The 144,179-nt window shown below is 34.9% G+C and overlaps 1 protein-coding gene across 1 annotated transcript; it reads left to right on the top strand.

Annotated features, from left to right (window-relative positions):
- Positions 1-6,581: 6,581 nt before the first annotated feature.
- On the top strand, positions 6,582-7,368 carry LOC131033120 (LOB domain-containing protein 1). The gene is made up of 2 exons (XM_057964252.2): positions 6,582-6,889; positions 6,973-7,368. The coding sequence occupies exons 1-2, from the start codon at positions 6,737-6,739 to the stop codon at positions 7,288-7,290; spliced, it is 471 nt and encodes a 156-aa protein (XP_057820235.1). The 5' UTR covers positions 6,582-6,736; the 3' UTR covers positions 7,291-7,368.
- The last annotated feature ends 136,811 nt before the right edge of the window (positions 7,369-144,179 follow it).

Raw genomic sequence — 144,179 nt, 5'->3', positions numbered from 1 at the left:
AATTATTGTCATATTTTTATTTAATAAATTTTTTTTTTAATATAAATTCTACTAAACTATAACAAGATAACCTATTGCTTTTGTTTATACTAAACATTTTAAGATTTAAATAAGTCAATAAGTATGTTTGCCAATCTAATTTCATAGAAAATATCTTTAGATGTATGATTGTTTTATGTTTCAATTTTCTATTTTTTAAGATGTTTAAAGTCATTCTTCTATTATTCTATTTGATGTAGGATTTTGCATCCATAAAGTCGTTTTAGCAAACCAATATGGGGAGCATGAGCCTTAGGCTGAAACCTCTTCGATTGAGAGCCATGGGCTAAGGGGTATCCATTCCACCAAATTTGCCTAGGACACGATTTCGCCTTCATCCCATATAATGCGAGAGTCTTGCACTCAACAAGGCTTAATACCCAGTGGATTCGTAAAACTGAAAATATAATAATATTTTTGAGAAACAAATAACTGGCTTAAAAGGTACTGGTTAACACATACAGCTATTAAATCCTCTTCAATTGAAATCTGAGCAGGCGTACGCTGTAATGTCACATTTGACCCACCATTCACATGACGTGCTGGAATTGGACTGACATGCTATTCATGCAAATGTGACGTAAAATGACGAAAATTATCGCTGTAGGATCGTTGTCACCATGCTTTTTGCAGGTTTGTTTCATTGTTGTTGTTATTGTGAAAGTCTTGGAAGAAGTGAACAGGTGCAGAACGTTTTCTGAATTACTCATCGACCCCACAGATAAAGTCCACAAATGCTTTCTGTTTTCTTCTACATCACTTGTTTTTAGTTTTTCTTATGCATGATCCAATATAGTGACGCGGCAGAATAATGAAAACTCTAATGAATTAATACTGTCAGAAGATGTTGAGAATCCCATGGGATCCACTCTGATAGTTGACTCTTTAAATATAAGGTTGCAAGTTATCATTATCGACGTGGATGTCTTTGTTATATGTGATCTTAAAAAGTACCCAAAATCCAGTTTTCTAACATCTATGTATTGTAGTAATTCTCACACCCGATTTTCAATTGTACCTGCTTAAATAAATATCTTTTATTTTGTAATTTTTTGAGAAATTTCTATATGATGTTAGGGTTTGTCGATTCTAAAATTTGATAGTTTGTAACATTTTTGAGGTTTGAGGGATTTTTTTTATATTTATGGGGATCATAATATCATTGAATTCTAAAATAAAAAATAGGTATATATAAATTTAATCAAATGACAACTATCATCTTTCCATATTTCATTCTCACATGGATATCAAGAGATATAATGTGTTATCATTCTTACATATGGTAAGAATTAAATCATCATTTGCCAATGTTGACATGGATTGTGAGTGATGAAGATCAAAAGATAACAGTTCTTTGGGATCTTGATATCATTAAAATCATTTAAGTAAAAATAAGTGTGGATATATTCAATCAAATAACAACTAATGCCCTTGTGAATCTAATTACAACACCCTCGATCATTAACTTTTATTTCCTTATATTGCTGAAAATATTGACAAAATTATCATTCTAAATAAATGACTTTTTTTGAGTAGGTAGTTGATTACTACAAAGTTTTGTGAGATAGTTTTTTTTAATCACTAGCCCATTCAACTGGAAATTCTCCTAAGGGATCACAAATTTTAAGAAAATTACTTGAGATTTGACACTATGTTCGATCCATCCAAAACTCTTTCCTAACATAATAAAATGGTTGAACCAAACAACCCAAATCCAAGGCTATGTGATTTACAAATTCATTGGGTAACTCAACCATATTAGCAAAGTAAAGAGTTGAAATGTCAATACATCGAGCTTCCCAATTTTAATGGAATTGATATTGGTGTTGCTTTTTATTTCTTATGGAATTTAACTTTTATGGTTACTTGAAATTATTTATGGATTGGAAAATTGAAGTAACTCTAAATTATTCAAAAAATTAAGTAAACTTTTAGAAAAAAATAGTAAATGTGGTAATATATTATAATATATATAGTTCTGAAGACTTGTGTCATTTTGATAGAAAAATATTACTTTAGTTTAGTGCTTCTTCTTGCTATGAAACTCTCAAATTGAAAGAAAACAACCATCAACATTAAAGGTAGGCAATAGATATCATGTTAATTTTAACACAAATGTGGCATACCAAGTAGTCTTTTAACAAGGAAAATGGTATCCTGATGGATAATATATGCTATGTCATTCATTGAATGATTCTAATGTCAAGAACTTGCTCGAATAATTCTTAAAGTACCACAACCATGAATACAATGTCTTAATGATCTTTTAAGACTATTTGTCTATTAACCCTTTTCCCCCACCAATCTAGCATTGTCAAGACCAATGGGTTAAATGAGATCATTTAATTAATGAACATTGAAGCATTCGATTTCATCGACTACATTGAAGGTGTGGAGAACTAATATTAGATTTGTTGAGTTGCTACAAATTATATCTGATGTTGATTTGTTTCCTACAAACTTGTACAACTAGAAGATAAGAATACATTGTTGAGGATATTTTAGATCTAAAAGATCCTCGTCTCATTTGTATTTCCATTTGAGATTCACTAAGGAGGTTGTAGCCCAAGAGAAGCAACATATATAGCCCGATCTAGCAACAATCACATGTACTTCTAGCTTTAGTACTTAATTCAACAATAAGAATATAATAATATCTTTTTTTGAAAAAATAATCAAACTAGGAAGGTGTGTTGCTAAAATGTATTGCTATAAAATACTCTACAATCAAAATCCAACATTTTCATTCACATTTTAGATTGAATCAATCATTTATAAACATTTAAGTGACTTCTTATAATTGACATGACTATTCTATATATGTTTTTGGCATGATGTGGAGCTATGAGGTAGCACAAATGTCATTTGAGTCTTTTCTAAACCCATATTTTAATTATATATCCCTTAAATATACTTAAAACACTTGTAATATGCTTAAATAAGATATAAAAGAGTAAAATATTATAAAATAAAATGCAAATTCATAGGAATAAGATAATTAAGAGTTATTATGAAGTTATATGATGGAAAGGCATAAAGAGGCTATATAAAGAGGGAAAAGTGGGAGATAAGAGTGTGGAATAATATGGACAAAATATATTTCAGAGAATAAGGAAATGTAAAATATATGTGATATATATTTATATGGATGAAGCATGATGAATGGCATATAAGCCATCCATAAGACATTAATGTATATGAATATATGATGTTATGGATGTATGTATACATGAATGAATGTAATTTATCCTAATTTGGTTTATGCATATTGCACATATATAAATTCTCCCTTTTTATTGCACAACACCAAGATTGACTAAAATTGGTTCCATTGTTGGATCTTGGTTGTTGTATAAGGAGGGAGATTATACCAGAAAAGAAATTAGTATAAAAAATTTAGAAGTGAAAAGTTTGAATTTTTTTCTAAAATAAATTTATTACAGTTGGAAAGATCGAGGATAGATTGAAGAAGGAAAATGAAAATTTAATGTCTAAAAAAGATATTTTGGAGTAAATTTGATAAAAAAATTTAAAAAACCTAATTTGGAATTGAAAGAAAGGATAAATGAGTTAAAAAGGGAGAAACGTGATTTATTGTGTGAAGATAGTAATCTTCAACAAGAATCACACAATAATAAAATGAAAAATTTAAAAACTACCAGAAAGGTGGGATTTTTTTAGTAAGGAGTTTGAAAATAATGCGTAACATTGGGAAGAAACTCTAGGTATGATAAAAGATGAAAAGTGTTTAGAGAATGACGTGATATTAAAATTGAAAGAAGAGAATAATTAGTTGAAGGTTTTGCTTACAACATGTCAAAAGGAAAATCAGTACCTAAAGTCTAAGCCTATATGTGATACAAATGATTTATGTTATTCAATTAATAAATCATTTGGTAAATGTGATATAGCTAGAGCTTATTTTGATTAAAAGTGTAAAATTGGAGATAGTGCTATTTTTGAATCTATAAGTCTTCATAGTTGTGATGATAATGATAAAGGATGTTCTCCAAAGAATGTTGGTTCTAAGACAGTCAAAAGAATAGGATATATGAGAATTTTCTATGCACATTGTACCAATTACAAGGCTAAATAATGAAGGTCCTAGAAATGGAAAAGAAGACTATGTCACAAGTACAAAAAATTCTAATAAATATGTTCCATAAATGCAATGTTCTCATTATCAAAGGAAAGAAAGTAGAAAATAAATGTATTGAGATCTTCATCCTTGAAGCCTTTGTGGACTAAACAATCAATCATAAAACTATGTGTTGGAAAAGAGAGTTGAAGAAATAATCTATGAAAGATTTTATACAAATGAATTTTGGATGAATAGATGGATCTATTTGGAAAAATATCACATATATGTCTAACATTTTCTACAAGAATAAACATTTATATATAGAAAATGATATCAATCAAGAAAAAGGAAAAAATTAGTAAAAATAGAGCACACTAAGGTGCTATTGTTGAAAAGAAGTAAAAAGTAAAGGTAAAGACTACAATGGAAATATTTCACAAAAACAAAGAGGTTTCCCACCAAGGAATAACCATGGAAAAGAAATTAATCATGAAGGATACAAGTGGTTTCTCTAAGTTGTCTTGGGGACAAGACAAAGTTGGTAGGATATAGAGTTATGAGGCACCACAAATGTCATTTGTATCATTTCTAGACCCATATATGCACTACATACCCCTTATACAGCCTTAAAATACCTCTATTATGCCTAAATAAGATATAAAAGAGTAAAATATTATAGAATAAAAAGAAAATTCATGGGAAAAAGATAATTAAGAGTTATTGTGAAGGGATATAATGGAAAGGTATCATGAAGAGACATAAAGAGGCTATATAGAGGTGGGAAAGTGGGAGATAAGAGTGTGGAATAGTGTGGAATAATATGGACTAAATATATGAGAGAGAACAAGGAAGTGTAAAATATATATGTGATATATATTTGTATGGATGAAGCATGATAAATGAATTATAAGACATGTGTGAGACATTAAAGTATATGAATCTATGACATTATGGATGTATATATATGGATGAATGCAATTTATTATAATTTATTTTATAGATATTGCACATTCAAGTTCTCTATTTTTATTGCATCCCACTAAAGTTCATTACACATAATAGAACAATAAAGCTTACACTTGGTTCAAGGTTTTTATGTCAACACATGTATAACATATCAATAGTGTTGTAGCCACAAGAAAAAACTAGCTTGAAAGATACATAGTTAATAAGTGCAGTTATTAAATCTTTTCCAATAAAAATTCAAACAAGCTCATACTTCTATACCACAGAGCTAAAATATTCTTTATCCATGATATAAAATCCTTACTTAGATTGTTGTAATTCACAATGGAGATCATCTAGTAATTGAACATCCTAACTATGCACTTCTCAAAATCCTACATGGGAATTTTGTATCACTTCCAATTTTTTATAGCAACTGACTTGGGTGCAAGTCCTTTGCTTATAAGTAAAATTCTAGGGCCATATAATCAAATATGCCATCATAATAGCATGTTTTTTGTCAAGGTGTCCAAAAAGGTCAAAGATGTGAGACTAATCATTGTGCACTAAGTCATGTTTTATTTGTTCATTGATGTGGCATCACTTTATTAGTTGTTTTTCAGATCTAAGGAATACATTTCATTGAATTGTGTGTACTCATCATCAACACTAACAACTTTATATCCTTAAAACTAGTGAACATTGAATCAACAAATGTTGTAACAACTATTGAAACATGTTCAACAAATACATCCTTTCCTCTATAAAAAGATAAAAATGGCTTCGTGTATGTATTATCATTCCCTTCTCAAATTGAACCCACCAATCATAGTCAATTAGGTGGCAAGATGCCAAATAATAGATCATTTTTCCTATTTAAAAATAAAGATATAGTGTATGTATTGGCATTCCCTTCTTAGATTGAACCCACCAATTATAATCATTTAAGTGGTAAGATGCCGAATGATAGGCCATTTCCATTACATAAAGATAAAGATGCCAACGTGTATATATTGTCATTTCCTTTTCAGATTGGACCCTCCAATTATAACCATTTAAGTGGCTTCCTGGAATTGGCCTGATTACTGCATTCAAGTAAGAGGTACTCTGCAAGTGACGTAAAGTGAGCATATCATTGCTGTAGGGACCTTGTCGACAGTTGGAATGGGCCTTAAAATGCGAAGCTTGTCGACACTTGGAATGGTCCTTAAATTGCCAGGCTTTTTGCAGGTTTATTTCGTTGTCGTCGTTATAGTTGAAGGCTTGGAAGAATTCAACAGATGTAGAACATTTTTCAATTCCCTCGTCGACCCCACAGAAAGTTCCACCATGGATAAGTCCACAAATGCTTTCTGTTTTCTTCTACTTCTACGTCACATGTTTTTAGTTTCTCTTATGCAAGATCCATCTCACATTGGCTAGGTTTTTGGGTTATTTCATTACTACACGAAACTAATTTGGGGCTCCGGAAATCGGAATTTATAACTGTAAAAGTAATTTTAGGGCGTGCCATATGTGGGCTTATTTAAGTCGGGGAGAAGAGCTCTTCTAATCTCGTAGAAAGAATTCTGTATAGATTGAAAGGAAAGGCTTTCTGAGCTCGAAAGAAGTTCTTTTAGTTTTGTTTTTCCTTTAATTAGAAAAGAGGAAGAAGTAAGGAGGGTATGTAAGATGTCGGCATATCCATGCGCTGCTTGTAAGATCAATCGAAAAAGATGCGGAGACAAATGTGTGCTCGCTCCATATTTTCCATCACACAATCCTCACCGCTTTTTAACCGTACGCAGTGTGTTCGGAGCAGGGAACCTATGCAGAATAATTCAGGTAAAATACCAATTTTATATAATTCCACTTCATTAATGGATTAGTGGAGGACAGTTTAATAAGCGGAATGTTTTGTGTTGTAGAATGTTCCGGACGAGAAGAGAGAAGATGCTGTGAACAGCATTGTATATGAAGCAGGTGCAAGAGTAAGTGATCCAGTGTATGGGTGTGCAGGGAGAGTGTTTGAACTCCAGAAGAAATTGGTAGACCTTGAATCGGAACTGGCTATGGCGCAGGAAGAGCTTCGAAATGTACGGGCTAATCTTGTTTCTGTCGTGGGTAAACCTCCCTTTTTGTTCGAAACGCAAAACATAGTGACACAACGAAATGATGAAAACTGTGAGGAATTGATACTGTCAGAAGACGTGGACGATCCATTTGGTTTATGGGAGCCACTCTGATATCATCATGTATTACATGGTACTAATTGTGAAATAAAATGGCCATCTGTTCATATAAGGCTTATATTGTTGTACACATTTTTGCCAAGTCAAATTATGAAATTGTTATAGAATTCAACAGTTTACATTTTTTGGTTTGATGTGTTTAATATCATCCTCATTAATCCTATTCAACAAAATGAATTGAAATCTTGTACTATTATTCTCAATATAAGAATTTTCTCCGTGGCTGTTAAATTAATCAAGTTTTCTTGAAGATGATGGTTTGATTTTGCCTCTAAATCTAAAGAGAATGCATTTGGTTTCTATATGTTAGCCCTCTGGAATGTTTGAACGGTCGTGAAATTTGGACCAAGAAGCATGGTTTTGAGTTGTTGCGTAGCTATCCACATTGGTATGCTTTCTTATGTAGCGTGTTATATTATTAAAATGTCAAATAAATTATGGTTAAAAATTGAACTATGATATTGTTGGATTGTGACAACAATAGAATAATTAAACAATAAAAGAAATCAGTTTTTTTTAAAGAAAAAATATTTTTATCTTTTAAGAAGAAATTTCTAACTTCAAAGGAATAAAATAGGTTTTTTCTATGTTTAGTGGTGGTTGTTATGTTGAAGATATTATACATATCTTAGTTATCTTAAGGCAAAGTAAGAATTGTGAATTGTAGATTGCAAGAACAGACTTAAAATTGAAGACAAAAATAAGAATTGTGAATTGTAGATTGCAAGAGAAATTGTAATGTTATTATAAACTGCAAGAGAAAATTTGAATTGTAAAATTGCAAGAGCAATTATGTAGTTGTGGATTGTAATTATTTTCTTTGAACAATAAGAGTACCGATACCTTGCCCTGTGGATGTTTCCTTTGAATTTTCTCAAGGGTTTACCATATAAACCAATGTGTCATTTTGTTATTCCATTTCATTTTTTTCATTATTTCTTTGCAACTAATTTGCATTGCAATATTTAATTTTATGGGTTTATGCTTCCTCTAACAAGTGGCATCAAAGCTATTATTTTTGTAGCAATTATGTTAGGATTTGGTGTTGATTTTGTAGCCTCAAATGGTAAAGGTTTGAATACAAGGTTGGAGGTGGAAAAATTTAATGGAAAGAATAATCTTGAGTTGTAGAAGCTAATGATGCGTGATTTGTTAGTGCAGCAAGGATTATACAAGGCATTGGTAGGAAAGATAAAGATACTTCTAGATACTTTTGATGAAGAATGGGAGGATCTAAACTTGGCCTTTTTCAATATTGTCAAAGAGGGAAAAATAGGAGGCTTATGGAGTTGAATGGAGTTCTTATGGTGGGTTCATGGTTCTAGGGCACTAGTCACATGTGAGTTTTGGAGTTGGTATACTCCTCATAGACAACTTGATAGGTTTTGTAGTTTTTTTGTTTCTAAGAGATTTGTATTTGTTAATGTAGACACCTAAAATTGTCATGTCTAATTAAATAAATATATTTTATTAATTTAATTATTTTAGCCTAATTCTTCTATTAATTAAATAGATCTTTATTTATTTAATTAATTCATTTATCCTCTTCTAGCTTTATTTCTCATATAAATAAATACATTTATTTATTTAAATTATCCTTTCCTAAATTAAATAAATATCTTATTTATTTAATTGATCCCACTTCCTCTATTAATTAAATAAATCTTTATTTATTTAATTCATTTATTAGCCTTTTCCACCCATGACACATGTCATTCATCTCTTAATTCATACAATACCTACCCTCTAATCATAGCCGACCATTTATCTTTTACACCTCTCAATCTTATCCCTCCATTTCTTATGGTGTCTTCTATATAAGGAGATGTTTCCTTCATTATCAACCCTATGCATCCTAATCAATTACACACTCGACTACACTACGCTTTTCACTTTCATATGCGATCCTACTTGCAACCAGATTTCCATTCTTTGTTGAGCTCTTGTGCACATATAAAATTTGAGAGCAAATGTATCAAGCAAGATCACTGGAGATAGGAAGAATGGAGATCAAAACCCTATTAGACATGTGATGGTATAATCTGTGTGATTTCATTTGATTTGCATTGTCTTAGGTAATCTTCATATGTTATGGTGGATCTTTGTTGTTGTTAGGCTAGGGTTTTGTGGTTGAATTCATTTAGCCTTTCAACATTGTTGTTATCTATTTTCACCATAAACATTTTGGCATGCCCCGTGGGACATGGATTTTTGTTAGATCTATATTTTTCATAGATTTTTCTAACCCTATATTGTTGTTTTGTAAAACAATCTGGAGAATAACCTTGTGCATCTAGGCTTTTGGACACAAAATCAAGATCTTGGAGAGATTTGGTCATATCTCACAAATAGCTTTGAGATTTTGCACCAAACTTTTTTTGCAGATTTAAGACAATATCAAGACCTCTCAAAGAAAAATTTAGATCTATTGGAGCATATTTTTATTTTTTATGAATTTTCATAAAAAATTAATTTTGAGAGCAAATGAGTGAATTTTTTGGATTTTCTTACATTTTTGGAAATCTCTCATAATTATACACAGGATCTGTTCTTTGTGATTTTAATTTTGATGCAAAATATTTCCTAAAAAATCAGATCTTTAAAAATTAGGGTTTTTTCTTATTTTATCATTCCCATCTTGGGGCAACTTTGTATCAGTTCATCTTATCTTCTTTGAAACAATGTTACAAGCTGCATTGTCTCAAAGAGGGGCAAAATGTAGACACCTAAAATTGTCATGTCTAATTAAATAAATATATTTTATTTATTTAATTATTTTAGCCTAATTCTTCTATTAATTAAATAAATCTTTATTTATTTAATTAATTAATTTATCATCTTCTAGCTTTATTTCTCATTTAAATAAATACATTTATTTATTTAAATTATCCTTTCCTAAATTAAATAAATATCTTATTTATTTAATTGATCCCACTTCCTCTATTAATTAAATAAATCTTTATTTATTTAATTCATTCATTAGCCTTTTCCACCCATGACACATGTCATTCATCTCTTAATTCATACACTACCTACCCTCTCATTATTTTCTTATTTCTTCTACCTACCCTCTAATCATAGCCGACCATTTATCTTTTACACCTCTCAATCTTATCCCTCCATTTCTTATGGTGTCTTCTATATAAGGAGATGCTTCCTTCAGTATCAAGCGTATGCATCCTGATCAATTGCGCACTCAACTACACTACGCTTTGCACTTTCATATGCGATCCTACTTGCAACCACATTTCCATTCTTTGTTGAGCTCTTGTGCACATATAAAATCTGAGAGCAAAAATATAAAGCAAGATCAATGGAGATAGGAAGAATGGAGATCAAAACCCTATTGGACATGTGATGGTATAATCTTTGTGATTTCATTTGATTTGCATTGTCTTGGGTAATCTTCATATGTTATGGTGGATCTTTGTTGTTGTTAGGCTAGGGTTTTGTGGTTGAATTCAGTTAGTCTTTCAACATTTTTGTTATCTATTTTCACCATAAATAGTTAATATTCATTTGAGGAGATGTTAGATCATGATGTCATAGTTAGATTGTTGATTCTATGGATAGAAAATTGATGGTTGATCTGTTTAGTTTTTGGTGCTATTGAGTACATTGTTTATTTGCTAGCAATCTTCATGAGATTATGGTGTTGCATTTGGAGCTAAGTAACATGGATTGGTTAGATACAGGTGCTTGTGGATACTTGGAGATTTAGGTGAGGCTAAGGATTCTACATCTTGGTTGGGCATGAGGAGGTATCAGGTAAATTATTTTCAAGGTGGAGATTCTTAGATTGTGACAACAATAAAGTAATAGAAGAAATCATATCATTTTTAGAAAAATAGTTTTTATTCTTTAATAGAAAATTCATAGTTTCTTTAAGGGAATAAAACAAGGTTTTACTATGTTTAGCGGTGGTTGTTATCTTGGACATATTATATATATCTTGGTTCCCTTGAAGGCAATGTTAGAGTTATGAATTGCAGTTTGCAAAATCAATTGTTAGTGTTGTGAATTGTACATTATAAGAGCAATTGTTAGTGTTGTGAATTGTAAATTTTCAAGAGCAATTATAATGTTATTCTAAATTGCAGGGGCAATTATGAATTTAAAATTGCTAGAGCAATTATGATAGTATCAACCATGGATTGTAATTTTTTTCTCAAAACAATAAGAGTACTAATACCTTGCCCCATGAATGTTTCCTTGACATTTTATCAAGGTTTTACCATGTAAATTAGAATTGTATGTGTTATTTTGTTAGTCCATTTCATTATCTTCATTATTTATTTACAACTAATTTGTGTTGCAATATTTATTTTTTCTCAATTTATGCTTTTCCTTTAACAATAATTTAATAATAAATTGGATTATTTATAATTTATCATGTATAATATTATGTTAAAAGGATGATGGGTCAATTTTTAAATTATATTTATGTAGTATACTACTTAATCCTTGAAGTTACAATAGATATTTGGGTGGTTGATTTTGGAGCACCGTGTCATGTCACTTCATGGTCAAAATATTTCAAATATTATCAAAACAATAATTTTGGTAAGGTTTATGTTGGTATAAATGAACCTTGTGATGTTATTGGAAAAGCAAATATTTTAATTGAAATTAAAAAGGTGAAATAGTTTGCTATTACAAGATGTTAGGTATGTTCCTCAATTCAAAAGAAACTTGATTTTAATTAGACAATTGGGTGCTTAAGGATGTAGTGTCACTTTTGAATCAAGTGCATGGAAGGTGACAGAAGGATGCTTGGTGATTGATAGAGGATGAAAAGTAGGCACTTTCTATGTGCTAGAGAGTCATGTTGGAGTAGAAGCTACAATTACAATATATTATAGGTGATCGGAGCTTTAGAATAAAAGTCTCTATCACTTGAGAAAGAAAGGCCTTGATATTTTACACAAAAAGGATTGACTTACTATACTTAAATCAATAGACTTGGAGATGTGTGATAATTTTATGTACAAAAAATAAATAGGACTAGATTCTCCACCAAAGTATATGAGAAGAACTCATGCTCGTTGGAGCTAGTGCATTGAAATGTCTTTTGCCCCATGGTGGTAAATTCAATTGGCCAGGTCTAATTATTCTTTTATAGCTCTTAATATTGCACTAGGAAGATTTGGGTTTATATGAGAAAAAGAAAGTCTAAAGTGTTTGAAAAAATTAATAATTTCAAAGTACTTGTTGGAAACCAAATAAAAAATAATGGTATTCAAAGGTTTAAAATTATGCCATTTAGACCACAAGAAAATGGTATAGAAAGAGGTTAAACAAGACAACTTTGGAGAGAGTTATAGTATTTCTCAAATGTAGGTTTGGGCAAAGGAAATGAATACCATGGTGTATTTAATTAACTAAAGTCCATTCTCTCAATTATTCCAAAAAGGAAGTGGTTGGGAAAGAAGATCTATTATAGTCACATACATGTGTTCATGTGTAAAGTCTTCATTCATATCCCACAAAGAAAATAGAACAAATCTTAATGTTAAGTCAAAATGGTGTATTTTTATTGTTTAAAAGAAAGAATAGCATAGTTAGAAAATGTGTCTCTTGTAGCTACCAAACAAGTTATTAGGAACAAAGATATCATCTTTTATGAAAAGATTAATTCCATGGTTATTAGCATAGGGTAAGTTGGTGAAAGAGTTTGTGCTAGTGGATGACATCACACATGGCAGTGATGTACTTAATGAAATTATAGATGTGTGATCTAATGATGTTTCTATCAATACCCCTTCAAAATAGTGGGGAACTTCATTAAGTTTATTGCCTCATACAAAATTTAATATGAAGCAACTAAATTTGGATCAAAGACCCTAATTTCAAACTTTTTCACCCTAAAATACTTAATTTCTCCCTTAAGAACAACCCCACATTAATTATTTAGAAGATGATACTTCATAAGAGTCGATTCCTCAACTATGGAGATCCACTTCAAAGCAAAAGCCTCCTAAAAATAGAAAGATTTTATTCACATCTATCTAGCAACTTTTTATCAAGTTGAACTTGACACATTTGAATAAGCATGTAATGACAAAGATTGTAAAAACTAGATGGAAGTTGTGAGAGAAGAAATAGGATTACTGATTACAAATCACACTCGGGATTTAGTCCCTTTTCTACCTGATAAAAAAGAATTGGAAAACATGTGAATGTACAAATTAAAGAAAGAAAGGGGCAAGAAGCAATACAAAGAAATATTAGTGGTGAAAGGATATGATCAACATAAGGGTGTTGATTTTATTATTAAAAAAATTACTTGTAATGAAAATGATGACTATTTGGGTCATGTTGGGATTAGTTGCTATTTATGATCTTGAATTGGAATAGCTTGACGTAAATAACATGTTTCTACATGTTGATTTTCAAGAGGAGTTATAAATACAACAATGTTTCTACATGTTGATTTTGAAGAAGAGTTATATATACAACAACTTGAAGTCTCCCAAAGTGAAGGTAAAGAAGATTTAGTTTGAAAATCAAATTGTAGAGTATATGGGTACAAGGAAGCTCTTCATAATGATATCTCAAATTTGATTCTTTTACGTTTGAGCAAAATTTTAATGAGCGTAATAATGATCCTTGTGTATTATATAAAGTTCAACAAAATGTTAAATTTGTGCAGCTCTTGCTTTATGCTAATGATTTGCTAGTTATAGGAACTAGCATGGCTGTTGTTAGCAAGCTCAAGTAAAAATTATTTAGCAAAGTTTTGATGAAGGATCTAGGGTTGCAATAAAATTCTTGGAATGAAAATCATTAGAGATAGGTAGAAGAGATAATTAAAATTTGAAAAGGTTTTCAACAGATGCCAACATATTAGCACTCCTTTAGTTGATCATTCATGTTATCCTTTAAATTGTGTCCTATTCCACAAGAAGAAAAGGATTAGTTGATCATTCATGTTATCCTTTAAATTGTGTCCTATTCCACAAGAAGAAAAGGAATACATGAAGGAGTGCCTTACTCCTCTGCCATTGGGAGCCTTATGTATGTGATGGTTTACAGAAGAGCTAATATAACTCTTTATACGTTCTTTATAATTAGTAGTTGAACGTTCTTAAAAATTCATGTACAATGATTGTTTGATGAATTAATGTTTCAATTTCAAAAATCAGATTGAAAAAACCACTGATAATATTTGTGTGGAGAACATTCATCCGAACATGAAAGTACATGAAAAAAGTCTTCTTATTATACTTTACGTACCATCTATATTAAAGACAGCTCAATGCTCACCAAAAACAACTAACACATTGAAAAAAGCTGCTGATTATTTATAACAGATACATTAACATGTGAATGAATTTAGACATGAAAAGTACGTTTGATTTAGTGCTGAAACATCACAATAAAGCAGGAAGCCAGCAAGGTGCAACAGTACTATTTGCTTTCTTTGTGTGCAATAGATACATTAACATGTGACATAATTTAAAAATATGACTACAAATAGCTGTAATGTAATCTGACACGAAATGAGGTGCATGAATACTTTCTATTTTCAACATTCAGCTCCCCAAAAAGCACAGGATTTACTTGATTATGACACTTCATTCATTCGGAAAATTGCAGCAAACGTAATCGCCAATATTAAGACCATTTTATGGTTTATGATGGTTTATTTAATCAGATGGATTATTAATTATATATTTAACTTTCCATTATTATGCAACATTCTCTAATTCTAATTAATCAATAGATTAAGCTTTATGTATAGTTTCTCTAGTTGAACTTTGCCTTTACCATCTCAATCTTTCTTCAAGTCCATTATTTTGGACAATAATACATTCTGAGTTTCAAAAATGTTTATCTAATTCTAAATCTCTTGGGTCGATTAAGGCCATTAGTGATAAAATCTATATATCTCTATACCACTATCTACATTCTTATAAAAAACACTTATACTTTCTTGCAGTTAGGTGTGTGCATCTGCACACTTGTTTACCAACTCACTAAGTTTCTTCTCCTCTATCATTTTTGTGTATCTATCAAAATTGTTGCTTCCATATTAGAAGCATAATCCTTTAATCCTTTTAGCAGTGCCTACAATTGCTTCACATCAATAAGAGTCTCATCAATCTTTACCTCTGAAAGTTTCTCATGGAGAATCTTCACTATCTAATTGATTAGTTTAGTATATTCCACCTTAGACGTAATATATTTATTCCTCACCGTGTCGTGGAGAACATCACCAAGATGCAACATATGAAGGGGTGACAACTTATTCAAATCCATCTTCCCATGTGTCATTGGCACCTATAGAACCTCTAATGTAATAACAGGTTCAAACCTCATTTGTAGCTATCACAGTTTTTGTAAGGTAGATTTTAGAATTAGGGTTTTACCAAATAGGACAGTAAGACCACCAATTTCAAAAGATCAACCATACATTTAAAAGGGGAGGGACACCCAATAGATCTAGCCACAATTTAGTTAGAGAATAGAGCTGGGATGATGATTGGATTTGCCTATTTGTTGTTTCCTCTTTTACAAAGTCAATATTGGATTTGAATTGTAAAGTTCTAGGGTAACATAATAGAGAATTGGAGAAAAAAAGTAATAATATAATGTTTTAGAATTCATGTCATGCCATAGACAAAGATCTAAGAAGAAAGAGTGGATCAAAACTGATAGCTAAAAATTCGGGCCAAATTGTCAGGACTGGAAGGGTAGGGCAACTTGGTCCTACAAATTTTGAGCAAGCAAGTGGGATGTTTTCTAAATCAAGGAGACACACAAGATCCAATATTAGAATATTAGGAAAAACTCTCAAGACCAGGGTGGTGGGGCTACCTAGTCCTTCACTTTTTGTGCCAAAAAAAGTTGAACTTGTTTGTTATTGTTTGTTTTGTTGAAATCTTTGATCACACACACACACACACACACACACACACACACACTCACAAAGTTGTGCATAGGGTTTTTCCTTGGATAAAACCTCGGTTTAAGAATTAACCTTAAAATTGAAATGGAAATAGAATTAAATTGCAGTAGAACACTTTCATTTTGAGGGAAAGGCTATATCTAAATTTGAATTGTTGTAATTGAAGGTGATACATTGATGAGACTTTCTTGAATCATCATGTCAAGGGTTTAGAATGACATGTGGAATGTCTTCGTGGAATTTTTTGTTATACATATCTAATACTGAGAGTAAACTAAGAGGGGGAGTGAATCAGTTTACTATTAGAAATAAGAACTATTGCAGAATAAAATATTTATACCAAAGCACAAGGAAACCATCACAATAAAAGATAAAACATGAAAGCATAGCACACACAACACCAATATTTTTGACGTGGAAAATCTAGTAAAGGGAAAAACCATGGTGGGAAACCCTACCCACAATGAAATAATACTTTTGTAGTAGTATGTGAAAACATTACAATGGGGATTGCACTTGCAATTAGGCCAACCACCTAGAGCTCACTGCTCATCACAAAAGAGAAGTCTCACTGACTTACAAAAGCATTAGACTACAATCCAAAAAGAATGAACTGTGAAAGTACCATCTCCTAATGCTTGATATAGTTTTGGTTAAGCATAGATGTATGCCCTCCAACACAAAAAACCTTCTGCCAAATGATATATCAAATGTTCGTACATAAAACTTCCTCTGATAATGCAGACATAACCATCGATCCCAGACATGACATATTACATGAATAAGTCACTTATAAATACAAATCATCAACCTTATGATAAGATCGGCCAAACCCTAAACCTATAAACCCATAATTATAAAAAATAAACTACATGATATCACTAGACCAATATTATGATTTACATTACATAGCATGGCCCTGAAAAAAATTACCAAACAATTATAATCACCAGAAATAATGCTAAGACCAATCTCCAACACGTTTCACCAACCGATAGAAACCCTCAATCCAATAACATAGAATATCTAACCCGGTCCAAATAGGACCACCATATCAGTGCGCTAGGCAATGTGAAGCCACCAAACAATTGGGACATGATCAAGAAACACTTTCAGCACATTAGAAACCATTTCTATAAGCCAAACCAAAATCACTGAACCATATCATCAAATATCGCTTCATGTGAATAACCTTTGTAAACTATTCTAGCTTCATTTCTCACAACTTGACCTTCATCATTTAATTTATTCCTAAAAACCCATTTAGTTCCATTAATATTCTTATCTTTAGGTCTAGGAACCAATTCCCAAGTCTTATTCCCCTCTATCTGATCTAATTCCTCTTCCATTGCTTTCATCCAATTCTCATCCTTACTTGCTTCAATAAAAGATCCTCATTCAATTTGAGAAATTAAACATACCTCTTCAGCAACTAACCTTCTTCTAGTCATCACACCTTTCCTTTTATACCCAATGATCTGATCTTCAGAATGATTTAGCTTCACATACCTGGGTGTTTTTCAGAATATCTTGACTTTCTGATTCTTTATGTCCTTCATCAGTCACTATGGATTTTTTTTATGTTACCAGAGCAATTGGACCTATGCTCTAAATTGATTCTTGTACTGTCAGTTCTGATCTGACAAATTCATCTTTTGGTCCATAGTCATATGATCTGATCTGATTATTATCCTGCTCATCCACCCTGACATTTATGCTTTCTGTTATCCTATTCAATCTTTTGTTATAACATCTATATACTTTTCTCTTAGTGGAATAACCCAAAAATATACCTTCTTCACTTCTAGGATCAAATTTTGCTAATGTATCATCTCTTCTAATGTAGCATTTACTTTCAAAAATTGTGAAATATCTGACAGTAGGAGTATGACCAAACCAAAATTCATAAGGAGTCTTACTGGTATAACCTCTTATGTGTACTTTGTTGAAATTATATAAAGTGGTATTGAAAGCTTCTCTCCAATAGATATTAGGCAATTTGACTTCCATCATCATTGTCCTTGCAACATCTAAGATAGTTTTGTTCTTCCTTTCCAGTATTCCATTCTAGTATGGGGTTCTAGGTGCATAAAATTATCTTTTGATTCCATGCTTCTCACAAAAGTTGTTTAACTCACCAGATGTAAACTCACTTCCTTGATCTGATCTTAAACATTTTTATCTTCAATCATGTTTTTTCTCAACCATAGCTTTGAAAATTTTGAATTTCTCAACAGCTTCAGATTTTTCTTTCAAAAATGCAACCCATATCATTCTAGAATAGTCATCAATAAGCAACTTAAAATATCTATCAACTGTAAAACTTTTAGTCCTTGTTGGTCCACATAGATCAGTATGAATAAGATCAATAATTTCATTAGATCTATCATGTATGCTTCTGAATGAAGTTCTAGTTTGCTTACCCATTTGACATTCTCTACATGTTGGATTATGAGGTCTCTGACAACTTGTGTTGAACTGATATTGACTATGAAATCAAAGTTTACATGACACATCCTCTTATGCCATAACCAACTTTCATCAACTTGAGCAATCAAGAAAGATTTATCACCGGAGTTCAGATGAAATATTTTTTCTTTTGGTCTGAGTTTCGGATGCAATCTCCAATCCAGATCTATTGACAATCTTGCATTTTTCATCCTTAAATTGCAAATGAAATCCTATATCCACCATCTGACCTACACTCAAAATATTATGCTTCAATCCTTCAACATAATAAACATTGTCAGTATTAGTCTTACCATCCAAGGATATTATTCCTTTGCCTTTGATCCTACATGCCTTGTTGTCTCCAAACCTGACTAGTCTGCCATCAAATTCTTCTAGAGTTAACAACTTCTTCTTGTCACCGGTCATGTTATGTGAGAATCCACGATCTATAACCCATTCATCATTTTCTTCAATTTTAGTAGCTAAAGCCTTCTCCTCAGTATGAGTTGCTTAAATGACAGGTTCCAGAGAATCATCCTTGATAGCAATAAAGACCCAATCTTTATCGGAGCTCCCATTACCGAATCCACTTACAAGTGCATCATCATCATCATTAGTAATACCAAGATCATCATCACCAACATAATAACATGATTTATCCTTATTCCTTCTAAATCTAGGTCTATTCAGATATTCCGGATTAGGCTTATAATTCCTCATATACCTTTCTTGATTCCTATCAGCTCTCTCAGGACATCTAGAAGCAAAATGACCAATGTTATTGCATGAGAAACATTTAAATTGCACTTTTCCTTCATACTTACTTCCAATCAATTTACTATTAGAAATAGGAAATATTGCAGATTAAAACCTTTATACCAGAGCACAAGGAAACCATCACAATGAAAGATAAAACATGAAAGCACAACACACACACAACATCAATATTTTTGATATGGAAAAACCAGTAAAGAGAAAAAACACGGTGGGAAACCCTACACACAATCAGATAATACTTGTACAACAGTATGTGAAATAATTACAATGGGGATTGCACTTGCAATTAGGCCAACCGCCTAGAGCTCACTACTCATCACAAAAGAGAAGTCTCACTGACTTACAAAACCATCAGACTACAACCTGGAAAGGATGAAATATGAAAGTAACATCTCCTAATGCTTGATACAGTTCTGGTTAAGCACAGATGCCTACCCTTCAACACCAAAAACCTACTACCAAATGATATATCACTTGTTCACACATAAACCTTCCTCTGATAATGTAGAGATAACAATCAATCCCAAACATGACATATTACATGAATAAGCCACCTATAAATACAAATCATCAACCTTATGATAAGGTTGGAAAATCCTAAACCCATAAACCCATAATTACAAAAATTAAATTACATTATATCATTGGACCAATATTATGATTTACATTACATAGCAGGGACCTAAAAAAAATCCCAAACAATTATATTCGCCAAAAATCATGCTAAGACCAATCTCCAACATGTTTCACAAACTAGTAGAAACCCTCAATCCAATAACACATAATATCTAACCGGATCCAAATAGGACCACCATATCAGCACACTAGCAAATGAGGAGCCACTAAACAATTGGGACACAATCAAAAAACACCTTAAGCACGTTAGAAACCCTTTCCATAAGCCAGACCAAAATAACCGAATCATATCATCAAATATTGCTAACCGGTAAAGCTAACCAATACCAGGAACATAAGTGATAGCTTCCGGAGCACCAAATCATGAACCAAGTGAATATGACAAGCATATAACCATCCCGAATAACCATCCAAAATGGAAACCAAGGATCTGATCATACCGGATCAGAATCATATCCAAAACCAGGATAAACACCAAGTCTAACCGAGATAGGTCCAACCATGATAATAGAACCATATCCAATCGGGATACAGTGTTGATGTCAATGACAACACTTGACCAAATCCAACATATTGCCAAAAATTTGATCATGGATGCCATCTTAAATACTTGAAATTCACTTGACCTCTCCTTCAATTATTGATGAATGCTTACTTTCTAACTTGAATTGAATTTTGCTAGATTGTAATTAATAGAAATTCATCCATCTTAGTCACTAACCTTAAATGAGAGGGGTAGGCATCATGTTATACTTCAACATTAAAAAACAATTTGAATTTTTGGAACAAGTCGAGATAGGACAAAAATTCTTGTCCACTTTAAGTGACCATTGATGGGATCAAATTTGGGTCTTGATTAGGATGACCAAGGCCCCACTAGTGCCCTGGTCTTATTAATAAAGACTCGAATTTGAATAAGGGGCAAAAAGGGAGTTGAAAATGCAGATCTCAAAATTATCTGAGTGGAATCAAAGTAGACATCAAGCTTTGAAAGATAGAATGCCAAGGTGAGGTTTAGGTGATGACGAAATTGTATGTGGATACAATTTCCAATGATATAGTGTTGAGCCCACAATAGGAATGAGAGGGTGGGTGAATTAGTTTGGAACTTAAAATAATATTTATTATTAACATCATCTAACCATTCTCCAACAATACTAAAAACACATCAACCCTAAACACATGAACACTAGATTTACATGGGAAACCTAAACAGGAAAAAACCATGGTGAGAATCAAACTCACAATATGAATAGAACTAATTACAATGTTTTAGGTTTACTACCAAAGAGAAACAATACCAAATGGAATTGCAAGATAAGGCCACACTACCTTAGAGCAAGATACATGGACTTACATAATTGAGGCACACTACTTCACAACAAGATACAAAATGCTGCTAAAAAACCCACTATCATCCATCAACACAAGAAATAGATGAACTGGTACGAGAAGGATCTCCTGAACATGAGGTTGTTCTTGAACATTGGTATCAAGAGACCAACATCATTACAAACATCATTGACCATTATCACTGTCTCAATGTATTGTCTCATAGAATATGTCACCTTCAAAGCTCTTTACTATCATTCATATACACTTATTATCAATTCACACTCTATTCATACTCAACTCATACAACCACACTTCAGAAATATAAGATAGATCATCCAAAACCTAGTTGAGGGTCGAACACAATCGAAAAAAATAATATTGCATAAAATAAGCCACCTAGACCAAAAGTACTCAAGCTAGTCTACTATAGGAGAAAGAGGGGACCCAAATACATCATAACACATCCTTCCAAGATGAATCAAATGATTGGAAGATGCTAACATGTCATCTTAAGTTACCATCAATTTCAATGTGTAGATAGGTAGTAAATCTTGTCAATCAATTATCCAAAAGACATCTCTTGATGCAAATTATGCCATGTAGATCTCCACACACAATGGTAAGAGCCACAACAACATTCTAACTCATTATCCAATGCACATATAGACCGAAGAATATGATCCAAACAAGATAGTCTATTCGGACACACCAAACCAAAACACAACTAAATATTCCAAACATAAATCAACATAACTCTCTTATGGAATAGAAACACCACCCAAAAAAAAAACTAAGAATACTACACGAACCACATAACAATGTCCACTAAACCACAACACAAGCTAAAACATATTTGAAGGCCACCAAATAATTTCTTGACTAGTCTGACAAAGACCCTTACTATAAGAGAACAACAACAACTCACTTCTACAATATAAAACCATTAAATAGTGATTCTAACGTACATTAAAATCTCTTTCCTTCATATTTTCAATGTTGGTATTATGGAAGTGTTGCATTGGTTTTTTCATTGATATCGACACTTATCTGCACTTATCTTTCTAGAGATCTTTGGTTATGTTGAACTGACACATTATGTTCACCGACATGTTCAGTGACTTATGCATAGTCACTAGTATTTGGTTCACTGGCAGGTTTTATTGTTCACTGACACTGAGGATGATCTTTTATCATTTGAAGGTTACTTGGTTATGTCTAAGACTTGGTTTTGGTGATTTGGTTATTGGTCTAATAGAGTTGGCATATTTGTTGTTACCAGCAAATTGGTCTAGGTTATGGACCAGCATGCATTATCTATTCCAAATCAGCATGACACGTTATGGAGATGATTTATTGGTTGGTTATTATTGTAAATGCATTGAGATGACATGATGCATCACATATTGATTCATTTGTAATTGATTTTATTGTAATATTCTTAGTGAGACAACCTACACATTTGGTCTTAGGTTTTGGTATATATGTAAGATCTCAATTGTGAGATTGACATAGGATAGGAGATGGAATAAGGTTGTGATATATGGTATATGTGAATATAACTAGAGCTACTCACACAAACATCATTTGAAGATTCAAGGAAGGTTTGAAGGAGATAATCAGACCTTAACTAGTACTGAATCTAGCATATGAAGATGCTATTTTGAGCAGTAAATTATCTAGGATTTAACCATCCTATTGTAGTTAGTGTGACTCTGATTTTCTGATTGAGCAGTGAGCTCTAGGCAGTTGGCCTATTTGCATGTGTAGACCCCATTTGTACACACATACTATATGCAGTAGTATCATCTGATTGTGGGTAAGGTTTCCCATCGTAGTTTTTTCCTTATAGGGTTTCCACATACAAATATCTATGTTATGTGTTGTGGATGTTATGTTTGTTTCTGTTTCATGCATTAAGTTTCACTGGTATTGCTATTAACTGTTAAACTGTCAATCGACATTAAGTTTGGTTTACCGGTATTATGCATCAAGTTTGATTAAGTTATATTTGGGTTGAAATTAATAGACATCTGATTCACCCGCCCTCTCTTAGTTGCCTCTGGGTCCTAACAATTGGTATCAAAGCTGAGTCCTCTTTTTATAGAAGTTTAACAGCTTGAGGAGATTCTATGGCAACTAACTATTTCAGGAATGACAGTCTGAAACTTGATGGAACTAACCATGGTATATGGAAGATCAAAATGGAGACACATCTAAATTGCATTGGAAAAGACATATGAGATGTTACAAAGAATGGTTATGTTGGTCCTACATAGAGTCAACCTAATCCACCAAACTTGGCTAAAGATCAGGAGAATGATTGCAAAGCAAGAGAAGCACTTTTGAGTGCATTGTCAGATCAACAAATCATGGGATTATCAGACCAGTCCACTGCTAAAGCTATTTGGGACAAATTCGAGACTTTGAATGAAGGTGATACTACTGTCAAAATTGCAAAATTGGAATGCTTCTGGGTTAGGTATGAAATGTTGGCATTACAATAGAAAGGAGATTGTTGGCATTTCAATACAGATATTGAGAAGGTTGTTGAAGATTGTTGATATAACTAAAGAAGGATAATTATTGTCTTAATAATATTATTTTGTCATTGATGTCAAGAAATTGATTTTTTGATTCAGTATGATGTTGCCATATCTTGAGAAGTATGTGTTGATGAGTATTAGGAGGTCGGTAAGTGACACAGAAAGAATGTGATAATAAAGGGGAGAAATAAGTTATTCAATGGGCAACTATTACCGAGTTAGACAATGATGAGATCATGTTGTTTTAATTGTTTTGATATTCTACACATGTTGTGGATTAAAATTTTAATAGTGTATTATGTCACCGAGCAAGGAACCTAGTCAGTAAACCCTAAGGTTATAGATATCAGTTAATGAAGGTAGAATGTCTACCGAGCGAAATTCGGTATTAACCGAGTAACAACCGAGTTTTAATAGATTGCATTGGATGGATAAAAAAATTATTTAATGAAGGATGCTGATGAGCTAGAGATGAATAAATGATTGTTATGCCATGCAAGAAGTTTGTTAAGGATCTATGGCAATGAAAAATCAAGAGGAAGATCTACAACATAGATTGAACCGCAATAACCTAGCACAAGTTCCTAGGAAGGAATGCAAGTTCCAAGGCGAGGTAAAACTTTTTTAGATCCAAGGTTACATTGAACCTAGTCAAGTTTGATGATCTGATGGTTAAGATTGATCATGGGAAATATGATCAAGGAGATTAAGTAGTCAAAAATTGTTTATAAATAGGGAATTGTTCATAAACACTACATGCGGGTAAATGTATGCATAGTGATGCTATAGGAATGTTTATCGAGCTCAGAAGCTTGAAGATCTGATTGAAGAATAGATTGAGAAGACTAGGAAGCCCATCAAGGGATTAGATAAGTCTTATGACAAGATTGCTTTGAGCAAATAAGAATCTGCTTTAGCATTTCAGATGTGAAGTTGCAGATATATTTTATTACTATTGTTTATTTTGTAAGTGACAGGAAATCTCTTAACCGAGTGGACCTAATAGTCTTATTTGTAAACCCTCTAGCAAGGTAACATTCTAAATGAGTGTTTGAAATCCTTTGACAAGGTCACTTCTAACAAAGTGCAAGACTCTAACAAGTTTGAGGGAAATCCCTTAACTGGGTCACATCTAGCAATGTGTTTGTAATCTTTAACAAGATTTGCTTTTAACCGAGCTTACTCTAGAAGGGTATATTTCTTAGTGGGTCTGAAATCCCATAGTGGTTTTTCCCTATTTGGGTTTCCACGTTAAATCTGGTGTTATATGTGTTGTGATGTTATCTGTTCATGAGTTTGAATGTTTTACAATTTTGGTTATGTATTCTGAAGTATAAGTTACCGAGGTTGAATCTGTTGAATTTATTGAAGATTAAGTTTATATGATTCAACCCCCCCCCCTTCATCTTGTTTACTATTGGCATTAGAGCTTTACAATTGGTATCAGAGTTGTGGATTCTAGAAGAAAAGTTTAAAGGTACTTGAGGCAAAGATCTGAAGATGTATAAAAGGGATGCACCAAAGCTGAACAAGTCAAGTTTCTCCACATGGCAGAAAAGGATGAAGTTGCACTTATCAAGAATTGGAGAATATGCAACATATTATTTGGAGAATGATTACATAGCACCTAGCACCAACCCGATGACCTTGGAAGAGATAAAGGAAAAGCAAGAACATATTCAAGCTATGATTGAAATAACATCAACATTGACTGACTCAGAGTTTAATGATCTAGAAGGTTGTAATGATGCAAAAGCAATGTGGACCAAGCTCATATCTGTGTATGGCGGTTATGAACATGTCCAAAGAGGAAAAGTAGATAGTCTAAGAGGACAACTTGAATCCATGAGAATGAATGAAGGTGAGAACATAACCCAATATAGTACAAGGTTAAATGAAATTGTCAATCAAATTAAAGGAGAAGGAGGAACTATTGAAGAAAAGGATGTAACAAGTAAGTTGTTGAGAACCCTTCTACCTACTTATGCCATTCGAGTCTCTGCAATCAATGAATTAAGGTCTGTACCAAACATGGTAGTCTCTTTGGATGCTACTATCGGTAAGCTACATGCATTTGAGTTAAGTAATTTTGATAACAGTGGGTCTTCGGTAAATAAAGTAGAACCTTCATTTAGTTCTTTTCATATTGGTGAATCTGATGACTAGAATGATAGAATGAATAAGTATTCTAAAGGAAATCATAGTGGAACAAGTGAAAGATTTCATAAGAACATGGAAGAAGTACACAAACTGTTTGAGGAGATCAGAAAGCAAGAAGAGTTTGAAGCACTATTGACCAGAAGGTTACCAAGAGGCAAAGATAAGTATAAAGGAAAGCAAAAGCTACCTTTAAAATGTTTCAATTATGATAAAATAGGACATATGGCTTCTAACTTCTCTGACAAAGAATCTAGTGAGAAGAGAGAATATCGAGAAGACAGACATAAAGATAATCACTACAGAGGATACCGAGACTTCAGAAGGAGAGATAGAAATACATGCCTAGTAGCTGATGAGGAATCCAACGATGATAAATCTGATGAAACTGAAACAGAGGAAGTTGTTTATGTGGCTATTAAAGATGGATCGGATGAAGAAATGTATGAAGAAAAAGCCCTAATATCTCACATAAAGAATAATGATTCTTGGATCATAGACAGTGGATGCTCACATCACATGACAGGTGATAAACACAAGTTTGTTAAATTAGAAGACTATGATGGAGGATATGTAAGATTTGGTAATGATGCACCATGTCCGATGAAAGGTAAGGGATCTATAACACTTCTTGACAATGATAAATGTGATGATGTATACTGGGTTAGAGGTTTGAAATACAATTTGTTGAGTGTGGCACAACTAAATAATACAGGATACCAAATAGAAAGTTGGCTGCTACCGGGACATAGACAAAAGGTAATACATTTCATCTTGACTCAATTCGGAACAAATGTCTATATGCAAAAATAGAAGATACCTGGTTATGGCATAAAAGGTTTTGTCATGTAAATTTTGATAATACGATCAAAATAAGTAAGAGGAACTAAGTAAGAGGTCTACCAAGCTTGGAAAAACCTGTGAATGTTATGTGTCGAGGATGCCAGATGGGAAAGATGACAAGATCAAGCTTTACAGGTAAGCCCTACATTTCTAAAGGAACTTTAGATCTAGTACACACTAATCTTTGTGGTCCCATGAAAGTTCAAAGTTATTATGGTGACAAATACTTCATATTATTTGTGGATGATTACTCAAGGATGATGTCAGTTATGTTTTTAAAAGAAAAATCAGAAGCTTTTCAAATGTTTAAATGGTACAACGCAAGAGTTGAAAATGAAATAGGAAGACAGCTGAAATGTCTTATATCTGATAGAGGAGGAGAATTCACTTCTAATGAATTTAACTTATTCTGCAATGGTCATGGTATAAAAAGGCAAGTGTTTGCACCGAGAACACCTCAACAAAATGGGATAGCTAAGAGAAGAAACAAATCAATTGTAGAAAAGAGGGTACCTCAAACATTTTCGAGAGAAGCAATCAACACTGTTGTTTACACCCTGAACCAAGTACAACTGAAGAAAGGAACTATGAAGAAACCATATGAAATCTGGTATGACAAGAAACCTAATGTAAGTTATTTTAAAATCTTTGGAAGTAGATGTTATGTTCACAAAGATGACAAAAATGGAAATTTTGATCAGAAAAGTGAGGAAGGAACATTTCTTGGTTATTCTACTAGAAGTAAAGCATTTAAATGCCTGATCAAATCATCTAACAAAATAGTAGAAAGTGCAAATGTGAAAATTGATGAATTTGCAGAAAGAAATGATGAAGGAAATTCCAAAGAACCAGAAAATTATGAAGAACTTGTCTATGTTCAACCGAGAAGTCCTACCGAGAAAGTTGCTGAAGAAAATGAAGATAATATCTAGTTATCGAGTGATGAAGAAGATCATACAGAGCCTACTGAGCCTATATTAGCCAAATATGTCAGAAGAAATCATGCATCAAGTCAGATTATAGGAGATAAGGATGATCCAGTGATGACAAGGAACAAACTAAGACAAAACACATGTCTGATATCTGAATTTGAACCAAGAATAGTAAGAGGCATTTAACAATGAAGATTGGGTAAATGCTATGATAGAAGAGATTGATAAAATCAAGAAGAATGAAACTTGGACATTGGTCCCAAGACTGAAGGACAAAAATGTAATCAGTACAAAGTGGATTTTCAGAAACAAGCTAAATAAAAAAGGTGAGGTCATTCGGAACAAAGAAAGACTAGTTTGCAAAGGTTATGCTCAACAAGAAGGAATAGATTATGGTGAGACTTTTGCACTTGTGGCTAGACTTGAGGGAGTAAGAACATTGTTGGCATATGCTGCTTTCAAAAATTTCAAGGTATATCAAATGGATGTTAAATCTGCATTTTTGAATGGTATACTAGAAGAAGAAGTTTATATTGAACAGCCTGAAGGATTTGTTGAAGAAAAGAGTAAAGATCGGGTATGTAAATTAAGCAAAGCTTTACATGGTCTGAAACAAGCACCTAGAGCATGGTATGAGAGACTGCACTCTTACTTGATTAAGATTGGATTTATAAGGACAAGTGAAAACAACAATATGTACATGAAGAATGATGAGGACAATGGAATATTGATCTCAACCATATTTGTTGATGATATTATTTTTTGTGGAAATGATTCTCTATGCAAGAACTCTAGAAATGAAATGTGCAAAGAATTTGAGATGTCATTAATCAGTGAGATAAAGTATTTTATAGGTTTACAAATACTGTAAATGAAAGATGAGATTTTCATTACTCAATCCAAGTACATAAAGGAAATCTTGAAGAAATTTGGAATGGAGGATTCTAAACCTGTAAGTACTCCTATGACTACTAACTGTAAACTATGAAAGAATTATGAATCTGCATCTGTTGATGAGACACTTTACCAATCTATGATTGGAAAGCTGCAATATGTTGTTCACAGTAGGCCAGATATAGCACATACAGTAGGAATAGTTGCAAGATTTTATGCGAATCCCAAAGAAACCCATATGACAACAATCAAGAGAATATTTAGATACTTGAGAGGCACTGAAGACTATGGCTTAGTATATGAAAAGAGGAATGATTTTGATTTAAAAGTTTATACTGAGGCTGATTGGGCAGGAAACATTGATGACAAGAAAAGCACAAGTGGTGGAGCTTTCTTCTTGGGAGATAGACTGATAAGTTGGCTTAGCAAGAAACAAGGATGCATTTCACAATCAACAGTTGAAGCCGAATATGTCACTGCAGCATTGAATTGTACAAATATAGCATGGATTAAGCAACTATTGGAAGGTATAAATGAGAAAGTTACCAAGCTAGGAACTATATTTTGTGATAATACTAGTGCCATTAACATTTCAAAGAATGCGGTAATGCACTCTAAGAAAAAGCATATCTCTATAAAGTATCAATATCCTAGAGAAGAAGTTCAAGAGAAGAAAGTTATGCTGGGATATATCAGTTCAAAGGAGAAAATAGCAAACATCTTCACAAAGCCACTGCCAAGGGACACTTTTGAGTATATCAGAAGCAAGTTAGGGGTCCTACCCCTATCTTCTACTCATTGACAGAGTTTGGTGAAAGCATCAATTCAATGACTCTATTGAATATTATTTGTGGATTGATGCTGATTTATGCACTTTAGGAGGTTTTCTAAAGGTGTGTAGGAAATAGTGATTGGAGACAAGTTGCTCTGATCCAGGCTGAGATAATACATGTATAACACAACAAGGCAAATCACTTCACAGGGGAAGAAACCATGAATTAGCTCTTTTTCTTTTTGGCATTGTTGTCAAAGGGGGAGAAGACTAAATGGAGAAGTTAGACTAAATGGAGAAGATAACAAAAAGCCAATGCTAAGGGGAGAAGACTTCAAGAGAAGGTTCGATCAGCTCAAGGATAACAGGAGAAGACTAAACAACAATCTAAATCCAAATCAGTTGGAACAAATCAAGTTGGTATTACCATTTAATTGTTGGTTTTGCCATCAATGCTAAAGGGGGAGATTATTGGCATTATAATAGAAAGGAGATTGTTGGCATTACAATAGAAAGGAGATTGTTGGCATTTCAATAAGGATATTGAGAAGGTTTCTAGAGATTGTTGATATAACTAAAGAAGGATGATTACTGTCTTAATAATATTATTTTGTCATTGATGTCAAGAAATTAATTTTCTAATTTAGTATGATGTTGCCATATCTTGAGAAGTATGTGTTGATGAGTATTAGGAGGTCGGTAAGTGACACAGAAAGAATGTGATAATAAAGGGAAGAAATAAGTTATTCAATGGGCAACTATTATCAAGTTAGACAATGATAAGATCATGTTGTTTTGACTGTTTGGATATCCTACACATGTTGTGGATTAAAAGTTTAATACTGTATTATGTCACTGAGCAAGGAACCTAGTCAGTAAACCCTAAGATTATCGATATCGGTTAACAAAGGTAGAATTTCTACCGAGAGAAGTTTGGTATTAACCGAGTAACAACCGAGTTTTAATAGATTGCATTGGATGGATAAAAACATTATTTAATGAAGGATGTTGATGAGTTGGAGATGGATAAATGATGGTTATGCCACGAAAGAAGTTTGTTAAGGATCTACGACAATGGAAAATCAAGAGGAACATCTAAAACATAGACTAAACCACAATAACCTAGCACAAATTCCTAAGAAGGAATGCAAGTTCCAAGGCAAGGTAAAACATTTTCAGATCAAAGGTTACATTGAACCTAGTCAAGTTTGATGATCTGATGGCTAAGATTGATCATGGGAAATGTGATCAAGGAGATTAAGTGGTCAGAAAATGTTTATAAATAAGGAATTGTTCATAAACACTACATGTGGGCAAATGTATGCACAATGATGCTACAAGAATGTTTATAGAGCTCAGAAGCTTGAAGATCTGATTGAAGAACAGATTGAGAAGCCCACCAAGCCCATCAAGGGATTAGATAATTCTTATGACAAGATTATTTTGAGTGAATAAGAATCTACTTTAGCATTTCAGATGTGACGTTGTAGACATATTTTATTACTATTGTTTATTTTGTAAGTGACAGGAAATCTCTTAACCGAGTGGACCTAACAGTCTTATTTGTAAACCCTCTAGCAAGGTAACATTCTAAATGAGTGTTTGAAATCCTTTGACAAAGTCACTTCTAACAAAGTGCAAGACTCTAATAAGTCTGAGGGAAATCCCTTAACCAGGTCACATCTAGCAATGTGTTTGTAATCTTTAACATGATTTTCTTTTAACCGAGCATACTCTAAAAGGGTATATTTCTTAGTGGGTCTGAAAGCCCATAGTGGTTTTTCCCTATTTGGGTTTCCACATTAAATCTGGTGCTATATGTGTTGTGATGTTATCTGTTCATGAGTTTGAATGTTTTACAGTTTTAGTTATGTATTCTGAAGTATAAGCTACCGAGGTTGAATTTGTTGAATTTATTGAAGATTAAGTTTGTATGATTCACCCCCCCCCCCTCTCATCTTTTTTACTATTGGCATCAGAGCTTTGCATGAAAATCTGAAAATGGAAGAAGATGAAAGAATTTATGCTTTTATGGAAAGAGTTAATGAAATTGTTTTGGGTATACAATGTTGTGGAGGATCCTTAAGTGAAGATGAGATTGTTTCTAAAGTTTTAAGAGAATTTCAACCGACATACAAAATGAAAGTAACTAATATTAATGAATTAAGAACAATGCCTAATACATCAGTATCTAGAGATACTTTGGTTGGAAAACTTTCAGCTTTTGAGCTTGAGGAATTTGATCATGTTGCTACAATTGAGACAGATTTAGCCTTCAAAGCATCATCATCATCTACAACATCATCATCATCATCATCATCTGAGAAATCTGATTGGAAAGCACTTTATGCAAAAGAACTTGAAGATATCAGAAGAGAAAATGAAAAATTGGAAGAACTTGAAGCACTATTTGCAAGAAAAATGCCTAAAGGTCCAGTTGGAAGTAAGTATGAAGGTAAAGCACCATTTAAATGTTTTAACTACAATAAAAATGGTCATATGGCATCTAGATGTCCTAATAGGCATGTAAGATTGAGAGAAGAAGCTAAAAGAACATATAAGCCTAACCCTGAATATCAAAGATACATATATAAGAAGAATAGAGACAAATCATGTTACTATGCTGATGAAGGAGTTACTGATGATTCTGATGAGGAATCAACAGACAATGGATAGGCTTTTATTGCAATAACAAAATATCAACCAACACCTACTATACAACTATTAGAGCATGCCCTGACAACTAAAATTGAAGTAAGGATGAATGGATCATTGATTTCGGATGTTCACATCATATGACTAGTGATAAAAGTAAATTCTTAACTTTTTAGGAATACAATGGAGGTATAGTAAGATTTGGGGATGATAAGCACAATACAAACAACGTTTATTATGTTGAAGGTTTGAAGAACAATCTTTTGAGTGTTGGTCAATTAGTTGAAAAAGGATTTTAGTTACAATTCAAGAATGGTAAATGCAAAATCATGAATATGTTGGTATTTTGGATATGTTGATATGGTTTTTTCATTGATGTCAACACTTGTCAACACTTCTTAACCTTATCAGCACTTGGAAATCTTTTGGTTTTGTTCATCGGCAAGTCAAGTGACTTATGCACAATCACCGGTATTTGGTTCACTAGCAGGTTATATTGTTCACTGACACTTGTAATGACTTGGAGACTACTTGGTTATGTCAAAGACATTATTTGATCACTTGGTTTTGGGGATTTGGTTATTGGTCTATTCAGGTTTGCATATTTGTTGTTACCGGCAAATAGGTCCAGGTTATGCACTAGCGAGCATATCTATTCCAGATCAGTATGACATGTTATAGAGATGATTTGTTATTATTGTAAATTCATTGAGATGACTTGATACATCGCTTATTGATTCACTTGTAATTGGTTTTATTGTAATATCTTTTAGTGAGCTAACCTATTCAATTACTCTTAGGTTATGGTATAAATCTAAGATCTCATTTGTGAGATTAGTATGGGATCGGAAAAAGGATTGTAATAAGGTATATGTGAAAATAAGCCGAGCTATACGTGCAGACAACATTTGAATGAAGTTTTTTGTGAAGGAAATCAGAACTTAACTAGTACTGAATCTAGCAAATGAAGATGCTATTTTATGCAGTACATTATCATTGGATTTAACCATCCAATTGTAGTCAGTGTGACTCCCATTTTGTGATTGAGCAGTGAGCTCTAGGCAACTGGCCTTTCTGCATGTGCAGACTCCATATTGTACACACATACTATCTGCAGTAGTATCATTTGATTGTGGGTAAAGCTTCCCACCATGGTTTTTCCCCTTATAGGGTTTCCACGTACAAATATTTGTGTTATGTGTTGTGGATGTTATTATCTTTCTATTTCATGCATTAATCTTTACTAGTACTGCAATTAACTGATAAAACTGTCTATCAGCATAAAGTTTGGTTTACCAGCATTAAGCATTAAGTTCTTGTTAAGTTAATTTTGGTTTTATTTATTGGACAACTAATTCACCCCCCCCCTCTTAGTTGTCTCCGGGACCTAATAGAATAGAACTGGTTTGGAAATTGCAACTAGTAATCAGACAAGAGGTAATATCTTTCACTTGAATAACAATGAGAAGACATGCTTGATTGCACATATTGATGAAATTTGGTTATAAGAGACTTTGTCATGTTAATTTTGATTAAATTGTGAAGATCAGTACAACTAAGGCAGTAAGGGATTTACCTAAGATTGTAAAGCCTCACAATCCGGTATGTAAGGAATGTCGATTTGGAAAGCAAGTTAGAACAACTTTTAAGAGTATTCCAGAGAAATCTAATAATATTCTTGATTTAATTCATACTAATTTATGTGGTCCATCAAGAACTACAAGTCTACAAGGCGATAGATATTTTACGCTAACCATTAATGATTATTCTAGAATGTGTTAAGGTTACTTTTCTCATGGAGAAATCAAAAGCTTTTGGGAAATTCAAACTATTCAAGGCAATGGTAGAGAATGAAACTGGTAAGAAAATCAAATGTTAAAGATCAGATCAAGGAGGCGAATTCACATCTAAGGAATTTCATACATTTTGTGAAGTGAATGGAATCAGAAGACAACTATCAGTACCTCGGACACCCCAGCAGAATGGAGTTGTGGAAAGGAAGAATAGAACTATTCTGGATGTAGCTAGAAGCATGATATCAAAAGAAAACCTACCTCATGTATATTGGAGAGAAGCAGTGGATACAACGGTTTACACATTCAACAGAGTTCACATCAAAGGTGAAACTGATAAGACCCCTCATAAACTATGCTTTGGTAATACTCCTACTCTTAAATATTTCAGAATATTTGGAAACAAATGTTATATTAGGAGAGATTATTATATTGGTAAATTTGATCCTAGAAGTGATGAAGGAATATTTCTTGGTTATTCATCTAAGAGAACGACATATAGATGTTTTAATAAAAGATTGCAGAAAATCATTGAGGGTACAAATGTGAAGATTGATGAACACTTTAGAAGAGATTCAAGGTCTATGGACTCTGAACCGACAATTGAGATAATCACAAATGAACCTATAAAGAATGCACTAGTACAGAACATTGATCCATTCACACCGGCATCATCAAAGAATTCCACAGTGACTAAAGAACAATAGCAAGTGAATACACCCAGGTATGTAAGATTGAATCACTCTGAAAGTTAGATAATTGGGAATAAGTATCAAGGAGTTATGACAAGAGGAAGACTGGCAAATGAAGAGGTATGCTTAATTTCTCAAATTGAACCAGCATCTGTTAATGAGGCATGTGAATATAAACATTGGATTAAAGCTATGGAAGATGAATTAGAACAAATTGAAAAGAAGAATACATGGACATTGGTTCCCGGACCTAAAAATAAAAATGTAATTGGAACTAAATGGGTATTCAAAAATAAACTTAATGAAGATGGAAAGGTAATAAAAAAAAAAGCAAGATTAGTGTCTAAGGGATATTCATGGAAAGAGGGAATTGATTACAATGAAACCTTTGCACCGGTAGCTAGAATTAAGGCAGTTAGACTATTTCTTGCATTTGCAGCACACAAGAACTACAAAGTATATCAAATGGATGTTAAATGTGCATGTTTGAATGGTGATCTTGAAGAGGAAGTTTACATTGAACAACCTAATGGATTTTCTTTGACAAATGACAAAGATATGGTTTGTAGGTTAAGGAAAGCTTTATATGGATTGAAGCAAGCTCTTAGAGCTTGGTATGCTAGATTGGACAAATATCTTTTGAAGCTTGGTTACACTAAAGGTAATGCTAACAACAACTTATATTTCAAAGTGACTAACGATGACATCTTGGTTATTGATTTTTTTGTTGATGATATAATTTTTGGAGGAGAAGATGGATTGTGCAAAGATTTTTCAATAAGATGCAAGAAGAACTTGAAATGTTTATGATTGGGGAGATAAAATTCTTTTTAGGATTGCAGATTTCACAAACTGATAAAGGTATATTCATATGTCAATCAAAGTACTTGAAGGAACTACTAAAGAAATTTGGTATGGAAAACTCTAAACCGGTAAGTACTCCTATGACTACAACTGACAAACTATCACTGAAGGATGATTCAACCCCTCTTAATCTGACAAGATTTAAATCTATGATTGGAGGTTTACTGTATTTAACATAAACAAAACCTGATATTATGAATGTAGTATGTATTGTTTCAATATTTCAAAGTAGTCCTAAGGAAAATCATGAATCAATAGTAAAAAGGATTTTCCAGTATTTACAAGGCACAATAAATTTTGATTTATGGTATCCTAAATATGAAAATTTTGATTTATGTGCATAAACCGATGCTAATTGGGAAGGAGATGTAGATGACAGAAAGAGCACCATTGGTGGGGCATTCTTTCTTTGTAGCAGATTGATTTCATGGTTGAGCAAGAAACAAAGTTGTACATCATTATCAACAACAGAATTAGAATATGTTGCAGCAGCAACTAATTGTACTCAGGTATTATGGATTAAACAAATGTTGAAGAACATAAAGGTAAAATGCAAAGAGCCTATAATTATTTACTATAATAATATGGTAGAAATTGATATATCTAAGAATCTAATATTTCACTCTAAAACTAAACATGTTTATATCAAATACAATTTTCTAAAAGAGAATGTTGAAGCAAAAGAAGTGAAATTGGTTTATGTGAATACTAAAGAGCAGATTGCAAATATCTTTACTAAGCCTTTGCCTAAGGAAACTTTTTGAATGTATCAGAGAGCATCTTGGGGTAATACCCTCACCAGTAGAGACTTAGACAATTGGAGATTGGTATCAGACTGACAGAATTTATAGAGAAACCTTTTTTTCTGGCTTTGATGAAGGAGGGCTACTTCTTAGCGGGAGTAGTTGGTATTTGTAATTAGTTCTATGAACTGGTTGTATCTGGTTTTTGATTTCTTTGGCATTTGATGTCAAAGGGGGAGAGATATCTATGGAAAAACACATTATCCTTTGGGGAGATATTCTGTATTTTTATTTTGGGTAATTGATCTCTTCGAGAGATTGTTGGTTTTTGGTTTTTGGCATTCTGACCTTGGCACTTAGATGGTTTTTCCATCTTGTGTTGCCATCAATGCCAAAGGGGGAGATTGTTGGTATTATGGATGTGTTGCATTGGTTTTGTCATTGATTTCAACACTTATCAGCACTTATCTTTCTAGAGATCTTTGGTTATGTTGAACCGGCACATTATGTTTACTGAAATGTTCAGTGACTTATGCATAGCCACTGGTATTTGGTTCACTGGTAGGTTTTATTGTTCACCAGCACTGAGGATGATCTATTATCATCTGGAGATTACTTGGTTATGTTGAAGACTTGGTTTTGGTGATTTGGTTATTGGTCTAATCGAGTTGGCATATTTATTGTTACTGGCAATTTGTCTAGGTTGTGGACCGGCATGCATTATCTATTCCAGATCAGCATAGCATGTTATGGAGATGATTTACTAATTGGTTATTATTGTAAATGCATTGAGCCAACATGATGCATCACATATTGATTCATTTGTAATTGATTTTATTGTAATATTCTTAGTGAGCTGACCTACACATTTGGTCATAGATTTTGGTATATATGTAAGATCTCAATTGTGGGATTGACATAGGATAGGAGATGAAATAATTGTGATATTCGGTATATGCAAATATAAGAAGAGCTCCTAATGTAGACATCATTTGAAGATTCAAGGAAGGTTTGAAGGAGATAATTAGAGCTTAACCGGTACTGAATCTAGCATATAAAGATGCTATTTTGAGTAGTACATTATCTAGGATTTAAACATCCTATTGTAGTCAGTGTGACTCTCATTTTGTGATTGAGCAGTGAGCTCTAGGCAGTTGGCCTTTTTGCATGTGTAAGCCCCATTCATACACACATACTATCTGCAGTAGTATCATATGATTTTGGGTAAGGTTTTCCACCGTGGTTTTTCCCCTTACATGGTTTCCGCATACAAATATATGTGTTATGTGTTGTGGATGCTATTTCCTTTTTCTGTGTCATGCATTAAGTTTCACCGGTATTGTTATTAACTGTTAAATTGTCAACCGGCATTAAGTTTGGTTTACCAGTGTTATACATCAAGTTTGATTAAGTTATATTTGGATTGAAATTAATAGACAACTAATTCAACCCCCCCTCTCAGTTGCCTTTGGGTCCTAACATTCACAACCAACACCAAAATATCAAACTCAACTACAATACCAAACACAAGACAAAATCAAGAACATATCCGAACCAAAATCCATCAAGACAACCAAGTTTGACATCAATGACAACCATACAAACTCATATTTCCAACAATCTCTCCCTTTGTCATTGATGGAAACATTTGAGTATGAAAAATCATTTCTCACCCTATCAATAAGTTGTCTCCCCCTTTGGCTTCAAATACAAAGGGGAAAAAACAATATACTGATCATCCAACACATACTCCACTACTCCCCTTGAGAGAAACAACAACATCAATCGAAGAGATTAAAGATAAGCTTTGAATCTCCCCATGCAAAAATGTACTGCTATTATGCATCTAGTTTTAAAGAGGAGGGGTAATAACCCTAGTTTTTATCTAAGATACTCAAAAGTATCATTTGACAATGCCTTGATGGAAATATCAACAACCTATTCATCTATAGAAATATACTCCAATCTAACTTCATTTTTTTGCAATTTTTTCCCTTAAGAATTGATATCAGACTGAGATATGTTAAGTTCTTGAATGCATTACCAGATTCTTTGAAGTGTTTATAGCACTAGTATTATCAAAGATAATAGGTATAGCTTCATCATATATCCCTCTAATATATTTAATAGTGTTTCATCCATATAACCTAAGTAGAACAAGATACTACCGCAATTTATTTAGCTTCTATAGTAGATACAAAAATTGAGTCCCACTTCTTACCTAGCCAATAAACCAATACGTCTCCCAAGAAAAAAGTACCACCACTAGTGTTGGAAATTTGGATGAATTTATTATGTGTTGCATTGATGTCAACACTAGCTTCTTTGGTTGTTTATGAGTATTCGGTTGGTCTTGGTAGGATGACTGGTTTCTGGTTGGTAAGATCATATTGATCTGATATAATCCAGTATGATTTGACTTATGGAATTGGCTTAGATCTTCTATTCATGCTACTCAGATTCATGTTCAGTCAATTGGTATTGATTTGATGATTGGATGCTATCATATATGTTGGTAAACCTGATTTATTGATGTGGTGAGGGTTTCAGCGGTAGAGCTTTGTTGAAGATCTTTTGATATTATACATAAATGGTATTGGTGTGGCTTATAGAATGGATTCCAGATGTTGTTGGTGATTGTGTTCAAGCCTTGACTGATTAGGATCATTACTTTACCAGGTGTGGACCTAAATTGGGTCTAGTGCTATCTAGGTAATGGACTAGCATAATGTAACGTGTTGTTGGAACTTATCAATGTATTTGCAGGATGACTTATGGGTTGGATGATATTTGTTTGGTCTTAGAGCATCATGTTTTATAATTATGTAATAGGTTTTATTGCCTAGGTAGTCGACCTAATTGTTTAAGGTCTAGGGTTTGTATATATATGTGTATGATCTCATTGTAGATCATGGTATGCAAGGAGTAATGTAATAATCATTAATACGGAGGATTTGGTTGATCATAGGTGATCGAGTTGGCTTTATTTAAAAGGTTTAAGACCTTTGGTATTGAGCTTAACCAGAACTGTATTCAGGCATAGGAGATGCTATTATTGTAGTTCATTCTTCTTTCTAGATTGTAGTTTGGATTTATTATGTAGTCAGTGAGACTCCTTCTATAATGAGCAGTGTGCTCTAGGCTATTCACCTTCCTGCAACTACAAGTCCCTCAATTTGTAATCACATACTTACTGGAGAAGTATTATCTGACTGTGGGTAGGTTTCCCACCATGGTTTTCCATTTACCAGGTTTTCCACGTACAAATCTTGGTGTCATTTGGATGGTAACTATTCTCTAATTGTTGCTTGTGCTTAATTGGTATATCTGCTATTCCAATAATTAGTTTATGTATTCCGGTATTGATCTTATATGTTCCAGTAATAAAGTTTTAAATGCTTAAGGTTCTGGTAATTTGGTGACAACTGATTGATCCCCCTCTTAGTTGTCCTCCAGTTATTTGAATTGTATAACAATTGGTATCAAAGCTCTGGTCCTCTCTACAAAATCTTAACCACTTGAGGAAGATCCTATGGCATCTAATAGTTCAAGTTCATCTAGTTCATCTACAGCTGTCTTCCAGAGAGATATTCCTAGGCTTGATGGAACAAATTACAGAGTATGGAAGATTCAGATGTAGACTCATCTGAGATGTCTTGTTAAGGAAATCTAGGAGATCATTGAGAATGGTGTAACCCCTTTTAATCTGACATCAGGCAATCCTCTTCCGACAAACCTGGATAAGGAGTGTGAGAATGATTGTAGAGCTAGAGAAGCCATCTTGTGTGCACTTTTTGATCAACAAATAATGGGATTGACTGACAAATCAACAACAAAAGCAATATGGGATAAGTTGGAGACTCTAAATGAAGGTGATCCTACTATTAAGATTGCTAAAATTGATGGTTGTCGGGTAAGATATGAAAATTTGAAGATGGAAGAAGATGAAAGGATTACTGCATTTATGGAAAGGGTAAATAAAATTGTCATGGGAATTCAATGTTGTGGTGGATCTTTGAGTGAAGATGAAATAGTTTCTAAAGTTCTGAGAGCTTTACCACTAAATTATAAGATGAAGGGTACTGCAATTAATAAATTGAGAACAATGGCTAATACTTCTATCAATAGGGATACCTTGGTTGGGAAATTATCTTCTTTTGAGCTTGAAGAATTTGGACCTTCTAGAGCTATGAAGTCTAAACCTTCTTTTCATGCATTTACATCATCAATCGGCAAGCAATATTGGAAAGCTTTGTATGCGAAGGAATTGGAAGATATGAAGAGGGAAGATGAATAATTTGAGCAACTTGAAGCCCTATTTGCTAGAAGAGTACCTAAAGGACTGATAGGAAGTAAGTATGAAGGAAAATCATCCTTTAAATGTTTTGCATGTAATAAGATAGGTCATTTTGCATCTAAAAGTCTTGAAAGGAATTCAAGAGTTGAAGAAAGAGATAGAAGATCTTTTAAGCCTAACCCTCAATATCATAACAAGCATAAGTACAGGAGAAACAAAGATAAATAATTTTACTTTGCTGATGACGAAGGTGTGACTGATTCTAATGATGAACCAGCACAAGACTCTGCTAGTGGTTCTAACAATGGAAAGGAATGGGTGTTCCTAGCTATCAAGGAAGATGATCCGATATTGGAAGAGAATGTACCTAAAGAAAAGGCCCTTGCTGCTAAAATTAAAGATAAGGATGAATGGATAATAGATAGTGAATGTTCACATCATATGACTGAAGATAAAAGGAAGTTTCTATCTTTGCAAGAATTTGATGGTGGTCTAGTTAGATTTGGAGATGACAAAGCATGCATGATCAAAGGAAGAGGAACCATATCATTAGATAGTAAGCACAATACCGATAATATTTATTATGTTGAAGGTTTAAGGCATAATATTTTGAGTGTAGGATAGTTGGTGGATAACATATTTCAATTACAATTCAAGAATGGAAAATGCAAGATCATTAATAGATCTGGATTGGAGATTGCTACCAGTACTCAGACAAAAGGTAATATATTTCATTTGAATTCTGGTCAGAAGACATGTTTGATTGCACAAATTGATGAGAGTTGGCTTTGGCATAAATGGCTATGTCATGTGAATTTTGATTGCATGGTAAAGATCAGCTCAACTAAGGTAGTTGGAGATATACCTAAGATTTTGAATCCCTATAATCTAGTATGTAAAGATCTCAAATGGGGAAACAAGTCAAAACCTCTTTTAAGAGTATACAAGACAAATCTAATGATGTTCTTGATCTTGTTCATATTGATTTGTGTGATCTTGCTAGAATCGAAAGTTTTCAAGGTGATAGATATTTTATGTTAATCATTAATCACTATTCTAGAATGATGTGGGTTACTTTACTAAGGGACAAATCTGAGGCTTTTGAAAAGTTTAAAATCTTTAAAGCTAAGGTTGAAATTGAGACAAGATTTAAGATTAAATGCTCCAGGTTAGATAATGGTGGAGAATTCAAATCCGCTGAGTTAATTAACTTTTTTGAGAAGCATGGCATAAGGAGAGAATTTTCTGCTCCTTGAACACCTCAATAGAATGGAGTTGTGGAAAGAAAGAACAAAACTATCTTAGATGTTGCTAGAACCATGATGATGGAAGCTAATCTACCTTAAATCTACTGGAAAGAAGTAGTGAGCACAAAAGTTTATACATTCAACATAGCTCATATCAAAGGAGAAACTGGTAAGACACCTTATGAGTTATGGTTTGGCCATACACCTATAGTTAAGTACTTTATAATCTTTGGTAGTAAATGTTATATCAAGAGAGATGATTTCATTGGTAAGTTTGATCCTAGATGTGATGAAGGAATATTTCTTGGTTATTCTAATGAAACCAAAGTATATAGATGTTATAACAAAATATTATAGAGAATTGTAGAGAACGCTAATGTCAAGACAGATGAGAAGAATAGAAGTCACATCAAAATTTATGAGTAAGAACTGGCATTGGAAATGATCATAATTGAACCAATAACACCTTTACTAGAACATAATGCTGAACCAATTACTTCGGTAGTATCATAAAATTCTACAATAACCGAAGATCAAGAAAGAGGAACAGAGAATCATAAGACTCCTAGGTATGTAAGGTTGAATCATTCGGAAGATCAGATCATTGGGGATAAGAACAAAGGAGTGATGACAGGAAGAAGATTGGTAACTGATGAGGTATGTTTAATTTCTCAAGTTGAACCGGTATCAGTAACTAAAGCATGTAAAGATGAATGTTGGATGAAAGCTATGGAAGAAGAATTAGATTAGATAGAAAAGAATAACACATTGAGTTTAGTTCCCCAGTCTAAAAATAAGAATGTTATTGGAACTAAATGGGTTTTTAGGAATAAATTAAATGAAGTTGGACAAGTTGTGAGGAATAAAGCTAGATTGGTTTGTAAATATTATTCTCAGAAGGAAGGAATTGAATATGGTGAAACCTTTGCACCTGTAGCTAGGATTGAAGTTGTAAGATTATTTCTTACCTATGTTGCACATAAAAACTATAAGGTTTATCATATGGATGTTAAGTGTGCTTTTCTAAATGGGGATCTTGATGAAGGAGTTTACACTAAGCAACCTAATGGCTTTCCACTTTTAGATGATAAAAACATGGTTTGTAGGTTAAAGAAAGCCTTATACGGATTGAAACATGCACCTAGAGCTTGGTACGCAAGGTTGGAAAAATATTAAAACTTGGTTTCACTAAAGGTAATGCTGACATTAATCTATATTATAAATTCACTGATAATGATATACTAATTATTGAGGTCTTTATTGATGACATCATTTTTGGAGGTGAAGATAAATTGTGAATGGAATTTTCTAACAATATGGAGAATGAATTTGAGATGTCTATGATTGGGGAAATGAATTTTTTTTTAGGTTTGCAAATTGCTCAAACTGATATAGGTATTTTCATCTATCAAACTAAGTATGCTAGAGAGTTATTGAAGAAATTTGGTATGGAAAATTATAAATCGGTTAGTACTCCTATGGTTACAAGTGATAAATTGACAAAAAAAGATGAATCGGCACCAGTAAATCCTACAAGATATAAGTCTATGATTGGAGGTTTGCTATATTTGACTCAGACTAGACTGGATATAATGAATGCAGTTTGCATTGCATTAAGATATCAAAGTGGTCCTAGAGAAAATCTTGAGTGCGGTGAAAAAGATTTTTAGATACTTACAAGGAACATTTGAATATGGTTTGTCGTATCCTAAATATGATGAATTTACTTTATGTGCATATACAAATGTAGATTGGGCAAGTGATGTTGATGACTGAAAGAGTACTTCCGGTGGAGCTTTCTTTCTTGGAAAGAAACTTATTTCATGAATCATAAAGAAACAGTCATGTACCTCATTATCTACTGCTAAAGCTGAGTATGTTGTTGTTGCTACTAATTGTACACAAGTTCTATGGATGAAGAAAATGTTAAAGGACATAAAAGTGCATTGCAATGAACCGGTATTTATTCACTGTGATAACTCTGCTACTATAGACATATCAAAGAATTTGATATTCCACTCTAAGAAAAAGGACATATCTATCAAGTCTAACTTTTTAAAGGAAAAGGTAGAAGAAAATGAAGTCAGATTGGTTTATGTGAACATTAAAGAGAATATTTCAGACATGTTCACTAAACCTTTGGCTAAAGAATTATTTGAGTGCCTCAGAGACAGATTAGGGGCTTCTGCCCCTCAAGCGGAAAATTGATTAATGCTATTTGGCATCAGTCTGGTATGTATTGTTCTCAAATTCTAATTCCCTCTAACATCCTTGGTAATAAAATAATGAACTCTATTCACAGAAAGAGAAATCAAAGAGAAGGAAAAATTTAGAGCAACATATGACAAGGTTTTATGACCTTCTACACTTCGAACTTATAAAAGTTTAGGTGGGTATACCCTAGGTGAATTATTTCACACTTTTAAACAAAACCCATAGTAACCATTGTCCCAAAAACCAATGGATTTCATCACCTTAGAACTGACTGAAATAGAGAAATAAAACTTAAATTCATATTCAGTATTGACCTACAAGATATGCAGAAGAAAATTACAATAGATATTAGTGCCCTATCCAGGCCACAGAGTCATCTAAGTTTCTACAATACTTCCACAATCAAATATCTCCACACATCCCATCACCTTGGCTTCTATAAAACCCCACATATGCCTAACATATGTAAGAATTAATCCTTAGCAAAAACTAGATTGCATTCATCAAATTCAAAGTCTTCAACAAAGAATTTACTGATAGAAGTGTTTCATGCATATTTAATTTCCCTCCTAAAGAGAAAAGCTAAGAAACTCCCCTATTTAAGATTGCCTTGCAACCCATATTCAAATGAATAACCCTAGATTATTCAAATCGAAAATAGTAAATATTTGCAAACACATTTGAAGACAACACAAATTCTAGGATCAAAGTTGATGGTCTCTATATTGATATTATCTCGGGAAATATTACAAAAACATTTTGATGTTCTTCATAATTCTTGGAAAAGAGCTCAGATTAATTTATGCAGCATTTCTTTACAATTCCTTGCGATCCCCTTACATTGGTCCTAGTATCCATTTATATAATCATGGATGCAAACAAGCTTCAGACCATCTTTTTTAAAAAAGTTTGTTACAAAATACTATTTCACTCAAGAAGCAGTTACATGTCCTTTTCTTCTTCAACAGCTTCTTCAGTTGGTGGCTCCTCCGCAATATCCTCTAACGATTCAGGAGCACCCTCTAACTATTCTGGAATATGTTCTAATTGTTCCAGAGCATCTTCTTCTTGAACCTCCACATCGACCACCACATACTTTTGGGACCATCCTTGGAAAACATCATCATTAGGCCATGAGTGGCCAATAATATTTTTATTCAACTTTAACAACTTTTTCTAGGTGTTCCTCACTTTCCTTACCTATGAATCCAAAAACCCATAATGAGATTTGATCTTCTCTATTTCCTCAATTGTTTTAACAAACAAATAGGTGTCATCTTTATTAATTATCTTATTTACCCTTAAGGATAAGTTAGCTCCTAACTCATCTAGCCATGCTTGTTTATCCTTTAACTAATTCTAGTTGAGAAAACCTCTAGGGAACAATGCAAATTTATGCTCGGTATATTCTTTCCGATATAAATTAGCTTTCCTTTCCACATTAGCTCTTCCTTCAGCCAACTTTGTCAATTCTTTTGCCAACTTACATGTAGACTTCATAGTGACATCAACCTCTTCCTCATTATATGATGCACACATCAGTTCTAATTCCACTTCCCTAGGAAACCATGCATTCATAATAGGCTCTAAAATAGCCTTATCCTCATCCAACTCATTAAGAGTATCCAAAATTATTTTCATATTGAGATATACCATAGGAGAATCAATAGTGTCAGTAAAGCTTGAACTTGTTGCCTTTATCTTCTCCTCATACTTGCTTGCAAATAAGGCTTGGGCCTGTTTCAACTTTTCCATTTCATGTTGATAAGTCTCAGCCGGTTGGAAAATAGAAGGCATAGGAGAAGGAGAGAATTCTATAATTGGGCTAGTACATGGGGGTCTTGCAAGAGAGGAAGCAATCATCAATGTTGAAGGCTCACCTTGATGATGTTGACTTGCCAATTAGCTCTAGAGTTTAGTGATGATGCTCTCCCTATTGGCTATTCCTTCCTTAGCTTCATTATAAGCTTTTAAGATAGTCTCCAACTTCAATTGGAGAGTAGCCTTTTCTTGGGCTTCTTTCTCTGCTACTGCCACATTAAACTTTGTAGTTTCTAGAACAGTACTATCTTGCTCCACAACTCCTATGTCCTGAACCCTCTTGACAATCATTCCTCCAAAGAGGCTAGAATCTCAGGCATTTTTCTTCCTCCTATTCTCATCTTTCTTTAATGACCATAGGACAAGAGAAACATTATCCGTGTTGAAGGTCACACCTTCCATTGGCTTTGTTTCCTTTCTTACTGCATCAAGGATCAATGCATCAACTATGTCCCATTTAGGGAGGATTAACACACTAGCTTTATCCAACATATCACTCCCTTTCTTAGGGGTGATTGCTTTGAACTCCTCCATCATTTCTTTCTTAACTTCTTCTTCTACTTCGGCTGCATTTTTGAGAGCCTACTCATTTACCCTTTACTTACATTTGATCTTGAATTGATCAATGTTCTATTTCCAAAGAAATTGTACAAAAGCTCCTAATGTGACAAAGTTGCTATTAGCTAGGAATTCTTCACTAGCTTGCTTAACAGTAAGGTCCAATTCTTGGCCATTTAACTCACCATCAGTTAAATCCATTTCAGCATTTGGTGGCTTTTTGGGCATCCCTTCTTGGGTCTCCTCATAAGTACAGGCAATCTCACGAAGACTCCCTAATAGCAATACTTATTCAGCCACAGCTTGTTCATCTCCAATGTGGATAGGAGACTGAGATGGGGAATTTTGGGGCTCATTAGTTCAATTTATTTTCCAACTTTTTGCCTCTTAGAGGAATCCTGAATGTCTACAATATCTTCAATTTTCCTTTTCCCTTTTGAAGAGGAAGGCTCACCTATCACTAGCATCATTATAGTGTACTTTGGTCTCTTGAGCATGGCATAGTCACCTAGTGGGACTGCTTTAGCAAAAGAAGGCTTGGCCGAGACCATCTTAACCTTATCAGGATAATTTTGCATTATGGCTTCCCTTTTTCCTTTAGGGTCTACATTACATCCTCAAAATAAAGAATCAGAAACTTTATTTTCTCCTCAAATGGGGTGAAGCTAGATAGACGGTCATAGCTAGTGTCAAACTAATGAATAAAATCAAGGGCTTTCTTATATGCCACCCATTTCTCCTTCCTTAGTTCCTACTCATCTAAGCTGAACTCATTTCTAATCAAATACTTGGGAAACTAAAAATCATGAGGCCTACCTCTGCAGAATTGCTCTTTTCCTGAACATGCCATTATAGAAGTCCTTTGGGTCTGCACATCTTGACACTGCAGTTGATAACCTATATGGTTTAAAGAAATCTTCAAAGAATCTCCATCCACGCTTAGTGATTACAAAATGGTGGGCCATGGTAACTGTTGGGAAAATAGTCTCTTTACCTCTATTAGTCAACTCAACTTCCTGCACCCCTCCAATCTATCTTAGCACTTCTACAATCCCTATTTTCAATGGGACCTGATAGGGTAGTAAATAAGGGGTGCCTCTAAATCCAAACACTCTAAAAATAGTAGACACAGGGTACAAATAGATGTCTCCCCAATTGTGAGCAATCTTGATATCCTTTGCAAACGCCTTAGGTCTAATAAATTCCAAAAGAGCTTTAGGGATTCTAGGGTTTTCCCTACATAAGAGGATCCTAATCTTCGATGCAAAGCATCTATCAAACTTCAAATAACTTGCATCCTCTCTATCCCATGATAAAATAGTACTCCGCAATTGTACTAGTATTTCCTCATTATCCTTGACGTTAACCAGGTCCATCTCCTTTGCAAAGTAATCTGCACCCTTGAACAAGAACATGTGCATTAACATAGAATACCATCCAAATGGCTTGTCAACTTTACAATTCTTGATTCCTACTAACCCTTTATGAATGGCATTAGCAAGGTATAAAGAATAATCAAATGTAATGGCCAAAGAAGGATTCAAAATTTGGGCAATCATCAACATATAATGGGTTCGCATATTCTTTTCAGCATCTTCCATAAAGATCTGGCATAAGGCCCAATACATACCCTTAGCTCTTAGGGTGAATAAATTGACGGAGAAAGGTTCAATTGTGCTGGGGCCTACAACTGTCAGCCCCCCTATCTTCACAAATAACTCTCGTAATGGGTGTCATTCCTAAGATGCTCCCTCTATATGTTGTAAATCTGGGCTAATGATTCAAAATCAATAGGCTCTAACAAATTGGAGGATTCACTGAGTTTGAAAGCTTTTCTGAACTCATCTTCATTGATTTCAATCAGGACTGACCCATTTATGTTCCGGATGCACCTTGCCACAGAGTCATAATTCTATGCAATCAAAGTTAACAGGTTTGTATCCATAAAAACACCTAGGACCACAAGCTTTCCTACATCCTATTCCCATATGTCATTCACAGGAGCTGGGGAATTTCTTTTCCCAAAACCAACTTTGAAAATTCCTAAGCCTAACATTCCTATTTCAGGGTCTCTCAACCAATTACCCTTATCATACAAGCCATCTCCAATTTTTAGACGAGGGTGTTTGGGTACTAATTCTTTGATCTTAGCCCCAGCATTAGTGGACATAGTTAATTGTTCTAAAATATCATCACATATATTTCATTCTTGGTAGTCCACCTTCTCTATGAATTCTCTTCTAGGTGCCATTTTGGATGAGCAACTACACCACCAGCAACTAGCACAGACCTCTAACAAAGCAATTCACATAGTAAATATTTGAGAACAAACCAGAGTTATCAAGAAAAGCACAAGAAACCTGAGTATTCGCCTAAAGAAAATTGCTCTGCAACAATTTGCTCTGCAAAAAACTTTGATGAAACAATATTAGCAATCAAGTTGATGCAGACTACAGAAGACAAGTTGGCATTTAAGTTTTTTAGGAATTAACTCTGCATGCTTTGGCTTTCTTTTCATAATTGAATTCACCAAATCAAATTCAAAACTGGCTCCAATGGGTCATGATTCCTCTGAGTCTTTCCTTTGTTTCACTCTTTCGCTATTTCACTGAGCATAAAACCCACACTCTTTTATTTCATGAAGCAATGCTGGCCGTTGGATCATGGGTACTTGCATTATCTTTACCTCCACTTAATCTCTCTACTTAAGTTCTGGGCCCTACCATCTTTTTGCCGCTTTGCAATACTTAACAATCGAGCACTTCCCCTCTGCAAGGCCGTGCCAAGTGTTAGATCTAACTCAAGTCACCCAGCCTTTAATTCTAACCGAGACCTTCAATCTTTCTAACTTACCTCACCTCCCCCTGACAATTAGCGGTTTTCGCCATTTAGTAGAGGTTAATCTGTGGTCATCTTCGAGCCACTAATCAATGAGAATCATTGGATCAATCCTGAAATGAATGCCTTTTAAGTGGACCCTTTACCCAGGAATCACTTACCCCACCTTTTCATTAGTAAATACATGCCACATGGCAATCGGCCATTAGCCATGGCAACCCGCTTGGGTTCCATTCTAGATCAGCCACATGCCATCATTTATTATTCCCACATAACTGTCGGTTACACCTTGGTGGGCCCTTAACAATCCTTTAGAACTACATGTCACTTGACATGTCCCTATCGAGCTCCACAAAAGTAACAGCTATTTTGCCATGTCACACCTACGTGTGACTTCCACCTATCTTTCGTAACTTCACAAACACTAATCATCATTCAACTTATGGCTATGAAATCATGAGAACTATTGGATCAAAATAGAGATGAATGCCTTTTAATTTCATGCTTACCCTGCCCTTCAGGCCCACCAACCCTTTTTGCGACTTCGCAATGAGTAAACCACATGCATCTCTTGGTCGTGAAACAACACGGGCCGTCGATCTTGACCTGACCTAATTCTCTTTTAACCAAGGGGAAAGCCTCTTGGCATATGCACACTCCAATGAGACATTGTATGTGATTGAAGGTTTTGTTAGTGATGGCAACCTTGCAATCCTATGGCACCGGCAAGACATTATATCAGCAAAGCATTACATCGACAAGATAGTGCACCGGCATCAGCAGATCACTCAGGACACCGGCACTGGCATAGAAGAAAACAAGTATACTGACACAGAGGCCGACAGGATTTCTATTATGTAATATTTTGTTTATTATTGTAAGCCGACTTGGCAAATTAAAATGACTCTTATATATAAAGGAGATCATTGTAGACATTTGTAGTGTGATGGAAGAAGCATAAAGGAAAATATTAGGCAGACCTAATATGTGAAATATAGGTCAAGGGTATATGTAAAGAATAGAGCAGGAATCAGTATTGAATCTGGCATTGAAGATGCTATTGTAAAGCAATACAAGTTATTGGATTAGTATAATCCTTATTGTAAGTCAGTGTGACTTCCCATTGAGCAGTGAGCTCTAGGAAATTGGCCTTCCTGCATGTGTAGGCTCCTATTGTAAGTAATATTCTCTTATTGGCCAGTGAGTGAATATTGTGGGTCACAAATCCCACCAAGGTTTTTCCCACATCAAGTTTCTTTGTTAAACATCTTGTGTTATGGTGTACTTTTCATGTGGATATTCTTGATTCTGTTTATTGCATTATTTCTTGCATATTGGTACACTGTTATATTATGTTCTACATGTTTTAACTTAAGAAATTCTTATTACCAGTTAGACACTGATTCACCCCCCCCCCTCTCAATATCTTTGGGACCCCTAACAATTGGTATTAGAGCTTGGTCCTCTATTTTCAAAAGCCTAACAGCTTGAGGAAGATCTTGTCACCAGTAAAGATGGAAAATCTGATGAAGCAACTTGAAGGAGCTCTTACAGACTATGATGTAGAGAAATTGAAAAATATCAAATTAGAAGATGATTTAAGGGCAGCTCAGGATATCATTCTGGCACTTCAAGAAAATTTTACTATTGCAAGAAATAAGAGAAGAGAACTTTGTGAAATACTCCAAAATGAGAATGATGAAAAGGAATCACTTAATGATATGATAAGCAAGTTGAAACTAGAGATCATGATAACAAAAAATGAAATGCAGGATATGACTATGAGATTTTGCAAAGAGATTGAGGATAGGAAGAAGAATGAAGAAGAATTGACCAGAAGACTAAGTGATGCAGCAAATGAGAACACAAGACTTACCTATGAAAATGACATGTTGAAGACAGATTCGATGCATACTTAGAATGACTCAAATGAACTGATGAGACAAAAAGAAATCTTGGAAAGAGAACTAGAAACTACAAATCAACACAAAGAAAAATTCAAGAAAAGCTCAGAGGAACTTGGTACCTTGCTGAAGAATCAAAAACCTAAAGGTGACACTTTTGGAATTGGCTTTGAAGTTGGTGAAAGCTCTGGTACTGCAAATACTCAAGATCGTAGCACACCGGTAAGACAACCTAATGCTTATAAATTCAATGGAAAATGCTTTAATTGTAATAAGTTTGCTCATAAAGCAAATGAATGTAGATCTAGAAATTATCAAAATATCAACACACCCACCGGTCAATGTTCAAAATGCAACAAAGTTGGTCACAACTCTAAAAACTACATAATGAATGTGAGATGTTATGTTTGTGGAAGATTTGGACATTTATCAAATCAATGCAGAACACAAATTGGCATAGGTTATGGGAAATCTATTCAGAAGAATAATGTAACTTGTTATGCATGTAACAAGATTGGGCATATTGCTAAATTTGGTAGAAGTAAAGGGACATCGGTAGACAACAAAAGTGCTAGCTTGAAAGGTAAAGAAAAAGTTGAAGAGGTTAAGCAAGAATTCTCAAAACAATGGATTAGAAAAGCTGATCTAAATGTTGGAAATACTTCTCCACCAGTAGAACCAACCAATGCTTCATTGGTAGGACAAAGTGATATTTCACTGGAAGGACAAAGCAGTGCTCCACCAGTAGGAAGTTCTTCATCTAATTGAAGAAAATTTCCTTGAGGGTTTGGTAATCAATGACACATGTGCTAATTATTCCCTCAGTTAGAGATAAGAAGTTGAAAATTACTTATTACCGACAAACAATGTTAAGTGAATACTTAACCGGCATGCAATAAATGTGGTAGATGGTAAAAAGACATTATAAAAGTAAGGTTTTGGCTCCATTTCATTTCACCGTGATTTCAAATTTTCAGAGAGCGTGAAGATTCCAAGCTAAGGCATTTCGAGCAAGAAGCAAGCACACTCCAACCAATCATCCATCCAAAGCAATAAAAGGTATTTAATCATGGCATCCACCTCTGCAATTGAATACATAGAAAACTCTACTATTGTTGAAGTAATAAAAAGACCTAGGCCCATATTTCAGTTAGTTCTTGAGATAGAAAAGAAGGATGATACCCTAGGTGCTTTTTCTCAAATCCCTAAGGGAGTTGTATATGCTGAAGACCCCAGAATGTACATCCACTACAACATTGAAGAGTTAGGAGATGAGGAAATCAAAACCATGTATAAAACCATGATATCTGATGATACCAGCAATGTTAAAGATGAACACAAGATTATTGAAACCCTAGGATTTACAGAAATCCTTAGCATTCCTGAATTTCCTAAGGATGTGATTAGGATAGTTTTAAGCAGAGTACATGGAGAATTTTTCTAGTTAGATGCAATCCATAAGATCACCAAGGAAGCTGTGAAAGCTATCACAGGGTTACCAACCACCGGTAAGAGGCCAGATAAAACCAAGAAGGTTCCCAATGACCTAGTTACAAAATTGACTGGTGCAACATTTGACAAGAGGTCTCTAAGGGTTAGTGATGTAAAAGATATCAATGTGAGATTCATCAATATGATATTAGGTTATAAAGCCACTCATGCTAATAGACTTAATTCAATTTCAAGTTTATGCATTAAGAGTGCTTATGATATGGTAACAGATAATGCAAAAATTGACATATGTGAATGGTTAAAGGATGAACTAATTGACAACCTTGGAAAGATCAAGAAGGAAAAGAAAGGAACTTTCAGATTTGGAAATCTGTTAGTATGCCTAATGCTACACATAACAAAATAGGTTCTTGGTATAGGTTATAAAGAACTTGGATATGGCATACCAGTAGGAAAGCAATTGACTGAACTATTCAATAACATGGGTGAGAACAAGGAGAACAATATTAATGACTTCTTTCGAGCATTAAAGACCAAAATGAAGAAAAGAATAAGGTTATCTCAGAAAATAGTAGACAAATACAAAGATGATATATGCTTTGTCATTAAGAAAGATGAAATCTGGATGGAAGCAGTCATCCCAAGGACAATTTGGGTAACCGAGATGGGCTATGAAATAGATGACCACATAGTTGAAACATATGCTAAAGCACTTCTGGAAGCCCCCAATGAACCTAAGGAAGAAGTATTTGGTAGTGCTGAAACTATAGAAAGCCAAATACAATCAAAGAAAAGAGTAAAGAAGGTTGAGGCATTTGTAAGGAAAGGATCCAAGCAAGCAAAAGCTATTAAGGAAGATGTATTGAAGAAAACTGACATAACAGAGGATGAGTTGGTAGCTCCACAACCTAAAACTCACCTATCACTGGTAGGTACCTCTTCAGAAGGTTACATGCCAGCAACTTTTAAAAGAGTTGTAAGAAAAAGAGATCCCTCACCGGCAACCACTCCTTCACCTAGAAGAACAAGGCAAAAACAACAAGTAGTAAGATCTCTAGTTAGAAAGGCCACACCAAAGAAGAAGCTAACACCTAAGAAGAAGAAAAGGTCAAACAAAGACTTGGCACCTCTTGATGTACTGCTAAATGAAATCATAGAGGAAGGAAAACTGAAGAACATAGAGAAAATCTATGACACTCTAACTACTGATGAGAAAGAACAAGTTGAGAACAGTTTTATATTGCATATGGACATGTACAAGAAATTTTTGATGGAAGTAGCAAATGATGATTTATTCAAAAGACTTGAGGCCAGAAGACAACCAGTGATAGAATTAGATAAGAAAATAAAAATTGAGAAACTACTTGCTGTATATCTGATAAAATCTCCAAAGGAAATTGATGACTTGATTGCTCAAGCCAACCAGTCAGTATTCTCTACTGCACACTGGCATATTTCACTAATGGCAGGAAGAGTTAATGAAGTAACAGAGGAAACAAAAGATGGATGGGATATATTCCTGGTTGACAAAGAAAAACAAGAAGAGTATAGGAACCCTAAACCTATAAAGGTATATCAGAAAGATAGAGACAAGGGGAAAGGAAAAGTTGGTGGATCACCAAGCATCAAAGTTAAAGACAACCTACCTCCACCAGTGAAAATAACAACTATTGAAGATCAACCGATAGTAGAAAATATGGATGTAGAGGATAGCAATCCTAATTCTGAAGTCCTATACACTGTAAATGTTGATACTCAGAAGATCAATATAATAGTGGACAAAGATACAACTAACAAGTCAGACATGGCTAATGAGCCTCCGGTAGCAGGGGAAATAGAGAAACTGATAGAAGATATAGAGAAAAAGGTAGAGTCTGAGTCACAGACAGAGACAACACAACATACAGAGAAACCAATAGAGCTAAAGGCTCCGGAACAAAATCAATCGGAACAGGTACATAAGGAAACAGTGCCATTGGTAACTAGTGAAGTAGGAAAGCTAGTGCTTAAAGAAATGCAGACACAAACTTACCTACCAGAGGTCAATACAAGCATGGTTACTACCACCGGTACTCAGATTATTGGACCATCATCAACATTCAAATCAACGAATGTGACTGAGGTATTACTTGACTCTATCAAGAAAATAACTGACTGTAGCTCACAGGCTTATAAAGCAATTGATGATTCCATACCAATTTTGAAGGTAATAGCTCCCAACTGTAATATAGATAATAAAGATTCTTTAGGACAATTAGATACATTGTGTAAATACATCTTAGAAAATATTGAGAAAATAAAGGAAGAATCAGTGAAGGATAAGGTAGAAATTGAAAAACAAAAATTCTTTGATGAGGAAATAAAGAAGTGTAACAGAGATTTTGACACACTTCTACCGGAACTATGTAGTTTTTTGAAAGAATACAAAAATCTATATAAAGATACATGTAAAACAAACTTTTTGACTATAGATATTGACAAGAAAATAAGCAAGGCACAGGATGAGATAAATAAACTTGCAAACAACTTTGTCAACTCACCGGATTCACTATCAGTTTTTGAAGAGAAGATAGCAAATTTTGAGGAAGAACTACTCAAATTAGAAAGGGAAAAAGAAAGAATAATAAACAAGGCAAAGCATTTGAGATCTAAACTAAGTCCAAGATTGGACTATTTAGCATCTCTACGGAAGGAAATTTTTGAGGCATTAACACAGGGAAGCAAAACACTGGCAGAGCATTTGTAGCATCTCACCGGTACAGTGAAGAGAACTGAGACAGCAATAAAAGATAGTAAGAAGTTTATGGATAGTATAAACTTAATTTTGGGAGATCTTTTTCAGATTATAACCACATAGCTACAAGGTTGAGGTTATGGATAGGTGAACCTACAAACTCTACTGACATCTTGACAACCTTTGTCATTGATGCCAAAGGGGGAGTAGTGGGATGAGAAAGTTCAAAACATAGGAATCATATGCTTAGGGGGAGCTCTCACATTTTTGGTAACATTTTTGGACTGCACACTTTTGAACACTTTTTGAAATTTCTCATGAGTGTTGCCATCAATGCTAAAGGGGGAGATTGTTGGCATATGCACACTCCAATGAGACATCGTATATGATTGAAGGTTTTGTCATTGATGGAAACCTTGCAATCCTATGACACTGGCAAGACATTATACTGGCAAAGAATTACACTGGCAAGATAGTGCTCCGGCATCAGCAGATCACTCAGGACAGCGACACCGGCACAAAAGAAAACAAGTATACCGGCATAGAGGCCGACAAGATTTCTGTTATGTAATATTTTGTTTCTTATTGTAAGCCGACTTGGCAAATTGTAAAATGACTCTTATATATAAATGAGATCATTGTAGACATTTGTAGTGTGATGGAAGAAGTATAAACAAAAATATTAGGTAGACCTAATATGCGAAATATAGGTCAAGGGTATATGTAAAGAATAGAGCAGGAACCGGTACTGAATCTGGCATTGAAGATGCTATTATAAAGCAGTACAAGTTATTGGAGTAGTATAATCCTTATTGTAAGTCAGTGTGACTTCCCATTGAGCAGTGAGCTCTAGGCAATTGGCCTTCCTGCATGTGCAAGCCCCTATTGTAAGTATTATTCACTTATTGGCTAGTGAGTGAATATTGTGGGTCACAAATCCCACTGAGGTTTTTCCCACACCGGGTTTCCTCATTAAACATCTTGTGTTATGGTGCACTTTTCATGTGGATATTCTTGATTCTATTTATTGCATTATTTCTTGCATACTGGCACACTATTATATTATGTTTTGCATGTTTTAACTTAAGAAATTCTTATTACCGGTCTGATATTGATTCACCCCCCCTCTTAGTATCTGTGGGACCCCTAACAAAGCCTTCATTGTTGGGTCCCACCAAACCTTTTCATGACTTCATGAAGAGTAAACAATGTTTACCTTGATCTCATGAAATCATGATTTCCGTCCGATCAGATGGGACTTGAGCAGTATTTAACTTTGGCTCAAACCTATGTGTTGGGTCCACCTTTTTGCCTTTCGCTACTTCGTGATGAGTAAATTGTGAGCACTTTTAGGTTGCAAATCAACGTGGACTGTCAGATCAACAAAAAGCTACGTGATGCTTACAAGGCCTGATAGACATTTAGAAAAGGGCATTTTTAAAAGCGGGAATTAAAACATTTGAAGGGACAGCCTAGGTAAGTTACAAGGGGGGGAACATTTTCACAACAAAGGGACCCATTACTTAAGTGAATAAAGTAATGTAGAAACAAAAACCAAAGGGTTTTTATCAGTCATTAAAGCAATTTAAAACCTAAACCCTAAACCCACGTAGACTTGAAATAGTCTCGAAGCAAAAGGAACATACTAGACACAAAAAACATTACAGACTTAGCCAATAATGGAAAAAGATACCCATTTTTTAAATAGTGATAATAGTATGCATTATCAGAGCTATTATTCATTCTAGATTGATGTGGTGATGCTACTAGTTAGGGGAAGTAGTTAGCCTTGTGATTTAGTGGTTTATGATTTTTCTTTAATATTTATGTCAAATCTTTGGCATTGATGTCAAACAGGGAGAGATATTCATGTGAAAAAATTGAGGAGTTATATACATTAGGGGGAGAAATTTGTAGAACTTAACTATGATATCATCTACAGGGAGAGTATGGATCAGAACTTCATTTCTATATTCTTGTGTGGGAGATTTGTTTGGCATTTCTTAGACCTTGAATGTTTTTCACATCTAGTGTTGCCACAAATGCCAAAGGGGGAGATTGTTGGAAATTTGGAGGAATTGATTATGTGTTGCATTGATGTTTTGTCATTGATGTCAACACTAGCTACTTTGGCTATTTACCGGTATTCATTTGGTCCCAGTAGGATGATTGGTTTCTGGTTGGTAAGATCATGTTGATCCAGTATACTCTGGTATGCTTTGGCTTTTGGAATTAGCTTATATTTTCTATTCATGCTACTCAGATTTATGTTCAATTAGTTGGTATTGATTTGGTGATTAGATGCTATCTTATATGTTGGCAATCCTGGTTTATTGATCTGGTGAGGGTTTCACTAACAAAGCTTTGTTGAAGATCTTTTGATATTATGCATAATTGGTGTTGGTGCGGTTTCTAGAAGGGATTCAAGATGTTGATGGTGATTGTGTTCAAGCCTTGACTGATTGGGATCATTGCTTTAGCATGTGTGGACCTAAATTAGGTCTGATACTATCTAGGTTATGGATCGGCTTAATGTAACTTGTTGTTGGAACTTCTCAGTGTGTTTCCTAGATCACTTATGGGTTGGATGATATTCATTTTATCTTAGTTTAACAGGTTTTATAATTATGTAATGGGTTTTATTGTCTAGATTACCGACCTAATTGTTTAAGGTCTAGGGTTTGTATATATGTGTGTATGATCTTATTCTAGATCATGGTATGCAAGTGCATATTGTAATAATCATTCATGCAGAGGATTTGGTCGATCATAGGTGATTGAGTTGGGTTTATGCAAGAGGTTTAAGACCTTTGGTATTGAGCTTAACTAGAACTGTATTCAAGCATAGGAGATGCTATTATTGCAGTCCATTCTTCTTTCCGGATTGTAGTCTAGATTTCGTATGTAGTCAGTGAGACTACTTTTATAATGAGTAGTGTGCTCTAGGCTATTGGCCTTCCTGCAAGTGCAGACCCCTCAATTTTTAATCACATACTTACTACAAAAGTATTATCTAACTGTGGATACTTACTACAAAAGTATTATCTAATTGTGGGTAGGTTTCCCACCGTCGTTTTTTCCTCTTCCAAGTTTTCCATGTACAAATCTTGGTGTCATGTGGATGGTAACTATTCTCTAATTGTTTCTTGTGCTTAATTGGTATATCTTCTATTGTACTAATTGGTTTTTGTATTCTAGTATTGATCTTATGTGTTCTGGTAATTAAGTTTAAAATGCTTAAGGTTTTGGTAATTTGGTGACAACTAATTCACCCCCCCCGTCTCAGTTGTCCTTTGGTTATTTGAATTGTCTAACAACTAGTACTTTTCCTATCATCGATATTTCTAGCCCAATCAACATATGTGTATTCTTTCAGCATGGAATCTCCATTATTCTTATACCAAAGACCAAAATCTAGAGTCCCTTTCAAAAACTGGAAAATTTGCTTTACAACATTTTTACGTGACTACTTTGGATTAGCCAGAACTATTGCAACTAAACAAACGACTTGCATGATATCTGGTCTAGAGGTAGTTAAATATTGTAGTCCTCTAATCATAGATCTATAATTTTTCTAATCAAATTTTGAAGATACATTATCTTTACTCAATTTACAACCAATAGTTAAAGATGTAGCAACTGATTTATAATTCTTCATTTCAAACTTCTTTAGCATCTCTTTTACATATTTAGTGAGAGAAATAAAAATTTCATCCTCTAACTAAGTAAACTATAGATTGGGAAGAAAGAATGACAACTTAATAATCATTGACATTTCAAATTTTGTCTACATCTCTTGTATAAAATCTTTACATAGACCTTCATTTCCTCCAAATATAATATCATTAACATAGACAACAACAATGAACAACTTGTTACTTTCAACCTTAAAATAAAGATTTCTATCAATAGTACCTTTCCTAAAATATTGTTGTAATACATATTTATCTTGTTAGGATAACTGGTGAACAACTGAGAGGGGGGGGGGGGGGTGAATCAGTTGTTAATAGATTATATCATTTAATCCACTTAATAACTTTTAACCAGATTAAGTACCGATGAAGTAGAAATAGATGTCGGTAAACAATGCAACTTAAAAATTAAACATATAATCAATGCAAAGCAACCATACCACATAACACCATGATTTGTACGTGGAAAATCCGAAAAGGGAAAAACCATGGTGGGAAGCCTACCCACAGTCAGCTGATACTTCTACAAAAAGTATGTGATACAATGAGGGGCCTACACATGCAGAAAGACACACTACCTAGAGCATACTGCTCATTACAAAAGAGTCTCACTGACTACAAAGAGGTTATAACCACCTCAAGCTAAATGGACAACAATCCAGAATAATGAACTGCCAAAGATAGAATCTACCATGCCTGATTACAGTCCTGGTTAAGCTCAATACTAGAGGCCTTTGACCTCTTCCTTAATCCCAATTCGATCACCTATGATCGACCAAATCTCCTTCACATATGATATTGCATTTCAACACCACGAATATCTTTTTCAGATTTCCTTGTCCTCTATTTGTACAATGAGATCTTACATCATTTTATACCAACCCCAAGGCCAAAACCAATTAGGTCGGCCACTTGAAAGATATTACAATAAGATTATTACATAAATCCATATTACAATGATATGCCATGTCGTCTTAAGAACAAAACAACAATAACTAATTTATAGAACATCTTGAAACATCTCGGTAATGTGTAGAGAACACGTTATCATGATATCGGTCCATAACCTAGATAGGCACCAGACCTATTTGGGTCCACCATGCCAAAGCAATGTCTTCAAGTAGCTAAAGCACAAACAAAGAACATCTTTAGCATCCTTAAATCCATGTAGAAGCTGCACCAACACCACTTATGCATCATATCAAGATTCCTCAGTAAAAGCTCTACCAATAAAACCTTAAACCAATGCCGTTAAGGGTTTACAAGAGTGTATGATAGCATCCGATTACCAAGTCAATACCAAATGACCAAAAAATGCTCAAGGAACATGTAATACATAAAATCAAACATACTCAATTGATCCATACATGCTGGAAGTGTCCAATAGATAGTCTCTTCTATCGGTAACACAAGATCTTCTACCAGTAACCAAAACCTATCTATCGATAACCAACCATAACAGCTAGTGTTGACATCAATGACAAAACATCAATGTAACACATAATCAATTCATCCATAATGTCAACAATCTCCCCCTTTGGCATTGATGGCAACACTAGATGTGAAAAACATTTAAGTACCAAGAAATGTCAAACAAGTCTCCCCTTGTGGAAGACAACCAACAATCTCCTAAATATCAATAACTCTCCCTTTGTAAATGATATCTCTATAAGGTTTTGAAATTATTTTTCACATTATTATTGTTAGGTCCTAAAGACAATTGAGAGGGGGGGGGGGGGTGAATCAGTTGTCCAATAAATTCAACCTTCAAATGATGTTTGTGTGTATAGCTCTGCTTATTTTTGCATATACCTTATTACAATCCTTTTTTGCATTCACATTCTAATCTCACAAATGAGATCTTACATTTATATCATAACCTAAGATGAATTTGAATAGGTCAGCTCACTAAAAGATATTACAATAAAATTAATTACAAATAAATCAATATCTGAAGCATGATGTTGGCTTAATGCAGTTACAATAATAATAAATCATCTCCATAACATGTCGTGCTGATCTGGAATAGATATGCTTGTCAGTGCTTAACCTGGACCTATTTGCCAATAACAAAAAATATGCAAGCCCGAATAACCAATTAACCAAATCACCAAAACCAAGTGATCGAATAATGTCTTCGACATAACTAAGTAGTCTCCAAGTCATTCCAAGTGCCGGTGAACAGTATAATCTACCGGTGAACCAAATATCGGTGATTGTGCACAAGTCTCTGACTTGTTGATGAATATAACCAAAGATCTCCAAGTGTTGATAAGTGTTGACAAGTGATGACACGTGTTGACATCAATGGCAAAACCATATCAACATATCCAAAATGCCAACAACTATCTCTCCCCCTTTGACATCAATGCCAGAAATCTGACAAAAAATATCAAAGCAAGAATATAAACCTTCTAAATCTCAAAGCTGACTACTCCCCCCGAGTAGTAGCACCACTCATCAGTGCCGAAATGAATAATATCTCTTATTTAATTCATATCGGATTGATGAAAAATTGCATCACTCAAGTCTCTGCCGGAGGGGCAGAAACCCCTAACCTATATCTCAAATACTCAAATGATTCTATCCTTTGTTGTTCACATAGACCAATTTGGCTTCTTTCCTTCTAACTTGTTCTTTAGAAAGTTATACTTTATTGATATATGATTAGTCTTAAAGTGAAATATCGGATTCTTAGACATGTCAATAGCTGCAGAGTTATCACAATAGATAACTATTGGTTCACTACAATTTACTTAGATATCCTTCAACATTTGCTTCATCCACAAGACTTGAGTGCAATTAGTTGTTGCTGCAACATACTCAACTTCTACAGTAGATAAAGAAATGCATGACTATTTTTTGCTAATCCATGAAGCCACTTTCTTTCCAAGAAAGAAAGCTCCACCAGAAGTTCTCTTCCTATCATTAGTATCTCATGCCCAATCTGTGTCAGTATATGTATATAAAGTGAAATCATCATTTTTAGAATACCATAAGCCATATTCTATTGTTCCTTGCAAATACCAGAATATCCTCTTTACTGCACATTCATGATTTTCTTTAGGATTAATTTGATATCTTGAAATAATACATATTGCATTCATAATATATGGTCTAGTATGAGTCAAATATAATAGACCACCAATCATAGACTTATAACTTGTCGGATTTACTGGTGTAGAAGTATCCTTGATAGATAATTTCTCACTTGTCACCATAGGAGTACTTACCAATTTGGAATTATCCATACCAAACTTCTTCAACAATTCCCTTAGATACTTAGTTTGATAGATAAAAATGCCTTTGTCAGTTTGAGTAATCTGCAAACCTAAGAAAAATCTCATTTCACCAATCATGGACATTTCAAATTCATTGTTCATATTGTTAGAAAATTCCATGCACAATTTATCTTCTCCTCCAAAAATGATATCATCAACAAATACTTCAATAATTAGAATATCATCATTAGTGATCTTATAATATAAATTACTATTAGCACTGCCTTTAGTAAAACCAAGCTTCAAAAGATATTTATCCAACCTTGCATACCAACCTCTAGGGGCTTGTTTCAATTCATATAAAGATTTCTTCAATCTACAAACCATATGTTTATCATCTGTCAATGAAAATCCATCAGGTTGCTCAACGTATACTTCTTCCTCAAGTTTTCCATTCAAAAATGCACGTTTAACATCCATTTGATAAACCTTATAGTTCTTATAAGTTGCATATGCATGAAATAGTCTAACAACTTCAATTCTAGCTAAAGGTGCAAATGTCTCACCATAATCAATTCCTTCCATTTAATAATATCATTTACAAACCAATCTAGCTTTGTTTCTTACAACTTGACCATCCTCATTCAGTTTATTCCTAAAAACCCATTTAGTTCCAATAATATTTTAAATTTTAGGCCAGGGGACTAAATTCCAAGTTTGATTCTTCTCTATCTGATCTAATTCATCTTCCATAGCCTTTAACCAATGTTTATCTTTACAAGATTCAATAATAGATGCCAGCTCAATTTAAGAAATAAGACATACCTCTTCATTTGCCAATCTTACTCTTGTCATAACTACCTTGTTCCTATCTCCAATGATTTGATCTTCAGAATGATTTAATATTACATACCTTGGTGTCTTCTAAACTTCAGGTTCACTGCTCTGATCATCAATCATAGTTGAATTGTCTGATTGTGTCAGTGTAACTATCTCAGTTTCCTATACCAGTTGAAGCATTATCGGTTCAATTATTATCATTTCCACTGTCGGTTCCTTGTCATATGATATAGAATGATTTGTGTATTGCTCATCCACTTTCACATTAGCACTCTCCACAATTTAATACAATCTTTTGTTATAACATATGTATTATTTGCTTTGAATTGAGTAACTAGGAAATATCCCTTCATCACATCTAGGATCAAACTTTCCAATTGAATCATCTCTTTTGATATAGCATTTACTTCCAAAAATTCTAAAATATTTAATAGTAGGTGTATGTCCAGATCATAATTCATAAGGAGTCTTATTGGTTTCACCTTTGATGTGAACTTTGTTGAATGTGTTGACTATTGTACTCACTACTTCTCTCCAGTAGATGTGAGGCAATTTGGCTTCCATCATCATAGATCTTGTTGCATCCAAAACTGTTTTGATCTTTCTTTCCACTAATCCATTCTATTGAGGAGTCCGAGGTGGAGATAACTGTCTCCTAATTCCATTTGTCTCACAGTAACTGTTAAATTCATGACAAGTGAACTCACCACCTTGATCTGATCTTAGACATTTGATTTTCAATCTAGTTTTTGTTTCAACTTTTGCTTTAAAGATCTTGAATTTCTCAAAGGCTTCAAGCTTCTCCCTAAGAAAAGTCACCCACATCATCCTAGAATAGGCATCAATAATAAACATGAAATACCTATCACCTTGAAAGCTTCTAGTCCTTGTTGGACCATATAAGTCAGTAATATGAATCAAATCAAGTACATCATTAGATTTATCATATATGTTCTTAAAATAAGTTCTAACTTGCTTTCTCAATTGGCATTCCTTACATACCACATTATGAGGCTTCATAATCTTAGCAATTTCTCTAACTACCCTAGTTGAATAGGTCTTAACAATAGAATCAAAATTAACATGACACAACCTCTTATGCGATAACCAAATCTCATCAATGTGAGCAATCAAACATGTCTTATTACTAGTGTTCAAGTGAAAGATATTACCTATCATGCCCAAATTTTTGGGCAAAAACACACACAACAATTTTTTTTTGAAACACTTAATTGCATGCAACCTATGCTTAATTAGATGTGACAACTTAACAGGTTGCTCCAAGAGGAACCTTAAATCATAATAAAACATTTTTCTAATGCGAGCGATGAATAGAACAAATTTATCTAGAAGCCTTAGGTGTCTATGAAACTCCTAGATGACAAAGTTAGGATATTCTTAACATAACAAATTATGATAACTCCTATAATCAAACGGAACAAATGAATTTATAAGGACAATAATATATTCACATCGAATGTCCCCTTTGTTACAGTTGCAATTTATAATTCTTAATTAGATCAACTTCTACTAATAGGCATTAATATAATTACTTGATTCAATAATAATTATTTATCTCCTAACAAGTTTCCTCCATCCGTGATAATACATCCTTCCTTTATAACTTGATTAAATCTTGCATCTATAAATTAATTACCAATGTGATTTTAACATGATAATATTAATTACTCGAGCAATAGAAAATCAAAGTGTCAAACGTTAAAATGTTAATTGCTTTACTTAGTATAAGGTTCCATCTAGGCTAAGTGAGTTCGCAAGATCAAGGTCTTGGACTTATTTTCGAATATATATAAGTCCACCATGATATCCCCTTCCAAAGAATTTATTCCATTTAATAAATAAATTAATTCATTTACTCAAAAATCTCTAAATTAATTGACAAGGGAAAATATTGATTTCCAATAACCTTTTAATTACTTAGGAGCTAAATTAATTAGCCCTAGCACGAAGATTATTAAAACCTATTATTCAATTTAACAATAATAAAAATGTGCCAAACAATAAAGGGGCAAATAAACCCATAGTGGAAATTGCTCTAGAAAATTAAATCTGGAATTGCCTAAAATTGGGCGGACTAAAAATAATCCCTTATGGTCAAAATAATTTATAAAGTCATTATAAATTTCTGAAAAGATTAAACTCCCAAAATAACATAAACTTTAAAACATTATTTTTAAATATGCCCATATGTTTATTAAAAACATATATAAAATATAAATACATTATAATATGATAGCCTAAAAATTTGACATTTACATGCATTTATATAATTCATGTGCAAATAAATAAATAAATAAATAAATATATATATATATATATATATATATATATATATATATATATATATATATATATATATCATATATATATAAATAAAATTCTTTTTTTTCCTAAAATAATAGAATAACAACAAACCCTAAAATTTCTAACCATATTATTATATCTCTCACCCTCATTCCATATTTTTCTTTATATTTTATTCCTACCCTAACCTGAACCAAGTTAGGGTTTTGTGTTATTGTGCAGGCCGAGGGAGAAGCGTTGGCCATGGAGGAGGAGCGATGGAGCCAAAGGAGGGGAGATGGTGGTACAGTGGGGGACTCCCCGCAAGGATGGCTACCGTCGCGCTGTAGGTTGTAGCACACAGAGGCGGCCTTGGCCACCATTGTGAGTCATGGCCTACAGCCATAGCTCCACCGTCACTCTGGGGTGCCACCCACAAGGGGGGGGCGAAGCCTCCTTGACTGTGGGTTGCGGCCCATAGTGGCGGCTGCGGCCGTCGTTGGGGGTCGCTGCCCACAGTGCGAGGGGGGCCGAGGCTCCCCCATTTACTAATATATATATATATATATATATATATATATATATATATATATATATATATATATATTTTAAATAAAATAAATTTAAAGCTTTTTTTTTTGTTTCCTTTTTTTTTGTATAAATATATATATATATATATAATCTAACCATAGTTAAATCACAGGTAGGGTTAATATAGATTTTCATAAATGTATAATGTTTTATATATTTTTTTTAATGTTTACAGGAAATTATTAAAATAACTAGCATCACAACATTAGACCAATATTTCATCTTCTAGATCTAGGCATAAATCTATAGTGCAATTATTTAATTTGATTTCTGTAATAAATAAAGGAGAAGATGGTAGAATTAATTAAATTTAAGCAGCAACTATATTATTCTAGAAAACATTGAAAGGCATGTTACTTTTTAGATTTAATTTTTGCGAATAAATAAAAGGGAAAATATCAGAATTTAATAAATTTTAACAGCAACAAGATTAACCAAAATATCATTTAAATTGACCTTAGAGATATGCATGTTAAATCTATTAAACCATGATATGTATTTGGAAATAAATAATTAGAACTAAATGCAACATTTTCTTTTACTAACATGCAAGCTTTCTACTTTACTCTTTTCCCATTTTTTTTTCAATATGCATAAGAAGATAAAATGAACCTTTATTTTCAAAACTAACATGCATACTACAAATATTATTTTAGTAGCTATAGGGAACTTATTCCAAGATAAACATTTCATTGTTGCAACAAAAGAATACTCAATAAAAATAATGCATTTCTTTAAAGTGTGTTTAAAATACAATATAGTTAACAATACAAATGGGTGATATACCCAACTAGTCTCTCATTTCTATTAAATGAGGACTTTAAATAAAATAGATACATTTTCTTTTTAAGGTAAATACAACATGCAACTTTTATTTACATTTCTGAAACTGAAAATATAGCATCCCTTTTCTTTATCTTTTTCTGCAAACCAAATAAAAATAGCAACTCCTAGCTCGACCTTTTTCCTTCCATTCCAAGCAACCTACAAATAAATCATAAGGCTTGACCATGGAGTGCTCACCTCCCAGCCTAGGCTTACTAGAAGCCATGCCCGAGCTTGGAGAACCAAGCCCTAGATAGGTTACAGACATGCAAACACATAACAAGCAAGGGAAAAACATATAGCAAACACCTTCCCAACCAAGGCTACACTCCATCATAAAATGTGATGATTTTACATGGGTGGTAGTGGACCAAATACTCTGAGGAGATTGAAAGAATGATAGAACACAATGCCACCTCATGGCAAAGAAAGTTATTTCATAAGATCATTAACCCCACATTCCTTATGCCCCCCAAGGCATTCATGCCATAGTTTCTCCCCTTATGACCCATAAATGCACAAACTAGACCATGCAGCAAGGGTCACAAATACACCCCTTGAGTTTGCTCTCATAAAGAGGGTCTCTCACTCGAGGGCTGTCAAATGTCTACCACCTGCAAAACCATCCTACTCTCCCAAGAGTAGAAGGCCTTGGTTACTCCCAAAACACAAAAAATGCATACAAGAAAATAAAAGACAGATTGCATAATAATAATATTCACAAAAGAAAATTCAAGAGAATCATTTTCACATACAACCACACTTTCTAACATAGACATGAAATGTAAAAAGCAAGGAGATGAACCAACCTTCAATCTTCCCAAAGGAATGCTAGAACTAGTTTGAGGATGAGTAGCCCAAATCCACAATCCTCCCTTCTACACTTAGCCAAATTTCCAATCGAAAAATTAGTTTTTCAAACTACATAGTCTCCAAAAATGGAGAGTGGGCGATTGCCCACAAAATCTCTCATTCTTTCCTAAGAAGACCTCAGTGAGAGTTCTCATAGGTTTCTGGAACTGAAAAGGGAAAAAGTAAGAAAAAGATCAAAAAGGATCTCTCATCAAAAGGGAACGTTATCTAACCTAGATGGCACCTTCTAATTTTGAATTTTCGCACATCTTAGAAAACCCACTTTTTGGGATGACTAAACAGTCACAAGGGAGTAGACACATGCCTAAAAATACTCCTAACCCATAGGTATACCTTATGGGCTTTAGGAAACACCTTTAAACTACTCCTAGGAGTCCGTTTGACCCCTTATAAACCCATCTGAAGTTAAATTTCGGGTCCAACCTGTGTTGACCACTCCAAAGACTCTCTACCCAAGGAAAATTTAGAACCACATTCAAATGTTTTGAAAAGCTATAGTTAAACAAATTGCTTCAAGAGACAAGTCAAAATTCAAGACATAAATCAACACATGTGTCAAGTGACACAATAAAATACATTACAAAATTACACATGGAAATTGTCTCTTGTTGGATTTAAATAAATCAATAAATAACATTTAACACACATGCATCATTTACTATTACAAATAAAATAGGATACATATGGGGTGTTGTCTCTCCAAATAGACAACCCATGGCTTTACGAACGTACATAGGTCTAGGTTTGGTTCTCCATAATATTTCCATGGTCACATGAATAATTTTCCTATGCATCTCAATTACACATTAGTACTTCCAAATAACCTCATATAATATTTGAACACATGAATAAGAATACATGTCAAACACTCTCATACAATTGATTTTAAACAAAATTAATATATCTTGTATCAAAATAAATCCACATAAGCAATTATCATAATCCTCATAATTTTGATCCATACATAAACATGCATCCTATTTCTATCATCATAGTAAAGTCCCGCAATTCCAATAATGACATACATCATTGCAAAGTAATCCTATTCTAGAATCATATAGAGTTCTATATCTATAATGCATAGAAATGAAGCATCAATATATATCAATGTTATCCAAATCATGAAATCATATAAGTTCCAAATACATAATGCATAAAAATAAAGCATCTATAACACATCCAAAATGTACACCGCAAGGTGAAATGATTTTGTAACCTAGTTCAATTACTTTTCTCACCAATCTATCTGTCTAACATAGCCCATCCTATTGAATTATAGCATTTATTAGTAAGGTCAACCCTGGTCAACTGAGTTAACCGAAGCTTGATCGAGGAGGGGCTCTACATCCTCATCCCCTAGAGATCGACTTACTCTTGGAAGTCGCATGAGCAGAATATGAAATAGGGACATAACATTTCCCACAACTTTCAATAGCTTACTCTTAAATCTTATCTTGCCTACTAGAAAGATGCATTACCAAAACCAACTTATTATTGTAATTAGCTTACTATCTTCATAAGGTTAAATTCTTACATTTCCCTTCAATCTCAGGTAGGTGTTTACAAAATTCTATATTTCAGCAACTTACATTAATGCATCATCCAAATTATATCAATAACACACATCAACTCCCAAAATCAAGGTTACACATGATAGTTCACTTATAAATTTCTAGGAGTCATACTTATTAAGGGTTCATGTAAAACATGTTTATCCCACTGCAATTGTCATCCATGCTCGCCACTAAAGAGAATTGACATCACACTTTATCCATAATGAATCTACTTATTTTACATCAAGGTGCCTCATAAGGGGGTTAATCACATATTTGGTAAACCACCCTAGGTGCATGATTTCTTCCAACATCCTTAGGAAACAAGGGATAATCAAGATTAAGCTCTTTGAATCTACCCATAGGTAGGGAAATTTTCTACTCCTAGGGCCCACAATGCTTGGTATTTCTAGGCACCAAGGTTTTAGTTTCATAGGTACATTATTTGCAAAACCCAAACATTAAGGTACATAACCATCCCATTCTAAGGGAGTGATGAAAATTAATAATTATTATTTCTTTTTGATCTCATCCATGCAATCATCTCCATACACATGCCAAATTTTACAAGTCTGCAATTATCATCACTTTCACAATTCATTAGGTCTAGATCTCTCTCTCTCTTTCTCTCTCTCTCTCTCTCTGTCTCTCTCTCTCTCTCACACACACACACACATATATATATATATTTATTTTTATTTTATTTTTTTTTGTTATAAATTTCCCCTCTTAGATTACTTGCAAATAATTTTATTTAGGAAAATATTCCTTTCTTTACCCTATATTCAAAATAACATTCTTTGTTTATTCTATGTGCCTAATCTCACTCCTTGTGGTATTCTCCTTGACACACTAACAGTGGTTCAACAAACATGATAGACATTACACAAATCACATCACTAGGGCTAGCTATAATGACGTCAAAATGACCACTTGACACTTTAAAATATCAAAATAAAAGTTACTTTTACCAAGTCAAATCAAAGAAGAAAAATGTCGACAATTGAAAGATATTAAAATTAGCAGCATGGCGAGTGCCATAGCTCCACTAAAAGAAACATAAATTTAGTTGTCCTTTCATCATAAAATAAATAAATAAATAAAAAGAAAGTACTAGCCCCTAGTTCACAAAATACTATTCAAAGAAAGTCAAAAATATTGTCGAATCAAAACTCGAAACAAGATGACCATACTAGCCATGCTATAGGGAGTAACCACAACACATCACCCAAGATCACATGTCCTGAGTGTGTTAGGAAGTGATTATTAGACTCTTGAGATTCTTAGATTATCTATATTCCTTTATTATTTATGAAATGTCTTATACACATGAGATTGCAATCGTATTAAAGATCATGTTCCATTTTAACCTTCACACGATTGTTATTGCAAGCCACACTTTCTGACATAATCTGTTATCTATTTAGGGTTATTAACATACATAATTATATCTAATAGGTGATTGCACAAACTCTACCATTCTTCATCCATTCTTCTAGGACTTCCATTAATTTTCTTGATATGCTAAACCTTGGTTCAATATTATGTGGTAACTCATGCATTGACACTTTCCTATCTTACTCTCACACAGTGGATAGTTCAGCACAAAATTGTCACTTGTATACTTAGAAACACTTATAATTTAAAAAAAAAATGCAATCATATAATTCTACTAGGGAGCTCATTTATTTTCTTAACACCTTTGCTAGCTCCTTGAATTTTCACCTCTAAACATCCTTTCATTCTCGTCAATAAGGGGCATGTTGCCAAATTAATAACACTTATGGTTAAGAACCATTTGGGGTGGACTGATTGTCAAGTAAAATCAATAGCGCTTGACAACTAATTCCTTCCCACACATTTCATGACATATTTCAAACAGCGCGGAGAGTTGACTTATTCCCTCCTACTTCCCTTATGCAACTTATGACATCAAGGGGGTGTGCACTCGAGAAGCGACCAACACTCACCCTATTAATTAACTTTTGGTAAAAATAAGTTATCTCTTTCCATATTACTTAGTTATATTTACTTACTAGACAATTTTTGGCATATCACAACTTACAATTTCCTTCAAACCACGTAAACCACCTTATCATCATAATATCATGTTACCCAATTATGGTATAACATAAGGGTGTCCAATAATTACCAATGTCTTAAGACTCCCATAATTTCCAAGTTCTCCCTTGGCTAACCACATAATTCGACTCCTTATCCATGTTCTCATAAAATATCTTATACTGCCAACTAATCATCATTAAAACCTTCATATTATAATACTGTTATACCATCATTCCATAAGCCATTTCCATTTGCATGTTGTTTCATCCATACTTAATTTTTCCACATACCTTCACACTTATGTGCCATAAATTTACAAACCTACTTCGGTTGTGTCAAGTAGTTTAAATTGTGTTACATATCATCTTGTAACTAGCGACTAGCCATGATTGGGTTGCACTTTTCTCCTTAGGTTCTAAATGAATACTAGTTACTCATTCCTAGAGTATAAGATCCTAATACGTTTACACTCATTGCACTTCAATAGGGATTTTTTGTATGATTCCCAAATCATCCCTACTCTCTTTGCCATCAATTAAGATTTTCTTCCCATAAGGGAACTAGTTGTGGCTTTACTTTGCTTGTTTCCCCAATTATATAACTATGGATGAACTTAGGGTTTATTGCAATTACATGCTTTAACCCAAGAAGTTCATGTATCCTTTATTCTTAGTTAATTCATCTATAATATTGCTAGGGTCCACTTATCAAGGAGATTGTTATTCATCATTTTAGTCCTTATTTTCAGGGTTATACAACTCTAGCTTCTCTATGTTGCTACAAGGATTGTCTAACGAATGCTCTTAATAAGCAACCTAGCCTGACCACATGCTTAAGGTACCTATTCATTAGGATAGGTTAATGCTTCTTTCTAATACTCACAAGAATACCTCTTAACTCTTCTTCATTGTTGTCTCAAATGGCGGTCATGGTCCTTGAACCACCAAAATTTTGGCATAGCTAAAAAAATTAACTTGAGTTGTCTCTATCTCAATTATCTTGTTTATTGCGCTTTCATCTTATGTCTAACTAGCTTGCTTGACTTGCCAAGTCAAGAACATACCTCGATGGATGGTATTCTCTTAGTTACCATTAGAGGTATTTTATTGTAGAATTAACTCCTCATACTTGATTTGATTAGGGCAATAATTGTGTTTGGGTTCCAATTGAATGGTAACCTTATAAGTACTAATGATCTAAATTTTATTTATTAAATACCAGGAATATTTATAATTTTAAAATTTTTGTAGCCTTTGGGGTCTTATTATGCCATAAACATTATGACTAATTAGTTTCAAATTTCAGGGCTTTTAGTGACCCTTGGAACCCCTTGAATTGATATATGTTGATCTATTGATTTAGAAGAATTTTCACTTATGTTTCACTTTGTTATTTCGCAAGTTTCCACCTAGGTGTTATACTTTGAAGCCATAGTTTAGTTCAACTAAGTTATGAATGTAGTCCATGTTCATCAATGTATGAACCTAGGGCTCTGATACCAAAATGTCATGCCCAAAATTTTGGGCAAAAACACACACAACAAATTCTTTTTGAAACACTTAATTACATACAACCTATGCTTAATTAAATGTGACAACTTAACAGGTTGCTCCAAGAAGAACCTTAAATCATAATAAAATATTTTTCTAACACGAGTGATGGATAGAACAAATTTATCTAGAAGTCTTACGTGTCTATGAAACTACTAGATGAGAAAGTTAGGATATTCCTAACATAACAAATTACGATAACTCTTATAATCAAACAGAACAAATGAATTTATAAGGAAAATAATATATTCATATCGAATGTCCCCTTTGTTACAGTTGCAATTTATAATTCTTAATTAGATCAACTTCTACTAATAGGCATTAATATAATTACTTGATTCACTAATAATTATTTATCAACTAACAAGTTTCCTCCATCCATGATAATACATCCTTCTTTTATAACTTGATTAAATCTTCCGTCTATAAATTAATTACTAATGTGATTTTAACGTGATAATATTAATTACTCGAGCAATAGAAAATTGAAGTGTCAAATGTTAAAATGTTAATTGATTTATTTAGTATAAGGTTCCATCTAGGCTAAGTGAGTTCGCAAGATCAAGGTCTTGGACTTATTTTTGAATATATATAATTCCACCATGATATCCCCTTCCAAAGAATTTATTCCATTTAATAAATAAATTAATCCATTTACACAAAAATCTCTAAATTAATTGACAAGGGAAAATATTGATCTCTAATAACCTTTTAATTACTTAGGAGCTAAATTAATTAGCCCTAGCACGAAGATTATTAAAACCTATTATTCAATTTAACAATAATAAAAATGTGGCAAACAATCTCGTCTAAAGAGCCAAATAAACCCATAGTGGAAATTGCTCTAGAAAATTAAATCTGGAATTGCCTAAAATTGGGCAAACTAAAAAAATCCCTTATGGTCAAAATAATTTATAAAGTCATTATAAATTTCCTAAAAAATTAAACTCCCAAATTAACATAAACTTTAAAACATTATTTTTAAATATGCCAATATATAAAATATAAATACATTATAATATGATAACCTAAAAATTTGACCTTTACATGCATTTATATAATTCATGTGCAAATATATATATATATATATATAATTATTTTGTTTCCTAAAATAATAGAATAACAACAAACCCAAAAATTTCTAACCATATTATTATATCTCTCACCCTCATTCCATATTTTTCTTTATATTTTATTCCTACCCTAACCCAACCGGGTTAGGGTTTTGTGTTATTGTGTAGGCCGAGGGAGGAGTGACGGCCATGGACGAGGAGCGACGGCCATGGACGAGGAGCAACGGCCATGGAGGAGGAGTGGTGGAGCTTTTATTTTATAGGAGTAGCGAAGCTGAAGGAGGGGAGACGGTGGTACAGTGGGGGACTCCCTGCAGGGATGGTCGCCATCGTGCCTGTGGGTCGCGGCCCATAGCCACGGCTGCGCCGTCACTATGGGACGCCACCCATAGGGGGGTCTGAAGCCTCCCTGACTATGGGTCGCGGCCCACAGTGTCGGCTGCAACCGTCACTGGGGGTCGCCGCCCATAGCGCGGGGGTGGCCGAGGCTCCCCCATTTACCAACATGCATAAGAACATAAAATGAACCTTTATTTTCAAAACTAACATGCATACTACAAATATTATTTCAATAGCTATAGGGAACTTATCCCAAGATAAACATTTCATTGTTGCAACAAAAGAATACTCGATAAAAATAATGCATTTCTTTAAAGTGTGTTTAAAATACAATACAGTCAACAATACAAATGGGTGATATACCCAGCTAGTCTCTCATTTCTATTAAATGAGGACTTTAAATAAAATAGATACATTTTCTTTTTAAGGTAAATTCAACATGCAACTTTTATTTACATTTCTGCAATTGAAAATATAGCATCCCTTTTCTTAATCTTTTTCTGCAAACTAAATAAAAACAACAACTCCTAGCTTGACCTTTTTCCTTCTATTCCAAGCAACATGCAAATAAATCATAAGGCTTCACCATGGAGTGCTCACCTCCCAACCTAGGCTTACGAGAAGACACCCCCGAGCTTGGAGAACCAAGCCCTAGACAGGTTATAGACATGCAAACACACAACAAGCAAGGGAAAATCATATAGCAAACACTTTCCCGACCAAGGCTACACTCCATCACAAAATGTGATGATTTTACATGGGTGGTAGTGGACCAAATACCCTGAGGAGACTGTAAGAATGATAGAGCACAATGCCACCTCATGGAAAATAAAGTTATTTCATAAGATCATTAACCGCACATTCCTTATGCCCCCAAGGCATTCATGCCATACTTTCTCCCCTTATGACCCCCAAATGCACAAACTAGACCATGCAGTAAGGGTCACAAATACACCCCTTGAGTTCGCTCTCATAAATAGAGTCTCTCACTTGAGGGCTGTCAAACTTCTACCACCTGCAAGACCATCCTACTCTCCCAAGAGTAGAAGGCCTTGGTTACTCCCAAAACACACAAAATGCATACAAGAAAATAAAAGACAGATTGCATAATAATAATTTTCACAAAAGAAAATTCAAGAGAATCATTTTCACATACAACCAAACTTTCCAACATAGACATGCAACGTAAAAAGAAAGGAAAGGAACCAACCTTCAATCTACCCAAAGGTATGATAGAACTAGTTCTAGGATGAGCAGCCCAAATCCACAATGCTCCCTTCTACACTTAGCCAAATTTCCAATCCAAAAACCAAGTTTTCAAAATGCATAGTCTCTAAAAATGGAGAGTGGGTGATTACCCACAAAATCTCTCATTCTTACCTAAGAAGACCTTAGTGAGAGTTCTCACAGGTTTCTAGAACTAAAAAAGGAAAAAGTAAGAAAAAGATCAAAAAGGATCTCTCATCAAAAGGGAAGGTTTTCTAACCTAGATGGCACCTTCTAATTTTGAATTTTCGCAAATCTTAGAAAACCCACTTTCTGGGATGACTAAGCAGTCACAAGGAAGTAGACACATGCCTAAAAATACTCCTAACCCATAGGTATACCTTATGGGCTTTACGAAACACCTTTAAACTACCCCTACGAGTCCATTTGACCCCTTATAAACCCATCTGAAGTTAAATTTCTTGTCCAACCTATGTTGACCACTCCAAAGACTCTCTACCCAAGGAAAATTTAGAACCACATTCAAATGTTTTGAAAAAGCTATAGTTGAACAACTTCCTTCAAGAGACAAGTCAAAATTCAAGATATAAATCAACACGTGTGAAGTGACACAATAAAATACATTACAAAATTACACATGGAAATTGTCTCTTGTTGGATTTAAATAAATCAATAAATAACATTTAACACACATGCATCATTTACTATTACCAATAAAATACGATACATATGGGGTGTTGTCTCTCCAAATAGACAACCCCTGACTTTAGGAATGTACATAGGTCTAGGTTTGGTTCTCCATAATATTTCCATGGTCACATGGATTATGGATAATTTTCGTGCGCATCTCAATTACACATTAGTACTTCCAAATAACCTCATATAATATTTAAACACATGAATAAGAATACACGTCAAACACTCTGCATACAATTTATCTTAAACAAATCAATATATCTTGTATCAAAATAAATCCACATAAGCAATTATCATAATCCTCATAATTTTGATCCATACATAAACATGCATCCTATTTCTATCATCATAGTAAAGTCCTACAATTCCAATAATGACATACATCATTGCAAAGTAATTCTATTCTAGAATCATATAGAGTTCTATATCTATAACGCATAGAAATGAAGCATCAATATATATCAATGTTATCCAAATCATGAAATCATATAAGTTCCAAATCCATAATGCATAAAAATAAAACATCCATAACACATCCAAAATGTACACCGCAAGGTGAAATGATTCTATAACCTGGTTCAATTAGTTTTCTCACCAATCTATTCGTCTAACATAGCCCATCCTATTGAATTATAGCATTTATTAGTACGGTCAACCCTGGTCAACTGAGTTAAATGGATCTTGATCGGGGAGGGGCTCTACATTACCTCTAGTCTACATATCGGTTGCAATCTCCAAACCAGTCTTATTAATGATTTTGCATTTTCTATCTTTAAACTAAAGTTGGAAACCCTTGTCCAGCAATTGACCAACACTTAAAAGATTATGCTTTAAACCTTATACATAATAGACATTATCAGTATTATGCTTACCATCCATAGAAATAATACCTCTACCAGTGATCATACATGCTTTGTCATCTCCAAATCTAACTTGACTGCCATTGTATTCTTGGAGGGACAAAATATTTCTCTTATCACTAGTCATGTGATTAGAGCATCCACTATCAATTACCCATTCATTCTTATCTTCAACTTTTTCTGCCAATGCCTTTTCTTCATTCATGATAGCCAGTTGCGGTTCATCTTCCTTTAAAGCATAGAAAACCCATTCCTTTCCCTTATCGGATCCACTAGTAGAGTCTTATGTTGGTTCATCTTTAGAGTCATCACTTACTCCTTCCTCATCCGGTATATAGCATTGTTTACTTTTCTTAAATCTATATCTGTTCTACTTAGGCTTAAATGATTTCTTAACTCTTTCCTCAAATCTTGCATTCCTTTCAGCACATTTAGATGTGAAATGACCAATATTATTACATGCAAAACATTTAAAAGGTGTTTTTCCTTCATACTTACTTCCTGTCGAAACTTTAGGTACTCTTATAGAAAATAATGCTTCAAGTTTCTCAAATTTTTCATCTTCTTTCCTCATGTCTTCCAATTCTTTTGCATATAGGACTTTCCAATCACTTTTTCTGGTGGATGATGATGATGATGCATGAAAATAAGGTTCATACTTTACAACTCCAGAAGATCCAAATTATTCAAGCTCAAAAGAAAACAATTTCCCAATCAGAATGTCTTTGTTAACTGAAGAGTTAGCCATTGTTCTCAACTCATTAATTGGAGTTGCCTTCATCTTGTAAGATAGTGGAAGGGCTCTCATGACTTTGGAAACTATTTTATCTTCACTCAGAAATCCTCCACAACATTGAATTCACATAACAATCTCATTTACTCTTTCTATAAACACAATAATTCTTTCATTATCTTCCATCTTTAAGTTTTCATATCGTACCCAGTAACCATCAATTTTAGCAATTTTGACAGTAGGATCACCTTCATTCCGAGTTTGCAAATTATCCCACATAACCTTTTCTGATGATTTATCAGTCAATCCCATGATCTGTTGATCAGTAAGTGCATATAAGAGGGAATCTCTAGCTCTGCAATCATTTTCAATGTTCTTATCCAAGTTTGCAAGAGCAGGATTGCTAGATGTCAGATCATAAGGTATGTATCCTTTCTCAGTGATCTCCCAAATATCCTTGCCAAGATATCTCTTGATGAGTCTCCATTCGAATTTTCCATATCCCATAATTTGTTCCATCAATCTTAGGGATTTCTCTTCTCAAAATAGTTGGCAGTCGATTTGAAGTGTTAGCTGCCATAGGATCTACCTCAAGCGATTAAACTTCTGCAAAAGAGGAAGAGAGCTCTGATACCAATTATTAGGATAATCAGTGAACAATTGAGAGGAGGGGGGATGGTGAATCAATTGTTAATAGATTATATTATTTAATCCACTTAATAACCTTTAACTAGATTAAGTACTGGTGAAGCAGAAACAGATACCAGTAAATAATACAACTTAACAATTAAACAGATAATCAATGCAAAGTAACCATACCACATAATACCATGATTTGTACATGGAAAACCTAGAAATGGAAAAATAATGGTGGGAAGCCTACCCACAGTCAGATGATACTTCTGCAGAAAGTATGCAATATAATGAGGGGCCTACACATGCAGGAAGGCACACTACCTAGAGCGTACTGCTCATTACAAAAGAGTCTCACTGACTACAGAGAGGTTATAACCACCTCAAGATAAATGGGCAACAATCCAGAATAATGAACTGCTAAAGATAGCATCTACCATGCCTGATTACAATCCCAGTTAAGCTCAGTACCCCCACCTTTTTGATGAACTCCAGGAGGAAGTTCATGCCTAGAGGGGGAGGGTGTGAGGCCCTACCCTGATTCAGTTTGACATTTTCAGTTATTTGCACATTGAGACTATTATGGTTGCTTTATTTTATGCATTATGGACTTAGAACTTATATGATTCTATGATTTGGATCACACTGACATATGTTGATGCTTTATTTCATGCATGATGATTATGAAACTTTAGATATGTTACTAGAATAGAATTACCTTATGATGGTGAATGTCATTATTGGAAATTTGCAGGACTCTATTTTGATGATAGAAAAATGATGCATAGTTATGAATGGTTCAATTTTGGGAAATTATGTTGATTGCTTATGTGAAATTGAATTTGAAACAAATGAGATATTGAATTACTGTTGCCTAATGTGTGAGTGTTTGATGTGTAATGGAATCCATGTATTTGATTATGTATAAATGTGATTATTTGGAATTACTAATGTGTTAATTGAGATGCGCAGGAAAATTATCCATGTGACCATGGAATTTAATGGAGAACCAAGCCTAGACCAATGTGCGTTTGTTAAGCCGGGAGTTGTCTATTTGGAGAGACAACACCCCCCCCCTTGTAATGTATTTTATTTGTGATGTGTATAATGCTTGAGTGTAAAAATTTAATTTATATGTAAATGTGTAATCCTTCAAGAGACAAATTCCATGTGTAATTTTTATATTGTATTTTTGTTGTGTCACTTGACACATGTGCTGATTAAGTGTCATTGATTTTGACTTGTCTCTTGGAGGGAGTTTTGTTTCTACCAAAGCCATTCAAAAACATGAGTGTGGTCCCAAATCTGCCTTGGGTAGGGAGTCATGGGAGTGGTCAACTCAAGCTTGACCCGTAGGTAAACTTTAGTGGGGTTTCCAAAGCGTTTAATGGACTCCTAGGGTAAGTTTTTAGGCTTTTCCAAAGGTCCAAAGGGTATACCTATGGGTTAGGGGTGTTTTGAAACATGTGGCTTCTCTCATGTGACTATGTAGTCACTTCAAAAAGTGATATTTTCAAGATGCACGAAAATTCAACTTAGAAAGTTCTTCCTAGGATAGAGAACCTTCCCTTTAGGAGTTAAACTCTCTTCCCCATCTTCTTCCACCTTTTCCCTTTCCAATTTTGGTGATGTGTAAGAGTTTGGGGAAGGGCAACCAATGGGAACTCACACCTCACCTAAGGGGTTGGGAAGTGTGTGAGAGGCCTTCTTAGGAAAGATTTTGGAAACTTAGTGAGTAATCACCCACTCTCCTTTCTTGGAGATTATGCTTGTTTTGAAAAAGTTAGTAGGAGTTTAGCATTTTGGTGGAATTTGGAGAAAGTTAGTGTGGAATTGGGCAGCTCATCCCCAACTAATTTTAGCAAACCTATTGGCAGAATAAGGTTGGTTACTTCTTAACTTCTCTTGTTATGTTGTAAGTGTTAGTTATGTTGTTTTGTAAAAGAAAAGAGTTGCTTGTAAAAAAGTGTTTTATGAAGTTTTTGTTGAAGTTAAAATGTGTAGTTTTCTTTTCTATGTGTTTGTTTGTGTTTCTTGTTGTTTTTTTTGGGAGTGTCCAAGATCTCCTACCCTTCGGAGGGTAGGAAGATCTTGGGGTGGAAGGAGTATGACAGCCATGGGTGAGAGGCTCTCCTCATGGAGAGTGTTCTCAAGGGTGTCCTTGGTGACCCTTGATGCATAGCCTTGTGTATGCACTTGGGGGTCATAAGGGGAGTAAATATGGCCATGGGCCTTTTGGGGGGCATAAGGATTGTGGGAGTATTCTTGGTTGCATTTGTATGGCCATGAGGTGGCTTGTGTTGTTTTGTTTTTTGGCATGCATTCTCCCCATTGGTACTTGGTCCACTTCCACCCATGGAAGAGTCACCATGAAAGTGGTGAATGTGTGGCTTGGGAAGGGAAATTTGAATGTAAGTGTTCTCCTATGTTTGTGTAGAGTTTGCATGTTTGTAGCCCGTCTAGTGCTTGGTTCTCCAAGCTCGGGGGTGGCTTCTAGTAAGCCTAGGCTGGGAGGTGAGCTTCCCATGGTCATAAATGTGTTTTATTGCAGGTTGCATGGGTATGGGAAAAGAAGGATTGAAGAACTAAGTTGCTATTTTTTTTGGTTGCAGAAAGAGTTTGTTTTGTTTTTAAAAAAAAAGAAAAAATGGAAAGATCCAATGTTGTAGTGTCTAAAAAGGAGAATGTGAGAAATTGTAGTATTTGCTTTCAAAAAAAGAGAAAGAGATGTATTATTTTTAAGTCACTATGTAGAGAAAAACATTGTTGGGTTTTCAACCCATTTGTATTCATGATTATTTTGTATCCATAAAATTACTTGATATCTACTTGATAATGAGATATTTGATGTGTTCCCTATTTTAGTAGCTACAAATGAAAGAAGTAATGTATTAGCTTTTATGAAAATTTTTATGTTTACAAAGGAAGAGAGTAAATGCATTTTATTTTTCTTGTATTCTGTAATAGATGAAACTAGGATGCTGTAAATTTAAATGGAAACAGTCCACTATTTTTCTATTTAAAACTGCAAAAGAAATTTATTAAAAGTCTATTTCTTGTGAGTAGTCTTGGCTGTTTGGCTTACAAAATAAAATATATTCTCCCCATTTATTGCAGAAAATGAAATTTGTTACAGAAAAACAATATATTTAGCATTTAGTTTAGTATTTTAATGTCTAGAAAAAAAAATATATATATAATGTAAGTAGGAAACCCCACCTTAAATGTATTTTGTTGTTATTCATAAAAATAATATGTCCTCAGAAAGGCTAAATGAATTGTAGAAAAAAAAAAAGAGGAGCAAATAGCTAGACATACATATGTGTAGGTAGATTCTCCTTAAAACATTTTATCCCATATTCTATTATTCTGGCATGTTGTTTTAAAACAAAAAAAAAAAAAAAATATCTGTTCAAAAAAAAACAAGGCTGTTACATTTACAGATTTGATAATTACTTCAGAATACTAAAGAAAGAAGAAATAAGACATTCTGATTAAATATATATATACATATATGTATATATATATATATATATATATATATATATATATATATATATATATATATATATATATATAAATATATATATATATGTATACATATATATATATATACTAGAAATCTGCCAGCTCCCAAAATGTAAGACTAAATGTAATGTGTTTTTGTTTTCCAAAATATATATATATCAACATATATTTATATATTTAAATATACATATATATATGTATATATATATATATATGTATATATTTACATACATATATATATATATATATAAAAATAAACGCCAAACAAATGACAGAAGAACCATATTTTACCGCATGCTGTATCGCGTGATTTTTTAAAAACAAAACACACCCAGCAAAAAAAAAAACGTTTCAACGAAGAGGCGGTGCCTTAGGACTCGCGGGGACCGCGCCCTCGGGCGGCGGCGGCCGCAGCCTGCGGCACTCGCAGACTGCGGGGGCCGCAGCCTGCGGGCGGCGCCGTCCGCGGCCGGCGGTGCCGCGCTGCCAGTCCTACCCCCCCCACTACGCCATCGCCTCCCCACGCTGCGTAAAGAAAATAAAGAACCAGAATACCTTCGCCGCTTACAAGGTTAAACGAAAAAAAAAGGGAAACGCTCGGGTTTCGTCCCCTCCCGCAGGTAATAAACGCATTTAAAAAAATAAATAATAACAAAGGGGTGAGGGTTCAGCCCTGCACGCGGGTGCCATGGCCGCCGACCCCCTCTCCCTGCTCACAACCCACACACAAAAAAAAAAGAGGAGTTTTGGGGCAATAACGTGTTCGCCCTAACCCTAATTTTCGGGTTAGGGCAACACTCTCAATATAAATAAACATGTGAGTTTTTTTTGATATATGGGGTTTATAACTAAACACATAAATGATTTTATAAAACATATATATATATATATATATATATATGTGTACGTATATATATCCATATATATATACATACATATATATATATGTATAAAAGTAGTCTTAAAATGATATTTAATAGGAATAAATTTTGTTGAATTAAGTCTTACAATGTTGGGCATATGTAGAGGAAATTTTATAGAAGGGTATTTTTTTTTTTAAGAGAGGATTTAATACCAAGAGGGGTTTAATTTCTTTATTTAATTGGATTCATGTGTTTGATTTTAGAGTTAAGTAATGATATTTTCTCTTTTTAATTTATTAGTGAATGTGGAAGAAATTTAAAAGAGGGATTTAATAATTAGGTAGATTAGAATTAAAATAATAGGGGGTGTAAACACTGGGACCCTTAAAGGGCCAAGAGGGCCAAATTAAGTATATGATTATAGCGTAGTTTTGAATTATGGGGGGTCTAAATTAAATAAAGTATTTTATTCCAAGAGGTCTTTATTTTAGTAAAGTGTTTTAAATGACGAGGTTAAATAAACTTAGGAATCTTAGGGGGTTAAGAAAAAGGCAAATTTTTAATAAGTTTAAATTCGAAACTAATCGTTATGTATTTGAGATTATAATTATTTATTAATGAAGCTTAGTGAATTCCCCTTTTGGAGTAATATTAGCTCATTGGAAACTTAGTAAACCTAGTTACTAATTGAATTTGATTACCTGATTGACACCAAATATAGTTAAGACCAAACCAAGTTGCATTATTTAATTTAGTAAGTCGATAATTAGTTAAGTATTTTAAAAAAAAAAAAAATTCCGTTCGTGCCCAAAAGTTGGGCATGACATTATAACCACCTCAAGATAAATGGGCAACAATCCAGAATAATGAACTGCTAAAGATAGCATCTACCATGCCTGATTATAATCCCATTTAAGCTCAATATCTGAGGCTTTTGATCTCCTCCTTAATCTGAATTTGATCACCTATGATCGACCAAATCTCCTTCGCAAATGATATTGCATTTCAAGACCATGAATATCTTTTTCACATTTCCTTGTCCTTTATTTCTACAATGAGATCTTACATCATTTTATACCAACCCTAAGGCCTAAACCAATTAGGTTAGCCACCTAAAAGATATTATAATAAGATCAATACATAAATCCATATTACAATGATATGCCTTGTCAGCTTAGGACCAAAACAACAATAACCAATTCATAGAACATCTCAAAACATCTCGGTAACATGTAGAGAACATGTTAGCATGATACCGGTCCATAACCTAGATAGGCATCAGACCTATTATGGGTCCACCATGCCAAAGCAATGTCTTCAAGAAGTTGAAGTATGGACAAAGAACATCTTCAACATCCTGAGATCTATGTACAAGTCACACCAACACCGCTTATGCATCCTGTCAAGATTCCTCAATAAAACCTCTATGGGTGAAACCTTAAACCAATGCTAGTAAGGGTTGAGAAGAGTGTATGATAGAATCTGATTACCTAGTCAATCCCAAATAACCAAAACATGCTCAAGGAACATGTAACACATAAAATCAAACATACTCAATCAATCTAAACATGTGGGAAGTGTCCAACAGATAGTCTCTTCTGCCAATAACACAAGATCTTCTACCGGTAACCAAAACCTGTTTGTCAGTAACCAACCATAACAGCTAGTATTGAAATCAATGACAAAACATCAATATAACACATAATCAATCCATCCATAATGCCAACATATCTAGTCAAGCATACCAAGCTCTAGGTGCTTGTTTAAGTTCATACAACACCTTTTCTGATCTTAACACGGGCATGGTCGGAAGGGTCCTCAAAGAGAACAATCCAGATCATGAAGCAAGAGTAACACAATGGAAACACTAACACATAATAGAGAAAATGCAAAATCAGACTTCTGTAATATCATATATTTGCCATAAATCAGCCGGCAACATGCAGGCAAACATCCCGGCTCACAGGCCTAGTTACAGATACATTCCAAAATTTGATTCATTGAGACCTCCAAATGATATTATAATTATAATTTATGAATCATATCATCATATTACTCCTCTCCCCTAAATTATCTACTTTAAAAACATATATAGCATCCAAAACACATCCGGGTCGGCGATAAAAGATTTACATTCTCCAAGATAGGAAATGAAGCATGTAAGATAGGTCAGCCCAAAAGTTGTGAAGATATCCTATTTGAAAGAGATAAAAGAAGTAAATACCATCGAGGAAGGTCATCCAAGGGCCAAGGAACATCAAACATGATGCCAAACAAATCCGCAAGCCAAGAAATCATTCCTCACAAAAAGAAATCTCCAACTTGTCATTAAGCTCAAAACCACTCTGGGAACAAAGAAATTGTTGTTCACCAAAAGTGATAACCCAAAAAAACCTACAAATCTATCTATGAGACAGTCAGTCTCAATCAATGAAACACTTCAGCGCTTGGGCAACATAACATAGGATCCTAATGATCCTCCTACACTTCAGGTTCTGATAGACCTAGGGGGGACACCCTTTGATGCTCTAAATCAAAACTCATTTACTCACCATGACAACATCAATGAAGCAGATAGATCTCATATAAGATTCAAACAAGGAGGATACTGTAGATAGGCTAAATCTACATTGACAACTCAACATGCTTGAACATGAGACAAGTGGAACACTTCTACAGAACATAAAACAAAGAAAAGATATTCTGATTTCTTTTGATTTTATATCTCTGAGAAAACCCCAAAATCTGCAAGATTAGTGCCTTATCTAAGGGCAATAGAGTCATACATCAAACTGAAAATGAACAACTCTATTGCAAATCCAATTTATCAAGGAAGATATCCTTGTATTAATGCCTGACATTAATACATTCTAAATTCAGACAAAGGATCATACATATCTAAACATTATCCCGAATCCATAATGATTGCTCATAGAATTTAAACTCTTCCTTGAAGAGTACCTGAAAACAACCCTTACACTCCCACTTTGAGAGGACAAACATAGACTCCCTTGAAGACTAGATTTATTGAAAATAAAGAATGCTTAGAGACAATCCAATAAACTATGTATATGCCTTACACATACATGACCTGCAACAAAAACATCTACAACAAGAAGATACTCTATTACTGAAAGAGAAGCACTGCCCTATACAATCTTGAAGAATACTCAAAATTGGAAGCCATGAAAATATGGAGCCATTCTCCAAATTTCTGGAACCCTTACAAATGAGAAGAATTAGGAATAAGAAGGAGAGGGAAGAAAACCAAATTTGCAACTAAAATTGCCAAGTGTCTCCTCTCTAACTGAATTTCACTCCCATGGAAACTTCTCTCTAAATATCCCACATTTGTCAAAATTAACTACCTAATCAGATTCTTCACGTTGAGAGCTTTCCGAAAACATATAATACTTCATATTTTGGCCAAAAATACAGCCCTGGGCGAATTAATCCTTCAAATGTGCACAATCATTTAAATTTTTGAATTATTCATATAGTTGAAACTATATCATTAATCTAATTTTAATTTTAATTTTTTCCTTGATTGTGCCATGATTCCTTGCCATGTGATGGGACCTGATTGGTCAATGGGGTCCACTGGGCACCACCTCGGATGACACCTCATCACTGCCATGTGCATGCTTTGTCACTACCACTTGGTCGCCACGTGTACACCACCTCATTGCCACCTATGCGCCAGCTGCTGCCACCTGTCTACCACCTCAGTGCCATGTCATCACCACTAGATAGGACTCATGAGTTGGACTTCCACCTGGACCTGCCACCTATCTTTCGCCATTTCACGATGGCTAACGATCTTGCATCTTCGGGTCACAAAGTTGCGCAGGCCGTTGGATCCTCCAAAATTGCTCACTCTTTAACTCTTTGTGGTCTGCCTGAGCTTTTTCACCATTTCGCAGGGCTTATCCTTCATGCATCTCACCTTTGCGAAGTCGTGCAAGCCGTCAATCTATCTCGAACATGCTCGCTGGTTAAGTCGGTCTTTCTTTGCAAAATTTTGCTTGTCTGCCTCAAGAAGTGTGCCTGCATGGGGTCCACCTGGCACCGCCCAGTTAGCCTCTTCGATCACCTTGAGAAATGCACCCACGCACATGGGGTTCACCTAGGTGCCCATGAGCACCATCCATCAAAAGCTCTTAAAGCTTTGACACTATAATATGGTGGAGCCTTATATTTAAATACCAAAAAGTTACACTTCCCAGCCAATGTGGGACAAATGGTTTTGCCTATAACTATGCATTTTGAAGGTTTCCATTTCCTTTTCATGGCTCCTCTTTTCATTTGATTGAAATTTTAATGCCCAAACACCACGTAGGGGAGGGAAAGTGCTGGTAAAGGCTCTGGGAAACTCCTCCACCATACCACCTGAGCCTTATGCCAAATTGCATTTGTCTTTTAAAAAAAAACTTCAACGCTGCCCACTACAGCAAGGAGGAGAAAAGAGGATTTATACTTGCCAATAGCATTGGATTTAGAGCTCTGAAACCTTTCATTGCATAGAGGATGTTGGCAAAACATCACGTGGAGTGAGGGGGAATTACACCAGTTGCATTTGCTGTAAAGTCTCTGCTGCTGCCAAAACCACGTGAGCACTTGCTTTGCTCTGGACTGCTATACTCCTTGTTGCCCCTTTGCAATGGTTTATAACTTCAAAACTGCCCCCTACCAATCACCATGTTCCAATAGGGAGGAGCTTGGGAAGATGGCTTTACACCAGCCAATTTGCATTTTCATTTTTTAATTTTCTGCTACATAGCATTTGCTGGGAATTTATTTGTCTTTTCCCACACCATGCTCCATCCTCAAGCTTGCATACAAGGAGAATGTTGTCATTGCATCTGATTTGGTTAAATGTTGCCCACCAAAAACTCCATGCAAATAGTCAAACTATTGTTTGCATTGGCTAGAAGTTTCATTTTTTGTTTTTTTTTAATTTCACTCACCTCAGGTGAAGGAGGGAGGACAGGAAAAAGGCGCTAGAGTTGGGCTTTACACTAGGTAAGTGCATTTTTGTTTTAAACCTCCCCACTCTCCATTCAGGAGCTTCATTAATTTCCACTTGGGCAGAGGAGTACGCTGAAAGGTTGTAAACTATGGGCTTTACACCAGCCAAAGGAAAATTCTGAAAGCTTTAAAAAATTACTGAATTTCCTCCACACTCCACCTCAAATGCAGCTGCATCTGCCATTATTGCATTTGCTTGATTTGTATATGCTTGGGTCAACCACCATGTAGAGGGATATTGCTACCATTTTGACTTGGCAATGCATCTGCTGGAGCCTTCCATCGGTCAATAGAGGAACAAGAGTCATTTGTTCTTTCCAGTTCCTCTCCTCCTCTTGTTTGCTCGTTCTTCCTCTAAATGTTTCTCTTTTATTCTTAAATCATATTGTAGACACTCAAAATTTTCATGTCTAATTAAATAAATATTTTATTTATTTAATTATCTAAGCCTAATTCTTCTATTAATTAAATAAATTTTTATTTATTTAATTAATTCATTTATCCTCTTCTAGCCTTATTTCTCATTTAAATAAATACATTTATTTATTTAAATTATCCTTTTCCTAAATTAAATAAATATTTTATTTATTTAATTGTCCTACTTCTTCTATTAATTAAATAAATCTTTATTTATTTAATTAATTCATTATCTTTTTCTACACATGACACATGTCATTCATCTCTTAATTCATACACTACCTACCTCTTTCATTATTTTACTATTTCTTTTACCTACCCTCTAATCCTAGCCGACCTCTCTTTTTACACCTCTCAATCTTATCCCTCCATTTCTTATTGTGTCTTCTATTTAAGGAGATGCTTTCTTCATTGTCAAACCCTAATGACTGATTTTGGAGTACTTGGCTACACTACGATCCTACTTGCAACCACATCCCGTTCTTTGTTGAGCTCTTGTGCATATAAAAATCTGAGAGCAAATATATCAAGCAAGATCAATGGAGATAGGAAGAATGGAGATCTAAAACCCTATTGGACATGTGATGGTATAATCTTTGTGATTTTGGGTTATTTTGCATTGTCTTAGGTTATCTTCATATGTTATGGTGGATCTTTGTTCATTGTTAGGCTAGGGTTTAGTGGTTGGATTCATTTTAGCCTTGCAATATTATTGTTATTTGTTATCCATTTTCACCATAAACACATATAACATATGATTTAAAACAACAATTCAAACTTTGCCTGAAAAAATGCATGAAGTGGCCAGCCAAGTCGGGCCCCAAAATGGGTCCGGCTAAAAAAAATTTCATTTTCATACAACTGACCTCTGAAAAGTTTCACGGACCTCAAACATACCTCTGGAAATGATCGACATCATTTTCAGATCATAAAATTGCATTTTACAACTTTCAGGCACTTGTGCCACATTTTCGCATTTAATCACGAAGACGTATTTTTCATGTTGATCAAAACATCTTTCTGGACCTTGCCATCTAATAGGTGTGTACTTTGATATACAAGGATGAACTCTACCAAGTCATTTCTCAAGACGAGTCCCAAGTGAAGAGATATTAATTGGCGAAAATGGCCAAGTGGCTTTGTTGACACTACGGACCTGACGAAGTCAAAGTTCTGGCAACACGTGATGCCTTTCTTAAAAATATCAAACGACCTCCGTAGAACCTCAAATTTGAAACATAGGTACCTTGAAGTACATATTAAATCTTTGGATTCTCAGTTCGACCAAAATTCTGATTGGGTGCAAATGGCACGCTCATGAAAATGGCTACTTTAACTGATATAGCACTAAAAGTACGGATCACTGAAAATGATGACTCAATGAACCCTTTTGAAAACTGACTAAACGGATTGGCAGAGGCTTGAAATTGGAAACATAGCTCATCATTTACACCAACATTAGCCCGAAACAAACATTATGTCATAAAACTTACTGAGGCAACTTTTACACTTATGCGAAACAGAGCTCCGACTAGCTGTCGAAACAAGGACTTGTCAAAACATGCAAACTGCAAACGGATTGATCTTCAAAAATCTAGCAAATGGATTCATTAAGACTTGAAACTTTGCAGGATAACTCAAATTTATGCATACAATTGAATCCATTTTGAAATTCTTCATGACAATCAACAGGGTAAAAGATGTAAACACCCAAAGAAGGCTACTCAATAAAATCTGCATTTGTGCCTAAAATGCACTTTCAGCTCACCCCTCAAAATGGGTACCTCATAAACTTATCCAAACTAAATTCTGAAAGTTGCACATCACTACATAGGGCAAATGAAATGTGTACAACAAGTTTCCAAAGCCTTACCCCCTGAAAATCAACTGGCTCCATTTTACCCTCTCTCTAACTAGGCCATTCAAACTAACTCATTTGGAAATGCAAAGCAAAAATTTGAATTGGGCCTCAAAACTTGACTCAAATTTAATGAGTCCCAACAAAAACTACCAATCATGAACATCGAAAAGAATTCAGAATATAGACCCCATTCTCATTTCTTATCCAAATGTCTTACTTGTCTGCAAAGTTCTTCCTCCTTACCCCTCTCAATAACTCAGCTGAATTCTCCAACTTCCCTTCCACTTCTCTTTTTTTTCCTTGCTTTATATCTGCACTCTGTCTCTTATTACCACTCTCTTTCTTTTGTAAATTTGATTTAGTTCTTCCACAAAAACTCTAACCTTACTGCCATCCGGTACCACCCTACTATCAGATACATCCACAAGATCCTTCTTCAAATCCACATCATCATCTAACATAACCTTTGCATCCTGCTTCTCAACACTACAAATCTTTATCAGAGAATCATACATAGCTCCTCTATCATACTACCAAGGTCTACCCAGTAAAAAAAGACAAACACTCATAGGTAAAACATCACACAAGACATCATCTTTGTAAGGTACAATATTAAAATTCACCAATCACTTCTCTCTCACCTTTACCATGTGATCATCTTTCAACCAACTCACCTTGCAAGGACAAGGGTTCTTAGGCCTCTTCAAACCAACCTTCTCTACCATCTCCATTGATACCAAATTTTTCAGTGCTACCACTATCCACGATAACTTTACCACACTTACCACCTGATTTTTAAATAGTCCAAAAATGATTCTTCCTTTGTGTAGGTTTGGTTTCTTCTTTTCTCTTCTCTACCAAGACTCTTCTAAACATAAGGGATTCTCCCTACTTTGCTGCTATCATGTTATCATTTTCAATTCGAGTATCTGGCTCCTCAAGTTTTATGAAATTTCTTGCAATTCCCTGTGAAGAATCATAAGATCTATGTCAAGCTTCTCCACACTTGAAACATTTACCCAAGAATTCCCTACTGCTACTACCATTTCCTTCTGTTTGTGTCTTCTACTCTAGTTTTTTACTCCATTTAGAACTTGATTCTTCAGTGGTCTACTTCTCCATACTGCCACTCATCTGCCCTCTATCAGCTGCATGTCTCTCTTTTCCTCTTGGGTTATTTTTCTCTCTTCTTTTCACTTTATCTTCTTCCTTCAATGCATATTGAAGAGCCTCCTCAACTATAGAAATCTTCAGTATACTCATCTTGTTGGCAATTGACACTCATTTGGTAGTCACCTTCTGAGGTGAATTGCATTTTGGGTTGTCATTGATGGCAACTCATCTTCAAGAGATGGTATCTCTTAATCTGGATACATCACAAGTTATTATTTTGTTTAGATAAGGCCAACCGCTATCTTTATTTTCATTGTGAAGGCCGACATGATGAACAAGTTACAAGTTATAAAGGTATATAAGGGAGATCACTTAACGATGGGTTATACATTGATATGATATGATTTGAGATACAATAGAGTTAGAGATTGATGGTATGTGAATTGATGAAGGAATGTTAGTTTATGTATGCTATTGCACATCTGCAATCCTGAGCGATAGCAGAACAGAGTATCAGTATCATCAGTTCAGTTGAAGAGCTTAGAGCTACAACCAAAACTTATCCAACATGGTTAGATGCATCATTTAAGTTCATTTTTATGATAAATAATTTTATAATGATATGTATGTAAGTGAGACTTCCATATTTGTGTATTTGACTAGTGAACTCTAGGTGATAATCCTATATGCATGTGCATACCCCTCTATGTAATATTTGTATACCTTGATCAAGTATATAGATATTGTGGGTATTAGCCCCACTATGGTTTTTCCCTTTACAGGGTTTTCCACATATAAATAATGGTTTTATGGTATTTCTTTATGTGTTCATTTGGTTATGCACTTTAATTTTATATTCTGTCATCCAATTAAACAGCAATAAGTTTAGAAATTCATTGACTAGTAGAACACTTATTCACCCCCCTCTCAGTGTTCTTTGATTCCAACACATCTCATCCTAGATGTTAAATTGGAGTCCATTTATGTATCTAGCCACCTTCTCCCTATCCATCTCCCAATGTTTGGATCTGATCATCACCTTGTAGAATTCCTCAGTATACTCCTTCACAGTCATATCCTTCTACTTCAAGTTTTGCACCTTTTGAATAACTCCAACTCATAGTCTCCCAGAAAGAATTTAGCCTTCAATCTAGCAACCCTCTCCCTTCACCGAGAGATTTTCATCTCACCATTATCCATTGTATCTCTCTGCAATTCTTTCCACCATAAAGAAGCATGCCCTTTAAATTTAGTTTGTGTTAATCGAACTCTCTGTGGGTCTTAAACATCTACAAAATCAAAGTATTCCTCCAACTCTCTGATCCAATCTATCAGGTTTTCTGGATTCAATGTACCCAAAAAGTTATAAACCTCAACTTTATGAATTTTACTAAATTATGCCACGACTCTAAGCAATATTTATTCTCCTTCATCTGTCAGGTCCTTCAACCTCTTCAACCTCTAACTCTTCCCCTGCCTCTTCATACTCATCCTCTGATTCTAGATTCCTCTACAAACTAGTCAATGCATTTTAGATCTCATTCCTCATCTCATTCTTAAAATCCTCCATCATTTGATCTACCCACCTAAGGTTCATCCATCTCGATGCATCTCCTACTTTACTTCAATGCAACTACCTCAACTTAGCGATATGACTACAAGGTTTCAATTGCCTCTTCGTCAATGATCTATTAAACTCACTTGTAGCTTGCCTCAAATCGATGATCTGGTCACCCAAAGGATTGTCTCAAGGTTTTCAAGTTTCTCTGATACCATCTGATGCAGGCATGATCCGAAGGTTCCTCAAAGAGAACAATCTAGATCATGTAGCAAGAGTAACATAGTGGAAACACCAACACATAACAGATAAAATGCAAAACTAGACTTTCACAATATCATATATTCGCCATAAATCAGTCGACAACATGCAAACAATCATCCCGACTCAAAGGACTAGTTATAGATACCTTCTAAAATTTGATCCATCCAGACCTCCAAATGATATTCTAATTACAATTCATGAATCATATCATCATATTCCTCCTCTCCCCTAAATGATCTAGTATAACAACATATATAGAATCTGGAACACATCCAGGTCGGCCATAAAAGAATTGCATTCTCAAAGACAAGAAATGAAGCATGTAATAAATGTTGACCAAGGGCCAAGGAACATTGGACATGATGCCAAATAGATCCACAAGCCAATAAATCAGTTCGCATGAGAAGAAATCTCCAACTAGCCACTAATCTCAAAACTGCTATGGGAACCAAGAAACTACCAATCCGCAATCAATAACTTGTCAAAAAAGGATCCAAATGAATTGAAAAGTTGGAATAATGAATAAGAACACATCCGGAAGCCAAAAGTGATCCACAATGAAAAATGAAAAACTACCAAAGAATTCTAGAAGTAGCACAAAGACTCCAACACAAAACAAGAACAACTGAAAAGAAAATATATTTCTGGTTGATGCAAGATTTCTCATTGACTGGGGATCCTCCTGCATCAAATCTATAAACCATATTCACATCTTTTGACAAACTGTATCTATTAGCTTTCTTTTTCAATCATACATATCTTATTTGTCATATTGCCAACATCTACCCAACAAAACATGACAAGAACTCATAGGTAAAACATCACACAAGACATCATCTATGTAAGGTACAATATTAAAATTCACCAAGCACTTCTCTCTCACCTTTACCACATGATCATCTTTCAACCAACTCACCTTGCAAGGGCAAGGGTTCTCAGGCCTCTTCAAACCAAGCTTCTCTACCATCTCCACTGATACCAAATTTTCAGTGCTACCACTATCCATAATAACTTTACCACGCTTACCACCTGATTTACAAATAGTCCAAAAATGATTTTTCCTTTGTGTAGGTTCGGTTTCTTCTTTTCTCTACTCTACTAAGACTCTTCTAAACATAAGGGATTCTCCCTACTTTGGTGCTATCATGTTATCATCTACAATTCCAGTATCCGGTTCCTCACGTTTTATGAAATTTCTTGCAATTCCCTATGAACACTCATAAGATCTATGTCAGGATTCTCCACACTTGAAAAATTTACCCAAGAATTCCCTACTGCTACTACCATTTCTTTTCATTTGTGTCTTTTTCTCTAGTTTTTTACTCCATTTAGAACTTGATTCTTTAGTGGTCTATTTCTCCATACTACCACTCATCTGCCCTCTATCAGCTGCATGTCTCTCTTTTCCTCGGGTTATTTTTCTCTTTTCTTTTCACTTTATCTTCTGCCTTCAAAGCATATTGATAAGCCTCCTTAATTATAGAAATGTTCTGCATACTCATCTTGTTGGCAATTGACACTCATCTGGTAGTCACCTTCTGAGGTGAATTGCATTTTGGGTTGTCATTGATGGCAACTCATGTTCAGGAGATTGTATCTCTTCATTCGGATTCATCACAAGTTATTATTTTGTCTAGATAAGGCCAACTGATATACATCCTATGGTTTACACTTGTTAACCAGTTATTCTTGGTACTGATAATTCATATTATGGGACCCAGTAATGTCATTGGAGGAATTGAAGGTAGCGTGCAAGACCAACATCAAACAAGATCATCGCGATAATTTGGAATATACTTTAACCGATATACATCCTATGGTTTACACTTGTTAACAAGTTTATTTTCATTGTGAAGGTTGACATGATGAACAAGTTACAAGTTATAAAGGTATATAAGGGAGATCACTTAGCTATGGGTTATACATTGATATGATATGATTTGAGATGCAATAGAGTCAAAGATTGATGGTGTGTGAATTGATGAGCGAATGTTAGTGTATGTATGTAGTTGCACTTCTGCAATCCTAAGCGGAAGCAGAACAAAGTATCAGTATCATCGGTTCAGTTGAAGAACTCAGAGCTACAACCAAAACTTATCCAGCATGGTTAGATGCATCATTTAAGTTCATTTTTATGATAAATCATTTTTTAATGATCTATAAGTAAGTGAGACTTTCATATCTGTGTATTTGAGTAGTGAACTCTAGGTGGTAAGCTTGTATGCATGTGCATATCCCTCTATGTAATATTTGTATACCTTGATCAAGTATATAGATATTGTGGGTGTTAGGTCTTGGAGACAACTCAGAGGGCGGGGTGAATCAGTTGTCTAATAAATTCAACCAAAAATAACTTAACCAAAACTTAATGCTTTATACCAGTAAACCAAACTTTATGCCAGTATACAATTTCAATAGTTAGTAGTAATACTGGTAAAGATTAATGCATGAAATAGAAAGACAATAACATCCACAACACATAACACCAATGTTTGTATGTGGAAACCCTATAAGGGGAAAAACCACGGTAGGAAGCCTTACCCACAATCAAATCATACTACTGCAAATAGTATGTGTTTACAATATGGATTCTGCACATGCAAAAAAGCTACCTACCTAGAGCTCATTGCTCAATCACAAAATGAGAGTCACACTGACTACAATTGGATGATTAAATCCAATGATAATGTACTGCACAAAATAGCATCTTAATATGCTGGATTCAGTACCCATGTAGTTTTGATTGCCTTCACAAAACCCTCCTTCAACCTTCAAATGATGTCTGTGTGTATAGCTCTACTTATTATCGCATATACTCTATTACAATTCTTCTTCCCAATCGCATATTGATCTTACAAATAAGATCTTACATATATACCATAACCTAAGACTAATTGGATAGGTCTGCTCACTAAAAGATATTACAATAAAATTAATTACAAACAAATCAATATCTGATGCATGATGTCGGCTCAATGCATTTACAATAATAATAAATCATCTCCATAACATGTTGTGCTAATCTGGAATAGATAAGTTTGTCGGTGCTTAACTTGGACCTATTTGCTGGTAATAATAAATATGCAAACCTGAATAAATAGTTAACCAAATCGCTAAAACAAAGTGATAGAATAATGTCTTCGACATAACCAAGTAGTTTCCAAGTCATTCCAAGTACTGGTGAACAATATAATCTGTCAGTGAACCAAATACCAGTGTTTTGCATAAGTCTCTATCTTGCTGATGAACATAACCAAAATCTCCAAGTGTTGATAAGTAATGATAGGTATTGAAATCAATGACAAAACCATATCAACATATCCAAAATACCAATAATCTCCCCCTTTGGCATTGATGGCAACACAAGATAGAAAAACCATCAAAGTGCAAAAATAGAAATGCCAAAAACCATAAAACCAACAATCTCCCAAAGAGATCATTAACCAGAAATCAAAAATACATAATATCTCTCACTCTAGAGTAATAATCTCTCCCCCTAGGAATAATATGTGTTATCCATGTGTTTTTCCATATCATTCTCTCCCCCTTTGACATCAAATGCCAAAGCAATACAAAACCAAATATAAAATACCAATTTATTCAATATACCAACTACTCCCTCTGAAAGTAGCTCTCCTCATCAAAGCCAGAATAAAGATTTATCTGTTAATTCTATCAGTTGATGATAAACATCAACTGTCTAAGTCTCTACCGGTGGGGGTAGGACTCCAAGTTTCTCTCTGAGGTACTCAAATGTTTCCTTAGGCAAAGGCTTTGTAAAAATATCCACAATCTGCTCTTTAGTATTCACATAAACCAATTTCACTTTTTCTGCTTCAACATTCTCCTTTAGAAAGTTCAATTTGATAGAAACATGTTTAGTTTTAGAGTGAAGTACTGGGTTCTTTGATATATCAATCATTGTTGTATTGTCATAGTAGATAGTTATGGGTTCCTTGCAATTTACCTTTGTGTCCTTCAACATTTGCTTGATCCATAGTACTTATGTACAATTAGTTGCTGCTGCAACATATTCTAATTCTACTATTGATAAACTTGTACAACTTTGTTTCTTACTCAACCATGAAATTAGTTTGCTGCCAAGAAAAAATGCTCTGTCGATGGTGCTTTTTCTATCATCCAAATCTCCTGCCTAATAAGCATCTGTGTATGCACATAAGTCAAAGTTTTTATCTCTAGGATACCATAAACCAAGATTTGTACCTTTTAGATACCAGAAAATCCTTTTCACTATTGATTGATGATTTTCTTTAGGATTACTCTGAAATCTTGAAACAATACATACTACATTCATAATATCAGGTCTTGTTTGTGTCAAATACAGTAAAGCCCTTATCATAGATTTGTATCTAGTCAGATTAACAGGTGTAGATTCATCCTTCAAAGATAATTTATCATTTGTAGTCATAGGTGTGCTTACCGGTTTGCAACTCTCCATGCCAAATTTCTTTAGTAATTCCTTCAAGTACTTAGATTGACATAGGAAGATACCTTTATCAGTCTGTGAAATCTGCTATCCTAAAAATAATTTTATCTCTCCAATCATAAACATTTCAAATTTTTGCTGCATTTTGTTAGAAAAATCTTTACACAAGCCATCTTTTCCTCCAAAGATTATATCATCAACAAAAAATCCAATAACCAAGATGTCATCATTAGTTACTTTGTAGTATAGATTGTTGTCTGCATTACCTTTTGTGTAACCAAGCTTCAAAAGATATTTGTCCAATCGTGCATACCAAGCTCTAGGAGCTTGTTTCAATCCATATAAAGCTTTCCTTAACCTGCAAACCATGTCTTTGTTATCTGTCAAATAAAATCCATTAGGTTGCTCATTGTAAACTTCTTCTTGAAGATCTCCATTTAGAAATGCACATTTAACATCCATTTGATATACTTTATAGTTCTTGTGTGCTACAAAAGCCAATAAAAGTCTTACTACCTCAATTCTAGCTACCGGTGCAAAGGTTTCATTGTAATCATTTCCTTCTTTTTGAGAATATCTCTTACACACCAATCTTGCTTTGTTTTTGATTACCATGCCATCTTCATTAAGTTTATTTCTAAAAACCCATTTAGTTCCAATTACATTTTTGTCTTGAGCCTGGGGAACTAATGACCAAGTGTTATTCTTTTCAATTTGTTCCAATTCATCTTCCATTGCTTTAATCCAATATTTATCTTCACATGCCTCATTAACTGATGTAGGTTCAATTTGAGAAATAAGACATACCTCCTCATTTGCCAATCTTCCTCTAGTCATAACTCCTTGAAATTTGTTTCCAATTATCTGATCTTCAGAATGATTTAATCTTACATACCAGGGTGTTTTTTCTTGTTGTTGTTCTTTAGTGACTGTTGAATCTCCAAATGATGTTGGTGTAACTGGATCACCATTCTGTACCAGTGTATTCATAGTAGGTTCATTTGTGATTATCTCTATTGCCGGTTCAATGTTGGTGTACCTTGAATTTCCTCTAAACTGTTCATCAATCTTCACATTTGCACTCTCAACAATTTTCTGGAATCTCTTGTTAAAACACCTATATGCCTTTCTCTTAGATGAATAACCAAGAAATATTCCTTCATCACTTCTAGGATCAAATTTGCCTATATACTCATCTCTTCTAATATAGCATTTACTTCCAAATATTCTAAAATATTTAAGAGTAGGAGTATTACCAAACCAGAGTTCATGTGGGGTCTTACTGGTTTCTCCTTTGATGTGAACTTTGTTAAATGTATAAACAATTGTATTGACCGCTTCTCTCCAGTTTATATGAGGTAGATTTGCTTCTGATATCGTACTTCTGGTTGCATCCAAGATATTTTTGTTTTTCCTTTCCACAACTCCACTCTACTGGGGTGTCCAAGGTGCTGATGACTGTCTTTTGATCCCATTCACTTCACAGAATGTATTAAATTCCTTAGATGTGAACTCACCTCCTTGATCTGATCTCAAATATTTGATTTTCTTGTTGGTTTCATTTTCTACAATCACCTTGAATAGTTTGAATTTCCCAAATGCTTCAGATTTTTCTCCGAGAAAAGTAAGTCAACACATTCTAGAATAGTCATCGATGATTAGCATAAAATATCTATCTCCTTGTATACTTCTAGTTCTTGTTGGACTACATAAATCAGTATGAATTAAATCAAGAACATTGATACACTTCTCTAGAATACTCTTGAAAGATGCTCTAACTTTCTTTACAAATTGACATTCCTTACATACCGGATTGTGAAGTTTACCAATCTTAGGTAAATCTCTAACTACCTTAGCAGTACTGATTTTCACAATGCAATCAAAAGTTACATGACAAAGTCTCTTATGTCATAACCAACTTTCATCAATATGTGCAATCAAACATGCTTTCTCATTATTGTTCAAATGAAAGATATTACCTCTATTCTGATTACCGGTTGCAATTTCCAAACCAGTTCTATTTAAGATTTTGCATTTGCCATTCTTGAATTGTAATTGAAATATTTTCTCAACTAATTGACCAACACTCAAAAGATTATTCTTCAAACCTTCAACATAGTAAACATTATCAGTATTGTTCTTACCATCAAAAGATATTGTAGACACCCAAAAATGGTCAACGTTTGCGAGGTCATACTTTAACATTTGCGCATTCCCTCATTTTAGGTTTTTGCGTCGCATTAACATTTCTCCTATGTCACGCACTTGGTCTTTGTCATTTGCAAACATTGAGTCATTCTTCTACATTCTTCAATCATCTCGTCCTCAAATTTGGTCTTGTCGATAACATTATCCAGTCATGATTTTGATCGATTTTACTTTGTCGCATCAATGTGCGTATTCATTTGTCATCATTTTGGACATCATCAATCCTAATTAGGGTTTTGTCCTCTTTTCAATCTTATCATTTTGGACATCGTCAATCCTAATTAGGGTTTTGTCCTCTTTTCAATCTTGTCGATTTATCATCAATCTTTCAATCTTGTCATTTTAAACGATCAATTTGTCATTGATCATGGTCGTTATCAATCTTGTCATTTTGCAATCTATTTGTCATCGATTTTTGTCCTCTTTTCAATCTTGTCATTTTGCGATCGATTTGTCATCGATCGTGGTCATTTCTAATTATGTCGTCTTGCAATCTATTTTGTCAATTTTGTCATTTTGCGACCGATTTGTCATCGATCGTTGTCTGTCTCAATTATGTCAATTTGGATCAATTTTTCATTGTTCCTCATCAATTGGTGCATCTATCAATCAAATAATTTTGTCACATTGGTCATTTATCAATTCAAAATCATGACATTAATTATCTTCAATCAAGACCTAATTGTCATTTTCGCATTTCTAATTCGTCTTCTAGGGTTTTATGATTTATTCATTTAACCTAATTTGTCATTTCTTCCTCTAGGATTACTAAATTATTTATTAATCCTAAGTCTTCTCATTACAATTAAATCTTTATTTAATTGGCTAATTATTCCTCTTTGTGAATTGATTAATAAATGAAAAATTATTAATTAATTCACTAGTTCCTAATTTCCTATTTTTCCATCAATTTCTAATTCCTAATTTTCATCAATTTCAATTTTCTAATTTCTCAAATTTCTAATTTCTTTTCCCTCCTATTTCATCTCCTAATTCCATGGGAATGGCATGTCAATTTGTCATAAATTGTCATAATTGACAATCAATCAATTTTGACATAGAATGTGTCATAATTTGTCATCAATTATCAATCAATCAAATTGTGCATGGAAAGTGCATAATTTGTCATAATTTGTCATATTGATTTGCAATTTCCATTTGAATTGCATCATGCCAATCTTGTCATTTATCCAATTCTTCTATAAATTGGATGTTTTCTTCAATCAATCCCCTTCGAATCTTCATGAATCCCGAATTTCTATCAAACTACTAAACTTTTGTTTCTAGTACTCTTGAGCTTTTTGCTTTCAATTGTGTGAGCACTTGTAGGTGAGATCCACAAACCCATTGAAGAGGAAAGAACAACAATGGAGCCACATGGAAGAAGCATCCAAATTGTTATATGGTTTGCATGATATTTTCTTTTAGATGCTTTGTTTTTATGCCTCTATTGAATGTGCTTTGGAATTAGGTTCATTTCAATGAGTGTTCTTTTGATTGAGCTAGCATGTCTTGTGTTTTGTTTTGATCTACTTATCTTGTGATGATTCTTAATTTCTACGCTACATTAACTGGTGAACCCGACGTGAATAATAACCTTCTAACCATCTTACTGTGTTTTGGAGTGCTTCTAAGTTGATTTTGCAGGTCAAAAACTCAAAAACAGAGCTGTGCAGGGTATTCTGGAGACTTCTGCGCTTGTGTGAAGCATTCTACCACTATGTTGAGACATCTTGTGCCTGTGTTGAAACATTCTGTGCTTGTGTTAGACATCCTGCACTTGTGTCCTGACTTCTGCGCCTGTGTCAAGTCTAGATCAGAGGTGAAAAATGCAGTTTTTACTTGAAATCTTTGGTGTTTTTGCATTCTGTTTTCTATGCTTTGGATTTTGGTACTGATTATTTGTGCAGGATCTTGGCATATGCATGACAAAGACTAAAAATCAAACTACTAACATGTGTTATGTAGATTCGATGGTCAAAGACAACAAATCAAACTTCTGACATGTGTTTTGCAGGTTGCCTTGGAGAAACAACCAAATTGTGTGTTTGAGATTTTTAATTAGGCACTTAGTGATTTATAAATAGGTGGAAATGAACCCTTGTTTGCTTTGTTTGTTAAGTATGACATTGGAGTAGGAGAGTATGCTCTCATCCTTCATAGGGTGATCAGAAATCCAGATCTTTGATACCATGCTTGTGTTGTTGATTGTTTGTCTCCATTAGAGGGCCTACCTTCCCGACCACTTTGCTTTAGCAAGCGAGTGATAATCGTGAGAAGGGGATGACCCAAAGTGAGTACGGCTATAATTCCTTGGCATTCTAACTCACTATAAAAAAATACCTGATGGGTGAAAGCTTTGAAGGAAGTGTTACGTGGGAATTGCAGTTACTTGGGAAGTGATGACCCTTGAACTCTTTCTCATATCAACATCTAAGTAGGGCCTCTTGGTCGAAATCATGCTTGCGCGACTACATTTGTTTGGTATCTTGATGGGCTTAATGTCTCAATCATGCTTGTATGACATCAAGGAGTAATTCTTAACAGAAATCCTTACTACATACCTTGTTTTTAGAGGCCAAAAACCCTTCTAGTTGCTTGAGAAGGACAAATTCGGATACTTGGAAGAGATACTAAGTTCGCCATGGGGAGATTCCATGGGGACTGATGCTTGGCTGCCCTGAGAAGTGAGTGCCATGGAGGGGAGCCCGTGGGGTCAAGCATCTATGTATTCTCCTTGAATCTCATAATGAGTCTACCTCTCAAGTACCTAATGTCTTTTCCTACCCTAAGGAATGTGGAAATGAGCATGATTGCCTTGAGTCTAAGTTGTAACATCTTGTATTCTTTGATTGTCAAAAGTTGAATACCATTGCAAGAACAAATACATTAATATAACATAAGATCAAACACAAGAGACATTCATCCAACAAACATTCAACAAGGTTTGAAACACACCTTCAAGCATGGTTATCCAACATTGTTCAAAAACTTGTCTCAACTCTTATGTCACTTACATTTAGGTTCATCCTAGGTTACATTTTTCAAAGTCATTATCAAGTATCAAAGTTAGGTTTCACCTAAGTCATACTTCTTTTGCATATCAATAAAAGTCATCCATTTGCATATGTCCTCTTGCATAAGAGTAATATCATTTCATAATTAAACCTTAGATTTCATCTTAGGTTGACATTGTCATATCATATTAAGATCATTTGCATACTAAATTGTCCTTTAACATATAGTATCAAACCTAGGTCTTGTCATACTTGAGCAATCCAAATCTTTGATAAACCCTAAGTCATTGTTAAGAGGTCTAGACCTTATCAAAGTCCTTTGTCCTTTTGTCATCAATATCATTTCGTCAAACCTAGCTTAGTATCCAAGCATATAGGGGAGACATTGTCATCTTGTCCTTTGTCAATTAAGTCCTTTTGTCCTTTGAGGTCTAGATATCATTTCAATTTCCTAAGGGTCTCTTTTAGATTTGCATTCATAAGTTTATCAAGATCTTCAAAAACAACCAAAAACATAGATTGCATTTTCATATATTTGGTTTGCATTTAGTTGCATATCATATATTGTCTTTGAAAAATTCCAAAAAAAAAAAAAAAATTGCATTTGCATAAGTGACATGCCTGTTGAGACAAGATCAAGATCTAAGAAGATGAGTGAACCAATGTATCAATCCATGGATAACATAGTAAATTCGCAGTTTCAAACTAGTCAAACAGTGCAAGTTGAAGGTTCATTAAACGCATCTCTACCACCATATGGAATGGTTCAACTTGGACCACCTCCATTATATGAACCAATATTTGTACCCATGAAACCAGGACATGGGAGTGTTCCACCAACTCCAAGAGGAAGTGCACCTTTTAATTGGGATCAACCAAATTTGCAACATGATATTCGAACTCAAACATTGTATGAAGACCAAACTCTTTCACAAGGATTCGGTTCAGACCAAGGTATTCAACAAGAAACGAATCCAAATGTCCAACCAGATTCTTCATCTGATTCTGATGCTTCTGATGAGGATGACATGTTCCTTCAAGATCCCAAGGTAATAAAAAGGATGGATAAGTTCCTGGGCAAAGTCTTTAAAATGTGTCCTCAAAAGTATCTTCACATGATGAGTAATATGGCTTCCTTAAATGAACCAATTAATGTGCAAACACAACAAGGCAATGAGCCGTTAAGTTTCTCTTCACATCCCAATGAAGAAATTGTGCAACAAGCAACTCAACCTACCTTGATGAGTAAACGCGCTTCAAAGGAATTGATAGTGACTATTCCTCAAAAGTCATCATTTGAGACGATACATAATCCATTATTCAATACAACGCCTATAATACAAGATCAAATGAAGACCATGCAAATATCGACAGTGGTTCCTCAACAAGAAGTGGTTCCTCATATGCATAAAATTGGATCAACATCTAAGATACAAGAAAGTTTCACAACTGGAATGCCTAATGTCAATAATGTCCAAAGAAATTCCATGATGCAACAAAGTTCTTATGTATCTTTGTCAAACACTATTGCGACAGATCCTTTGATAATGGCTACACAAAGGGCTATGGATAGTGGTTTGCACCATTAGCAATTGTTGCAACAATTGAGTAATACGCAGAAGGTACGATCGAATGTGCAAACAAATGATGTGCAACAACAACAATGTCGCATTCGACAAGAAATTGCAGTGCCTTCGGCACCATTCCAAGTTAACACAAACTTGCAACCATCACAAGGGATTGGACAAACAACACAGCAAGTTAATGCAAGTGCTATACCCCATCCTAAGGAGAAGCAACAAAAATCATCTAAATAAGCTTTTTTACAAATGATTGGATATACACCGCGACAAAAATTGGCACAAAGTCAACAAATTCCAATTCGTCAACACCAACAACATGTGCCACAATATGTGCCAAGGCAAACAAGTTATCCTGCTTCACAACCGCAAATGGCGCCTATGCAATATCAACAACCTACTCAATTGCAATATCAACCTAGGCTCCAAGAAGCACAACAACAAAGTCAATATCAAGGCATAGCACAACCGCAACAACAAGAGAAGTACCAAGAACTTTATATGTAGGAGACGCCAAAAACGACCATTACGGAGTATCAACAGCCAATCAGAAATGCGATATATCAACAAAGAATACCAACTGGGATTAATGATGAACCTCTACAATCTGATACAATTGCGCAACAACTTGAGATGTTGCGACGAAAAGTTGATGCATTAGAAACTAAAGGAACAAAGAAGTTGTATACAAATCAAGATTTATGTCCTAATCCCTTTGACAAGAGTGTATACATGCCTCCATTCCCTAAGCATTTTGAGGCACCCAACTTTGAGAAATATAGAGGGAATGGCAATCCAAAAGATCATATTCGAGCATTTTACGTGGCATGCACAGAAATAAACTATGAGGACACATATTTAATGCGATTATTTGCACGAAGTCTCACTGGACAAGCTATGGATTGGTATTCTCATCTGCCAGGAAATATAAAGACTTGGTCAGAACTGGTGCAAAAGTTTGTATCTCATTTCACGTTCAACATCGACAGTGATGTGACTATGTCGTATTTATGCAATACCAAACAAAAGCAAGGTGAACCATTAGTGACCTTTTTGCAACAATGGTGAAGTTTGTATAGTCGTTCTTCTCTCGATATACCTGAAGAACAACAAGTGAATCTGTTTATCCAGAATCTAGTCCCAGAAATGATGTATGAGCTAAAATTGAAAAGTCCTAGTACTATAGAAAAACTCATTAAGAAAGGAATGAATATTGAAGCAGCTCTTGTAGCTAAAGGAATGATCAAGCTCAATAAGGACAATGACAACACAAATTATTCAGGGGATAGGAACAAATTTTGGTATAAGAACAAGAACGTCACTAATGATGGTGTTGTTGATGCGAGAGTGGTGAATGCAAATCAACCCCCATTCACAATCAAGAAGTTGAGTGTTCCTAATATGTCGATTATGGAACAAAATCAAGCACCCAGGAACAATGTTACTCAACAGTCGCAATATCAACAGCATGCTCAACAGTAGCCATATCAACAGCATGCTCAACAGTCGCAATATCAACAGCATGCTCAACAGCCGCAGTATCAACCGCATGCTCAACAGCTACAATATCAACAACATGCTCAACAACAGCATGCTCAACAATATAATCAACAGCAAGGCCAACAACAAAATCAACAACGCAAACCCTTCCAATAGTGGGATGGGCCTCCTCGACAGTTTACACCATTGGGAGAGCCTATCGAATCAGTCATGAAGCAATTAATACAAGCGAAGTTTATCAAACTACCAGATATTAAGGTAGAACCAGCGGTAAAACCGCATTGGTGGAATGATAATGCATACTGTGAATATCATCAGTCTAAAGGACATAAAACTGCTTCATGTTTTCAATTAAAACATATGATTCAAGATTTATTGGAACAAGGAGTAATTGAGATAGATCCAACCCATCCGACCTCTAATACTGATCATACTATTTTCAAAACTCCTTTGCTTGATCATGACAAGGGTAAAGCGTCTTCTTCCAATTCTGCTCAAACGGCCAATTATGCAAATACCGGTTATCACAATGTCATTAATTGTTTTCATGCATCAAATGAGTATGTGTCCACCTTACGAATAAAAGGACAAGATCCTTCTTGTGCGGTCACCACTCGTCGGTCTAAAATAGTCGTGAAAGGAGCTCCTGCCGCTCCTCCCAAACCAATTCCTGCAAGTCGGTATAATCTTTTGGATCATCTAGGAAAAATGCCCGCACAAATATCCATTCTAGAGTTGTTGAAAATGTCTCCCATGCATTGTGCAGTCCTAGATAAAGCTTTGACTGAATCCACTATCTCGACAGATATTGATGTTGACCAATTTCAAGCGCGGATTGGACATTTAGCCATTTCCCAAAGTGTCGCATTTTCCGATAGTGATATCTCACCTGACAAGCTTCCCCATAATGACCCTTTGCACCTAGAAGTCTTTGTCCACAATTGCAAAATCCAGCGAGTCCTGATAGATGGCGGAGCAGGTCTTAATATCTGCACCTTAAGAGTGGTCATTGGCCTCGGATATTCAGAAAATGACATAGATGCTTCCAAAAGGATAACAATCAAAGCCTATGATGATGCTGAACGCCCATCCAAAGGGATAATTGTATTGCCCATCAGAGTTGGTCCAGTGACGGAAAACACTTTCCTACAAGTCCTAGACCTTGATCTCCCTTATAATATGATCCTTGGCCATCCGTGGATCCATGCCATGAAAGCAGTTCCATCCACTTATCATCAATGTCTAAAATATCCTTACAACGGAACTGAGATAACCATTCCAGGAGATCCTAATCCATTCCAGTTCTGTACTACCCTAAAAGATACTCCTCAGCGGCAAATACTAGTCAATAGAGAGGCCAAATCAGACAGTTATGTGGATCCCAATGCATTATTAGATGCTGTCAAAGGAAAACTGAAGATACAAGACCAGGGGTGTGGAGAATATTCAATGGACCAAACATTCCTCATTGGAAATTTGTCGATGTCTCCAAAGTCATATGGAAAACCGCATTTATTGCAAAAGGAACCCAAGGTCGTTATTCAATATCAGCCTCCTACTACATTTGCAAGATGGGGAGAACTTGACAAAGAAACTATAGATGATGATGTCATAGATTGGCTCTATAAGGATCCAACTGAAACTCCACCTGTCAAGTTGCCAGTGGAATTATATGGCAAAGGATTTACTATGCTGCAGAAGAAAGGATATGATGGCTGCAGTGGCTTAGGCTTGAAAAACAATGGAAGGCTAGAACCCATTATACCTCAGAGGCGACCCCCAACTTTAGGGTTAGGCTTTGTACCGTTACGAATTGGATCCACATCTACCAAAAGGTCCACGTGTCGAAAAGGGCATGATTTTGATGATGAAATAACACCTGAGGATACCCGACCCGAGACTGATTCTAATGAATGGGAGTGGAGTTCTCTTTCTTCCAGCTCCTATGCCCTTGACAATATCTTCATTGACCCTGATAACTTGCCTATGGAGGATAAACATGCAATAACTCCTCTTCCTAAAACCTGTCCTCATGCTTGGATCGAGTCATTTTGGGATCCCAGCTCTGAATCTGACACAAGCAGTTCAGATAGTGACACCACAGACATTCACATTTTTACCATATCATCCCTCTCTATCCTTACAATCGATGATGACATGCCCCTCATATATCCCCAACTTATCCAATATGACCAACAAGAACCGCTCACATTGGACTATTTTCAGAATGACGAAGCAATTGTAGAGTTCATGGGACTACGGGAAGGTATACCACAAGGCGACCATAAGGCAGGCTTTGCTATTGACCTGGATTCAACAGCATATTTTGGGGAGTCAACTCCCTCTTCCAGTCATGAAAACGAAAAAGAAAAAGAAAAAAATAAAAAGAATAGATCTTTGAGTGAAAACCGTAAGGCACTCTCTGATCGTACAAAAGTAAAAATAAAAGATGTACCTGCGGGTGAAAACCTTTTTGAGGTGCCCAAAGGTGGAAGAGTGGACGTACCCCTATCAATTCAGGACAAATCCACATTGCTGGTAGAGATGACTGAGGAAATCAATTTGAGTACACCTGATAACCCTAAGGTCATTCACTTTGCGGCCTCCTTGTCAAAACAAGAGAAGATTGATTTTATTAATTTCTTTCTGGAGAAGAAGATCAGCTTTGCGTGGTCTTATGCAGATATGCCTGGCCTCGATCCAGAGTTAGTCCTTCATCATTTGCCACTGAAACCAGGTGCTAAACCTGTCAAACAAAAACTTAGAAAAATGCATCCTCAAGTGGCTCTTTTGGTCAAAGTGGAATTGAAAAAATTGCTAGATGTGGGCTTCATTAGACCCATTGATTATGCACATTAGATTTCAAATCTAGTACCAGTTAGTAAAGTAACTGGGGGCATCTGCATCTGCACAGATTTTAGGGACCTGAATAAAGCATGCCCTAAGGATGATTTTCCATTGCCAAACATAGACATCATAGTGGACATGACGGCTAGTTATGAGATGCTTTCACTAATGGATGGTTTCTCTGGCTACAATCAAATCCGTATTGCACCTGAAGATCAGCATAAGACAGCATTCACCTGTACTTGGGGCACTTATTGCTGGAATGTGATGCCCTTCAGTCTCAAAAATGCCGGTGCAACCTATCAAAGAGCAATGACGACAATTTTTCATGATTTCATGCACACTTTGATGGAGGATTATGTTGATGACTTGTTGTGCAAATCTGTGACCAGAGATAGTCATCTAGCCATCTTGGGCCCAATCTTTGACAGAATGGAGACCTACAAACTCAGGCTCAATCCAAAAAAGTGTGTCTTTGGTGTTACAGCTGGCAAATTGCTTGGATATATTGTTTCCCACCGAGGCATTGAGGTCGACCCTGCCAAGGTCAAAGCAATCATGGAGATGCCTCCACCTTCCAACCTCTGGCAATTAAGAAGTCTGCAAGGAAAGCTCCAGTCAATTCGTTGCTTCATAGCTCAGTTGGCCGACAAATGTCATCCATTCCAACATCTATTGCACAAAGGTGTCGCTTTTAAATGGACTGAGCAATGCCAATCAGCCTTTCAAGCTCTTAAAGACTATTTGTTGTCGCCACCTATCCTAATGCCTCCTATCGAAGACAAGCCATTCTTATTGTACATCTCTGCAACTAAAATAGCATTAGGAGTTCTTTTGGCTCAACAAGACAAGAATGGCAAAGAAAGAGCTATTTACTATATCAGCCGGACACTGGTAGGCTATGAGCTAAATTATTCCACTATTGAAAGGGCATGCTTAGTAGTGGTATTTGCAACACAAAAGCTCTGACATTATATGCTAAGCCATCAAACATTGCTGATTGCCAAAATTGATCCTTTAAAATATTTGCTCAGTCGAGCAGCTTTAACAGGTCACCTAGCAAAATGGGTCATGATTCTCAGTGAATTTGACATTGAGTATATGGAGCGAAAGGCGATAAAAGGACAAGTCATAGCAGATCAACTAGCAGATGCTCCTATTTTAGACGATCATCCGATGTTGACTGATTTCCCAGATGAATCAGTCTTTGCTCTCACACCATCCAATGAATGGAAGTTATACTTTGATGGGTCCCACACTAAGTTCGGATCTGGCGCAGGCATTTTGTTTGTCACCCCTCAAGGTGATGCTATTCCAAAGTCGTACAAAATAACTTTCCAATGTACCAATAACATTGCAGAGTCTGAAGCATTGGTTACAGGACTTCGAGTGGCAGTCCACTGGAATATCAAGCATTTGCAAGTCTATGGAGATTCTTAATTAGTCATCCGACAAGTCAATGATGACTATGAGACAAAGGATGAAAAGCTTATTCCTTATAAGCACATGGTAGACTTCTTCAAGACCAAATTCACAGCTATCCATTTCAGTCAAGTGCCAAGAATACAAAACAAGTTGGCAGATGCAATGGCTACGATTGCTTCCATGATAAATATGCCTCATAATATGGACAAGTGTGAATTCCTGGTCGAACAATTGCTAGTCCCCTCTTTTGACATTCTGACTGCTGATGTGATGTGCGTTCTTGTTGGTCCCAATTCCCCTTGGTACAATGATATATATCAGTATTTGAAATCCCAGACTTTACCACCTAACCTTTCCGCTAACCAACGCCGAGCCTTTATTCGACAAACAGCCAAATATGTCATCATCGCCGACACCCTTTACCATCATTCTTTTGACCATACCCTCCTCAGGTGTTTGGATTCTGACGAAGCAGAAACGGCTTTACACGAGGTTCACGATGGTATATGTGGGGGCCATTTCAATGGTCTTAGCTTAGCCAAAAAGTTGATTCGTGTTGGGTATTATTGGCCCACTTTGGAGAAGGATGTTCATGATTTTGTTAAAAAGTGCTACAAGTGCCAGATTCATGGAGATTATATTCATGCACCAGCTTAAGAGCTTCATTCTGTTATATCTCCATGGCCCTTTTCTCAGTGGGGATTGGATCTTATCGACAAGATTCAGCCAATATCTGCAAATGGACACAAGTTCATTATTACAGCTACAGAATATTTTACAAAATGGATTGAAGCCATCCCCATGACCTATATCACTGGTGTCCAAATTTCAAAATTCTTGCTAAATTATATCATATGCAGATATGGGGTTCCCCTTGCCATAGTCACAGATAATGGTCGACCCTTCAAGAATAAAGATGTTAAAGAGCTTTGTGAAAAATTTCATATTCAACACCATTTTTCTAGCCCATACTATCCACAGGGTAACGGTCAAGCTAAAGCATCAAATAAAACCATTATCAAGATCCTAAAGAAAGTTGTCAATGACGCTGGTCGAGATTGGCACGTACAGTTAAATCCAGCACTGTGGGCCTATCGCACTTCTATCCGCACACCTACTGGCGCAACACCTTATTCCTTGGTGTATGGTGCGGAAGCCATTTTACCTTTGGAAGTCAAGATTCCTTCCTTGAGAGTTTCCTTGCAACACCTGATTGATGATGAGACACACAGAGTCTCTCGGCTGCATCAGCTTGAGATGTTAGATGAAAAACGTCAGACAGCTCTGACACATTTGCAAGCATACAAAAACCGTCTCCGTCGCTCTTATAATAAGAAGGTCAAAGGGCGACACTTCGAAGTGGGAGACCTGGTTTTAAAGGCAAATCCCAAGAATGCACAGTCTACTGACGTCATCAAGGGCAAGTTTGAACCTAATTGGGTTGGGCCTTTCATAGTAACTGCAGCCTATGGCTCGGGGGCATATCAGCTTGCGACTCCCGAAGGTGAACCTCTGTCTGATCCTATTAATAGCATGCATCTTTGCAAGTACTGGGTATAGTTTGCTGTCAGATTTTTCTTCAAATATGATCCTGAAAAAAAAAATACAAAAAAATGAAAAAAAGCAAAAAAATACAAAAAAATGAAAAAAAGCAAAAAATACAAAAAAATGAAAAAAGCAAAAAATACACAAAAATGAAAAAAGCAAAAAAGAAAAAAAGAGAAAAGAAAAAAATGAATGATTCGCCCTCTAGTGAAAACCTGGCAAATAGGCGCTTTGGGCAAGTACCATGGTGAAAACCTGGCAATCAGGCGCCATGAGTAATGAGATTATTGCTCCGTCATCTATCATGACTTCTAGCCATGCTTTCTCTCGGCCAGTTATCATGCTTATCTTTCACTCAACCCAATGTTTTATTCCAGGCCTGTTATTGGTCAACATCACTGTCTTGCTTACTCCAGTGTCTTGTACATATGTTTTGGTCCTGGTTTATGTGTCTTTCAAGTGTGCATTGGATGCTTTTCCCTCGTCATGATCAATCACTAGAGCATAAAAATTGAAAAAAGTCCTGAAAAAAAAAAATCATAAAAATTGAAAAAAGTCTTGAAAAAAAAAAAGTCTTAAAAATTGAAAAATGTCCTAAAATAATTCAAAAAAATTGAAAAAAGTCCTGAAATAATTCAAAAAAATTGAAAAAAGTCCTGAAAAAAGTCTTAAAAATTGAAAAAAGTCCTGAAAAAAGTCTTCAAAAAATTGAAAAAAGTCCTGAAAAAAGTCTTAAAAAATTGAAAAATGTCCTAACAAAAAGTCATAAAAATTGAAAAATGTCCTGAAAAAATTCTTAAAAATCGAAAAATGTCCTGAAATAATCCAAAAAAAATCAAATAAAGTCCTAAAAAAAAAAATGAACACAAAAAAATTGTAAAACTCCAAAAACAAAAACATGCATTTTTGCAATAAAGTATTCCCTTTATGCATCGACAACTCACTGAGCATTCATCCAATGACACTTGCAATCCATTTTACATTGTGCTTTAATGAAATCACGCATTACCAGATGAACTTTTTCAACTCAAACCAAGCATTCAAACTGATCCAAACTGTCTTATCAATTGAATATCAGCATCAAAAATCATTTGTCCTTGTTCCTATTATCATGGGTCTTATACAGGGTGTGGTATACTCGAAACCAGACTGTGTCCTGTCTTAGACGGGGTGCCACATGTCCTGAAACCAGACAGCATGATTGTCCTCTCAACACTTTCAACTTTTGACAATGAAGATCAAGATGTTTGTTTGATTTGTTGGAATTTGTGCATCTTATCTTTTTAATTGATTTATCTTTCGCTTTGATCATGTCCCTATGTTGCTCGATGATGTCACTGAGTGATTTAGAGTGACCGGGATGGTTCATGATCCTTTTCTTTTTTGATTGTGATTGTCGTTTGTCTATGTTGTGTCTATCTTATGCAAATTGGGTTGCATTTCAGCTCTGGCCTTCAATGCCATGATGCTACGCATCCATTTTGCTAAATACAAATAAAGGTTCTCACCTACAAAGTGCATTACTAAAAGCAAGTTTTCATCATCTCTAACTGTCTTCTATCTCATTTCTTACTAACACTTCTTCTGTCCGGTCGGCTAGTCAGTTCGGTCTAGTGCTCTGATCTCCACATATACTGCATCCTGCCTCCATTTGGTTAGTACATTTGCATTCCATCACATATTACATCAAGCATTTTATCCATTTCATTTCATAAATACATCAAAAAAAAAAAACATAAAAATGCATCCATACATGTTCATAAACAAGTACATAAGTTATCCATCCATGGAAAATAATACAAGTCATAACATATTGCATCCCATCATATCGATGCATATCATATCACATATCATAATAATATTAGAGTACAAAATTGGACTGTCTGTCCTAAGTATGGCCCGCAGGTTGACTACATAATGTCCACTGTCTGTCATATGGAGCACGTGCCTCTGTCACTAGGTGCTCCCTCTGTCCTCCTCATCCCTACCATGTCTCACAGATGATGTACCTAGTCCTGGTCCTAGCTGCGGTGGTCTCATCGGTCCACTCCCTCCTATGCTACTCAATGACCTCCGAGAGCGTGACCTGCTCTCTGTCCTCGATCGTGCCCGATATGAAGGTGCTCTCCACTCCGGTGGAACTGCACCCTCATATAGTGTCCTCCAGTACAGTCTCTCCTCGCCGGTATCTACCAGCATCTGTGCCATCTCCCATGCACTGGCATCCCTGATCGACCCAATGAACTCAGTGACTCTCTGTCCCTCTCACTATGCCTGAGCTAGTGCTGTATCTCGTTCTGTCCTCAAAATGGCATTCTGTCTCTCCAATGTCGCAATATAATCCTACTGGCTCGCTATGGTAGCCCTGTACATGTCCATCTCCTCTGTTCTAGCTGTCTCTAGTTCTATGGGAATATCCTGCAAAGTCTCCTGATCCGCTACGTCTGGCTCCTCATCATCCTCCCCACCATCATCTCCCTCATCCTCCTCATCACCTCCATCAGCTCCGTCCTCATCTCCATCACCCTCATCCTCATCATCCTCATCATCCTCCTCGTCCTCATCATCTCCCTCCTCTCCTATGAGTGGGAAGTCCTCCTGTCTCCTCGGTACTGGAATGTCAGGATCGGTCAAAGGCACTGGCCGTCGCTGTGCGAACCATGTCTCATACTCCTCTGTAGTCCCAGCATCCACCACATCTGACCACCACTCCCATTGTCTCTGCTGTAACTGTGCAAAGTCGGCATATGCTATATGTGGCTGAATCATACTACCCCACTGACTCGTCTCTCGGTGAGATCGGCAAAGCATGCAATCCTCCAAGGAACATCCTATGTCTCTCCAAACTATCACCGGACTCTCTCTGGAAGGTATAACTCAATCACTCTTTGGCGATTTACTAGTCACCCAATCAGGTACCTCTCCTGTCTGCAGTATGGTAACTCCTCATGATCATCTGACCATCCGGGGCAATCTCGATATGGTCTCCATATGAACTCTCTCAGTTTGTCTAACTCATGTCGCCAGTATAATATGTATCCAAAAGGACCCTGTCTCAGTGCTCCACCATAGCTGTACACATATGGTCGGTGTGGTACAACCTGTCTATCTGTAATCGGCCGACATATGGCAATCTGCTCGAATGCCCATACCTGAAGCAATGTGACTCCACAGCTCAGAGTCTGCACTCCTTGATACACTATCTGATGCAGCTGGAAATACAACATAGCAAGTACACATGGTCCCCACATGTACACTATCCCCTCTGTCACCATCTGCTCTAATACTCTTCCCCAACCAATAGGGAATCCATGTCCTCGTCTATCACCTGCCAGAAGACATGCTATCACAATTGCTATCACCACACATCGCTGCTCATACTCGGCCGCCATAGTCTCCCAACGAATCTCCCTCTTGGCAATGTCTAGATCATCTACGTCACACTCAAACAGCCTGCATAATGCCTCTCTACCTGTCACTGGGTTGTACTCTATCATCTCCCCATGTATCAGAATGCGGAGAATGCGCCATACATCCTCTCGAGTCATTGTCGCCTCGCCAGTCGCCAAATGGAATGAGGAGGTCTCCGAGTGCCATCGCTCTGCCAATGCGGTAAGCAATCCTGTGTTTACCCTAATCTCGGGCATATATGTGATGTAATACAATCCCAGTCCAACTAATGTGTCTCTCTCTGTGCTCCTGAGTCTATGTCGTAGCATGAAACAGTCAAGTCGATTCTCCCGCGTGATCAATGGATATTGTCGACTCTGCATCACAGTCGGGGCATCATTTTGTCAATTTTAGGGTGTGTTCCTATGGGTTGTATATCCTCATTTTCATGCCCAATCAGGGTGTTTTCCATCTACATTGACCTATCCCACCCTTGTCCCCCCTTTTTTAGGTCATTTGCATGCAATTTCAAGTCAAAACTAAAGTTTTTATGAACACTTGCGCTTGTGTAAGAGAAACTGCACTTGTGTCAGCTGACTTGCACCTGTGTCTTCCTACACAAGCGTAGAACTCCCTACACAAGCGCAGGTTTAGATGACACAAGCGCAGATGTCCATTTTGGTATCCCCTGTGGGCCCCGCAATGTCCCGTAAGCCATCAAAATTCATGAAATTCAAAACATGGGTTTTTGAGATACATACCGTTGCTCCTGCGTCCTCCGGTCATCTGAATGTGTGTGCACATTCTCCAAGGTGATCCACCGTTGGAATGCTCACCATCTGTCTGCACGTGTCCTTGTCTAGAGCAACAAATTCTCCTCTTTGGCTAGTCAAAATGAGCAATTTTCACCCTCTTAGTCCCATTTATAGCTCTTTGTCATTGCATAGATGGATGTGCGTCCTCTCCATCTTATGTTGGTCGCGGTCTTGTGCACATTAAATTGATTGTTTGTCATGCATCCGATCTCCGATTGTCCGTTCGTTCGATCCTGTCATTTTTATCGATCAATTGGCCTCTTTTCCGCATGTTTTCGGCCAATTCCTCGAGGGGGCATGCATATGTCATTGTTATTGTGTGGGGCATTTTCATTATTGTTCTTTGAAACAACGCTTAAAATCGCATTGTCTCAAAGAGGGGCAAAATGTAGACACCCAAAAATGGTCAACGCTTGCGAGGTCATACTTTAACATTTGTGCATTGCCTCATTTTAGGTTTTTGTGTCGCATTAACATTTCTCCTATGTCACGCACTTGGTCTTTATCATTTGCGAACATCGAGTCATTCTTCTACATTTTTCAATCATCTCGTCCTGAAATTCGGTCTTGTCGATAACATTATCCAGTCATGATTTTGATCGATTTTACTCTGTCGCATCAACGTGCGTATTCATTTGTCATCATTTTGGACATCGTCAATCCTAATTAGGGTTTTGTCCCCTTTTCAATCTTATCATTTTGGACATCGTCAATCCTAATTAGGGTTTTGTCCTCTTTTCAATCTTGTCGATTTATCATCAATCTTTCAATCTTGTCATTTTAAACGATCAATTTGTCATTGATCGTGGTCGTTATCAATCTTGTCATTTTGCAATCTATTTGTCATCGATTTTTGTCCTCTTTTCAATCTTGTCATTTTGCGATCAATTTGTCATCGATCGTGGTCATTTCTAACTATGTCGTCTTGCAATCTATTTTGTCAATTTTGTCATTTTGCGACCGATTTGTCATCGATCGTTGTCTGTCTCAATTATGTCAATTTGGATCAATTTGTCATTGTTCCTCATCAATTGGCGCATCTATCAATCAAATCATTTTGTCGCATTGGTCATTTATCAATTCAAAATCATGACATTAATTATCTTCAATCAAGACCTAATTGTCATTTTCGCATTTCTAATTCGTCTTCTAGGGTTTTATGATTTATTCATTTAACCTAATTTGTCATTTCTTCCTCTAGGATTACTAAATTATTTATTAATCCTAAGTCTTCTCATTACAATTAAATCTTTATTTAATTGGCTAATTATTCCTCTTTGTGAATTGATTAATAAATGAAAAATTATTAATTAATTCACTAGTTCCTAATTTCCTATTTTTCCATCAATTTCTAATTCCTAATTTTCATCAATTTCAATTTTCTAATTTCTCAAATTTCTAATTTCTTTTCCCTCCTATTTCATCTCCTAATTCCATGGGAATGGCATGTCAATTTGTCATAAATTGTCATAATTGACAATCAATCAATTTTGACATAGAATGTGTCATAATTTGTCATCAATTATCAATCAATCAAATTGTGCATGGAAAGTGCATAATTTGTCATAATTTGTCATATTGATTTGCAATTTCCATTTGAATTGCATCATGCCAATCTTGTCATTTATCCAATTCTTCTATAAATTGGATGTTTTCTTCAATCAATCCCCTTCAAATCTTCATGAATCCCAAATTTCTATCAAACTACTGAACTTTCATTTCTAGTACTCTTGAGCTTTTTGCTTTCAATTGTGTGAGCAGTTGTAGGTGAGATCCACAAACCCATTGAAGAGGAAAGAACAACAATGGAGCCACATGGAAGAAGCATCTGAATTGTTATATGGTTTGCATGATATTTTCTTTTAGATGCTTTGTTTTTATGCCTCTATTGAATGTGCTTTGGAATTAGGTTCATTTCAATGAGTGTTCTTTTGATTGAGCTAGCATGTCTTGTGTTTTGTTTTGATCTACTTATCTTGTGATGATTCCTAATTTCTACGCTATAGATATAGTGCCTTTTCCTTTGATAAAACAAGCTTTGTCATCTCCAAATCTTACTAGACCTCCATTGTATTCTTGAAAGGTTAATAATTTACTCTTATCTCTAGTCATATGATGTGAACATCCTGAATCAATAATCCATTCATCCTTTAGCTACCAGGGCCTGCTATACCAATTGAAGAGTAGGTGCGAGTTGATCTTTTGTTATAGCAACAAAAGCCCATCCATTGTCTACTGGATCTTCATCAGAATCATTAGTAACTCCTTCATCAACATAATAACAAGATTTGTCTCTACTCTTCTTGAATTTGTATTTCTGGTAGTCAGGGTTAGGCTTATATGTTCTTTTAGCTTCTTCTCTTAATCTTGCATGTCTATCAGGACATCTAGATGCCATATGACCAATCTTATTGTAGTTAAAACATTTAAAGGGTGCTTTACCTTCATACTTACTTCCAATAAGACCTTTAGGCAAGTTCTTCAGGTTCTTCATTTTCTCTCTTGCTTTCTTCAAGTTCTCTTACATATAAGGCTTTCCAATTAGATTTATCAGAAAATGATGATGATGCTGTAGTTGATGATGATGCCTTGAAAGCTATATCTATCTTGATAGTAGCAATAGGACCAAATTCCTCAAGCTCAAAAGCTAAAATTTTTCCAACCAAAGTGTCTCTAAATACTGATGCATTAGGCATTGTTCTCAATTCATTTATAGCAGTAACTTTCATTTTATATGTTGGTGGCAAATCTCTTAAAAATTTATAAACAATCTCATCTTCACTTAAGGTTCCTCCACAACATTGTATACCCAAAACAATTTCATTTACTCTTTCCATAGAAGCAGAAATTTTTTCATCTTCTTCCATTTTTAGACTTTCATACCTGACCTAGAAGCATTCAAGTTTTGCAATTTTGATAGTGGAATCTCCTTCATTCAATGTTTCTAGTTTGTCCCAAATAGCTTTAGCAGTAGATCTATTTAATAATCAAATGACTTGCTGATCAGATAATGTGCTCAATAGTGCTTCTCTTGCTTTGCAATCATTTTCCTCATCTTTTCCCAAGGTTAGTGGATTAGGCTGATCGGGAGTAGGAGCAGTATAACCATTCTTTGTAGCCTCCCTATATCCTTTCCAATACAATTCAAGTGTGTCTACATCCTTATCTTCCATATGCCATAGTTAGTTCCATCAAGTTTCAGACTGTCATTCTTGAAATAGTTGGTAGACATTGGATCTCCTTAAGCTGTTAAACTTCTACAAAAAGAGGACTAAGCTCTGATATGAATTGTTAGGTCTCAAAGACAACTGAGAGGGGGGAGGGGGGGGGGGGTGAATAAGCTGTCTAATAAATTCAACCAAAAATAACTTAACCAAAACATAATGCTTAATACCGATAAACCAAACTTTATGTTGGTAGATAGTTTCAACAGTTAGTAGTAATACTGGTAAATATTAATGCATGAAATAGAAAGACAATAACATCCACAACACATAACACCAATGTTTGTATGTGGAAACCTTGTAAGGGAAAAAACCATGGTGGGAAGCCTTACCCACAATCAAATGATACTAGTGTAGATAGTATGTGTTTACAATATGGATTCTGCACATGCATAAAGGCCAACTGCCTAGAGCTCACTACTCAATCACAAAATGAGAGTCACACTGACTACAATTGGATGGTTAAATCCAATGATAATGTACTGCAGAAAATAGCATCTTCATATGTTGGATTCAATACCGGTGTAGTTCAGATTGCCTTTAGAAAACCCTCCTTCAACCTTCAAATGATGTCTATGTGTATAGCTCTACTTATTATCACATATACTCTATTACAATTCTTCTTCCCAATCGCATATCGATCTTACAAATAAGATCTTACATATATACCATAACCTAAGACCAATTGGATAGGTCTACTCACTAAAAGATATTACAATAAAATTAATTACAAACAAATCAATATCTAATGCATGATGTTGGCTCAATGCATTTACAATAATAATAAATCATCTCCATAACATGTCATGCTGGTTTGGAATAGATAAGTTTGTCGGTGCTTAACTCGGACCTATTTGTTGGTAACAGAAAATATGCAAACCTGAATAAATAGTTAACCAAATAAAAAAAAACAAAGTGATAGAATAATGTCTTTGACATAACCAAGTAGTTTCCAAGTTATTCCAAGTGTCGGTGAACAATATAATCTACTGGTCAAATAACACTGTTTTGCATAAGTCTCTATCTTGCCAGTGAACATAACCAAAATCTCCAAGTGCTGATAAGTAATGATAGGTGTTGACATCAATGACAGAACCATATCAACATATCCAAAATACCAATAGTGGGCATCAACCCCACTGTGGGTTTTGCCTTTACAGGGTTTTCCACATATAAATAATGGTTTTATGGTATTTCTTTATGTGTTCATTTCGTTATGCACTTTAATTTTATATTCTGTCATCCGATTAGTCAGCAATAAGTTTAGAAATTTGTTGACTAGTAGAACACTGATTCACCCCCCTCTCAGTGTTCTTGGATTGCAACACATCTCATCTTCGATGTTAAATTGGAGTCCATTTATGTATCTAGCCACCTTCTCCCTATCCATCTCCCAATGTTCGGATTTGATCATCACCTTGTAGAATTCCTCAGTATACTCATTCACACTCATATCCTTGTACTTCAAGTTTTGCAACCTTTTGAACAACTCCAACTCATAGTCTCCCAAAAATAATTTAGCCTTCAATCTAGCAACCCTCTGTCTTCACCGAGTGATTTTCATCTCACCATTATCCACTATATCTCTCTACAATTATTTCCACCATAAAGAAGCATGCCCTTTAAATTTAGTTTGTGTTAACTGAACTCTTTGTGGGTCTTAAACATCTGCAAACTCAAAGTAGTCCTCCAACTCTTTGATCCAATCTATTAGGTCTTCTGGATTCAATGTACCCAAAAAGTTATAAACCTCAACTTTATGAATTTTACTTACTTATGCCACCACTCTAAGCAATATTTATTCTCCTTCATTTTTTAGGTCCTTCAACCTCTTCAACCTGTAACTCTTCCCCTGCCTCTCCATACTCATCCTCTGATTCTAGATTCCTCTACAAACCAGTCAATGCATTTAAGATCTCATTCCTCATCTCATTCTTGAAATCCTCCATCATCTGCTCTACCCACCTAGGGTTCATCCATTTTGGTGCATCTCCTCCTTTACTTCAATGCAAGTGCCTTAACTTAGTGATATGACTACAAGATTTCAATTTCCTCTTCGTTGGTGATCTATTAAGCTCACTTGCAGCTTGCCTCAAATCGATGATCTAGTCACCCAAAGGAATGGCTCAAGGTTTGCAAGCTACTCTAATACCATCTGATGCAGGCATGATCTGAAAGTTCCTCAAAGAGAACAATCCAAATCATGTAGCAGGAGTCACATAGTGGAAACACGAACACATAATAGATAAAATGCAAAATTAGACTTTCACAATATCATATATTTGCCATAAATTAGTCAGCAACATGCAGGAAAACATCCCAACTCAAAGGACTAGTTACAAATACATTCCAAAATTTGATCCATCTAGACCTCCAAATGATATTCTAATTACAATTCATGAATCATATCATCATATTCCTCCTCTCCCCTAAATGATCTACTATAACAACATATATAGAATCCAGAACACATCCAGGTCGGCCACAAAAGAATTACATTCTCAAAGACAAGAAATGAAGCATGTAATAAAGGTTGACCAAGGGCCAAGGAACATCAGACATGATGCCAAATAGATCTGCAAGCCAATAAATTGCTTCACATGAGAAGAAATCTCCAACTAGCCACTAATCTCAAAACTGCTATGGGAACCAAGAAACTACCTATCTGAAATCAATAACTTGTTGGAAAAGGATCCAAATGAATTGAAACATTGGAATAAGGAATAACAGCACATCTGGAAGCCAAGAGTGATCAACAATGAAAAAGGAAAAACTATTGAAGAATTCTAGAAGTAGCACAGAGACCGCATCACAGAACAAGAAAAACTGAAAAGCAAATATATTTTTGGTTGATGCAAGATTTCTCATCGAACGGGGATTCTCCTACATCAAATTTCCAAACTATATTCACATCTTTTGATAAAGTGTATCTATATGGTTGATCAATATATACATATTCTTCAAGTTCTCCATTTAGAAAAGTTGAATTAACATTTATTTGATATATCTTTGAATTCTTATAAGCAGAAAAACAAAGAAATTTTCTTATAGCTTCCATTTGTTAGATTCAATGACAATCCCAAAGACACTGAGAGGGGGGGTGAATCAGTGTCTAACCAGTTGAATGAATATTTAAAATTATTTATAACTTTGCAACCCAAAATAGTGTACTGGTAAACAAGAATTAATGCAGTAAACACAAATAACAAAGATAGCATAGAAACACACCATAACACAAGATATTTAATGAGGAAACCCGGTGTAGGAAAAACCTTAGTGGGATTTGTGGGCCACAATATTTACTCACTGGCTAATGAATAAATATTACTTACAATAGGGGCCCACACATGCAGGGAGGCCAACATCCTAGAGGTCACTGCTCAAAGAAGAGTCTCACTGACTACAAAATGGATAATTAAATCCAATACAATGTACTGCTCAAAATAGCATCTCTAATGCTAGATTCAATACTGGTTTAATATTAGATAGATACCTTAACTAAAAACCTTTGCTACCACTAAACAACTATCTTCTACCATAAATATCATTACAAAATGATCTATAAGATTTCATACATATATGAGTCTTTTACAATATGCCAAGTCGGCTTACAAAAGATAATTATATTAAAATAAACAAAAGTTCATCATATGTCAACTTGAGTGCCAATATGATTTGTTGCCAAAGTAATCTAAATGTCGGTGTAAGCGCCTGTCGGTGTCAGTGTTGCTGGTGCATGAAGTTTGTGATGCCAGTGCATGTAGAAACCTATTACCGGTTGGTTGCCAATTGGTTTCCAGTTGATTTCCATCAATGACAACATCAACTATTCTCATATGAGTGTAGAATGCCAACAATCTCCCCCTTTCACATTGATGGCAACAATCATGAGAAAAATTAAAACTGTTATCCAAAAACTGAAATCCAAAAAGATGTGCTCCCCCTGAGCAAGTGATCTCCTTTGTACATGCATTTTTCTCTCTACTACTCCCCCTTTGACATCAATGACAAAGGATGTCAGGAATAATCAAAAGAGTACAAAAAAAATGCTACCTCAAGGTCTGTAACTGGTTGGTTACTATCTGAAAAATGTCCCCCAAAACTAGATTCAAACTCTGCATAAACTTGTTGCTTTCAGTTAGAGTTGCCTCAGTTTGCTAGATCATACCAGTGAGATAGTTCATTTGCTACTCTAGTGATCATTCTCTAGTAATTGTTGCTTTAGTCATTTCATCTCTCTGAGTAATCAGACTATCTAACCTCAGACCAAGTTTATTCTTTAGTTCCCGGGCTTTGGACCTTATTCTTGCCTTTTCTTTCTCAATTTTCTCCAAGTTGTCCTAAAAAACTGTCATTTCCTTCTCAAAAATTGAGATAAGTTCAAATGAACCTATTATATTATCCACAATGTCATCAATTTCTTTTTGTGTCTTCTTAATCTCCTCATCAATGTCCTCTATCAAATAGTGAGGTTTACATCCTTCTCTATATAACTCCTTATACTCCAAAATTGTAGAATTAAGTACCAGTAAAAGTGTGTCCAAGTGATCAGTACATTTCTTTATAGTGTTCTCAAAGAATGAATTTTTCTCTTTGTCAACTCTCTCCTTAATGGTATCCACATTCACCTTTTCCAAAGTTATGACATTATCAACAATGAATTTGGACAATGTGTCCAATTTACCTAAAGAATCATTAATGTGCTCTATTTGACAATTAGGTGCAATCATCTTCAGGATAGGTAATGTGTTACCAATTGCCTTAAATGTTAAGGCATTGCAATCTGTTATCCTCTTGATGGAATCCAATAGAACCTTTGTTATGTTAGTAGGTCTAAGTTCACCTCTAGATGTGCTTGGTTCTGCTATGGGTTTGTTCTCAACATATGTTTGTCCAATAGCCTTCACTATGTCCTCTTTATTTCCATCAAATGCTTCCACTTTACTTACATTTTCTTCTAGTGGATTTGTTTGTGTATGTGCCTCTGCCTTTGATGGTTTCTCAGTTTGATTAAGCACCTCTACAACTATCAGTTTCCTAGACTCAACATGAAACTCTACCTCAGATTGTTTCACAGTTTGTACAACTGTCGGTTTCTCTGATTTTGGTTGTCCTATGTTAGTTGTCTTATCCTATGTAGGTTTCTCAGTTACCGATTGCTCTACTTGGTCTGGTATCTCATTATTATGAGAATCAATAGTTTGTGTCGGTATCTCAAAGATCTTGTTGTCTTTGACATCATCTACCTTAACCTCTGTAGTTTCTTTGTCCACAAAAATGTTTATGTCTTGAGTATCTACATTCATGGTAAAAAGTATCTCAGGCTCTAGGTTAGTATCATCATGAGTTATACCTTATGTAGCCATATCTGGTGGATTAGTTGTATGTACCAGTGATGTTAAGGTTAATGGAGGGGTGTCTTGAGCCGGTGGAGGGATGTTATCTATTACTTTTATAGCAGGTACACCACCTACTTTACCTTTTCCCTTATCTTTCTGATATACCTTGAATGTCTTTTCCACTTTTGGTCTGTTTCTTTCCTCTTTCTTTTCCATCTCAAAAAAAAATATGTCCCATTTATCTACAATCTCATCTGCAATTTCCTTAACCCTTCCAGCCATCAGGCTTACTTGTCAGTGCCCAGTGACAAATACTGACCGGTTTGCTTCAGATATAAGCTCATCTATCTCTTCCTTAGAGTTTACCAGATGTACACCCAAGAGTGCTTCAACTTTCAACTTCTTATCTAGTTCCATCATAGATAGCCTTTTAGCTTCTAATCTCATCTATAAATCATTGGGTAAATCATCAGTTACTTCTATCAAAACTTTCTTGTAGATATCCAAATGTAAAACAATGCCTTCTTCAATAGTTTGTTTGTCAACATCCTTAAAAGAATTATAACATTTATTTACATTTACCAGATTACCTTCCTGTGTAATCTCATTCAGTAGATCATCTAGTGTAGGGGTAACTGGTGTCTATTTCTTCTTTGTTGTAAGCTTCTTCTGCAGTTCCCTAACTGCCTGTTTCTTTTTCCTTAGTGTCCTTGTTTTCTTAGGAGGAGGATAAGGTATCGGTGGGGTTTTCCTTTTCCTTTTCACTCTCTTAAACTCATCAGCCTTGCCACTATTAGTATCAGAAGATGTTACAACTGGTGAAACACGTGCTTCTGATTGCAGTCCTTTAAGCTCACTAGCTGATATACCACTGATATTCATGACATTTTCCTTAATTTCATTAGCCTTCTTAGAGGCATCTCTGATAAACTTGTCTCTTTTCTTCCTTTCTTTTTGCATAGATACATTACTTGCAATAGTTTTTGCATTACCAAATATTCCTTCAAATGGCTCCCTAGGTGCATCAAGTAGGACTTTTGCATATGTTTCCAAAACAGGTAGCTCTACCTCATAACCCATCTCAGTAACCTAAATAGTTCTAGGGATTATTGCTTCCATCCAAGTATCATCTTGATTAATGAGAAAACATATTTGCTTGTCATATTTATCAACTATGCTCTATGGTAATCTCTCTCTTGCTCTCATCTTAGTTTGAAATGTTTTGAAGTAATCTGCAATGTTCTTATCATAGTCAGTGCCCATACTGGTGAAAGCTTCATGTATCTGTTTTCCTACTAGGATGTCATAACCAAAATCATTGTGACCTATGTCGGGTATCTCTTTGGTAAAGTATAGTATTAAGAATACTAGTAGGTTCCCAAAATGGAAAGTACCTTTCTTATCTCCCTTAATCTTCTTCAAATTGTCAATTAGTTCATCTTTAAGCCATTCACAAACATCTATCTCAGCATTATTGTTTACCATCTCATATGCATTGTGAATACAAAGTATAGAAACCGAATTCAGTCTATTGGCACATGTTGCTTTATATCCAAGTATCATACTAACATATCTCACATTTATATCCTTGACATCATTGACTCTAAGTGACCTGCTATCAGATGTAGCTTCCGTTAATCTTGTCACACTCTTGTTAGGTATTTTCTTGGTTTTATCAGGCCTACTACCGGTTGAAGGTAAACTAGTAACTGCATTAATTGCTTCCTTGTTTATCTTGCAAACTAACTCTAACCACATGAACTCTCCATGGACTCTGCTCAATACAAGTTGTACAACTTCCTTTGGAAATTTGGGAATGTTCAGTATTTCTACAAAACCTAAGTCTTCCACAATCTTATGTTTAGGTTTAATCATGTTTTTTTCATCAGTAGTAACCTCATTAAACATTTTCTTCAAATCCTCAGTCCCTAGGTTTTCTATGTTGCAATGTATGTAGATTCTAGGGTCTTCTGCAAATGCTACACCCTTCGGAATTTTTGAAAAATCTCCAACATAATCATCCTTCTTTGCAATCTTGGGGATAATCTTAAACATGGGTCGAGGGCATTTGATGTTTTCAACAATGATAGGTTTTGCAATAAACTTAGGAATAGAAGATGAGGTTGCCATTTTGATAAATACCTCTTAACCGAAAATCTCTGAATGCCTGAAAATCACTTCGCAGCTTTGCCTTAGGATGCACTTGCTCAGTTTTGTGCTCTTTGATTGTTTGAATGCTTAGTGAGTTGAAACGAGGGTTTTCCGGTGCTTTATATCCAAAAAGGTTCTTTAAAACCGCATTAAATGCTCGCCAGTTAAGTGAAAACTTAACACATCTGTCGGTAAAGAAGAAATGTATCTTCTCACCATCAACTGAGGGTAAAATGCATTATTTTCAATTTGCTACAATATCCCCTAAGGATTATTCCTTAGATGAAGAATCTCCTACCGGTGGAGGATTACTCTATTCTACCAGTGTAGAGATAGATTCATCAACTTTCTGATCTGCCTTCTTAATCCATTATTTTAAAAAATCTTGCTTTATTTCATTTACCTTTTTTTTTCCCTTCACAGTAGATCCTTTATTGTTCGCCAATATAGTCTTGCTTATACAAAATTTTGCAATATGTCCAATCTTGTTACATGCATAACAAGTTACATTATTCTTCTGAATAGTTTTTCCATACCCTTGATTGGTTTGTGATCTGAATTGATTAGATAAATGCCCAAATCTACCACAAACATAGCATTTCACATTCATTCTGCAATTTTCTGAATTATGACCAACTTTGTTGCATTTGGAACATTTCCTAGTGCGTGAATTTGTATTCTAATTATTTCTAAATCTACATTGATTTGCTCTATGACCATATTTGTTGCAATTGAAAAATTTCCCATTAAATTTATAATCATTAGGTTGTCTTACCAGTTTGTTTTGATCTTGATTATTTGCAGTACCAAAACTTTCTCCAATTACACATCCAAGTCCAATTGTATCTCCATTAGGTTTCTATCTTTTCAGCATGTCATCAAGCCTTTCTGAACTTTTCTTGAATTTGTCTTTGTGTTCATTTACAGTGATCAACTCATTTTCTAGAATTCCAACTTGTCTCACAAGCTCATCTTTATCATTTTGTATGTGAATCAAATTTGTCTTTAGCATATCAATTTCATGACCGAGTCTTAGATTTTCATTTCTTGCATCATTAAGTCTCCTAGTCAAGTCTTCTTTATTCTTCTTCCTATCTTCAATATCCTTACATAACCTCATAGTCATATCTTGCATTTCATTCTTCATATTATGGTTCTCTTTCCTTAACTTATTTGCAATGTCTCTAAGAGTTTCCTTTTCTTCATCATCATTCTGCATTTTCTCATGAAGTTCCTTTCTCTTATTTTGTGCTATAACCAGGTTCTCCTGAAGTCCTTTAATGAATTCCTTAACAGTCCTTAGATCATCTTCAAGTTTGATATTCTTCAATTTTTCTGCATCAAAATCTTCAAGAGCTCCTTCTAATTGTTTTCTTAAGTTCTCCATCTGTACCAGTTTCAGAATCTTCCTCAAGCTATTAGGATTTTGCAAACAGAGGACCAGGCTTTGATACCAATTGCTAGATTCAATGACAGTCCCAAAGACATTGAGAGGGGGGGGGGGGTGAATCAGTGTCTAACCGATTGAATGAATATTTAAACTTATTTATAACTTTGCAACCCAAAACAGTGTACTGGTAAACAAGAATTAATGTAGTAAACACAAATAACAAAGACAACATAGAAACACACCATAACACAATATATTTAATGAGGAAACTCGATGTGGGAAAATCTCAGTGGGATTTGTGACCCACAATATTTACTAACTGGCCAATGAATAAATACTACTTACAATAGGGGCCTGCACATGCAAGGAGGCCAAAAGCCTAGAGCTCATTGCTCAAAGAAGAGTCTCATTGACTACAAAATGGATAATGAAATCCAATACAATGTACTGCTCAAAAAGTCATCTCTAATGCTAGGTTTAGTACCGGTTTAAGCTCAGATAGATACCTTAACCAAAAACCTTTTCTGCCACTAAACATCTATCTTCTACCATACATATCATTACAAAATTATTTATAAGATCTCATACATATATGAGTCTTTTACAATATGCCAAGTCAGCTTACAAAAGATAATTATATTACAATAAACAAAAGTTCATCCTATGTTGGCCTGAGTGCCGATATGATTTGTTGTCAATGTAATCTAAATGCTAGTGTAAGCACCTGCTAGTGCTGGTGTCTGCCGGTGCATGAAGTTTGTGATGCCAGTGCATGTAGAAACCTATTGCCGGTTGGTTTCCAATTAGTTTCTAGTTGTTTGCCATCAATGACAACATCAACTATTCTCAAATGAGTGTAGAATGCCAACACTATCTTAGCTACTGGAGCAAAATTTTCCTCAAAACCAATACCAACAACTAGTGAATAAACTTTACATACATCTTTATTTATTCCTGGTAACATGTCCTTGTTCATTTAGCTTGTTCCAAAATACCCACTTAGTTTCTATCACATTTTTGTCCACTAGTCTAGGTACAAGTTCCCATGTATGATTCTTCTATATCTGATTCAGTTCTTCCTCCATTTCTTTTACTCAAATTTCTTCTTTACTTGCTTCCTCATATGATCTAGATTATAGTAGTGGAGGAAAACAATAATTTTCTTATTCATTTTCTTCCACAACTTTTGTTCTTATCTGAACTCCTTTATTTTTATCTCCAATAATTTGATCTTTTGAATGATTCTTTTGTACATAATTGGCTGTGGTTTTAGTAAGTTTCTCATGTATTTGTTCCTCTTCATATTCATTTGTCTCTTTCTCTCTATTATCTTCTAGACCTGTCTTTTCTTCTTTAGTAACCTTGATAATCTCAAAATCAGTCTAATGTATGGGTTCAAGGGCAACCAGATCCCATTCTTCACATACTTTCACATTTGTGATTTCCACTATCTTGTTCATTATTTTGGTGTAACACTGGTAAGCCTTGTATGTAGCATATCCCATAAGTATTCCATCATCCACTTAGGTATCAAACTTTCCAAGATTATCTTCATCTCTTTTGATATAGCACTTACTTCTAAAGATTATAAAGTACTTCATAGTAGGAGGTCTTCCATTCAATGACTCATAAGGTGTCTTAGTATGATTTACTCTTGTTTGTGCCCTGTTAAAAGTATAAACAGTAGTATGCATAACTTCTTTCCAATACACATTATCCAAGTTAGCATCCTTCAACATACTTCTAGCCATCTCAATAACAATCCTATTCTTCGTTTCTACAACTCCATTCTGTTGAGGGGTTCTTCGCGTAGAAAAATGTCTTCTAATTCCATATTTTTAACCAAAATTATCATATTAATTTGAAGTAAACTCTCCTTCTCCATCATATCTCAAACACTTGATTTTAGTATCTACTCAATTTTAAACCATTGACTTGAACAATTTAAACCTTTCAAAAGCTTCAGATTTTCCATTCAAGAATGTAACCCATGTCATTTTTGTGTAATAATCAATAAATAACATAAAATAACTTTCACCATTGAGTCCTCTTGTCTTTGAAGGACCGCAAATATTTGTATCAATTATCTCTAGGTGTCTTGAAGTAGAATATTTCATGTTCTTATATCTCCTCTTTGTTAACTTTCTTAGTTGGCAGTCCTTGCACACACTATAGCTAGGTTTGATAATACTCAATAAATCTTGATAGATTTAGTATTATTGATCTTTATCATGTTATCAAAATTGACATGTTCCATCCCCTTGTTTCATAACCAACATTCACTACTCTATGTTAGAAAGCACATACTTCCAATGTTGTCTTTTATTTAGTACAAGCATTTTTCGCTTGTTCAAATACCTTTTGCTACCATTCTTCCAGTTTTTTCTTTTATAAGTACACATCTGGTCTTATTGAATGAAACTTCACAAATTTTATTTCACATCTGACTAACACTAAATAAACTATGTCTCAAAGTTTTATGATTACCATCAATTGAGATACTTCTTATTCCAAAAATAGGTGTCACTTCTTCTCTTGCAAATTTCATTGATCCTCCATCATACATCTTGAGATTAAGGAATTTATCTTTAACACAAATCATGCAATTTGAACATCCACAGTTGGTGATCCAAGCTCTCAGTTCCACTTTAGCATGAAGTGTAGTCTTCTCTCTTGTTGATTTCTTTTTATTTTTCTTTCCTTCCCATCTTCTATACCTATTCATGTTCTTCTCCTCTATAGCCAAGAATGGAGATTGTTCATTCAAGTCATCACCATCTTAATCCTCAAATGAATGTGTCTCCATAAAATATAGGATCCTTTTCGCCAAAAAGTGGAAGTGTTTTCTTGGTTTTTAAAATTCATATCATTGACTTGAAAATTTGAATCACTTAAAGAATGAATCTTGAAAAAAGTTATTAATAGAAAATGTAGTTCTCAAAGTCTAGTTTTCAAATATGTAAGTTAATTTAATACCCAGATGATAGAAATTATGTTTCAATAGGCATTTTGAAAACCTATAATTTAAAAGTCACTTTTTATAGACCATACCATCATCATGTATGACAAGCATAATTTGACCTAAATGAAAGCGTTTTTCTGAATCCTTTTGGGAAATGAATTTTAACTCACTCACCTTTGATGAGGATTTTTTTTTGTAATTTTTTTTGTGAATATTTTTTTGGTTAATTTTTTACTAGGCATAATTATTGCTTTGAAAAACCCTCGTGTATGGCAAGAATAACTTGACCTAAAATTAACATTTTTTTTATTTTTTTAATAAATATATATAGATGATTGTCGCTAGTATGATTTCATATAATTTATTTTTCAAATAACTTAAAAATAAAAAAAGTTATTAAAAAACAAGAAAATCTATTATTTCAAGTTTATGGACCTCTTTCATTAGAAATTATTTGAAAAACATAAGAAATTAATCCAATTTTTTTTTTAAATTAAATATTTCGAATCTAGATGGTCTCTTCTATAATGGGTTTTCATTGTTTCAAAAAATTCTAAAAATTTGGTGTTCGAATATATGTCCAAAGTCATAATTTTGTATGGACACTGATATGGCCTTCAAGTTGTAGGTCAAACTAGGTCCAAGGCTAAGGGTTGGCTCCCCAAGCATTTTTTTCGAAGCAAAATCCAAAGCAAACGTTAGTGCCAAATTTATTTTTTTAAAATGGGACCCGTTTGGTAAAATTGTTTCTTTTTATATTGTTAGTTTTTTATATTGTAAATGACATATGTATATATTAAATATATATATCATATTGCAAATGACTTATATATACATAAAATTTAAAATTTAAGTATAAGTCAACATATTGAAATGTGACTTATAGTTTAATTAATATTTCATTAATACATTGATAGGATGTTTGAGAGTGATTTCAGATCTCTAGGAGTTATAATGTAGATTCTAGATTTTATAAGATCCTATATATTTTTAGATTTAGTAAAAATTCAATAATCAATAGGCTTCTATCAGTATTTTATTGCTCTCTCTATATCACATTCTTTATCTCCTTCGAGCTCTAGACCTATATCTCTACCTCTCTCTTACATCCTTAACTCTCTACTCTTTGTCTCCTCTCTCTAAGAAAAAAAATTCTTCACATGGCATAGGAGTAATTCATGCCCATTTTTCTTTATCTATGGAACATCAAACGTTGTTGAGGCTCCTAAAACATTGCTTAATTACTCTTCCTCCTCCAAGAGATCAAGAAGCTCAAAAATATTATCAAACAAATATCATTTTGCACACTTATCATCTTATGCTTGGCAATAACACTAGTGTGTGTAGGGATTTTAAGAGAGAAATTTGACAACTTCTTAGTGATGCTATCATTCAAATGACAAGTGACATTGAGTTTCTTCTTTTCCCTATCTTAATTGATTAACCCATTGTCTAATAAGTTTCTTGTCATTATACAACATTATTAATAATTTCAGGGGGGGCATTTTGATTTCTAGTGGTAAAATTTTGTGTTCAATCATACTTCAACTTACGTATCTACATATTAGACTATGCCAAATAGTTATATTTCCTATTAAATATGGGGGATAGGGATAACTAATTTTTGAGAGGTTTGTATATTTGATTTGGGATATCCTCTCCTTTACTTGGTATTTATTTATCCTTGATTGAGGATCCCCTCTATTTTATTTTTAGGATGTGTTCATCCCTAATAGGGACCCATTTTGTTTGTTTAGAGGAATGCATTCATGATCAAACTAAATTCCCCTTGTTTCAAACATGTATTCTTGATAGGAATAGCTTCTCCTTGCTTGGAGGATGTATTATTGATGGGAATGTCTTTACCTTTCTTGATGACCTGTATCCTAAATCAAGATACCCTTTTGTCCTTATGATATCAATGTAGAAATATGCTAGCATATTAAAGGGGAAATATGGCCTCCCTTTTATTTGTCATAATCATTTATGTGCACCATTATTGGTGGTGTTGTGCTTCATAATTACACTTGAGGCATATTTATTTATCTCTTCCAATTTTGGTGGTCTATAACATATCTTAATCATCTAGTATAATGTTTCTTACTAGTTTGGGCACTATTGTTGTTTACGCTCCCTAAGGCATTGATACTCTATTATAACATGACTTGCTAGTTTGATAGTTGTTGTTGTTTATGCTCATTTAGGCATTGATAATGTAGTATTACATGACTTGCTGATTGTGATCATTATTACTTATGCTCCCTAAGATATTGATGACCTAGTATAGGGTGGCTTACTAGTTGTTATCATTTTCTGCAATTCCTAGATCACCCAAAATAAAACAACTTGTTGGAAAGTGGAATCAGGGGCATTGATGGATCAAACAACATCACATAAATTTTGGCAAGTGGAATCCATGTTGTATACATGAATCACCCACAAGAATAGAGCTTATTGGCTAATGTAATTTGTCAAGCTTAGTATTTTTGTGGACCTTGAGCATAACACAACTTGCTAGTTAGTGGACCATTGAACCTTATTTTAAATGATTTATATTTTTGTCTCTTTATAGAACTTTACTTGTGTGTTTGCAATAGTGTTCTAGGGATGATACTTAGTGATTGAGATAATCTTTACATCAATGTCATTCTTCATGTAGTTTGCTTGGAACCATTATTTTTACTAATATTTTTTGTATGTGTGAATTTTATGTATGCTCCATTTATGTTTATTGTTTTCTCCACATCTTGTCTATTTTTTTCATGTATTATTATCATATTCATTTCATTATTAGTTTATGATTTGTCTTGTTGGTCAGTCATTATTGATGTCATGGATGTATGTATTTAATTCATTTTGGAAGTTTGCTTCAGAACATGATGTTTTTCAATGTATAGGTTTGATATTTCCTCTTACAGAAAGATGTTTTTGTGTCTAGTCCTATCCAGATCTAATGAGAGTAGATACTTTGAGATGTCTTTGACTCAAGTCCTATCTGGATACATTAAAGGTGTGTTCTTCAAGGAGTTTCATGATTCAAGATGGAAACTGACACTGCATGGATATATTTTTGTTGTTGCAGTGTGTGGATATTTTGGTCTCATCCCTTTCTAGTTGAGCCAACATGTTAGAACAATTGATGTAGATATATAAAGCCATCTATGTTACATGTTAAAAGTATAGTTGTTGAAAAACAACTATTTGTGTATAGTGTGTAAATGCAAAAATGTATGTGAATGCAAATATTGTTATGCGATATATGTATAGTGGAATCTGGATGTGTAATTGAGTTTGTGCACTTCAAAGGAACTGTAATCCATGCATATGTCAGATGCAACTATAACAGTTCAAATTTTTCGTATTCTATTATTTAGCAGTGAGCCTTTTTTTATTTAGGTAAGGAGCCACCCTTTGTATTGTGCAACCACTTACATATTACATTATACTGAAGAGAACACTCTCTCCCTATTTTTTCCCATATTGGGTTTTCCATGTACAAATTTGATGTTATGTGTTATGTGTTAATTTAATCTTTACTATATTTAAAATATGTTATTTGATTGGTTAGTTAGAAGTTTTAATAAGTCCAAGGGAATACTAATTCACTCCTCCCCTCTCAGTATTCTAGATATTCAACAATTGGTATCAGAGCCTAGTCCTTTGAAAGAGTTTAACCATTCAAAGGAAACTTGGAAAGTTGAACTTATGGATTTAAGAAAAGATCTTAGAAATACTCTTGAGGATCTTGAGGCAGTAAAAAATTGAAGACAAAGACCAGAAAGAAAATGTCCAACTAGCTAATGAGTATATTGAGAAGCTAAGAGAGTATATCTGAAAATTTAAAATAAGGCATAAAGAAGTTAGTGAGCATCTTAAGAAAGCAAATAGCATTATTCTAGATCTGAAAGCCAAAAATGAAGACAATGAGAAGATGAAGGAGTGCTTGAACAAAATGATGAAATGCAAATTAGAAGAATTTGAGAAGCTAAAGAAAGAAGTAACATCTCTAAAGGTGGATCTATAAAAAGAAAAGAAACAAGAGTGTAAATCTGAGTCCGATAAGTTTGACAAGGTAGTAGATGCAAAGAAAGTCCTAGAAACCTAGAAGGAAAGAATGATCCACTAAGTGTTCACAACCCAAAGAAAATCACAAAGAAGATTCACCTTCGATAAAAGAAGTAGCTACCAAGGAATAAAAAGGTAAGTCTCTCGTTGAGCAGCAGGTAAGTATGAAAACCATGTTCTTTATTGGTTCTTGCTATAAATGCGATAAAGTAGGTCATACGGTAGCAAAATGTAGAAGTAGCTTGAATCAAAATTCTAAGCTATTCTTCGCTACATGTTACCCATGCCATAAATATGGTCATAAATCCAATCAATGTAGAAATCTGGTTATGAATCAACATAGTTATAATCATTTTAGAGGTAGATGTTATACATGCAACACTTTTAGACATAAAGATAGCTAGTGCAGGTCAATACAAAATCTGATAAACATCAGGTGTTACGACTACAACAGATTTGAACATATGGCAAAAGAATGCAAAAGAAATGAGGTTCAAAATCCAGTTAAACTGACAAAGAAGATTAATGTGGAGGATGTGAAATTTGAGATGAAGATGTTGGCATTTTTTATGTTTATGTTATGATTGCCATTGATGGACACACACTTGCATTGAGATCCACTTTATATGTATGAGCTAGAGCTCAACTGGTATCTGTTCCAACCAGTATGTTGTATTCTAGTCTTTAGACTATTGGTGATTTTGCAGAATGTGTTTCCCAGTCTGAAGCAGAATGTCGACCCCAAGCAGTTCGTAGATCTCAAGTGGTACGTGGGAGAAAAGAAGCATAGCACATTCTTACCAGTCTTCATTTGTCAAACCGGCAATAGATATTTTGTATGAACCAGTAATACTCTGTGATGAGTTACCTACCGACATTTTTGTGATGAGTTACCAATCCACCAATTGTTTGACAGTGTCGACACACTGACGGTGCTTCTTGTGTCGTGTTACTAAGTATGTCTAGATTCATTGAACCTAGGAAATTGTAATGTAATCTTATTGGACTGACATGAAATTAGATTCATTTAAAAGGACATCATGTCTAGGGTTTTAGGTTGTTGCTGAAAGGGTTTATGTTGTGCTAGGGTTTAAGGTGGTTGATGAGTTATTGAAAGAGAGATCTTATCTAAGAAGATCAAGTTGTAAATAAGTGAGAGACAGAGAAGATTGAAGTAATGCTAGAATGCATTAACTATGAGCAATACTAGATTTAACCAAGCAGTTTGTGCTATTAGATAGATCAAACACTTTTTGATTACTCACATCTTTGACAAGTCTATAGCCCTTCATTGGGTAGGCCCAAAAGCCTTTTGTAAAATCCTCTAACAAGGTGGTTCACCTCTATGAATCTAAAATCCTCTAGCAAGGTAGTCTTTAATCAGACTTATCTCCTAACAGAGATTGAGATTCCTAACAGGATCTATTCTGGTGAAGAACATTGTAAGACCTTAACTGGTCTAGTTTCTATTCTGTAGATAGTGACTTGTGAGTTCCATCTCACCGTGGTTTTTCCCATTTGGGTTTCCACTTCAAATATCTTGTGTTATGGTTGTATTGCTTTTGTGGGTGAATGCTTTATTTGCATTTTGGTATGCATGTGTGATAACTGATCTGTCTGTTAAACTGTTTTACTAGTTTATCTTTAGACTGTTTAAGTGTTTAAGTACAAATATTTTTGGCATACTAATTCACCCCCCCTCTTAGTATTCATCAATTGGTATCAGAGCATACCTTTCTATAAGTTTAACTACTTGGAAAGAGATATGGGGGAATACACCTTGAGGGAACTTACTCAATGGCTCACTCAGTCTAAGAAAGCCTATGATGATCTTATGGTCAAATACAAGGCATCTCAAGCAAAAAGGAGAGAACATGCAGAGAAGTTGATGGAGCCATCTAAAAATAGTTATGAAGATGAAGAAAATATGGAAGCCATGATTGAAAAAGTAAATAAGTTGAATGATTCAAACTCCAATCTGAGAAAGGAGTTGGAAGGACTGACTATTCAGTTTAGTCAAGAGCTTGAGAACCAAAGGAAAAATGAAGATCTAGTAAATGACAGAGATCATGAGATCTCCAAGTTGAAACAAATGATTAGTGCATTGACTGCTCACCTTCATGAGAGAAGAATGGAGAAAGAAGGAGTACAAGATGAATTGAACATAGCCATCTCTAAAAAATGCAAGCCTAGTGGAGATAAATACTACTATTTCCAAAGAACTCTCTGAGTCAAAGGAAATACTTGAGAAGTTCAGCAAAAGTACTATCAAGCTAGAGCAAAAGCTTGAGTCATATAGACCAGTAAAGAATACCAATGGACTTGGTTTCTCTAGACATGAGGAAGGACAATCCTCAGGAACAAATGTTGAAGCATCAAAGAAGCAACTAACATTCAAAGGAAAAGGTAAGCAAAAATTCAAACCTATTTACTTTAACTATCTTAAAGAAGGACACACTACCAATGTATGTAGGAGCAAAGCCTACAATAATTTTCCTTACTTTATTAACAATGTATCTAGATCCAATAAGTTCAACAGTCATTGTTATGCATGCAACAAGTTTGGGCTTAGAGCATCTAAATGCATGTTTGTCATGAACAACACCAAAAGATATCCCTAGAGGACCCAAGGAGCTAGCCTAGAATATTTTGTGAACCAGAACCCTAACCGGTTTAATGCTTACAATTATCAATTAGGTAACAATGGTTATCAACCGGCAACTGGATGGAGAGAAAACTATTAGATTTGTCATGGTCATGGTCACACTGCTACTACATGCAAAAGGAAGAATGGAAACATGAACAATGGACCTTGGAGAGCACCTGGATGGGTTTTCTATCACTGCAACAAATCAGGTTACATTGCAAGATTTTGCAGAAGCAAAAAGAGTATATCTGATGATATATCGGTCACTCAGGAAGGAGAAATTGATGTTGAAATAGTTCAAGCATACATGAACAAAACCTGGAGGAAGAAACCAACAATATTGGAAGAGGAACTGATTTCTGCACCTAGCGTGGAAATATCGGAGCCGACAAACTAAGCTCCAAAAAGGTTTAGGGGGAGAAAATGATGAAATGTTTTCAAACCCCCAGTTTACACCGGTAAAAGACCTTAACCAGTATGTGATACCTGTCGCTTGGCAGAAGACCAGAAATGGTAAAAAGGAAAATTAGGGTTTACACCCTAATAGAGGAGCATTAATGGTAGTAGGTGAGAGACATGTATAAAAGCGTATTTCAAATCATTTCTTACTATTTATTTTTGAGCGAAGAAATTTTTTTCAAAGTGTAGAGCAAAGAAAAGGCGAGTTAAGCTAAGATTTCAAGAAATTGACTAATCGCGAAGGAGATTCAAATTGAAATTGCAAATGGTCAAGAGGAGAACACAAAGCGGTGATTCAGCAATCGACAGAGTGTGGAGTGAAGGAGAATTAGGAAGCCCTAAATTCTCATTTTAAAGGTATTTTTCATGTTCTTAAAATACTCTACAATGGCTTCCACATCTCATACCAGTTCTAGTACATCCATTGAGTCAGAAAGTTTCATTGAAAGGAAGTCAAAGTATAATGCCTTATCACAAGTTCCAGCTGGAGTAATAGTAGAAGAGGGAATTTCTAACTATATTGATTGAAAAATTGAAGACTTATGGTCTTTAGCTATTCACACCCAGTTAGGTTTATTTTGCAGAAAGGACAAGAAAATCAAACCGGAATACAATATCTTAGAGAAGAAGAAACTCCACAATGTTGTATACTTTCTGGAAGACTTTATGAAGGATCATATTAGGATCATTTTGAGTAGATTCCATGGTGACAAGATGTACCTAGAGAGGACGCATGATATCACGCCACAGGAAATTCATGCAATCACCAGTTTCTGTAACATAGGGGAAGTGCCAGCCCTAAGAATGGTAAGAAAAATGGAAATGGCCAAGTTCACTGGTTCAACAAGTGACTCACAAGGTATGATAGTTAATCCTTTCAAGGATGATCTGGTGAAGTATTCATGCATGGTGATAGGCTATAGAACATTCTCAGCCAACATGATTAATTCTATGCTTGCTATAGTGGTAAATGCCGCTTACTAGATGATTAAAGAGGATGCATCTTTTGACCTATGCACTGGTATGCAGAGGCAACTCCTATCTAATCTAAAGTAGATTAAATAGGATAATGCACTGAGATTCAAGTTCGGACAACTATTGGTTGGGTTGTTCTTCTATTTCCAAGGCTACTTTCCTGGAGTAGGAGATGTCCAGTGGTCTCCTAACGAACTGGTAACCAAGCAGATCAAGGGAAGCATTCAAGCTATCGGAACCAGTTACCCTGATGTGCTGAACAAATATTTTGATGAGTTCAGATGGAAGATGAGCCAAAGGATGAGGATCTCAGGTGATTTTGTTAAGAAATATGAAGATGACATCTATTTCACAATCCAAGTGGACAAATGCTTAATGGAGACTATTGACCCTAGAATGGAAGAAGTGGAGCCAATGGGCTATAAGGTGATGTATGATATGTTGGAAGGGTGTGCCTCAAACCTTATTGCCTCACCTCTTGATCCCAAGGCAAAGAGGATAGGAACCTATCTGGAGAGGATTGCACTGGCTGAGGAACCCTCTATTAAGAAAGGAAAAGAACTGGTAGCAAAGAAAGCAAAGGCAGTGCCTGCAACATCGGCACCGGCTACTACTGCAACTCCAAGAGTGACCAAGTGGTCACCTGTAAAGAAGAAACTGGTAGTGGCACTGACAAAAGCCTTTGAAATAAAAAGGAAGACTAAGTCAAATGAACCGAACTCTGAGGAGACTGAGTTTGAGGAGATGCTAAAGAAGGCCAAACAAACAAAGAAGATGAAGAAGAATGAACTGACAACATTTGCACTGGTAAATATCGATATCTCCTCATATAAACCTTTGACACATTGTCAAAGAACAGTAAAGAATATTAAGAGAAAATTACTTCATGATTTAGTAGATTACTATGATGATTTTAGTGATGAGGAGAAAGAAGAAGTACTTCAGGAAATTATTATTTATTCGTGTAAAAATGATTGGTCGCCATCAGAGATTAAATCTTAGACACCAAATTCATTATATAAGGCACTAGATAATAAATGGTGCATTGCCATAGAAAAAGAATAGGAGATTAGGGAGAAAGTCTTTGCACAGTACTTTCCCAACCTCTCAAACTTAGAATTATTTAATGTTTTGGACCAAAATAAAGGACTCTTCTTCACAAGGAGAAGAAGACTCTGGCTGTTAGAGGGAAGAATTGATGATGTTGAAAAAGACACTCATCAGCATATGAATCATGCTATTCATGCTCACAAAGAACATATGGCCAACCTGCAAGTGGAAAAAGAATTGGTCATATCCAAACTGAATGAAGTTTTTGATGAAGAAGGAAACTAGGTTGAAGAACCAATCGACACTATTGATGTCGATGCCCTGGACATAGAAGATGTCACTCAAGACATACCTTCTAAGGGAACATAATAGGTGCAACAAGCTGAAATAGGGCAGTGAGCAAGCCAAGGATAGATAGGAAGCGGCTAAGGAACAGGAAGAGAAAAAGAAGAGGGATGAAGAGGAAGAGAAGAGAAAAGAGGAAGAGAAGAAAAGAAAAGATGAAGAGAAAAAGAAGCAAGAAGATGAGAGGAAAAAGAAAGAAGAAGAGGATAAGGAAGAAAAGAAGAAGAAGGAAGAAGAAAAGAAGAAGGAAGAAGAAAAGAAGAAGAAGGAAGAGGAGGATAAAGAAAAGGAAAAGCAGAAGGGAGAAGAAAAGAAGAAGAAGGAAGAGGAAGAGAAAGAAGAGGAGAAGAGGAAGGAAGTAGAGAGGAAAAAGAAAGAAGAGGAAGACAAGGAATAAGAAAAGAAGAAGGAAGTAGAGAAAAAGAAGAAGGAAGAAGCGGACAAGGCAGCGGAAGTGGTGAAGAGCACACAGATGGAGACTCCGAAGGCAACCAGGAGTCAAGCCAAACCGGCTGATATCTCTAGTTCTATCGATCTCCAATCTACAAGTGAATCGGAGCTAATGCAAAGCATCAAGGTTGCTCAAGAGCACCTTGAAATAATTTGAAGGAAAAAGGAGCAAGATATAATTCAAGCGGTTGTAGACACCCTTACCGGTTTGATCCTCAGCACCAATCTTCCCAACACTGAATCATCACTAGCACAGCTTAAGCTACTATGTACTGTAGTGGATGATCAAGTGCAGAGTCTGGAAGAAGCAGCTGAGGCAAATGTCAAGAAAGAGCATCAAAAGGCTCTTAACATTGCTTTGGTGAAAAAGTTGAATGAACTCCGGTCTAAACTTTTGAAAGACCAAAAGGATATAAGGGACACTTTGGATGAGGGAAACCTACTACTAAGCAAAATCTATCAACCCCATCTATTCTATGATGATGTGCTAGCCTAGAAGTAAAAGCTTCAAACGGACTTACAATCTTACTTAAGAACATTTAATCCACCTTATGATTCCTTTGCAACTTATGGGCAAACTGTTCACCGATTTTAGATCCAGTCAGCCAAAAAGGAACAAGAGAGCAGTACACAATCTAGAGATTTGCAGGAGCTACAACTAGTTTTACTTCCACGTCTGCAAATTCTTTAGAAGTGTTATCTCAACTTGGATGCCTTGACAGTTATGCAGGAGATGAGTATAGTTGATTCCATGGAAGAACAGGTATCCCAGATTCAAACAGAGAAAGAAGTGGCCACCTCCCTACTTGAGTCCTTGTCTCTATCCATGAAAAAAAATTTGCAGGACTATAAATTAGTTTTTGACAAGTATTATTCCTTGTTGTCATAAACTCTTATTATTTTAATATCAAATGGAAATAGGGTTGTTCAGCGGTACTTTGTCATTGTTGGCAAAGCGGGAGAAGTACTCTATCTATTTTGGAGAAGAATAGGGAGAAGTATTTGGCTTTAAAATTTTGATATATGTTTTGATATATGCTTTATGCTCTGATATCTCAATCTTTATGCTTTGTATGCAAAATTGCTATACATTGTATTGATTAAGGGATAGTGTATATGCTTAGGGGGAGCAATTTTGTTAATGGCATGTTTTTGTTGTAAAACACTTAGATGTCAAAATTTTATTTTCCTAAGTGTTGCCATCAATGCCAAAGGGGGAGATTGTTGGCATTCTTGATGTTTCTATTGTGATTGTCATTGATGGACACACACTTGCATTGAGATCCACTTTATATGTATGAGCTAGAGCTCAACCGGTATCTATTCCAACCAATATGTTGTATTCTAGTCTTTAGACTATTGGTGATTTTGCAGAATGTGTTTCCCGGTCTGAAGCAGCATGTCGACCCCAAGCGGTTCATAGATCTCAGGCAGTATGAGGGAGCAAAGTGACATAACACATTCATACCAGTCTTCATTTGTCAAACCGGCAACCGGTATTTTGTATGAACCGGTTGTAGCATCATAAATTGTACGCACTTGCTAGGGTGGTACAATTTCACACCTAGTTTAACACCTGCCTTGGCGCATTTTGTATTTTGCATTGCATTTCCCCTTTAGCACTTAATTAATAAAATTAATTAGGTCTAAGGTGCTATTTCATCATCTTCCACATCATAAAGTTGGGCCCTTTCATTAAAGTGTGCCCTTTTCATTTTATTCCTCCAATACATCATTTAATCTAAAACCCTGATTAGGTCCTATTTTGAACTTGGGGGCTTGATTTCGGGGGTCAAAACATCTCAAAATCACCTGTAACTTCAGAATTCTCTCTAAAATCATCATATCTGACGGCCCTGAAAATTTGGTGAAAAGTTGTTGGGACCATGGCACCCGGAGTGCACATGGTCCCAAACATTTTTCCCAAAATTTTAGGAGCACGATCCAATCATAAAATAAAGCTTAACCCCAAGAAATTGGCGGGAGATTCAATCTCTAGGTCGGCCAAAAGTTGAAACTAAGACCTAGGGTTTCATATATAAGAGCTCTCTTTCTTCATTTGAAAGGATCCAGAATTTTGATTGAAGGGACCCTCTATGCAGCGAAAGAGTAGATCTTTGAAGACTTCAACAATATTCAACATTCATCCATCAAGCATTCATCAATTTCATTTATCCATTTAGGGCTTTGAAGACATTGAAGAGCAATAGGGGATTATCGACTAAAGATTGGCTTGTACCCCTCCCTTGGGGTTGGGTATGATTTCATGTTGTTTTCATGTCTTCTGCATAAGCCTCATTATATCATTTGTATTCATGCTTTGTATCACTTCACATCTTGATTTGGAGCATTTACATTATCATTTACAAGCAATTAGGGTTTACTTTCTAGGTTGTTCTAGCTTGCTTACTTGCATTTTAGGATCTTGCACACACACAAGGTCTGCACACACATTACTTTTACAATACAACTTGGCTATTCATGGAGGTGGAAATCACCGAAGCGGGGGTTTGACTAAGGCAAAACCCTATATAGCCGCCCAAAATAGCTTTTCAGATATAAGTATAGATTTCGGGATTCGGATGACGCCGCAAGTTGTAGATCTGGAAGAAGTAGACGGAGACTGAACCACACACCAAATTTCTGGGCAAAAGACCAGGACAAGGGCATGGGGCACCCTGGTCCTGCTAGGACAGGGGTGTTGGGCACCCTGGTCCCTGGGACAGGGGCGCTGGGTGCCCTGGTCCTTCTGTCGGACAGCAAGTTTCAGCATTTTTACAGCTTTTCAGGTTGCAAAACAACAGTTTCAGGGGCAGAATCAGGACAGTGGTGCCCGCGCCCCCATCCCAAACATTTTCACTCAGATTTTATCTCCGGGCATGCATTTGCATTCTTGCCTTGTCCTTGTGTTTACAGCTTTCTATTGTTTAATCTCAATTCTGCAAATCTTGCTATTAGTTCATACTTGCACTTTAGGGTTAGGGATTAAACTTGCATCATTCTATCTATCATTTGCAACAAAGGAATAGAAATCCTAATAGGTAGCCTATGGCTCTCTCTTGCACCAAAAAAGAAGTAGCCAATTGTGTGATACCTCTAGGCTCTTTCGTATTCCACAAGTGTGTGATTGAAAGTGAGATTAGGGCATGTTTTCTTAGTGTCACTTTTTCCCTTACACATTTTGGTGAACCTGACGTGAACTCCAATCTTCTCTAATTCTGATTTATAATTTGAGTGTTTATGCTATTTCAAATTAAAATTTGTATTTACAAGTTTTAATTTC

This window comes from Cryptomeria japonica, chromosome 3 (assembly GCF_030272615.1).
Source record: "Cryptomeria japonica chromosome 3, Sugi_1.0, whole genome shotgun sequence".
NCBI classification, from domain to species: Eukaryota; Viridiplantae; Streptophyta; class Pinopsida; order Cupressales; family Cupressaceae; genus Cryptomeria; species Cryptomeria japonica.
This window is presented reverse-complemented; position numbering and strand designations above follow the sequence as displayed.

Excerpts from the sequence above, each read along its gene's own strand:
- LOC131033120 (XM_057964252.2), top strand. The coding sequence starts at position 6,737 with ATGTCGGCATATCCATGCGCTGCTTGTAAGATCAATCGAAAAAGATGC. Across the intron at positions 6,890-6,972 it reads ACCTATGCAGAATAATTCAG|AATGTTCCGGACGAGAAGAG; the intron begins GTAAAATACCAA and ends TTTGTGTTGTAG.